Source organism: Nerophis ophidion, linkage group LG02, assembly GCF_033978795.1.
Source record: "Nerophis ophidion isolate RoL-2023_Sa linkage group LG02, RoL_Noph_v1.0, whole genome shotgun sequence".
In the NCBI taxonomy this organism is placed as follows: Eukaryota; Metazoa; Chordata; class Actinopteri; order Syngnathiformes; family Syngnathidae; genus Nerophis; species Nerophis ophidion.
Genome location: NC_084612.1, coordinates 44191219 through 44322932, shown reverse-complemented (window position 1 = coordinate 44322932; position 131714 = coordinate 44191219). Strand labels below are relative to the sequence as shown.

The window sequence follows — 131714 nt, the reverse complement described above, 5'->3', positions numbered from 1 at the left end:
TCTGTGTAGTGTTTTAATTCTTGTCTTGCGCTCCTATTTTGTTGTTGATTGTAATGTCATGTACGGATGTACTTTGTGGACGCCGTCTGCTGCTCCACACGCTGTAAGTCTTTGCTGTCGTCCAACATTCTGTTTTTGTTTACTCCGCAGCCAGTTCAGTTTTATTTTTGTTCTGCATAGCCATCCCTAAGCTTCAATGCCTTTTCTTAGGCTGCCTCTTGCTGTCGTCTACATGTTGTGATCACGAGAACAAAGCATGTTCCATTCATCCTGAAAGCAATTAGCTACTTGCTGCCACCTACTGATATGGAAGGGTATTATTGCATGGTTACTTTGCTACGCTCTAGACAGCACAGACACTCAACAATGGCACATTATTTGCGGATTATAATTACTGGTTTGCCAAAAATATTTTAACCCAATTCGGCGAAATTACATAATCTCCCACGGCACACCAGACTGTTTCTCACGGAGTGTGCCGTGGCACAGTGGTTGAAAAACACTGGTCTAATTCAGTGGTTCTCAAATGGGGGTATATGTACCCCTGGGGGTACTTGAAGGTATGCCAAGAGGTACTTAAGATTTTTTTTTAATATTCTAAAAATAGAAACAATTCAAAAATCCTTTATAAGTATATTTATTGAGTAATACTTCAACAAAATATGAATGTAAGTTCATAAACTGTGAAAAGAAATGCAACAATGCAATATTCAGTGTTGACAGCTAGAGTTTTTGTGGACATGTTCCTTAAATATTGATGTTAAAGATTTCTTTTTTAGTGAAGAAATGTTTCAGATGGATCTCTCTTACAATCCCCAAAGAGGGCACTTTAAGTTGATGATTACTTCTATGTGTATAAAAACTCTATCTATAATTGAATCACTTGTTTATTTTTCAACAAGTTTTTAGTTATTTGTGTATCTTTTTTTCCACATAGTTCAAGAAAAAACACTAAAAGAGAGCAATATTTTGCACTGTTATACAATTTAATAAATCAGAAACTGATGACATAGTGCTGTATTTTACTTCTTTATCTCTTTTTTTCAACCAAAAATTATTTGCTCTGATTAGGGGGTACTTGAATTAAAAAAAATGTTTAAAAGGGGTACATCACCGAAAAAAAGGTTGAGAACCACTGGTCTAATTCAGGCCTAGGCAATTATTTTACTCGGGGGGACAAATTTAGATTTTAAAAAAAGTGTGTCTGGGGGGCAGTATATCTGCTTTTAGGAACACTAATAGAAAACCTCACAATAATGATTGAAAGCTAAAAACGTTATGACAGACCGCCTTAAAAAACAAAATGGAATTTGAAATGTTTTTTTGCTGAATAAGACACCCAGAATGTACATGAAAATAAAGAATGTGGAATTTACAATATTAACTATGAATGATAAAACACTGAATATTGACAACATATTTTCAATCAACCGAAACGCAACCAAAATGCAACAAACATAGTGATAAAACCCCCACCTACAATTTGAGCTATCTGATAGTGACCCTAGTAAGTTATTAGATTACCATAGTAACTAATTAGATGACCATAGTAATTAAAAACCCCGTTTCCATATGAGTTGGGAAATTGTGTTAGATGTAAATATAAACGGAATACAATGATTTGCAAATCATTTTCAACCCATATTCAGTTAAATATGCTACAAAGACAACATATTTGATGTTCAAACTGATAAAAAAAAATTTTGCAAGTAATCATTAACTTTAGAATTTGATGCCAGCAACACGTGACAAAAAAGTTGGGAAAGGTGGCAATGAATACTGATAAAGTTGAGGAATGTTCATCAAACACTTATTTGAAACATCCCAAAGGTGTGCAAGCTAATTGGGAACAGGTGGGTGCCATGATTGGGTATAAAATTAGCTTCCCAAAAAATGCTCAGTCTTTCACAACAGAGGATGGGGCGAGATACACCCCTTTGTCCTCAACTGCGTGAGCGAATAGTCAAACAGTTTAAGAACAACGTTTCTCAAAGTGCAATTGCTAGAAATGTATGGATTTCAACATCTACGGTCCGTAATATCATCAAAGGGTTCAGAAAATCTGGAGAAATCACTCCATGTAAGCCGCATGGCCGGAAACCAACATTGAATGACCGTGACCTTCGATCCCTCAGACGGCACTTTATCAAAAACCGACATCAATCTCTAAAGGATATCACCACATGGACTCAGGAACACTTCAGAAAACCACTGTCACTAAATATAGTTTGTCGCTACATCTGTAAGTGCAAGTTAAAGCTCTACTATGCAAAGCGAAAGCCATTTATCAACAACATATAAGAAATGCCGCCGGCTTCTCTGGGCCCGAGATCATCTAAGATGGACTGATACAAAGTGGCAAAGTGTTCTGTGGTCTGACGAGACCACATTTCAAATTGTTTTTAGAAATATTCAACATGGTGTTATTCGGACCAAAGGGGAAGCGAACCATCCAGACTGTTATCGATGCAAAGTTCAAAAGCTAGCATCTGTGATGGTATGGGGGTGTATTAGTGCCCAAGGCATGGGTAACTTACACATCTGTGAAGGCACCATTAATGCTGAAAGGTACATACAGGTTTTGGAACAACATATGCTGCCATCTAAGTGCCATCTTTTTCATGGACGCCCCAGCTTATTTCAGCAAGACAATGCCTAGCCACATTCAGCACGTGTTACAACAGCATGGCTTTGTAAAAAACAGTGCGGGTACTTTCCTGGCCCGCCTGCAGTCCAGACCTATCGCCCATCGAAAATGTGTGGCGCTTTATGAAGCGTAAAATACGACAGCGGAGACCCCGGACTGTTGAATGACTAAAGCTCTACATAAAACAAGAATGGGAAATGATTCCACTTTCAAAGCTTCAACAATTAGTTTCCTCAGTTCCCAAACGTTTATTGAGTGTTGTTAAAAGAAAAGGTGATGTGACACAGTGTAGAACATGCCCTTTCCCAACTACTTTGGCAAGTGTTGCAGCCATGAAATTCTAAATTGATTATTATTTGCAAAAAAAAAATAAAGTTTATGAGATTGAACATCAAATATCTTGTCTTTGTAGTGCATTCAATTGAATATGGGTTGAAAAGGATTTGCACATCATTGTATTCAGTTTATATTTACATCTAACACAATTTCCCAACTCATATGAGTGATAGTTTGATAACTTATAAATGCATGATTACCTTAGCTAAAGCGAAATATTACTCAAATCTCTTCCACCTTAATAAAAACGATACTAAATTTTTGTTTAGTATGGTAGCATCGCTAACCCAACAAGGGACTCCTTCCAGTAGCTCCACTCACTCGGCAGATGACTGCAAGAAATTCTTTAATAAGAAAATTTAACTCATTAGAAAGGATATTAAAGACAATGCGTCCCAGCTACAACTGGGTTCTATTAACACAGATACAACCGTATATACGGCGGATGCTGCCCTCCATATAGTTTCTCTCGTTTTGATGAAATAACATTAGAAGAATTATTACATTGTGTAAATGGAATAAAACAAACAACATGTTTACTTGACCCACTTCCTGGGAAACTTATCAAAAAGCTCTTTGTATTATTAGGTCCATCAGTGCTGAATATTATAAACTTATCACTTTCCTCTGGCACTGTTCCCTTAGCATTCAAAAAAGAGGTTATTAATCCTCTCCTCAAAAAACCTAACCTCAATCCTGATCTCATGGGAAACTACCAACCGGTGTCTCACCTTCCCTTTATTTCAAAAATCCTCGAAAAAATTGTTGCAGAGCAGCTAAATGAACACTTAGCGTCCAACAATCTATGTGAAACCTTTCAATCCCGTTTCAGGGCAAATCACTCTACGGAGACAGCCCTCGCAAAAAAGGCTAATGATCTATTGCTAACGATGGATTTTGATGCATCATCTATGTTGCTGCTCCTCGATCTTAGCGCTGCTTTTGATACCCTCGATCATAATATTTCATTAGAGCGTATCAAAACACGAATTGGTATGTCAGACTTAGCCCTGTCTTGGTTTAACTCTTATCTTACTGACAGGATGCAGCGCATCTCCCATAACAATATGACCTCGGATTATGTTAAGGTAACGTGTGGAGTTCCCCAGGGTTCGGTCTTTGGCCCAGCACTCTTCAGCATTTACATGCTGCCGCTAGGTGACATCATACGCAAATACGGTATTAGCTTTCACTGTTATGCTGATGACACCCAACTCTACATGCCCCTAAAGCTTACCAACACGCCAGATTGTAGTCAGCTGGAGGCGACGTCTTAATGAAATCAAACAATGGATGTCCGCTGACTTTTTGCAACTAAATGCCAAAAAAACGGAAATGCTGATTATCGGTCCTGCTAGACAACGACCTTTATTTAATAATACAACTGTAACATTTGACAACCAAACAATTAAACAAGGCAACTCTGTAAATCTGGGTATTATCTTCGACCCAACTCTCTCCTTTGAGTCACACATTAGGAATGTTACTAAAACGGCCTTCTTTCATCTCCGTAATATCGCTAAAATTCGCTCCATTTTGTCCACTAAAGACACTGAGATCATTATCCATGTGTTTGTTACGTCTCGTCTCGATTACTGTAACGTATTATTTTCAGGTCTCCCATGTCTAGCATTGAAAGATTACAGTTGGTACAAAATGCGGCTGCTAGACTTTTGACAAGAACAAGAAAGTTTGATCATATTACGCCTATACTGGCTCACCTGCACTGGCTTCCTGTGCACTTAAGATGTGACTTTAAGGTTTTACTACTTACGTATAAAATACTACACGGTCTAGCTCCAGCCTATCTTGCCGATTGTATTGTACCATATGTCCCGGCAAGAAATCTGCGTTCAAAGAACTCCGAACTCCGATTCCCAGAGCCCAAAAAAGTCTGCGAGCTATAGAGCGTTTTCCGTTCGGGCCCCATTACTCTGGAATGCCCTCCTGGTAACAGTTCGAGATGCCACTTCAGTAGAAGCATTTACGTCTCACCTTAAAAGTCATTTGTATACTCTAGCCTTTAAATAGACCCCCTTTTTAGACCAGTTGATCTGCCGTTTCTTTTCTTTTTCTCCTCTGTCCTACTCTCCCTTGTGGAGGGGGTCCGGTCCGGTGGCCATGGATGAAGTACTGGCTGTCCAGAGTCGGGACCCAGGATGGACCGCCTGTGTATCGATTGGGGACATCGCTGCACTGCTGATCCGCCTCCGCTTGGGATGGTTTCCTGTTGGCTCCACTATGGATGGGACTCTCGCTACTGTGTTGGATCCACTTTGGACTGGACTCTCACAGGTGTGTTGGATCCACTATGGATTAAACTTTCACCGTATCATGTTAGACCCGCTCGACATCCATTGCTTTCGGTCCCCTAGGGGAGTGGGGGGGGGGGTCCACATATGCGGTCCTCTCCAAGGTTTTTCATAGTCATCATTGTCACTGTCACCGATGTCCCACTGGGGTGAGTTTTCCTTGCCCTTATGTGGGCTTTACCGAGGATGTCGTTGTGGTTTGTGTTGTGGTTTGTGCAGCCCTTTGAGACACTAGTGATTTAGGGCTATATAAATAAATATTGATTGATTGATGGATTGAGTATATGATGCATATTCCAAGCATCAAAAGACTTTGTATAGTTAAAGACTTCCGGTCATTAGAAAACATCACTGTACATCATAATCGCAGCTATACTTTCCATCTTAAACAACTATTTGGGAATGTCTGGCAGGCCACATTGAAAATCTCAACAGGCCGCATGGAACCCCCGGGCCTTAATTTGCCCAGGTCTGGTCTAATTCAAGAACTGTATGAAATGCCATCCACCCATTTTCTACTGCTTGATTGTAATATAATAGTGTATCATTAACACACTCAACGTGTATATCAAACACCTGAATCATGTTGATGCTACCTAAAAAGCTGTCTGTTTTTTCTGAGCAAACATTAATCAACAATATCTTTTTAAGTGTTTTATGTTTTTCCTGCAGAGTCAAAGTCCACCACACTACTTGTGTAAACTTTACATTTATACACTCGCCAGACGAATACAACTGGTATTAACATTATAAATGTAAAGTAACACTATGTGTAAAAACTGTACATACATACTTTGTAAACTGCCCCAAATATCTTGCCAGACACTTATCAGGGAGTTTGATTTATTCTACGCTACTAATGAATCATTGCGTTAAAATTTTTGATTGTCTTAGTAATGCTAATGAATTAATCTGCTTAATTTCAACATACCTAAATATAATATAAAAAAAATAATAAATAAGTAAATAAATAAAAGGCTGAATATACATTTGAGTGTTCTGTTTTGATGTGGTTATTAAAATATTTGGGTAAGTCTGGGTTCGCTTGTAGCCGTGGTGTCCAAAGCCTAGGACACCACTTCGTACAGCCACCCTTGCCGTGGTCCACTCTGCCGCTGAGTACTGCACACCTGCTTGGTGTCGTAGTGCTCACACTCGTCTCATAGATAAGCCGAATAACAATGCTTTGCGTTTAGTGACTGGATGCCTGCTTCCCACACCAACGGACAATCTTTTAATCTTAGTAGGTATTCAACCCTCTGAGCTTTGTCGCAAGAGAGTCACATTGTCTCTAGCACGCCGAGCACTGGATCCTGGACACCTTCTTCATGACCGGCTTCCGTCTACTCCTCTTAGAGGACACCGGCAGGTTAAATTGAGACACCCATTTGTCCCTGCTGCATTGGAAGTCCTAAATGACTTAAACAAGTCAAACCGCAGTGCAGCAAAATGGGCGGACTACAGATGGAACATGGAATGGCGGGAAAAATCTTCCAGACTCCATGATTACATCCCTGAGGCCAGTACATCAACACCGGGATTATGGTTTCCCAAGCTTCCTTGGGTCAGGCTGAAAAAACTGTCCCTGTTTGGTTCTTGGGTCCCTTGAGGCCAATCAGTTGTCTTGAAATTCCTCACGAGTCCAGTGAGAGAAGTTGTATATGGTGGATGAGTGACAACCCCTGACAAGTACCCAGAGGACAGCACAACATAGGTTGCAATGGAGGGCGTGGCAGAATGCGAGGGAAGGTCCAGGCCATCAAACCAACCGACACAACAAGAAACGAAAACAGAGCCGCCAAGACCACCAGCCCCGACAACCACAACACATACACGCGCCACCACAAACCACAACAGCGGCCACACTCTCGCACCGGACCAAACAGCCACGCACGGGCGCTCGCCTCCTAGCCAGAGGGAAGCAAAAACAATGGCTGCAAAACCCCCAACGACCACCACAATCCGATCAAATCAAAATGACCGAAAAACCGCGACCGACAACCACACTCCGAGAAGACCATGTAGACCAGCCAGCGCCAGATCGCTCAAATGGCAACACGTAAACAGGAGACATTAACACCACCCCCCACTAAAAAACTCCACTCCCCAATCCTAACCTGCACAAACACACCATCACCCAAACAACCGAGACAAAGCACCCACAGCGCGAAGCCGGAACAGACGGACAAGGACCCTGTCCTACAAGCGAGGCCACATTACTCAGGAGCAAAACAACTGAACACGCAAACCTCATCCATAAAAAATAAAACTATAAAAAAAAGCCCCAAAACTAAATTGGACCTACTGTGTGAATGTGAGTGTAAATGTTGTCTGTCTGTCTGTGATGGGCCCTGCAATTGGTGACAATTTGTCCAGGGTGTAACTTGCCTTCCGTCTGAATGCAGCTGACATAGGCTCCAGCCCCCTGTGACCCTGAGAGGGACAAGGGGTATAAAGGCTGACTGGATGGATGGATTGAACACATACAAACAAACAAATAAAAAATCGTGGCCTCATTAAGCCAGAACAACACCCGATAACCCCTGAGCCAAGAGAGTCTACCAAGTGGCCACTCAACCCATCCATCCATCCATCCATCCATCCATCCATCCATCCATCCATTTCCTTTTTGGGGTCAGAGAGGGTGCTGGAGCCTATCCCAGCTGCACTCGTACAAAACAAAAACAAAACAAAAATCAATACAAAATAAATAAATAGAAAAAAATTAAATAAAATAAAATACAATCATTTAACAAAAAAAAAAAACAGACTTGCTTAAAGACCCCACCAACCTGTGTACAACCATCCCTAAATTGCACCAAACAAAACCACATCTACAATGGAAACAGCGGCCATCCTGGACACACGACTCCAGCCAGCCATTTCACTCATTGCCGGCTGCGTCTACATGAGGGTCCCCGGCAGTAGGGTGGCAACAGAACGCAAGACTCTATCTACTCAGTGGCCCAGTGGTTAGAGTGTCCGCCCTGAGATCGGTAGGATGGGAGTTCAAACCCCGGCCGAGTCATACCAAAGACTACAAAATGGGACCCATTACCTCCCTGCTTGGCACTCAGCATCAAGGGTTGGAATTGGGGGTTAAATCACCAAAAAATATTCCCGGTCGCGACACTGCTACTGCCCACTGCTTCCCTCACCTCCCAGGGGGTGAACAAGGGGATGGGTCAAATGCAGAGGACAAATTTCGCCACACCTAGTGTGTGTGTGACAATCATTGGTACTTTAACTTTAACTTTGTCTCTGCCCTCAGACAGAGCATGCATCAGCCTGACACCCTCAGGGAAGTCCCCGCACTACATTGGCAGGCCACGAGAACCGCAGTCCCCTGAGCATGTGCCAATCAAGCAGGCAATGAGGGGCCTGCCGCACCCCTGACACCATCCCACATGTACATGTGATGTGGGAGCGTATAAGGCCCCCAGAGTGTCTACTGTGTAGGTAAAATTAGGACTTCCAGTCCCTACTGACGTCTGTGCTCTAGCGTAAGGGAGATATGTATGCGGGTGGGGACTAATGATGCGATTTAAATTGGGTGACATCAGGGCCATGATGGGTCCCTACCATGCCGAGCCCCCCAAACCATAAGTGTCTATAACAGACCTGGGCAAATTAAGGCCCGGGGGCCACATGCGGCCCATTAAGCTTTTCAATCTGGCCCGCCGGACATTCCCAAACATTTTTTTAGATCCTTAAGATGAAAAGTGTAGCTGACATTATGATGTGCAGTGATGTTTTCGAATGACCATAAGTCTTCAACTATACATAGTATTTCAATGGTTGGAATCTGCGCTTTTTGCATGACACTTCAGTGACTAATGTTGTCCTGATACCAATATTATGTCAATACGTTTTGATACTTTTCTACTTAAAAGGGACCAGAAAAAATTGCATTATTGGCTTCATTTTAACAAAAAATATAAGGGTGTGGCGGACTGGTACTTTTCAGCGGCGGTATGGTACCGAATATGATTCAATAGTATTGCGGTACTATACTAATACCGTACAACCCTACTAGTTACTATGGTAATCTATGTCACAGCAGGTCAGACAAGGCACCAAGCAGTGTGGGTGGGGAGCGTTTCCACAGAGTGTTTCCAGAGCCTGAAATGCGGGTGTCAGAGACAGACGCGAAAGGAGATTTTTACAAGAAAGTTCTAAAGCTTAGTGATCAAATAAATATCAGATTGTAGATGTTTTTTGTTTTTACCCTTCACGTTCATATTTTGCTGTGTTTGTTGCATTTTTGTTGCATTTGGCTTGATTGTAAAATATGTCGATTGAGGGAAGGGGGGGGCATGGCGTATATATGTTCTCAATATTCAGGGTTTTATCGTTCATATGGGAAAAATAAAATTCCATTCCGTTTTTAAGGCGGTCTGTCATAATATTTTTAGCATTCAATCAGACTTTATTGTGAGGTTTTGTATCAGTTTTCCTAATTATAGATATACCTTCCCGCAGACACATTTGTTTCTCTAAATTTGGCCCCTGAGTCAAAATAAATGCCCCGGCCTGGTCTATAACATCCAGTTAAAATTGAGGGATGGATTGGAATATTTAGAATACTTTCAAGATAGATCGATAGATAGATAGTAATTTATTTATTCCTCCAGGAGAGTTCCTTCAGGAGAATTAACATTTTCAGCACAATCCCCTTCAAGATCAGACAAACATTACAGGGAGACAGAACAGGATCGCTGACAGGTCTGCCGACTTCCGGCGATCCTTACAAAAAATGTGAGATACAGGTAAACAAGGGGGGGGGGATGGGAGAAAAAAAAAGAATAAAATAAAACAAAAAAATCGGTCTAAGCCTGGGCCCCTGGAGAGGGGGTCTAGACTGAGGCCAAGGGGGAAAAAAACACTCATAGCCATAGTACACATCCCTCTCACATGAGTGTAAGAGGGAAACATCAAACATCAAAGAAAAAAAAGGACATGAAAGACATTAAATCAGCTAGGCTGACACAACCAGCCACTTCTACATACAGCTATGAATAAAAAGTAAAATAAACATATACACTGTGGTGGCCTCTGCAGTGTTCCACGCCACCGTCTGCTGGGGTGGAGGGAGCATGGCCAGAGACAGGAGCAGACCCAACAAAGCAACCAAGAGAGCCGACTCCTCTCGCGGCCGCCAACCACCTCTCGGCCAGTGTCCAGTCCGCATGGGTGAGCGAGGATATGTCCAAGAAGACTGAGGTGTCCGATACCTGTTCATTCAGCCAAGACACTGTGAAGCTTGTCCGTCACGGCGCTCAGTGCCAGCTTCACAGCCCTGTCTCCTCATCCACATCTCCTCCAGTCTCTCCAAACTGACTCTGGTGTAGCAGAGACCCAGCAGCTGGTCTCCAAGGTCAAAAGGCTCCTGGGAGGCAGATCCAGAAGTCCTCCAACATCACCGCAGAGGTCACAAAAGTGCCACCCCTTGTCACAAAGTCCCAAAGGGCAAAAAAATATATATGTATAATAACACATGAAAACAAAAGGGAAACACAAAAGGATGACACAAGAGCACAGAGCTCCTGACAACAGCAGCCACTAAAAAAAAATAAAAAATGATGGCGTCATGTGATGAAATTCATGAGGTGAACAAGTTTTTGGTTGGAAATTTTTTAAAGCGGTTGAAAAATGTAGGAATTGATGATTTTTGAAAGATCTCCCTTTCATTTCAATGGTAATGGTAACTGTGTTGGCTTGAGTAAGTGGAATGTTCTGATGGTGTAATGGTGGGGATTGATTGAAAAATGTGGTTGGCAAAACTGAAAGAGCAAATGGTGTAAATTGGGCTTTGGAAAACTGGGAATTCTGTGATTTTTTTTTTTTTAAATATGGAAAATTTGTTGATTGAATTTCTAAGATTGAGGAATGTGTTGAATGTAGATTGATTTTTTTTTTTTTTCCCAAGATGGCGCTGCTGTAGTGGCTGCTGTTGGCAGGAGCTCTGTGCTCTTGTGTCATCCTTTTGTGTTTCCCTTTTTTTTTTTTTTTTGCCTTTTGGTCCGGGACCCTTTGGGACTGTGTGACAAGGGGTGGCACTTTCGTGACCTCTGCGGTGCTTTTTGTGGACTTCTGGATCTGCTTCCCGGGAGCCTTTTGGCCGAGGAGACCAGCTACTGGGTCCCTGCTACACTGGAGTCGGTTTGGAGGGACTGGAGGAGATGCGAGACAGGGCTGTGGAGCTAGCACTGAGCGCCGTGACGGACAAGCTTCACAGTGTCTTGGCTGAATGAACAGGTATCGGACACCTCAGTCTTCTTGGACATATCCTCGCTCACCCATGCGGACTGGACACTGGCCGAGAGTTGGTTGGCGGCCGAGAGAGGAGTCGGCTCTCTTGGTTGCTTTGTTGGGTCTGCTCCTGTCTCTGGCCATGCTCCCTCCACCCCAGTGGATGATGGCATATAACACCGCAGAGGTCACCACAGTGTATATGTTTCTTTTACTTTTTATTCATAGCTGTATGGAGAAGTGTCTGGTTGTATCAGCTCCGCTGCTTTAATGTCTTTCATGTCCTTTGTCTTTAGAGGGATGTGTGCTATGGCTATCGAGTTGTTTTTTTCCCTTGGCCTCAGTCCGGAACCCCCTCTTCAGGGGCCCAGGCTTAGACCGATTTTTTTATTTTATTTTATTTTGATCTTCTATTTTTTTTCTCCCATTCCCCCCACTTGTTTATCTGTATCTCACCTTTGTGTAAGGGGCGCTGGAAGCTGGCAGACCCGTCAGCGATCCTGTTCTGTCTCCCTGTAATGTGTGTCTGATCTTGAATGGGATTGTGCTAAAAATTTTAATTTTCCTGAAGGAACTCTCCTGAAGGAATAAATAAAGTACTATCTATCTATCCATCTATCCATCTATCCATCTATCTATCTATCTATCTATCTATCTATCTATGTATCTATCTATCTATCTATCTATCTATCTATCTATCTATCTATCTATCCATCTATCAAACAATCAATCAATCAATCAATGTTTACTTATATAGCCCTAAATCACTAGTGTCTCAAAGGGCTGCACAAACCACCACGACATCCTCGGTAGGCCCACATAAGGGCAAGGAAAACTCACACCCAGTGGGACATCGGTGACAATAATGACCCAGTGGGACGTCGGTGACAATGATGACTATGAGAACCTTAGAGAGGAGGAAAGCAATGGATGTCGAGCGGGTCCAACATGATACTGTGAGAGTTCAATCCACAATGGATCCAACACAGTCGCGAGAGTCCAGTCCAAAGCGGATCCAACACAGCAGCGAGAGTCCTGTTCACAGCGGAGCCAGCAGGAAACCATCACAAGCGGAGGCGGATCAGCAGCGCAGAGATGTCCCCAGCCGATACACAGGCAAGCAGTACATGGCCACCGGATCGGACCGGACCCCCTCCACAAGGGAGAGTGGGACATAGAAGAAAAAGAAAAGAAACGGCAGATCAACTGGTCTAAAAAGGGAGTCTATTTAAAGGCTAGAGTATACAAATGAGTTTTAAGGTGAGACTTAAATGCTTCTACTGAGGTGGCATCTCGAACTGTTACCGGGAGGGCATTCCAGAGTACTGGAGCCCGAACGGAAAACGCTCTATAGCCCGCAGACTTTTTTTGGGCTTTGGGAATCACTAGTAAGCCGGAGTCCTTTGAACGCAGATTTCTTGCCGGGACATATGGTACAATACAATCGGCAAGAAAGGATGGAGCTAGACCGTGTAGTATTTTATACGTAAGTAGTAAAACCTTAAAGTCACATCTTAAGTGCACAGGAAGCCAGTGCAGGTGAGCCAGTACAGGCGTAATATGATCAAACTTTCTTGTTCTTGTCAAAAGTCTAGCAGCCGCATTTTGTACCAACTGTAATCTTTTAATGCTAGACATGGGGAGACCCGAAAATAATACGTTACAGTAGTCGAGGCGAGACGTAACAAACACATGGATAATGATCTCAGCGTCTTTAGTGGACAGAATGGAGCGAATTTTAGCGATATTACGGAGATGAAAGAAGGCCCTTTTAGTAACGCTTTTAATGTGTGCCTCAAAGGAGAGAGTTGGGTCTATCTATCTATCTATCTTAAACAATGTGAATATAGTGGAATATTGAAAAATGGCTTATTCATTTTTGATGGGAAACACCAAAACTAACAATTCTGGGAAATTTGGGAGTTTTTTAAGAATTGTTGATGGAGAGCACACCATTCCTGGATAGTTTGAACATTTTTTTTTGAAGTTGGAGCGGTGCAAATCAGATCAACAATGATGAAGTTATAAGCGGCAGATAACAATACATTGATGGAAAACGGTGTAGAATAGCATATGTGTGACTGGTTGGAGCATCACACAATTACGAGTACGTTCTTAAGCTCATCAACATTGCAGTTGTAACGTAACCGACCAGTGACTCCAGTGTGCGTGAGAATGTCCTGCTGCATTCATTGTCGATTCGAAAAGCTACCGGTAGTAAACAAGTCATTTAAAATGATTCCGTTTGTATGATATTAAAAGACAAATTAAACGTATTAGTAGTAATAGTGGCTAAATGTTTAAAGTAAAACGTATGAATATTTAGGTAACGTAGGGAAATACAAGAGACAGCCGCGGTAAATTTAGTTTCAGATTGTCATGAACGCAACACAACTTTTATCCAATGGGCATTGAAAACATGAAATGACGTCTCACGGCCGGAAGCACGGCATGAGTTGTTGGCTATTCACGTGAATTGTTTATGTTTGCATTTCTTTCAGCTCTTTCACTTCGTCAAACGTAGTTGTGTGATATGTGGCAGTTTGTTGTCGTGTGGAATTATTACAACAATTGTGTTTGATATCTCTTATGGCTCATAGTAGCTCTGCCACCCGACTAGCTAACTAGCAAGCTTGCAACGGGTTTGCATCACTTGTCGATGCTAACGGACTGTCAAAACCCCCCTGCGAGTTAAGTCTACTATGCTGCATGTTGTTTATTTGCCGTCACACTTAGCCGTTGTGTGAATTGTGCTAATCATGGGACATACCAGCCTGGATAAAATCACTTCACTGCAGAAAAATCCTGCGAACATAAGAAATATTTGCATCCTGGCACATGTTGACCACGGTGAGTTCTAACAAAACCTGTGTCTTAAATAAGTGTCTATATTCCTCCTACTATTACTTAATATTTTGTATACGTAGAAATGTGTTTATCCATCCATCCATCCATCCATTTTTTTTTTACCGTTTATCCCTTTTGGTGTCGCGGGGGGTGCTGGAGCCTATTTCAGCTGCATTCGGGTGGAAGGCGGTGTACACCCTGGACAAATCGCCAACTCATCGCATGCCCAACACAGATGGACAGAAACAATTTAACGTCAAAGGACGCTTCATGATTGTATAATTATTGTAGTTTTATATTTATAGTGTTTTCCTCCTTGTTGCAGTATCTACTTTCATATTAAAAAGTTCGATGTACCCGTAGGGAACCCCTGCGATGAGGTGGCGACTTGTCCAGGGTGTACCCCGCCTTCTGCCCGAATGCAGTTGAGATAGGCTCCAGCGACCCCAAAAAGGGACAAGCACTAGAAAATGAATGGATGGATGGAACTTTGATGTAGTGGCGCATGTGCTCAATGTAAGGCTCTTTCCATAGTCAGTAAAATGTTTAGAAAAAAGTCTGATTATTCTGTGTCGAAGACTGCCCACTGCTCGTCAAGAGAGGATGGGTTAAATGCGGTGACTCATTTTCGCTGTACCTAGTTGGACATGTGACAATGAAGTTTTGTCTTCTTATTATTTTTGTGTCTCCTCAGGCAAAACTACTCTGGCGGATTGCTTAGTGGCAAGTAATGGCATTATATCCAGTAGGCTCGCGGGGAAGGTATGTTTTTACAGTCCTTATATAAATCTACATTATAATACATTATTATATGTATATATTATACATAAATAATTATCTTTATCAATCACCAAAATGATTCCCGAGCGCGACCACCGCTGCTTCTCAGTGTTCCCCTCACTTCCCAGAGGGTGGAACAAGGGGATGGGTCAAATGCAGAGAGTAATTTCACCACATCTCGTGTGTGTGCGACTATCAGTGGTACTTTAACTTTTGTACTTTAAAGTCCTTGGTGATTTTGTGTATAAAAACCTACAACTTTAACACACCTAATTTAAGGGATTATCTATCAATACTTGTATTCGTCTTGGAAGTGTCAGGGTCGCTCCACTCTTCATTGTTAGCAAGTGTGCACTGTCTGAATAGTTGTATTGATAAGAAATGGTTGAAACATCATTTTGTAACATAACCTACATTCATTTGTCTGTGTGGCTATGATGTATTTTTATGTGGACCACGATGACATAGTTAATGTAAAAAGTCATATCCCAATGTAGTTTGTTTCATATTTGGATGTTGTAATCTCTCAGCTCAGGTATTTGGACAGCAGAGAGGATGAGCAGATCAGAGGAATTACCATGAAATCGAGTGCCATCTCTCTGCACTATAATGAAGGCAAGATCATTTAGCCATTATTTCTTTCTTTCTTTTTTTCTTTTGTATCTTGTGAGGTTTGCTGGAAAGATATTAAAAAATTAAAGAATATATTTTGAAAATATTATCATTGAAGCATGAAGACACAAACATGTTAAAATTGTGGGATTTGTAACACTAGCTTATAATGATATGGTTCGATATAATTTATATGTTTCAGACATGCCTAACAAGTTAAATCACGCAGATAACATTAGCACAATTCAATATATACAGAAAGGAGTTGGATTAGGCAAAATTTATATTTAATCCCACACCTGTTACTACTGATTTATTAACACCATTACTTTTTCATGTTTAAATTTAGTTCACTTCTTGGTGAAAGAAAGATATTAAAACATTTTTACATCTCAAGTTATTAAAAAAATATAATGATTGTACTAGTACATAGTTTGATACTTTGTACTTTGCTATGTTTTATAGAAATGCTTGTGCCAAATAGGAATGTACATAATTACAAATTGTGTAGTTTTCTGCATTATTGTTTAGATTCTTATCTGTAAATTTATTCAAAGAAAAAGCTGTCCTATTATTTGTTATTTAAATAGAATGCACTTTATTTTAATGACTAATTTGTTGACACAGTATGTTAAAAATATACATGGCAGTTTTTTTTTTTTTTTTTACTTGCCTTTGAGTATTTGTCTTATTTTGCGCAAACAGTCTTTATTTCCTAAATGTATCCTGTGATATCACAGTAAATGTGACCATTAATTTTACCACACATGTTACCTGACATCCAGGGTTTGGGTAAAAAAAAGTCAACATTGGACATCCCTAATTGTAAGTGACTATTTTTTTTGTTTTTATTTTGTCAATGAAACGTTTAGCACTTAGTAGCACTTGCTCTACATGATGCTTAGTGTTTCATTATAGCTAGATCTGTCGAGCACCCAGCTTATAAAATTTGTAGCACATCCTTCGTATATTCAGGCTTAAAAAGATTAGGTTATGGATCATCATTTGTCCTTAAGTAGATGTTGCTGGCGCTCACAAAGTTTGGACGTAGACAAATGTTATTGAACCTAATGGGAAATGCTTGCCCTGATTAGTGGTAGCAAACAAAACACGCTCTCTCTATATGCTCTTGTTTTTAAAAGTAGCATAACATTAGCGCCTTGAAATCAACGCTCCCAGAAAAAAATTGCAGTAATGCTTAAAATGAGTAAAATAGTCTTTGTATTACATGTTTTCAAGAACGTGTCCGGTTCCTCTAGGTTATAACATGTGTATAATGTTATTTTTAGAGGGCTTTATAGGTGGAATAAGTGAATCTACATTGTTAACCGCAGTTTGCTAGCAGTTTTTTACAATCTACAATGCACAGAAAAGGGAAAGACATTTGTCCTTGTTTCACATAGGGATTGTGAATGATGGGACAAATAAAAATAAAAAAATATTAAAGTTTTCCTTTAAATGCTAAATAAACAAACCAGGGCTTTAATGTGATTAATTAGAAATACACTTAATTTTGTTCAAAAAGTACATAAAAAGACAAATATGTAGCTTAATTCACCTTAAGGACAAACAGGAGGTTCACTGCTATTGTGATATGCTTTTTTTCCTCCCAGGTGATCAAGATTACTTGCTGAATTTGATTGACTCTCCTGGGCATGTGGACTTCTCTTCTGAGGTCTCCACTGCTGTCCGGCTTTGTGACGGTGCCATTGTTGTTCTTGATGCTGTTGAAGGAGTTTGTCCTCAGGTAACTTTGATACTGACTTACTGTCTCATACTAGACCTTGTTCTTATTGAAACCTTTGGAGTCTTGGGTAGTTTTTACATACTTTGTTGTTTTACTTTTATATCTCATTATTCATTTCTTTCAGTAAAACCTCACGGGTGTGACCGTACACAAATGTTTTCATTTTGACAAACAATGCATCTGGAAAGTATTCATAGCATTTAAGTTTTTCAAATTTTTTTAGGTTACACCCTTATACTAAAATGGAATATATTCCTTTTTGTCCTCAAAATTTTACAGATTACAACCCATTATGACAGTATAAAAAGTGTTTTTCTTTTTTAATTGCAAATGTATTTAAAAAAAAAAAAAAAGTACATGGACATAAGTATTGACAGCCTTTGCTCAACACTTTTGATGCACCTTATGGAGCCAATTACAGCCTGAAGTTTTTTTCAATACTATACCACAAATCTGTCACACCTATATTTGGGCAGTTTTGCCCATTACTGTCTGCCCTTTCCTTTTCAAAGCACCTTTAAAGCTTTGTCAGATTGGATGGAAAGTGTTGGTTTTCATCCAGAATGTCATTGTACATAGCTTCATATATCTTAGTTGAGTCAGGTACGTAATCATAAACCCGATGGTCAGTCTGTCAGAGCTACAGCATTTTTCTGTAGAGAGAGGAGAACCTGCCAAAAGGACAACCATCTATGCAGCAATCCTCCAATCAGGCCTGTATGGTAGAGTGGCCGGAAGATGCTAATTTCTTTGTGAAAAGTTTGCCAAAATGCACCTGAAAGACTCTCAGACCATGAGAAACACAATTCTCTGCTCTAATGAGACAAAGATTGAACTCATTGGCGTGAATGCCAGGTGTCATGATTGGAGGAAACCAGGCACCGCTCATATTGTCCCTACAGTGAAGCATGGTGGTGGCAGCATCATGCTGTGGGGATGTTTTTCAATAGCAGCAACTGTGAGACATTGGTGTAAATACATGTGGTTGTGGTTTGAGTTTATTTCTTACATGCATTCAATTTCAACATTGTACATAATTTTTCTTTTTCTTATTTTTAATACATCTGCAAATAACAAAAAAAAAAAAAAATTCTGTAGAATTTTGAGTACAAAAATGTATTTATTCCATTTTGGAATAAGGCTCTAACTTTACAAAATGTGGAAAAAATGAAACACTATGAATACTCCCCGGTGCACTAGTTCATTGGAACATCGGGCTGAAAACAACCAAAAAGCCTAACATCAAATTATGGAAATCATAGTTTTTTTGTTTGTGTAAAAACGCGTAGCTAACCGTTCTTATAACTTAGATTGCAAATATCAAATTTATTTAGGTGCCTGCATATTATGTGTCGGCTCGCTCCTCCCCTCAAAGGCTCTTGTTAGCTTGATGTTGACGTTGTTCTCACATTTCGTACGCAAATAAAAGTAATATAATTGAGTAGGATTAGTATTCAATTTAATGTCATTACACATGCAAAAATAGAGGGGAGCAAAAAGTGGTTTATACATATAATCTGAAAGTGCATTGTGTACAATGGATTTACTATTTATTTAATAACAAGCTGAACTGTTTTGTATGCAGATGTTCTGCCAGCACATGCACAGATGTCCCTTTGGTGCCCTGACAAACAATCTGAAGTCACAAAAATCCCTCACTTTAACAACCGTATTGCTACAATAATGATTTATAAAAGTGAAATTCACTTTTACCTTGTCGCACACAAAACCATATTTTATATAGTTTATAATGGAAAATAATTTGATAGACTGATTTGCATATTCATAGATAGATAGATAGATAATACTTTATTGATTCCTTCAGGAGAGTTCCTTCAGGAAAATTAAAGCTCGGTTGGTAGAGCGGCCGTGCCAGCAACTTGAGGGTTGCAGGTTCGATCCCCGCTTTTGTCATCCTAGTCACTGCCGTTGTGTCCTTGGGCAAGACACTTTACCCACCTGCTCCCAGTGTGCCACCCACACTGGTTTAAATGTAAAAATTATATATTGGGTTTTACTATGTAATGCGTTATGAGTCACTAGAGAAAAAGCGCTATATAAATATAATTAATTTCACTTCACTTCATCACACTTTGTATATCAGTGAGACTGTTAAGCTAAAATGCGTTTTATTACTGAGGCACATTTAAAAATAGCCTCAAAGAAACCCTTAAATAGAAACCCTTATGCTAGTAATTGAAAATATGAGTGTGATTGTTGTCTGTGTGTGTTGGCCCTGCAATGAGATGGCAATCTGTCCCGGGTGTACCCTGCCTTCCGCTCAAATGCAGCTGAGATAGGCTCCAGCACCCCGCCACCCCGAGAGGGACAAGTGGTAGAAAAGGGCTGTGTGGATGGGTTTTCATATGTTTTTGGTCTTGCTTAATTTTCAAATTCTAAAATGTGAAATGTAATTTTTGTTTGTCTTTGCGTTATGGAAAGACCCAAGCTGTTCTGCGTCAGGCGTGGTTGGAGAACATCAGGCCTGTTCTGGTCATTAATAAAATAGACCGACTCATCTTGGAGCTGAAGCTCACTTCTCAGGAAGCTTACTGCCACTTACAGAAGATCATGGAACAGGTGACATTCTTGCATTTCATTTGATACTCTCAGCGGCAGCTCTTCTTAATTACCGGTATTTCAAAATGTGTGAATTTGAATAAAAAAGATAAGAAGTCCCATGGAATCCTCAGGCAGCTGACCTTTGCGAACATATTTTTCCCCACAATACTTTGGTGTGTGTGTGTGTTGTAGGTGAATGCGGTGACAGGATCCCTCTTCACATCTAGAGTGATGGAGGAGCAAGCAGAGAAAATAAAAGAGGAGAAAGGGAGTGAGACACCGACTGAAGATCAAGTGTATGACTGGAGTGCAGGGCTAGAAGAAGCTGATGATTCTCATCTGTACTTCTCTCCTGACCAAGGAAATGTGGTCTTTGCAAGTGCTATCGATGGATGGGGCTTGAGGTAAGGCATAAGGCTAAATAATGTAACAAAATAAATGCTGTATTTTGTGTCTATGCTTTTACCCCTTTTCCATATTTATGCTGACAATGATGTGTTTAAGTACCTTTTTGTACCCTATAGTGAGTATTAAATCAGACTGACACATGGGAAACATTTGTACATTTATATGTTGATTGGGTACGTTTTTAGGAGCGTGTACTGTATTTAGCGCTTCATTAGGTACCGATCGAAATCATTCAGTGTTACCGGGTACAGATTCATGTAAAATCAACTGGTACCGTATTTCGATACCCTTGATGCATGTGATGTCACGTACGGATGCAGACTGCATCTGTTCAATCACTTGTAGTACAGTAGTGTATTCATAGCGGACTGCTTTTCGGTAATGTTTCAATTTACCAATAAAGCAAGCATGCCCAATAGAAAGCGTATAAGGCCCCAGTTGTCAAAATGCACTAGCTTAAGGTTAATTTACATTAGCTATGCTGTATACATGCTACTAATTAACATTAGCGATTGTACATTAATACAACAACTACACCTAAGATGCACGTTATAATCAAACAGCTGGTGTGTAATAAGTACAAAACTTACAGTATAAACACTTTTGTTGGTCTCAACAAAAGACCAGATTGGCACATTTAACTTAACAGGCAAGACTACTTCCTGAGTACAACAACACATCTTAGACAAACTTAATTGCATGCATACTTGCAAATTATGCCCTGCGATGAGGGGGCGACTTGTCCAGGATGTATCCAGCCTTCCACCCTATTGTAGCTGAGATAGGCACCAGCGACCCCAAAGGGAATAAGCGTAAGAAAATGGATGGATGGGATACTTGCAAATTATACTCAGAAGGGTAAGAAAACAGAATATAAAAAATGGGCAACACAGTTAGCAGATGTTTTATCATATATATCAGTGATTCTCAAACTGTGGACCGGAAGGCGGGCCCACATTACACCAGTTTTAAAACCACTGCATTGGCTCCCCATGTGTTCCAAATCGATTTTAAGATTATTTTACTGTTTTTTTATATGCCTCAATGGTCTTGGACTTTTTTTATCTTTCCGAGTTGCTTTTTATCATATGAGCCCTCGCAGTCCCCGAGATCTTCAGACTCCAGCCTCCTAATTATTCCAAGAGTCTGCACCGATACCCACGGGGAGGCGTCATTCCATAATTACACCCTTCATTTGTTTAACAGCCTGCTGGAAATTCTCAGGGCTTCAAACAATGTTACGATTTTTAAAAACAAGCTCATTATCCAACTTTTTAACTTAGCATTAAAATAATATAGTTATTTATTTTATGTATGTTATTATCTTTAACTCTGTCTTTATCTACTATATTTTAGCTTGTTTTTAACACATACCAATACAATTAATATTATTCTGTTTTAACTACATATTTATGTAATATTGATGTACATTACTATTCATATTGTATCATATTGCTGACATTCTAATACGCAATATCTTCCCGGAAGTGAAAACCAAGGGTGGTCGACCAAGTTCAGATTGCGGTTTTACATCAAGCAGCAAAAAAAAGGCTTTAGTCTTTTTACGTCGGCGCATTCCCAGACATATCGAACAATTGTGCTCCAGACACCATTCTACATGACAGAACAGATGGAAACTTGGAGAAGCATGGATGTCTACAACTTCTTTGTGTGTGACTGGGTCAAGGAAATTGGTATCAAGACTCTACCGGATAAATATGCATTGTTTTTGCTAGGGTTTGGTTGGATTTCATAATTTAACTTTGTCTATTGCCATGTTTGTTGCTGTTATGCGCGCCGTTTACGAGTAGCGCGTTTTCCCTGTCTTTATCAAAATATAACCATATGTCTATATTTTGTATGTGCTGAAAGGTTCATTTATGATTGTTGCCTTTGGTAAAAGCTTAACTCTTAGGTTTTACTCACATTTGCTTTCTTTTATTTAGACACGCCAAGTAAATGCTTTTTGAGATATGAGTAAAAACATGTGTTTAAGAAATACAAATAGTATAATAGTATGATAGGTTTAATAATACTTAAATGGGAAATAATAACCGTTAAAAGTATATGAAACAATCGTTTAAAAGTGATCACTGCAAACTCAGGCATTCTTCTACTCCGCTCACTTGGACTCGAGTGTGACCTGCTTTATTTTTTCACAATCATTTTGTAAAATCTTGCAGATTTCCACCCTTTCTGATAACTTCTCGAAAACTGAAGAAATGTTTGTCCCTTCCATGATTTGAACGGTCCATACAACCAAAAACAACACAAGCATAGGTCATGTTTTCTTCGAGAAAAGCTAAATGGTGCAGAGTACGCATTATTCTTTGGGCGGAGACGTTAGCCGGACCATACCATACCAGAAATTAGTATATTTTATTCATATATTTTATCTTTTTACTATATTTTAGTTGAATAGTTATATTTTAGTTGAACAGTTATTTTAAGCGTTTCCTTACCAGGAGCCCTTTCCACTGGGGGTCTGATGTGCTGCGGATTATGTGGCTCTGGCTCATGGCTTTCTCGGCGAGACGGCTCCCTGGTTGGTACCTCGCTGTGTGCACTGGGCTACAGTTGCTGCGGCCGCGGCCCTCCATTATGTAGCTTCTGGTGCATTTTGCTCCTTTAGATAGTGTTTTCTCACTTGGTTCTTCCGTGCCCAGCAACATGACTGTTATTGTGTAAATGTGTGTGGTAGAGGAAAAAGGAGGTTTAGGGATAAAGTGGAGGTAGCTGACTGTTTCAACCTGGGATTATGTAATGAGGGCAGGAGGCACTGGGTTTTAAATGTTTTTAGATGGAAAGCACTTCGTACTACTTTTTATATGAAAAGTGCTTTACAAATAGTTTAATTGATTGATTGACCACTCGATGCACACATGCTCCATCTAGTGGTACGCCAAATAATTACATAATTAAAGGGGCTTTTTGCAACATTTACACAGATGCCTAGAGGGTGCCAACTTCCTATGTATTGTACACAATAAATGCTACCCTCTTAGGGCTTCTAGTTAGTAATGACATAATTACGTACATACATTACACATGCATGCACGTTATTTTTGGGTGTTTTAGCTAATAATTGCAATTTGGATAGCAAACACAGTGTTACTGTTTCAACTGTGTATAATGTTACAGTGGCCAAAAATATTAAAGAACTTTATAAATAAAACCTCTGCCTTGTTTTGTGGAATACCTGGACCTACTACGCTATTGTAGTCTAATGTTGGTCATTATTTTGGTACTTGGAGAGCCAAGTTTTTTTTTTGAAGTTGTACTTGGAGAAAAAAGTTTGAGAACCATTGATCTATACTGTTGAAGGCTGTCACTCAATTAAAATATGTAGTTAACACACAATCTGATTAATCACCAGACTGCAATGTGGAGATATATGGGTTCGAATCTCAGTTTGGACATAACTGTGTGGAGTTTGCAGGTGTTTTTTGAAAAATTATTTTTCTATACATATTGCAATTGTAAGTGCGCATTCTGTATTAGATTATACATTTTTTCAGCTTTTCATCAAGTTTTACCTTTGGACTGCAACCACATAACTTACCCATTGTGTCATAAATAGAAGTCTATCCTATCCTATACCTATTGTTATCACCCCAATAGTTTTAGTAGTTATAATAGTTAATACAAATCTCTATTTCAGTTTCGTTTGCCCACCTGTAGAACTAGGTGGGCACTGGGGCAGGAATCAATTCTGCATTCAATTCTTACATATTTATCAATAAATCAATAGTACTCTGCTAACTAACGTCAAGCACACAGAAGAAACATTTTTCTTTTGTTACACTAAATTGACCCTAGTGTGTGTATGCAAGTGTGAATGGTTGTTTGTCTGTGTTGGCCCTGCAAGGAAGTGGCGACTTGTCCAGAGTGTACCCTCCCCCCCGCCTGATTGCAGCAACACCCCCCAACTCCTCCCCCTACCCCCTGATAACCCGAAAGGGAAAAGCGGTAGAAAATGGATGGATAGATAGAGATATGTATTCTCTTTTGGCTGTTTTACTCAGGATGGAAAGTTGTCTTAAGTACATGTATGTGTTTTGGCAGCATCCAGCACTTTGCACACATCTACAGCAAAAGGATGGGCATTAATGTGGAAGTCCTTCTCAAAACCCTGTGGGGAGACTTTTACCTCAATGCAAAAGCTAAGAAGATCATGAAGGGAGCTCAGGTAATGTCACCATGATACAAAATGCATTTCACTGAACCCTCCTGCTCTATTAATACTAATTACGGTAGGTAGTTACTGAAGTTGGGAAAGTATTCTTGAACCATTTGAACACATATGGTTCCAAGAATAGCAGTTCAAAAAATTGTACACCATGACATGTTATTTGTATCTTACAATTTTGCCAATATGTGGCAACCCTCAGATGAAAACAATTGTTTTAATTTGAAAGGATGTAGTAAGAATATCAATTAGGTGTGCAAGGGATGAAAACAAAAATAGCGGTTTTGAGTCACGGATCGCCTAATTGTTCGGATCGGCAAACTAGAATTAAAAGACGTGTCCATTTGTACATTAAATACTAACAATCTTTAACTGAAAAAGTCCAATAAGGTCATTTAAACTATATGAAAACAACTTAAAGTGCAATATAAGACAAACTATCCCTTTAAAAAAAACAAGAAAAACATGAACCATAAAACTTAAGTTATTTTTTTTATTAGTGGGTGTAGTTTGAAGCAGCATCCTTCACAGGTTACATGCACAACTTTTTTTCGTCAACAGTCCGCGGATATGGAAGTATAATTGTAGCAAAAATATTTGTAAACACGTATCTCAATACGTGTGTGTCCAATCCAATCACGTCTGTGTACTAGTGTGTGTGTGTCTGTATATCAATATGTGTGCGTGTGTGTTTTAAATTGTGCGTTTATATTATTTGTCTGTGTAAACAAATAATGTCTTTGTGTAAAAAATGTGTGTGTGTGTATTTAGATGTGTGTGAAGCAGGAACCCTCTCTTGGTGATTTGAACGTGGAAAAAGATACTGTATGTCTGTAACGTCCCCCTGCCTTTCTGTATGTTCATCTCTAGTCGGCGCCTTGCAGCCACTCCAAATCATGTTGATGCTAAGAACAATGGACTTTTTTTCTTTACTTGCTGTAGATAAAAGTAGATGTTTTAGGAGTAACTTAGTGGTCCGAAGTATTTTTGTCTTTAAATAAGTTATCAGTTACTAATTACACAGCGGCCTAAATGATCCCAGTTCTTCCTTTGGGGGCTGGACTCTGCCTTCACATTCACACTCACATTCACACACTAGGGCCAATTTAGTGTTGCCAATCAACCAGGTGCATGTCTTTGGAAGTGGGAGGAAGCCGGAGTACCTGGAGAGAACCCACGCAGTCACAGGGAGGACATGCAAACTCCACACAGAAAGATCCTGAGCCCAAGATCAAACCCAGGACCTTCTTATTGTGAGCCAGACGCACTAACCCCTCTACCACCATGCTGCCCTTTACACACAGACAAATCATAATACAGAGAGACAACTTAAAACACACGCATGGATCTGATTACACACACACAGATTGATATACCCATTTGCAAATAATTTTGCTTCAATAATACTGCTATGCGAACCACACACAAACCGAACTTTGGAAAAGCATCCGTATGGATCACTGATCAAGGATGGTCGTTACAACGATCCTCCAGTTACATGATAACGTTTTGCTACAAAAACAGTGTTTGTAAAAGCGAATGATTCAGGTTATCAGTTCAACAGGAATGACGCATCCCTTAAATATTTTATCTTTTGTTTTATCCTTATGAGAATATTTTTAATGTATTTGATTATCATAAGTTATAATAAACATTAAGTTTTTGATGAATAAATTGTCTTGGTTAAATGTGCATGTCCTCAGAGCTTCGGACAGTTTGTAAGCGGAAACAGAAACTACACTAAACCCTCAATTATCACTGTTAAATGCTCCCAGTTAAATTAATTTATGCAAAGTAGAAATTATAAAGGTAAATAGATAAATTATTAAAATGTTCTAAAAACAATATTTAATTTTATGAGAGCCGTCTAGACATGAAATGACAACCACATATTCACCTTTACACTCCTTTAACCCAGTAATGGTACTTGAGTTTCAGCCAATCAATGGCCACAAAAGTTAATAGTACTTTGGTCTTATCTATGGGCCAACACTAGAGTAGCATTGATATTTTAGTTAATTTTGCCATTTTTATGCTTAAAATATTTATTTGAGGCAAAAAATCTGTAAAATATGATTTAAACACAATCAGAAATAGACTGAAGCTGTAAACTTTGATGTCAGGTATTGTATGTGTTATTTATACCTGAATTTTTGTCAAGGACCTGTGCGGAAATGTCCTCTAATTAGTTTTGTTTTATTGGTGTATTAATTGATTGACTAATACACAAATTAGTTCCTAATAATTGGGGCGGTATAGCTCGGTTGGTAGAGTGGCCGTGCCAGCAACTTGAGGGTTGCAAGTTCGATTCCCGCTTCCACCATCCTAGCCACTGCCGTTGTGTCCTTGGGCAAGACACTTTACCCACCTGCTCCCCGTGCCACCCACTCTGGTTTAAATGTAACTTAGATATTGGGTTTCACTATGTAAAGCGCTTTGAGTCACTCGAGAAAAAAGCGCTTTATAAATATAATTCACTTCACTTCACTAATAATAATAATTTTCGTATCCCTAATAGGTTCATGATGGTCCTTGACGATAAGAAAGTATGCCATAATGGATATGTGCATTGAGATACATTGATATTCTCTGAAGTTTTTTACCACTCTCATACATCCTAATGTGTTTTCTTTGTCCCTGTTTTTCCAGGCCAAAGGCAAGAAGCCTCTCTTTGTGCAGCTTGTGTTGGATAATATTTGGAATTTATATGATGCAGTTGTTACCAGGAGGTGTGTTAAAAAACAAAAACAAATGTTTTACAGTCATACATGAAGTGCATTTTACTTAGTTCATCTTTTTGTACATAGAGATAAGGAGAAGATTGAGAAAGTGGTCGCATCACTTGGAGTTAAGGTGATGGCCAGAGATTTTCGTCACTCTGACCCCAAAGTCCTCCTGTCTGCAATATGCAGCCAGTGGTTACCCGTGTCTCAGGCTGTCCTTTGTAAGAATTTTCTGGTGGAATATTCTGCAGTGTCATGCTTGATTTTAATTAATATTTCATTCGATGCAGCAATGGTATGTAATAAGCTTCCGAGTCCATTGGAAATAACAGAAGAGAGGGTGGAGAAACTGATGAGTGTAGGAGTGCGACGATTTGATACCTTGCCAGAGAGGACGCAAGAACTGAAAAATGGTATGTGAAATTACAACTCTTTTTTTTGATAATGCTTTTTCCTGTTGTGATATGATACTGTACTAAAATGCAATCCAGTTATACTTTAAATTAGGGCAGCAGAATTCTGGGAAAAAAAACATCTAAAAAAAAATAAAAAAAATTGTGTGCTTAAAATTGAGAGGGCAGTTTTCTTTTCATCATTGCAGTGGTCCCCAGGTTTTTGTTAGTGCTCAAAAGTCCGAAATAAAGAAACACAAACACATACTGTATATAACAACTATAGTATTACTTGAAGAAATTGAGAAATGCTTATAAATGACAAATGACGTATATAAATGAACAATTAACGTCACTTTTACCTTTATTGAAGACTTTTTTTTTATTGTAAAGATGGCAACGAGGGGAGAGCCACGTGAAAACCACCTTTTATACTTTGAATGTTTTCCGGAATTAAATAGTGTTTGTCACCTTGTAGGGCAGGAGATAACCGAGACAATCTTTCAAATTGTGATACAAGCACTAAACTTGATACAAATACTCCTTAGACATTACTATTTTTAAAAAGTGCACAGGCCACTTGAAATTGAAGATGGTCTCTTTATGCAATACTAAAATATAGGGGTGTAACGGTACACACACATTTCGGTTTGGTACTACCTCGGTTTATAGGTCACGGTTCGGTTCATTTTCGGTACAGTAAGAAAACAACAAAATATACATTTTTTGGTTATTTATTTACAAAATTTGTAAACAATTGCTTTATCCTTTTAACATTGGGAACACTATAATAATTCTGCCCACGTTAATCAACATTAATCTGCCTCAACTTGTTGCTTACAGGTAGATTAAATAAAATGACAAAACTTTTCTTCTACATATAGAAAGTGCAACATTAAACAGTTTCAAGTCAACTCATGCTTAATTTATTACAGCATTTGGGAAGCCTGTAGTTGATTTTTATTACGTAAATGTTATATTTTATCAACTTGTGATAGCAGGGACCCTGCCATTCAAACTAGGATGCGACATTACTAATAATTATCGTAACTATAGCTGAAAAAATAGTACAACAGCAATAGGAGAGACTATTCATTCCTGAACACCATGGAGTTCATCCATCCATCCATTTCCTACCGCTTATTCCCTTGTGGGGCCGCGGGGGGCGCTGGCGCCTATCTCAGCTACAATCGGTCGGAAGGCGGGGTACACCCTGGACAAGTCGCCACCTCATCGCAGACCATGGAGTTCATGCAGGCTTAATGATGCAGTTACATTATTATATCACTAGCATGCACACACACACACACACACACACACACAAACACACACTGCACCGCATAATGAGCTAACGTTACGCTAAAAGTTAATTAGCCTTCACCTCAAGCCAGGACTGCGAGCGAGCTGAACTGCAATTTGTTTCTAGAACGTCATCTAGAACGTTGACTGGGTGGTGTTTATTATAATTTGAGGAGAGACCGCTGCTCACCTGCTAAACACCTATCTGCTCGACGCTGAAGCGCTGACTACATGCGCTCTGAATACGCACTGCTGATTGGTTGTTACCGATCTGAATACAGTACTCAGTGGCCTAGTGGTTAGAGTGTCCACCCTGAGATCGGTAGGTTGGGAGGTCAAACCCAGGCCGAGTCATACCAAAGACTATAAAAAAAATGGGACCCATTACCTGCCTGCTTGGCACTCAGCATCAAGGGTTGGAATTGGGGGTTAAATCACCATAAATGATTCCCGGGCGTGGCACCACTGCTCCCCTCACTTCCCAGGGCGTGATCAAGGGGATGGGTCAAATGCAGAGGACAAATTTCACCACACCTAGTGTGTGTGTGAGACGATCATTGGTACTTTAACTTTAACTTTAAGAGACTTGAGACTGTACAGAAAGTGACTGCCAGACTTATGACCAGTGCACCCAGAATATCCTACAAAACCCCCATTTTATCAAGTCTTCATTGGCTTCCAGTCAAATTTCCCATTGAGTTTAAGATTTTAGTCCTGACTTTACATGCATTGCATGGTAGAGCCCCTCAGTATATCACTGATATGTTGTGAGCTTACACTTCAGGGCGCAGCCTTATTTATTGAAGCCAAGGTCTCCTTAAAAAAAAAAAAAAAAACATTTTAAAACATGGTCAGACCTGGCATTCCAACCTGTAGCCCCCAGACTCTGGAATGACATGCACCAGTCCCTCTGTGAGCGTGACTTTGGTGACTCTTTTCAAAAACATTTGAGGACTTTGCTTTTCAGAAAAGCTTTATTTTAATGGACTTGTTAACTTTTTCTTTTTCTATTCTCTTTTGTTTTTATAGTTTTTATCCTTTTCATGATGTTCCCCCTGTTGTTTCAATGTAATTGTTGTTTTATTCCACATATGTTTTTTACTTTGGGATTTTTATCTGTGAAAAGCGCTTTATATATAAAATGTACTTACTACTTATACTTTATTAAAGTGGTCCTATAGTGGATTATTTTGCAGTCGTACTTAAGAAAAAAAGACCATCTTTGCGTGTTTGGACACTTAATTTTGCTGAATGATATGCTGGGAAACTTACTACAGTGGTACCTCAACTTAATCAACTAGACGCTAGCTAAAGAACACAGTGATACAGTAGTGCAGTGTACAGTGATACCTTAACTTACAAACTCATTTGGTTCCACGACTGACCTCGTAACTGCTAACACTTGTAGCACAAATCAGCCACACCCATTGAAATTATTTGAAATACATTGAATACGTGCTTGGTCTTGCCAAAGCACCACAATTTTAACATGTAACGTGCCTTTTAAAAAGAAGGAAAACATTTAGATAAGAAATATTGTGAACTGAACTAAAATATAAACGCGACACTTCTGTTTTTGTCTCCCATTTTTCATGAATTGGACTCAATGACCTAAAACTTTTTCTATATACACAAAATACCTATTCCTCTCAATTATTGTTCACAAATCTGTCTAAATCTGTGTTGTGAGCATTTCTTTTTTTGCCAAGATAATACATCCCACCTCAGGTGTGGCATGTCAAGATACTGATTAAACAGTATGATTATTGCGCAGGTCTACCTTAGGCTGCCCACTCTAAAATCCATCCATCTTCCTCCGCTTATCAGAGGTCGGGTCGCGGGGGCAGCAGCCTAAGCAGGGAAGCCCGGACTTCCCTCTCCCCAGCCATTTTTTCCAGCTTTTCCCAGGGGACCCCGAAGCGTTCCTAGGCAAGTCAGGAGAGATAGTATTCTTAACGTGTTCCGGGTCTTCCCCGTGGCCTCTTACAGGTCGGACGTGCCCGAAACACCTCCTAGGGAGGCGTTCGGGTGGCATCCTGACCAGATGTCAAACCACCTCATCTGGCTCCTCTCCATGTGGAGGAGCAGCGGCTTTACTTCTAGCTCCTCTCGGATGACAACGTTTCTCACCCTATCTCTAAGGGAGAGCCCCGCCACCCGGCAGATAACCCAAAGCTAATTTCCATAGGTGAGGATGGGAACGTAGATCGACTGGTAAATTGAGAGCTTTGCATTCCGCCTCAGCTCCTTCTTCACCACCACTCTAAAATGTGCAGTTTTATCACACAGTACAATGCCACAGATTTCGCAAGTTTTGATTTGGCATGGTGACTGCAGCAATGTCCACCAGAGCTGTTGCCCGTGAATTGAATGTTCATTTCTAGAGTTTAAGAGATTTTGGCAGTACATCCAACTGGCCTCACAACAGCCGACCACATGTAACCACACCAGTGTTGTGTGGGAGAGCAGTTTGCTGATGTCAACGTTGTGAACTGAGGGGCCCATGGTGTAGTGGGGTTTATGGTATGGACAGGCATATGTTATGGACAACGAACGTAAGTGCATTTTATTGATTGCATTTTGAATGCACAGGGATGTGATGAAATCCTGAGGCCCATTTTGGTGGCATTTACCCGAGACTATTACCTAATGTTGCAGCATGACAATGCACGGCCCCATGTTGCAAGGATCTGTACACAATTCCTGTAGGCTGAAAACACTCAGTTATTTCATGTCCAGCGTACTCACTGGTTATGTCACCCATTGAGCAAGTTTGAGATGCTGTGGATCGGTGTATACCAGTGTGTTCCAGTTCCTGTCGATATCCAGCAATTTCACACCGCCATTGAAAAGGCTTGGACCAACATTCCACAGGCCATAACCTGATCAACTGTATGCAAAGGAGATGTGTTGCACTGCATGAGCCAAATGGTGATCACAACATATACTGATTGCTTCTCTGACCCCCCAGACCCAAACTATAGCAAAACTGCACATTTCGGAGTAGCCTTGTATTGTGGGCAGCCTAAGGCACAAATAATCATGCTGTTTATCAGCATTTTGATATGTCATACCTGTCAGATGGGAAGGATTATCTTGTTAAAGAAGAAGTGATCACTAACACAGATTTAGACAGATTAGTGAACAATATTTGAGAGGAATAGGTATTTTGTGTATATAGTAAACATGTTGTGTATATAGTAAAAATGTCAGATATTTGAGGTCAGTTCATGAAAAATGGGAGCAAAAACAAAAATGTTGTGTTTATATTTTTGTTCAGTGAAGGATGCTATTGGCTGCTGAAGTTATTAAAAAGTGCTCATGTACAAACCCCGTTTCCATATGAGTTGGGAAATTGTGTTAGATTTAAATATAAACAGAATACCATCCATCCATCCATTTCCTACCGCTTATTGCCTTTCGGGGTCGCGGGGGGCGCTGGCGCCTATCTCAGCTACAATCGGGCGGAAGGCAGGGTACACCCTGGACAAGTCGCCACCTCATCGCAGGGCCAACGGGCCAACACAGAATACAATTATTTGCAAATTATTTTCAATCCATATTCAAATGAATGCACCACAAAGACAATATATTTGATGTTCAAACTCATAAACTTTATTTATTTTTTTTGCAAATGATAATTAACTCAGAATTTCATGGCTGCAACACGTGCCAAAGTAGTTGGGAAAGGGCATGTTCACCACTATGTTACATCACCTTTTCTTTTAGCAACACTCAATACATTTTTGGTAACTGAGGAAACTAATTGTCGAAGCTTTGAAAGTGGAATTCTTTCCCATTCTTGTTTTATGTAGAGCTTCAGTCGTTCAACAGTCCGGGGTCTCCGCTGTCGTATTTTACGCTTCATAATGCGCCACACATTTTCGATGGGAGACAGGTCTGGTCTGCAGGGGGGTCAGAAAAGTACCCGCACTCTTTTTTTACAAAGCCACGCTGTTGTAACACATACTGAATGTGGCTAGGCATTGTCTTGCTGAAATAAGCAGGGGTGTCCATGAAAAAGACGGTGCTTAGATGGCAGCATATGTTGTTCCAAAACCTGTATGTACCTTTCAGCATTAATAGTGCCTTCACAGATGTGTAAGTTACCCATGCCTTGGGCACTAATCCACCCCCATACCATCACAGATGATGGCTTTTGAACTTTGCATCGATAACAGTCTGGATGGTTCGCTTCCCCTTTGGTCCGGATGACACAATGTCAAATGTTTCCAAAAACAATTTGAAATGTGGACTTGTCCGACCACAGAACACTATTCCACTTTGCAACAGTCCATCTTAGATGATCTCGGGCCCAGAGGCAGCGTTTCTGGATGTTGTTGAAAAATGGTAATTTCGCTTTGCATAGTAGAGCTTTAACTTTCACTTACAGATGTAGCGACGAACTGTATTTAGTGACGGTAGTTTTCTGAAGTGTTGCTGAGCCCATGTGGTGATATCCTTTAGAGATTAATGTTGGTTTTTGATACAGGGCCGTCCGAGGGATCGAAGGTCACGGTCATTCAATGTTGGTTTCCAGCCATACCACTTACGTGGAGTGAATTCTCCAGATTCTCCGAACCTTTTGATGATGTTATGGACCGTAGATGTTGAAATCCCTAAATTTCTTGCAATTGCACTTTGAGAAACGTTGTTCTTAAACTGTTTGACAAGTTGCTCACGCAGTTGTGGACAAAGGGGTGTACCTCGCCCCATCCTTTCTTGTGAACGACTGAGCATTTTTTGGGAAGCTGTTTTTATACCCAATCATGGCACCCACCTGTTCCCAATTAGACTGCACAACTGTGGGATGTTCCAAATAAGTGTTTGATGAGAATTCCTCAATTTTATCAGTATTTATTGCCACCTTTCCCAACTTCTTTGTCACGTGTTGCTGGCATCAAATTCTAAAGATAATGATTATTTGCACAAAAAAAATAAAGTTAATGAGTTTGAACATCAAATATCTTATCTTAGTAGTGCATTCAACTGAATATGGGTGGAAAATGATTTGCAAATTATTGTATTCCATTTATATTTACATCTTAACACAATTTCCCAACTCATATGGAAACGGGGTTTGTATATATAAAATGTCACATTCCACCGGAGCCATTGCAAATCATGTCCTATATAAAGCCTACTCAGCAGCATGCGCTGTTAGCCTAAAATTTGACACCTAAAAGGCGGTCCCTCCAGGAATAAGTGTAGTCATAAATACAGCAATAACGCAAATTCAACCAATACCTGCAAATTACGGGCAGCCTCGCAACTTTGTTCAATCCTCACAAAATGTTTCTCTAAGCGATACTCAAATGTTACACTCCCCCCCCCCCCCCCCCCCCGGCTGACCTGTACCTCCCGCTGTCTCAGGAAAGCACAGAGCATCCTGAAAGACCCATTCCACCTGGAACTGCTACCCTCAGGCAGACGCTACAGGGTGCTAAAAGCGAGCACCAATAGACTAAAAAATAGCTTTTACCCAAGAGCCATAGTAGCACTAAACAGGCACTGAGTGAGCACAATATGTCCATCATGTCCTCATGTGTAATGTTTAAATGTTTTTCTATTTTTTCGGACTACAATGTGCAATAATGTTTTATGTATGTGTGTATATGTATTCATATGCATGCAGATATGCATTTGTGTGGATACATATACATATACATAGATACATCTGTCATCTCTATCTTTTTTTTTTTTTTTTTTTACTATTTATACTACCATATTGTATATGCACCTTAGGAGGAGCTGCTCCAATTTTGTTGTTCTTTGAACCTGTTCATTGCAATAATGACAATAAAACTCTATTCTATTCTATTCTACTCAAATGTGCATGAAAATTGTCATATGTGTAGATGAAGCAGGGACAGAAATGTGTAACAATATATATAAACTCTTTATTGCTCAAACAGCACATTTGTCGTCCTCCCATGCAGCTCAGAGCTACTTTCGGTCCCTCTCTACAGCACTAAGCTTTCTGGTTAATATAGTCTACAAACAGTTAGCAAGACACCGGTGTTCTCACATCCTAGTTTACATGTACAGTATTTATTTATTTATTTATTTGCTTAACCTTTATCCAGGTAAGGTAATTTAGAACACTGCTGTAGATAATTTTCAACAGTTAACAAATGAGGGTAAATGTGTTGCGACATAAATTAGTGTTTAGGATCTCCGAATAGGCCAATATGAGTGTTTACTAACACAGTGACCACATTGGTTTGTGGCTTTCAGTTTTTGTTTGACTGTGGGTGTTTTTTCACAGTGTTTCTCCAGTGCTCCAGCAACGAAAATGCTCCTGTCATAGTTTTTGTATCCAAGATGTTCGCAGTGGACCCAAAAGCCTTGCCTCAGAACAGACAGAGGTGAGTGTGAATCATTATATCTTCCTGAGATTCAGGAAGATGCATAACAGGGAATTTTGCGTTATTTATTTATTTTTTTTTTCAGTTCGTAACTGACAAAAGAACTAACCCAAAGACAAATGTTCACTGCAGAGGATGCTCGCTCTTTAAAAAAAGATATACTCAAATGGACCTCTTCACATCATCTCTCCATTCATATTTTACCGCTTGTCCTCTTGAAGTCACAGGGGGGCTGAAGCCTATCCCAGCTGCACTTAGGCGGAAGGCAGGGCACGCCCTGGATAAGTCACCCCCTCATAGCAGGCCCAACACAGATTGTCAGTCAGACAAAAATTCTCACTGACATAGTGTTTTTTTACTGACATACTTTTTTGGCAATCTGAAATTAAGGTTGGGCTTAACTACAAGAAAGTTTCACCTGAAGTCATGACCCCAGGTGAATAAAATATTGTGTCTCGGTTGTATTCCAGTCTGTTGTGTGTTGCTGATCTGAACCAAATAAAGGTGATAAGTTCAGTCATTGTTGTACATGGAAATAACGACACCATGTACTGATTTTAGTGCTATGCGATATTATGATACATATTACAGTGTGACATAAAAATGTCTATAACATAGTTATATTGTTTTTATTATTACCATTTGAGCTCCGGCTAATGTAACTAGAGATTTCCGATAATGGCTTTTTTGCCGATATCCGATATTGTCCAACTCTTAATTACCGATTCCGATATCAACCGATACCGATATATACAGTCATGGAATTAACACATTTTTATTCCTAATTTTGTTGTGATGCCCCACTGGATGCATTAAACAATGTAACAAGGTTTTCCAAAATAAATCAACTCAAATTATGGAAAAAAATGCCAACATGGCACTGCCATATTTATTATTGAAGTCACAAAGTGCATTATTTTTTTTAACATGCCTCAAAACAGCAGCTAGGAATTTGGGAAATGCTCTCCAAGAGAGAGCATGAGGAGGTTGTGGTGGGCGGGTTTGAGGTGGGGGGGTGTATATTGTAGCGTCCCAGAAGAGTTAGTGCTGCAAGGGTTTCTGGTTATTTGTTCTGTTGTATTTATGTTGTGTTACGGTGCGGATTTTCTCCCGAAACGTGTTTGTCATTCTTGTTTGGTGTGGGCTCACAGTGGGGCGCATACAGTGGGGCATAAAAGTATTTAGTCAGCCACCGATTGTGCAAGTTCTCCCACTTAAAATGATGACAGAGGCCTGTAATTTTCATCATAGGTACACTTCAACTGTGAGAGACAGAATGTGAAAAAAATTCCAGGGTTTCACATTGTTGGAATTATAAAGAATTGATTTGTAAAATATGGTGGAAAATAAGTATTTGGTCACTTCAAACAAGGAATATCTCTGGCCCTCACAGACCTGTGACTTCTTCTTTAAGAAGCTCTTCTGTCCTCCACACGTTACCTGTATTAATGGAACCTGTTTGAACTCGTTATCTGTATAAAAGACACCTGTCCGCAGCCTCAAACAGTCAGACTCCAAACTCCACTATGGCCAAGACCAAAGAGCTGTCGAAGGACACCAGGAAAATAAATGTACACCTGCACCAGACTGGGAAGAGTGAATCTACAATAGGCAAGCAGCTTGGTGTGAAAAAATAAACTGTGGGAGCAATTATCAGAAAATGGAAGACATACAAGACCACTGATAATCTCCCTTGATCTGGGGCTCCACGCAAGATCTCATCCCGTGGGGTCAGAATGATCATGAGAACGGTGAGCAAAAATCCCAGAACCACACGGGGGGACCTGGTGAATGACCTGCAGAGAGCTGGGACCAAAGTAACAAAGATTACCATCAGTAACACACTACGCCGACAGGGAATCAAATCCTGCAGTGCCAGACGTGTCCCCCTGCTTAAGCCAGTGCATGTCCAGGCCCGTCTGAAGTTTGCCAGAGAACACATGGATGATACAGCAGAGGATTGGGAGAATGTCATGTGGTCAGATGAAACCAAAATAGAACTTTTTGGTATGAACTCAACTCGTCGGGTTTGGAGGAAGAAGAATACTGAGTTGCATTCCATGAACACCATACCTACTGTGAAGCATTGGGGTGGAAACATCATGCTTTGGGGATGTTTTTTCTGCTAAGGGGACAGGATGACTGATCCGTGTTAAGGAAAGAATGAATGGGGCCATGCATCGTGAGATTTTGAGGCAAAACCTCCTTCCATCAGTGAGAGCTTTGAAGATGAAATGTGGCTGGGTCTTCCAGCATGCCAATGATCCCAAACACACTGCCCGGGCAACGAAGGAGTGGTTCTGTAAGAAGCATTTGAAAGTCCTGTAGTGGCCTAACCATTCTCCAGACCTCAACCCCATAGAAAATCTGTGGAGGGAGTTGAAAGTCCGTGTTGCTCGGCGACAGCCCCAAAACATCACTACTCTCGAGAAGATCTGCATAGAGGAATGGGCCAAAATACCAGCTACTGTGTGTGCAAACCTGATAAAGACCTACAGTAATCGTTTGACCTTTGTCATTGCCAACAAAGGTTATATTACAAAGTATTGAGTTGAATTTGTGTTATTGACCAAATACTTATTTTCCACCGTAATTTACAAATAAATTCTTTAAAATTCCTACAATGTGAATTCCTGGATTTTTTTTTCACGTTCTGTCTCTTGCACTTGAAGTGTACCTATGATGAAAATTACAGACCTCTGTCATCATTTTAAGTGGGAGAACTTGCACAATCGGTGGCTGACTAAATACTTTTTTGCCCCACTGTATTTGTGACAGTGTTAAAGTTGTTTATACGGCCACCCTCAGTGTGACCTGTATGGCTGTTGACCAAGTATGCCTTACATCCACTTGTGTGTGTGAAAAGCCGGAGATATAATGTGATTGGACCGGCACGCAAAGGCAGTACCTTTAAGATTTATTGGCACGCTTTACTTCTCCCTACGTCCTGTACCACTCCGTACAGCGGCGTTTTAAAAAGTCATACATTTTACTTTTTGAAACCGATACCGATAATTTCTGATATTACATTTTAAAGCATTTATCGGGCGATAATATTGGCAGTCGGTTATTATCGGACATTTCGAAATGTAACTTAAGCAACACTGTTGCTTTGCAGTCGCATTTTACGTCTCTTGAAATAACTTTATGCCCTGATAAGCCCTGATTTCTATGCATGTTCAGAAACTAAAAAAACTAAACTAACACCATATTATACACTAGCAACTCAAATTAGAATTGACAAGTATTTTAAATTAGGAGATGCCTCTCTGCTCTTTGGTATGCTTTAAGGTGCTAGTTAGGGTTTTTTCGACCCTGCCCTCCAAATTTTATGGAACGGAAAAAGCCAGCGCCAAATAGAGCGCCAAGAAGGGGAAGCGGGCAACAACCACCAAATCAGAGAAGCGATCCATTAAAATTTCCGACTGTGTAGTTGACTTAGCAAGGCAACATGGCCTTATATTTATATAGTGCTTTTCTCTTGTGACAAAGTGCTTTACATAGTGAAACCCATTATCCATACATTCTCTACCACTTGGCCCAATCGGAGTCACAGGAGTGGGTGGAACTTTGCCCCACTGTATTTGCGACAGTGGGAAACCCATTGCAGGAAACCCATTAACTACATCGTTAAGCTACATTTAAACTAGTGTTGGAGGCACTAGGAACAGGTTTTTAAACTGTCTTGCCCAAGGACACAACAGCGGTGACTTGGATGGCGGAAGTGGGAATCAAATCTGGAACCCTCAATTTGCTGGCACGGCCGCTCTTTCAACCGAGCCACGCCGCCCTACAATTCTTCTTTCCAAAGCAAAAGCTATAGAGTATTATTACATTATTTCATGAAACTACTGTAGTTTGTTTTCGTCCATTGTATTGTATTTTTTTTCCCAAATAATGTTTCTTATCTGATCCCCGGGAAGAGCTAGACGAAGTGGCTGGGGAGAGGGAAGTCTGGGCTTCCCTGCTTAGGCTGCTGCCCCCGCGACCCGACCTCGGATAAGCGGAAGAAGATGGATGGATGAATGGATCTAAAAGTTATTTTTAAAGTTAAATCACATGGTTAAATTGTGGTCTAATTGGGGGAAGCAAGCACAGATTAAATATATTTTAATTGATTTCAATGGTCCGTGCTGATTTACAAGATCTGTCGTGGAACCAATTGAGTTCATAAAATGAGGTATCACCGTAGATCTCTGCTTGCGATAGCCGAGGGTCAACAACTTAACAGAGACTGAAACTAAAACAAACCAACACCACCTAAAAATGAAATGGTGCCTAAAAGAAGAAAGAAGAACTTTCTTAGGCTTTAAAATTCAGAACCAAACCAAACAACATTAATCAAATGCTAAAGGGTACAGTATGCTTATTTCTGCAATACATGTGTTTTTTGGTACAACTTCAAAGTTATCTAAAAATCTAAACACTTAAGCATAAATTAGATGTCTGCTGATAATGTGCTCAGGGCCGATCATGGACAACCTGATAGACCCTTGTGATTGGCTAAGCAGCGATAGGGGGGGTTTTCCTCGTTTAGCGGGACAGGGAATTAAACCAGTGCCCTGCTTGAAAGAGCACTTGTGTGTTGCTGAATGTGTGCCTTGAACTGAACTGAATCTCTTCTGCCTTCATTTATCTGTTCAAAACATATTGTTGGATCAATGTTAATGAGCATTAAAATACATTACAATTTGTGGTAAAATTGCAAAGGGAATGTAAAACAAATATTAAAGAAAGTTTTTTCAACCAAAAATGTCACAATGTCCTTGCAGTACCTCCGGGGATTCACAAGGTATCCCAGCACTGTTGAAAACCACTAATATAGACTGAGACCATTATTTACCAATACCATGAATTGATTAACATGGACAAGTTTAAAAACTTATTTGGGTGTTACCATTCAGTGGTCAATTGTATCGAATAAGTACTGTACTGTGCAATCTATTAATAAAAGTCTCAATCATTTATTCAGCCCACAGTCAGACACTTGTGGTAGCCAGTTATATCTTATGTCTGTATCCACAGCTTTCCTGTGGTAGACTGGCAAAAACATGGCTAACAATGCACACCAACAGCTATTTTGACAGCTATTGTAACTTGATTGCAGACAATACAATAATAGGAACTCTAATAACTTCCTAAAAAAAAACTTTTTGGAGGGATTTCAACAGACGAGAACAGTGGATTTAAACACAGTTTTTATATTGCTTTCACTTGACTTTTTGTTGGGAATATGCTTGTTTGCCTACTGTGACAACAGCAAGCAACAAAATGTGGCATCACGTGCAACTCAGCAATTAAAAATTATGTCAAACCAATTAATTAGTTCCAGGAAGCCAAAACACATTTTATATAAAATTATAGTTTTCCATGGAGAAAACAGTATGAATGATAAATGACGTATGGGTTGTACTTGTATAGTGCTTTTCTACCCCTTTTTAAGGAGCCCAAAGCGCTTTGACAGTATTTCCACATTGCCCATTCACACACACATTCACACACTGAAGGCGGGAGCTGCCATGCAAGGCGCTCACCAGGACCCATCAGGAGCAAGGGTGAAGTGTCTTGCCCAAGGACACAACGGACGTGACTAGGATGGTAGACGGTGGGGATTGAACCAGTAACCCTCAGATTGCTGGCACTGCCACTCTACCAACTTCGCCACGCCATTCCCTATAAATTAACATTCATCATCACTTTTACATCTATTGAATACTCTTTTTGGTCCATATATTAAAGAGCAGAGAAGGAAAGAGCCATGCGCACACCCCAATTATACTTTTGCTACGAGTGCTTTGTTAAATTCAATAGTGTTTATCAAAATGTTCGACAAAAACCGAATCATACGAAAAATGTGGCATACAGCACCAAGGTACAGCAGCACTATATATACGTACATGAGAGTAGGATGCAGTACAGTTGTTCACCACCACAAATTATGTACTTTTTAATTAATGCCACTGTTGGTGAGTTACAATGTGGTCATCTGCAACCACGCATTCGTAATTATTATAGCGACACATTTTTCCTTGTCTTACAGAACTTTCTGACCGTGAGACTTGTTTTTGTGTAAATGTAGGCCTTTGACTCAGGAAGAGATTGCTCAGCGCAGAGATGTGGCAAGAAGAAGACATACTGAAAGGATGGCAGCTGAACAAACAACAGCAGCAGGACCACAAGACCGACAAGAAAAGTCCCTCAATGGTCAGCTTGAAGCACTCAGCAAAGGTGAGTTAGACTTGCAGGGGGGTGTTTGTACGTTCCATATCATAGCTATTCATTTGATATTCATAACATAGCTAGCTAGTAGCAGAGATTTGTACAGATGGATAACTACGGGTTCAATGATTAGTGGCTCCAGAACAAACAAGTTAATGAAGCAGGTGAATTCAAATGTACATGTAGCACACTGCACCTTCTGAAAGAAAGCTTTGTTTCTTGGAACACTGGGCCTGCAGCATGATGGCTTTGTTGGCAGGCGCAAGGCCCAGCTCATGAGAAAAGTCAAATGCTCTAAGGAGCAACCTGGAAAAATTTGTGAAGCTCAAAAACATTGTGGAGAAGAATGCAGTGAAATGTCAAAAGATTAACGGTCAGATTAACAGTAATTAAATAGTTGTTGCACACGCACACGCACGCACACACTCACACACACACACACACACACACACACACACACACACACATACACACACACACACACACACACACACACACACACACACACACACACTGTTCCAAACAAATATTAATTCACAACAGAGAGTCATCTGGTGGTGTTTTTGGTTAGCTTAAGTATTTCGTATCTCAATGTGAAAAAGTCATAAATAAATTATACTGTACTGTCTAGTTGTTATATTTTGATTTATTACACTTCTGAGTCTCATTTGCAAGCGTTATATACTAGTATTTGTATGCAGTTGCAATTCCAAGACGTTAGATGGCAGTATTGTATGGGCTACTGTGTTTTGCCATAGCCAAGAAGTAATCTTTGCCATTGAGCTAAATGTGGCAGTCTTGTCTTTTGTCGAGTTTTACATATTGCTTATTTGCTTATATTTTAAATATTGTACTTATTAGAGCTGCAAATCTTTGGGCACCACACGGTTTGATTCGATTCGATTCTTCGGTGTAACGATTACATTTAGAATAAATTCTCAATTCGAAACGATTCTCTATTCAAAATCTTTACTTATTTGATAACATTGGATGCCAGTTCTATGATTAAGTACATTCCTCCATAAAATAGATAAATAGCTCTTATCAATTTATATATTACTTAAAATAAAATTGGTTTTGTTTAATAAAATGCTACTGAAATACCGTATTTCCTTGAATTGCCGCAGGGCATATAGTATGCGCCTGCCTTGAATTACTGCAGGGTCAAACTCGCTTTGCAAAATAATTAGTGCATGCCTAGTATTACCGCCGGATCAAACTCGTGACGTCACGAGTGACACTTCCCCTGTCATCATTTTCAAAATGGAGGAGGCTGATTTCAATACCGGTAATTTGAAATCGCATAAAGGGACGAAGATTAAAAGCTATTCAGTAGGATTTAAGGTCCAAGTTATTGAATGTTATTAATTGTTATTAATGTTATTAATCCATCCATCCATCTCCATCCATCCCTCCATCTTCTTCCGCTTATCCGAGGTCGGGTCGCGGGGGCAACAGCCTAAGCAGGGAAACCCAGACTTCCCTCTCCCCAGCCACTTCGTCTAGCTCTTCCCGGGGGATCCAGAGGCGTTCCCAGGCCAGCCGGGAGACATAGTCTTCCCAACGTGTCCTGGGTCTTCCCCGTGGCCTCCTACCGGTTGGACGTGCCCTAAACACCTCCCTAGGGAGGCGTTCGGGTGGCATCCTGACCAGATGCCCGAACCACCTCATCTGGCTCCTCTCGATGTGGAGGAGCAGCGGCTTTACTTTGAGTTCCTCCCGGATGGCAGAGCTTCTCACCCTATCTCTAAGGGAGAGCCCCGCCACACGGCGGAGGAAACTCATTTTGGCCGCTTGTACCCGTGATCTTATCCTTTCGGTCATGACCCAAAGCTCATGACCATAGGTGAGGATGGGAACGTAGATCGACCAGTAAATTGAGAGCTTTGCCTTCCGGCTCAGCTCTTTCTTCACCACAACGGATCGGTACAACGTCCGCATTACTGAAGACGCCGCACCGATCCACCTGTTGATCTCACGATCCACTCTTCCCTCACTCGTGAACAAGACTCCTAGGTACTTGAACTCCTCCACTTGGGGCAGGGTCTCCTCCCCAATCCGGAGATGGCACTCCACCCTTTTCCGGGCGAGAACCATGGACTCGGACTTGGAGTTGCTGATTCTCATTCCGGTCGCTTCACACTCGGCTTCAAACCGATCCAGTGAGAGCTGAAGATCCCGGTCAGATGAAGCTATCAGGACCACATCATTTGCAAAAAGCAGAGACCTAATCCTGCGGTCACCAAACCGGAACGCCTTGACTGCGCCTAGAAATTCTGTCCATAAAAGTTATGAACAGAATCGGGGACAAAGGACAGCCTTGGCGGAGTCCAACCCTCACTGGAAATGTGTTCGACTTACTGCCAGCAATGCGGACCAAGCTCTGGCACTGATCGTACAGGGAGCGGACCGCCACAATAAGACAGTCCGATACCCCATACTCTCTGAGCACTCCCCACAGGACTTCCCGAGGGACACGGTCGAATGCCTTCTCCAAGTCCACAAAGCACATGTAGACTGGTTGGGCAAACTCCCATGCACCCTCGAGAACCCTGCCGAGAGTATAGAGCTGGTCCACAGTTCCACGACCAGGACGAAAACCACACTGTTCCTCCTGAATCCGAGGTTCGACTATCCGGCGTAGCCTCCTCTCCAGTACACCTGAATAAACCTTACCGGGAAGGCTGAGGAGTGTGATCCCACGATAGTTGGAACACACCCTCCGGTCCCCCTTCTTAAAGAGAGGAACCACCACCCCGGTCTGCCAATCCAGAGGTACCGCCCCTGAGGTCCACGCGATGCTGCAGAGTCTTGTCAACCAAGATAGCCCCACAGCATCCAGAGCCTTAAGGAACTCCGGGCTGATCTCGTCCACCCCCGGGGCCTTGCCACCGATGAGCTTTTTAACTACCTCAGCGACCTCAGCCCCAGAAATAGGAGAGTCCACCCCAGACTCCCCAGGCACTGCTTCCTCATAGGAAGACGTGTTGGTGGGATTGAGGAGGTCTTCGAAGTATTCCCTCCACCTATCCACAACATCCGCAGTTGAGGTCAGCAGAACACCATCTGCACCATACACGGTGTTGATAGTGCACTGCTTCCCCTTCCTGAGGCGGCGGATGGTGGTCCAGAATCGCTTCGAAGCCGTCCGGAAGTCGTTTTCCATGGCTTCCCCGAACTCCTCCCATGTCCGAGTTTTTGCCTCAGCGACCGCTGAAGCCGCACACCGCTTGGCCTGTCGGTACCTGTCCACTGCCTCCGGAGTCCTATGAGCCAAAAGGACCCGATAGGACTCCTTCTTCAGCTTGACGGCATCCCTCACCGCTGGTGTCCACCAAAGGGTTTTAGGATTGCCGCCCCGACAGGCACCAACTACCTTGCGGACACAGCTCCGATCAGCCGCCTCGACAATAGAGGTGCGGAACATGGTCCACTCGGACTCAATGTCTAGCACCTCCCTCGTGACATGTTCGAAGTTCTTCCGGAGGTGGGAATTGAAACTTTCTCTGACAGGAGACTCTGCCAGACGTTCCCAGCAGACCCTCACAATGCGTTTGGGCCTGCCAGGTTGGTCCGGCATCCTCCCCCACCATCGCAGCCAACTCACCACCAGGTGGTGATCGGTAGAAAGCTCCGCCCCTCTCTTCACCCGAGTGTCCAAAACATAAGGCCGCAAATCCGATGACACAACTACAAAGTCAATCATGGAACTGCGGCCTAGGGTGTCCTGGTGCCAAGTGCACATATGGACACCCTTATGTTTGAACATGGTGTTTGTAATGGACAAATTGTGACGAGCACAAAAGTCCAGTAACAAAACACCACTCGGGTTCAGATCCGGGCGGCCATTCTTCCCAATCACGCCTCTCCAGGTTATTAATATTAATTATATGCTAAAAAGAACAGTAAGCAGCTATGTTTTATTATATACCTGTGGAGCCGACGGTCCGACAGACAGGCAGGGCACGCTGGAGATGCCCAAGATGGCGGAAAGCGAGTGGAGAGGAAGAGCGGAAGAGCGACCTGGACTGAGGTTTTATTGAAAAATAAACAAAGTCAAATTTCTCAAGCCATGTCCTTCCTTGGTGGTCCTGGGGACCCGCAAGACGACTGCTTGAGACCGTCACAATACGTAGCTGCGTCTGTCAAATATGAGTCATTAAATGACTCCCGCCTCCTGGTGGTAGAGGGCGCTAGTGATCCTTCTTGCGACTATTCGGCTGCAGAAGAAGTGAAATGAGTGACGTAAATTGTGCTGGGACGGACGGATATGAGGAGGCGGGTGAACGACGGACCTATGCTGGCTATGTAAACAACCGGGCTGAAATAAAGCATGTTCCAGTCCTAAATACCCAGTATATTATTTATACAATAACACTTCATGTTGGCAGCGGTGGGATAAAGAGATCACCCACGGAGCAGAACGGGAGGAGGAGTTGTCCGAGGATAATTCTGTCGTCGCCCGCACCCGAGCTAACTGATAGCAGCGGTCTGATAGCAGTTTTCTAAACTGGACTTTCAATCGAAGCAGGAGGTAATAGGAAGATCTCCATCGAGACAGAGAGACTTTGAAAACTGAAGAAAGATAAGGAAGACTTCTATAAACAAGTTATCGATGCTTTGGATCCGAAGGAGCTGGCATGGATTTCATTTATAAGTAAAGGTAAGACCATTTTTTATTTAGCCTTTATTTAACCAGGTAAAATCCCATTGAGATCAAAGATCTCTTTTCCAAGGGAGACCTGGCCAAGAGGGCAGCAGCAAGGTTACATTAAAAACAGTAAACAACACATAAAACATCACATTTACAACATTAAAACTTGCTCCTATGACACATGTGCATACAGACAAGGTAGACTGCAATCCTTTCACAGAAGCTTTAAACTCATTTAATGTAACAAGGGTTTTAAGTTGAATATTCGTTTGTAGGTTATTCCAAGCCTTCGGTGCTGAAAATAATAACCATAATAACTTTTTTTTTTATTAAATTTGCTTTTCATGATGGTATCCTTACATCACACTCAAATTTTTACTGCATGCCTTTGGTAAGTGCCGGATTTAAAAGAGGTTTTAAAATAATTAGCGCATGCTTACTTTTACCGCATGCCTTTGCTAAGCGCAGGAGTGAGAAGAGGTTTTAAATTAATTAGCGTCCAGGCGGCAGTTCAAGGAAATATGGTATTTAATAAAGTCAAATACAAATAAGGCAACAAGTGAAGTATCCAAATTTTCTAAAGTATATCTGTACAGCAAATATGGGCATCTACATAAACAATATGATTTTCCTGGAGAAAAAAAATCGATTTTGGCTTTTTTTTAATCAATTAAGAACCGTTACAAATACGAATCACGATTAGTCTAAAGATCTCTTTTTTTTGACACCCTTAGTACTTATTATATACAAGCTGTTTAATTTGAAAATGCATCTTAGTTGTAGTTTTGATTACCAAATTAGGTGTTGAAATTGCCACTTAAAATCGTTAATGCTAATTAACAGAATGTTCTGTATATGGCATATCCAATTAAAAGTAGCACAGATCGAGCACATTTTGAAAAGTGAAGCCTTACTTTAGATTGCTTTCTGTCAGGCATGCTTGCTTTGTTGGCATGGAAAATTGCAACATTACCTAGAGACAGTCCATCTGGGTCCGCTTGTTTCCCAGCAAAGTGCCTGAGTCAGTGCCGAGTCTACGACCAGATGTGACGTCACGCACAACAGAAGTATCAAAATGCGGTACTGTTTGATTTTTCATGAATTAGTAATGACAAAAAATGGTCCCTTCCATCCATCCATTTTCTACCGCTTATTCCCTTTCGGGGTCGCGGGGGGCGCTGGCGCCTATCTCAGCTACAAAAAATGGTCGTTACCTACAAAAGTACAGAATTTTGTACAAAAAATGGTCGTTACCTACAAAAGTACAGAATTTCGTACCCACCCCTAGTAAGGAGGAACACTTTGAGTAAAAGTTATTCATTTCTGCCAGATGAGCCGGAAACTCGGGTGCTGAAAGAGTCCACGCCAGGAGAGGCAGAGGAGAAAAGTCAGACTTTCATCGCATTTGCCAGGGTGTACAGCGGAGTGGTGAAGAAAGGACAAAGAATATTCATACTTGGACCAAAATATGATCCTGCCCAGGGTCTGACCATGGTAAATGTGTTTTTCGAAAATTGCTATCATGACAATGCCCATAAAGGAATGTTTTATCTTTTATGTATTGCCTAAGTAAATGATGTAATAGTTTTGATTTATAGCAATTTAATTTTTTGATCAAGGTATCCCGGCATGGAGGCTACCATCTTGCTGGAACATATATATTTTTTCATGTGGCTTAGTTTGGTTTTTTCATCAATTACACTGAAAATACTAGAAAATGTCGCTTGGGAACACAAACGTTTTGTCTTCCGCCTCATATTTTCTTTGGTGTAAAGGTTCGGACACCAACTATGTAACCCCAGGATCTTTATTTTGCTCTTATTGAGGCAGTCCTTTTGTTACCTTAGTGATGTTTTGGGTTTTGGGCATGCTGGATATTCCCATCATCTTTCATGTTTAGGCTAGGGCCAAGACTTTCTCATCCGAGATTCTATGTTGCACGGCCCAATTTATCGGCCACAACGCAGTGAAGTCTGTCTGTACCTTAAATGCAGTCATGTAAATTTAAGGCCTTAAAATGTCTAAGATCCTCTAAAAATATCTGAAATTATCGTAATTATGATTTTGAAAGGTTTTTTTGCTGACTGTGCTCTTGTGACTTTGATTGTCAGCTTGTGTTTCCTACAGTGTGTAGGAAATAGATTACTGTACTCTGTACAGTAATCTATTTATTTATGTCTGCACCTTATTGCTCTTTTATCCTGCACTGCCATGAGCTAATGCAATGGAATTTCGTTGTTATCTGTACTGTAAAGTTCAAATTTGAATGACAATAAAAGGAAGTCTAAATTTAAATGTATTAATTATTGCAAAAATAGTGCTGGTCTTGTAGTCCAATCCAATCTTGTGCAGCTCTACAATCTTGTCCCTCAGGTTAGGTATTTAGTCTTGTCCATGGTGTTGTAGAGGTTTGAATGAAGAGTGTTTGTGTGACGGTTGTATTTTATACGCATAAAGGGTTTAGATTAGGAGTACTTTCTAAACATTTCCTAACTGTTTCCTAGGAAAAAAATACTATTTCCTATTTGGGTCAATAAAATGAATTAGTCGACACTTTTTTAGTCTTGCTATGAACATTTTTTTGGTCATTTACCTAGTAGGCCCTTTGACTTGTTACTGATGTTGTGCTTCACAGCTACCAGATGGATGTAGTGCTTCAGATTGTGTGCCTGAGGTGCCTCATCTGTCCTGTTGTTCTATTGAAAACATCTACCTGCTGATGGGCCGAGAACTGGAAGAGCAAGAGGAAATGCCGTCTGGCAATGTACTAGGTGCAGTACAACATTTCTTTCTTTAATTTGTGTCAAATAGTTCATTGACAAAAGGTTATGTCAACAAAGAAGAGAATGCGACATGCTAATAGCTAAGTGTTACTGATAGAAACTGTCAGGTCAATTTAATACCAGAACTTTGCACTTCTAATTGTGGTCAGTAATGCTACACACCCGTATGTGTGAGCATGTTTGCATTGGTCTTTGTCAGCACAATCCCTACACAATTACACTAATGCTGTTCACTTTTGGGCTATGTAGCCGGGTACATGTCAATGTACACGATGTATAGTTACAGGTTCACCTTTTAGCATTCAAATGAATGAGTTTTTCTAGTATTTTCTGCTCATATGTGGATAATGCAGATGTCCAGACCGCTTGAAGCCTATAAGACTGCTATCAGCTCTGGTGCTTATACTGCTACTTGTAGTTTAATCCAAATGTTGTTGGAATGTTCAGTTGTGAGTGATTATGCTGAACCATTTTTCTTTCTTTGTACCTTTTTTTTTTTTTACTTCTTTCTTTCTTCCTTTCCTTCTTTTTTCTTTCTTTTTTTGTGTCCATTCCAAATGAATATCATATGTTTGGCCAGGCTCTTTTGCAGTGGACAGCCTTGTCGTTTGCAGCCGATATTTCATGATATGACCCTTGAATGCGCTTTTATTCTGCTCAACAGGAATGCATGCTGTTGTATTTCGCAAGTTTCAGTTTTGAGTTCAGTTTTTTAAACTCTGATTATGTTCCGGTGTCTACACACCACTGTAATGCACTGGTGGAGGTGCAACAAGCAAAAGGCTGAGTAGTAAATACCCTCTTTGACTTGTACACTTAGTAATTAGATAATTTCGTTTACGTAATTAGGCGCCAGCCTTACACTTCTTTTTAAAAAGTTTATTCCAGCCTGAACACATCAACTGTAGGGCGTAATTCCATCATGTATATCCACAGCTCACACATACGTCTCTCTGTCCTCTCCACACTTAACACGTCTTTCTTTTCCAACACTCATGCAAGCTCATTCACAAGCATATAATCACCACAGCCATGCGGCCCTGGATGCAGGCCATGTTCACATGAATAATAATAAACGCATACTAATCTTTGCGTTTAGGCCTCTTTTCCACATGCAAACGCATACTTATGTTCTTAAAAATGCAAACTATTGCAAACGCTGAGCAAAGTGTAGAGTTCCAAAACTCTCCGCTCAGGGTATGTGTGTACATGGCACAAACGGAGATGAGTACTTTTATGACGACGTCACGGGTGTGCGCTGTCATTTCCAAAGCTCAACAGCACTGCTTTGGAGGCTTTAAACACACTATAACAGGACTTACAGTATGTGTAAATGTAAAAATGCTGCTATTTTCAATCTGCATCAATAAAACAGACACATCAAAAAGGGCTTTGTGACATGTCCGTCAGCGCTAACGACAATCAGCTGTTTTGGATACGAATGCTGTCAAATACCAGCTGATGCAACAACTTTGAGAAGCAAAACTTTTTGCTTTGTGTCATAAGAAAGATGCAATAATCCCTAGTTTTTAATCCTTTTTTAACGACAGATCATGAAATTAATTTAAGTGTGTTTTTTTTTTGTGTGTAGATAGAGGCAGCGCACACGTAAAAAACGGCCAAGCGACTTAAAAAAACATGACGGAGCATTATTCTTGTTAGTGTGTATTGATGTTAAAGACAATATACACTTCGTTACACATTTAGTATAACACTGTATCGATGATTAAATGCTTAATAATTCCATGAGTGTTTTGCAGCGGCACTTGAAGGTCCGCGCGCTTTAGGCACTTAAACATTCAAGAGGCTTCTGGCTTGTTAGTAAGTGCCGATTTTTGGAAATAATGTACACTTCACCGCACATGTAATATATCACAATGTTGCTAATTAAACATGTTATAATTCCACGAGTGTTTTTGGGTTTCATCAGCACAGGAGTACATGCGCGTTTTAAACACAAAAAAATACATTTATGATGTTCCCAGGGCTCTGTGTAAGTGCAGGCTGGTTTTAAAGGTGATGCAGATGTTGAGTATATCAATAAAAACATAACAGAGGTGTAATGCCACCAAGTCAGCTGTTGTTGCTTTTTCCAGGGTTCTGATTGGACAAAATGTGCATGACAGCAGGTGTATGTGTTTGTGTGTAGTCATAGGCAGCTTTGAAACTAAACTAGTGTGGATGGAGATCGTTTTAAACCTGGATACTCTGTGTTTTTGTTTGGACATGGCCAAAGCCACATGGCCCTTCATCTCCTATCATAACCTGTAGACTTAAGCAAAATACTGAAGTGTCTATTTTTTATATTTTTTTAAAGCATCGAATTGAAATACAGTACTTTAAAGCCCCACTTAAAGTACCAGAAGAGTGGGGAAAAACAAGTTGACTTTTTATGCCTGATTGTGTTTTATTGTATCATTAAACCATATCCACATGGATTTATAATTCGCAAAGTATGTGAAAATACTCTCAAAACATCACAAAATGCCACAAATTCAGTCAGCTATTTTGAATATAAAGCTACGAATAACTTCGGCAATTTTTGTTAAAATTTGTCATTTTTGGCTCCCATAAAGCCAGCATGATTTTTATTGTTGGTAGGAAAGGAATCTGTGGTTCCTATCTCTACTTCACGCGATGACGTGAAAGGCTGGCTCATTATCTCTCAAAATGGCTTGGAAATCTCTGTGAAATTAATACTATTTTGGTTGTATCTATTTACTTATTTAGTGTTATACATCAGATATACTGCATATGATAATAGCTTCAATATAGAAGCAACTTGTTTTTTCACTCCACTGGTACTTCAGGAACTTTCTGTTTCGGTTGATTTTGGCAGCACCAGTGGACCAAAGCGGTAGTATTTTGTCAGAAGAAGACCACATTTCCCATGATGACTAGTGCATATAACGTCACTCTGACATGATGTTCCCTGTAATATTCACACAAATATTACATCTCTAATGGCTATACTAATGTTAAATAGCAGACATAATCAAGAAATTATCTTGACGCTACTAATAAGAATGTATCGGGGCAGATGCAGGTCTGAAGCAGAGAAAGACCGGCGAGAGATTTTTTCCAAAGGAAGTAATCAAGAAATGATCTTGACGGTACTAACAATGTATCGGGGCGGATGCAGGTCCGAAGCAAAGAAAGTTTTTTTCCGAAGGAAGTAGTGGTAAAACTATCAAACTGGTGGCTATTTATTGCTACCACGCAAATTTCCGATAGCTAACATTAGCATCAGCATCATCATTTTGATTTGAGCATCGAAAGTCACTAACTAGTCCAACAGGAACATGGCCAAGGCAGCATCAGTCTGAAATTCCTCATCTCTGAGCTCACACCAGCGAGTAAAAGCCGGGGTAATGTTTATCCTGACTGTCCTTTTTATCTGGTTGGGCTCAGTTTTTGTTTTTGTTTCCTTAGACAAAACTTTTTGTTTCTTTGGTTGTTTGGAGCTTTGGCCATGATAGCAGAAATTGCAAATAGGCGTTCTTCTTATTCTTTTTGTTTTCTGGCGGAATGTGGGCGTTCACATTGAGTTCCGTCTTTTTGACAAATGGGGAACGGGGTAGTGACGTATGCCGTAAAGCAAGTCAGCACATTTGTATTTTTTTTTTGTGGCAGGGTTCCTCCTGCCTTTCTCAATGTCGCTAAGTGCCAGTAAAAGCGATATTGACCTCCTCCATGATTGAGGTGTCATTTAACTAGTTATAAGTCAACGTATCATCCCAAAAGTTATGACAATATTTTATGAAGGTTGAAAGCTTTAAATCCATACATCTTTCTGGGTAATACTATCCATTCATACAAAAGACTTGTGGTTCTTTTATTGACATGTTCTGCTATTTTTTTATTTGTGTTTGCTCACTACCCTATAATTTTTTTAGGCATTAAAGGCTTGGAGGATTTTGTTTTGAAGTCAGCAACCCTTTCTACCTCTCCTGCCTGTCCACCCTTCACTCCACTCCACTTTGAAGCTTCACCCATTGTACGAGTAGCCATAGAACCAAAACACCCAAGTAAGTATTTGAATTAACACACTCATTTCTGTTTCAAGCTTTTTTCCCATTTTAATTTGTACAAGATGTCCCCAAAGTCTAGACATGTAGGCAAAAATGTATCTATAACACCAGTGTTTCTAAATAGTGGGTCCTGGTGAGTTGACAGGGGGGTCGCTAGCAACGGGAAATTTTCATTATTTGTATCTACACTAGTAATTCTGTAGGCATGAATATACAATTCCCAAGTCTGCAACTAGGTGGAAGCAGTGCTCAATCAAAATCTGTCAAAGTTATTAACACGATAAAAAAAAGTTAAGCATAATATACTTTAAAGTCTCAAATTTTTTTGACACATGATTAACCTGCACGCGTCCTGTTTGACCCTAGGTCCATCCCGTAGGTTAGGAAAATGTAGCTGTTTTCAGTTACTGTTGAGACACAAGCGGGAAATAAACATTATGAAATGCCCAGGGCTAAAGCCATGGCAAGTCGTTCTGCGGACAAGACAAGACAACGATTGGCGAGAGCCGTCATCCCTGGACCAAATGCCTGCTGAAGCGTTAGCATTCAGAGAGGTGAAGCTTCACATCTGTGTTAACATTACAGTTTAGTGCACTGATAACATAAAATGTAGATTATTGCTGTAACTGGTTTAGTAAGATTGGATACAAGCTCAGCAGAAAGGAAAGACAGTAGGAAGGAAATTGAGAGGCACTCTTTTTTTTATTTTATTTTTTTTATTGCCAACTATCAGGTCTATTGTTCAAAACATATCAAAACACTTCTTCTCTAACCAATCAAACGCTCCCAGCTTCAAAACAATAGCAATATGTGTTACATCCTGTCAATATTTATTCCACTTTGTCAGATGTTAATCGCTTGAATCACTCACCAATCCTAAAATCAATTTAGGATGATCTGGCACGTTGGAAGACACTGCCAATCTCACTTATAGGAAGAGTTTCTACCGTGAAAATGATGGGTCTTGCCGATGGTTAATCAACTCTTTTCAATGATTCCCACCAAACTTTCTCAAATTTAGTTGAAATCACTCGACTCACCCATCAATCAGTTTCTTTGGAAAAGTAAACCAGCACGAATCAGCCTTAAAACATTACAAAAACCCAAGGAGTATGGGGGTCTAGAACTCCCACATTTTTTCCATTACTTTCTTACAAATAAACTACAATACATATTAAAATGGATCAATCCCAACTTATTAAGTCATTTTTGGCTAGATATTGAACAATCACTCAGCCAGGAGATCCCAATTTCTAACTTGCCCTTTATTAGCCAAATCCTTCGAAAGTACAACTGCTTTAAAAGTATTAATATACGCACTACCTAGACAGTTTGGTGGGAATTTTTGAAAATAACTGTGTCCCTGCTCACTCCATGCCAAGTTACACCTATTTGTAATAATCCTGATTTTCTACTTAACAAGAAACCATTGACCTTTCCAACATGGTATGATAAGGGAGTCAGACACCTTGGATATATCATCAATGAAAACAGTTGTATCTCTTTTAAAGGTTTAATAACACAGTATGCAATAAATCCTAACAAATTCCTAAAATATATACAAATTGAATATGTAATCAGCGCAAGATTCAACAATACATGGGAAAGTAATCCCACTACCGTTAAATTCTTCAAAATATCTGCCTCCAAAGCATATGCCTTATAATCAAAAATAGATAACGCAATAGGTATCCCAACTTCCAATAGGTACTCAGATGTATCCACAAGTTGTGACCCAAAACTCAGGAAATAAATATGCTGTTTGGCCACAATACCCAGCAATATGTTTGGAGGAGAAAAGTTGAGGCCTTTATTCCCAGGAACACCTTCCCTACCGTCAAGCATGGTGGTGATAGTATTATGCTCTGGGCCTGTTTTGCTGCCAATGGAACTGGTGCTTTAAGTGGGACAATGAAAAAGGAGGATTACCGCCAAATTATTTTAGTACAACCTAAAACTATCAGCCCGGAGGTTGGGTTTTGGGCGCAGTTGGGTTTTTCAACAGGACAATGACCCCAAACACACGTCAAAAGTGGTCAAAGAATGCCTAAATCAGGCTACAATTAAGGTTATAGAATGGCCTTCCCAAAGTCCTGACCTAAACGTGTGGACAATGCTGAAAGTCCTGACCTAAACGTGTGGACAATGCTGAAGAAACAAGTCAATGTCAGAAAACCAACACATTTAGCTGAACTGCACCAATTTTGTCAAAAAGAGTGCTCAAAAATTCAACCAGAAGCTTGTGGATAGCTACCAAAAGCGCCCTATTGCAGTGACACTTGCCAAGGGACATGTAACCAAATATTAATATTGCTGTATGGATACTACAGCAGATTTGGTCACATTTTCAGGAGACCCATAATAAATTCATAAAAGAACCAAACTTCATGAATGTGTTTTGTGACCAACAAGTATGTGCTCCAATCACTCTATCACAAAAAATAAGAGTTGTAGAAATTATTGGAAACTCAAGACAGCCATGACATTATGTTCTTTACAAGTGTATGTAAACTTTTGATCGTGACTGTATATATATATATATATATATATACAAACATAGATATATTCATTCATTAATACATACATACTCACATACTTACGCTCCCACATACATACACAAATGCAGTACACACATAAACACTATTTTTATTTTTCCACTCGTAGTGCATTGTCATTTCTATGTTATGAATATTTACTTCATTAACTGCTTCTCTGCTATCACCTTTACTATCATATTTGTACATATCATATTTGCTGATGCTGTTCTGTTGTTATTGTGGTTGATATTGTTATTGTTGTTTCTCTGTCTTATCCCCTTTTTGTCCCAGCAATTCCCCCCTCTGTTCTCCTTTTTTTCTCTTTCTAACCCCTCTTGCTCTGGTCTGGCTGCACCAAACATTAATATATATCCATTTAATTAAGTCAAATAAAAAAAAGGCAACAAGAGAAGTATCCCACCCTTGTCTTTTGTAATGTAAATCTGTACAGCATATATGGGCATCTACATCAACAATATGATTTGCCTGAATAGCTGGACAAGACAAAAAAAAAAATATATTTTTTTTTTCGCCCACATCTTTCTGAACACCAATTACATATAGTATCGATGAATACTGGTATTGATAAGGAATATTGATATTGATATCGGTATGGATATAATCCTGACAATCCAAATCTTTAGTCAGTGCTCAAGTCTGAGTTTTCTCTCTCACTTTTGCATTGTTGTATGTAGGGGTGTAACGGTACGTGTATATGTATTGAACCGTTTCGGTTTGGGGATTTCGGTTCGGTTCGGAGGTGTACCGAACGACACGGACATATTAAGTAGCGCACCGCACGTTGTGTAAACAATGCACACCGAGGCACCATGAATTGATTTACGTGGACCCCAACTTAAACAAGTTGAAAAACTTATTGGGGTGTTACCATTTAGTATTCAATTGTACGGAATATGTACTGTACTGTGCAATCTACTAATGAAAGTTTCAATCAATCAAAAAATCAGCAACACGGCATGCGAGCAACGACTGGTAGATAGACTGACCATACGTCCTCTTTTCACGGGATATGTCCTCTTTGCGGAGCTGTCCAGGTGGCGTTTCTTAAATGCCTCGAATGTCCGGCATTTTAAGTTAGGGTTGCGTGTGTTTTCAGTGTACATTCAGGGTTAAGAAGGGGTTAAAAACAAAAACAAAAGTGGTGCGCGCAGCAGCATTCGTGAGGGAAGGGTGGAGACAGAGAGAGCGAAAGAGTTATGATAAACGCGCATGCGTCGCCAGGCTCTGCTTTTTACCCATAGATTTATCAGATTTAATTTTTTATTATCTATAGCAGTGGTGTCAAAAGTGTGCCCTGGAGGCCATTTGCGGCCCACAGCTAAAGTTTTAAAGGCCCACGGCACATTCTAAAAATACTATTAAAATAAACAAAAACATGAAAGTGAAATAAAAAAGCTTAAAGGCTAAATGTAATTTAGAAAAAGTTGCAACGTTGACTAATAAAACAAAGCTGTTTTTTTTTTCTTTCAAACTGTCATTGCTCAAAACATAATATGGAATCAAAATCAATGTTATTATGGATTATTGACCTATCCAAGTTTCCGATTACCTCACATCAAATATTCCACGAAGAAAAATATTTTTGGGTGGAATATTTAGCAAATTTGTTAAATAAATAATCAAAAAATTTATATTTTGTTGTTTTCTTACTGTACTGAAAATGAACCGAACCGTGACCTCTGAACCGAGGTACGTACCGAACCGAAATTTTTGTGTACCGTTACACCCCAAGTCGTATGTATTGACCTGATCAATGACCGTATAACAACCCACACCTTTCAGGTAACCATCCGCATTTAACGTAAAGTAGAATATGTGCTCACTTAAATTGTGTTACTAATTTTCATTTATACATGATTAATCTATATTATTTCACTGTATTACATCGCATGCGTTAACAAGTGACAGCCCTTTTACAGATATAGTTCTATTGTTTAGTTTATTTAATTTTTTGTAATTACTGAATTATTTTGTTTATTTTTTCCAATTACTTATAAACTAAATGTAATTAATATTATCAATCCATCCATTATCTACCGCTTATTACCTTCGGGGTCGCGGGGGGTGCTGGAGCCTATCTCACCTACAATCAGGGAGAAGGCGGACCCTGGACAAGTCGCCACCTCATCACAATATTAATAAACTAATTAATATTAGTTTATTATTAAAATGTACTTATGTCCAGACTTGAAGGACAACCTGTCAATGTCAACATATTTAAATGTTTTCTGTATGCATCAGGTGAGATGCCAAAGCTGGTGCGTGGGATGCGACTGTTGAACCAGGCAGACCCCTGTGCTGAAGTGCTTATACAGGAGACTGGTGAACATGTTTTGGTCACTGCAGGAGAGGTTCATCTCCAGCGCTGCCTTGACGACCTTAAAGACCGGTCAGTGTTATTCTGTCTTAGAACATGTATTTTTCATCAGAATGTCCTGTACACTTGTGACTTGTTTTAATATTTTCATAAATCAGCAATACCAAAAAAAGGAATGGAAAATGCCATTAATATTTTTGAACTGCAACAGTTTATGTAAAGAGGAGTTGTACAACATTAATTCTGATTGTTGCACGTCCAGATCTGAGACTGTAGAAAACATTTAGTTGAGGTTATTGTTACCAAAGGAGGTCAAGCAGTTCTTCAATCCAAACATTTACTTCCTTTTTCTTCCCTGTCCTTTGAATGTTTACAGAAAACTTGTAAAATTCAGATTAGTTCCACATTAACACCCTCCTTTTCTCTTGAAATAAATTGTTTGCTTGTGACAAAGGAAGCATTGTATAAGGTGTGTCAAAAGGGGCGGCGTGGTGCAGATTGTACAGCGGCCGTGTCAGCTTCCCCCATCCCCCATCCTAGTCACGACCGTTGTGTCCTTTGGCAAGACACTTCACCCTTGATCTTAATAGGTTGTGCTTAGCGTCTTGCATGGCAGCTTCCGCCATCTTTGTGTGATATGGGTGTAAAGGTAAACAAAATTTCGGTTCGGTACGTACCTCGGTTTGGAGGTCACGGTTCGGTTCATTTTCTGTACAGTAAGAAAACAACAAAATATACATTTTTTGGTTATTTATTTACCAAATTTGTAAACAATGGCTTTATCCTTTTAACATTGGAACACTATAATAATTCTGCCCACGTTAATCCACATTAAACTGCCTCAAGTGGTTGCTTTGATTAAATCAAATGAAAAAACCTTTCTTCTACATATAAAAAGTGCAACATTTTAAACAGTTTCAATTGAAACTGTTTAATGTTAACTTATCGTGCTTAATTTATTACAGCATTTGGGAAGCCTGTAGTTGACTTTCATAATGTAAATGTTGTATTATTATCAACATGTGATAGCAGGGACCCTGCTATTCAAAACTAGGCTGCTACAAGAAAAATAGTACAATTGCTTCTCACCCTATCTCTAAGGGAGAGCCCCGCCACCCGGCCGAGGAAACTAATTTCTGCGGCTTGTACCCATGATCTTGTCCTTTCGGTTATGACCCAAAGCTCATGACCATAGGGGAGGATGGGAAGGTAGATCAACCGGTAAATTAAGAGCTTTGCCTTCCGGATCAGCTCCTTCTTCACCACAACGGATCGATACAACGTCCACATTACTGATGACGCCGCACCGATCCGCCTGTCGATCTCACAATCCATTCTTCCCTCACTTGTGAACAAGACTCCGAGGTAATTAAACTCCTCCACTGGGGGCAGGGTCTCCTCCTGAACCCAGAGATGGCACTCCACCCTTTTCCGGGCGAGAACCATGGACTCGGACTTGGAGGTGCTGATTTCTCATTCCGGTCGCTTCACACTCGGCTGCGAACCGATCCAGTGAGAGCAGGGCTGAATATCCTGGCCAGATGAAGCCATCAGGACCACATCATCTGCAAAAAGCAGAGACCTAATCCCGCGGCCACCAAACCGGAACCCCTCAACGCCTTGACTGCGCCTAGAAATTCTGTCCATAAAAGTTATGAACAAAATTGGTGACAGAGGGCAGGATTGGCGGAGTCCAACCCTCACTGGAAACGTGTCCGACTTAATGCCAGCAATGCGGACCAGGCTCCGACACTGATCGTACAGGGAGCGAACCGCCACAATCAGACAGTCCGTTACCCCATACTCTCTGAGCACTCCCCACAGGACTTCCCGAGGGACACGGTCGAATGCCTTCTCCATGTCCACAAAGCACATGTAGACTGGTTGGGCAAACTCCCATGCACCCTCGAGGACCCTGCCGAAAGTATAGAGCTGTTCCACGACCAGGACGAAAACCACACTGTTCCTCCTGAATCCGAGGTTCGACTATCCGGCGTAGCCTCCCCTCTGGTACACCCGAATAGACCTTACCGGGAAGGCTGAGGAGTGTAAACCCACGATAGTTGGAACACACCCTCCGGTCCCCCTTCTTAAATAGAGGGACCACCACCCCGGTCTGCCAATCCAGAGGTACCGCCCCCGATGTCCACGCGATGCTGCAGAGTCTTGTCAACCAAGACAGCCCCACAGCATCCAGAGCCTTAAAGATCTCATCCACCCCCGTGCCTTGCCACCGAGGAGCTTTTTAACTACCTCAGCAACCTCAGCCCCAGAAAGAGGAGAGCCCACCAAAGATTCCACAGGCACTTCTTCCTCATAGGAAGGAAGACGTGTTGGTGGGATTGAGGAGCTCTTCGAAGTATTCCTTCCACCGATCCACAACATCCGCAGTTGAGGTCAGCAGAACACCATCTGCACCATACACGGTGTTGACAGTGCACTGCTTCCCCATCCTGAGGCAGCGGACGGTGGTCCAGAATCGCTGCTAGCGGGGTGTATATAATAGTCAGGGTTGTCATGGATGCAAAGGATTCAGGGTATCTGTTGTGTTGCGTTTATGTTGTGTTACTGTGAGGATGTTCTCCCGAACTGTGTTTGTCATTCTTGTTTGGTGTGGCTTCACAGCGTGGCGCATATTACTAAGAGTGTTAAAATTGTTTATATCACAACCATTAGTGTACTCTGTGTCACCCAGTATGCCTTGCAGTCGTGTGCGTGTGTCTGACGGACAACATGTTTCCTGGACTGACAAGCAGATCGTACCTGCTGTAGAAGGCGACAAAACCAATGGCTTCATAGCATGCCCTAATACTTATCAACTGGGTGACTGCCGGCAGTCGTTATAGAGAATGTTTACGTCTCCTATTGTCTTCTTCGCTTTGTGACACAGGTCCCAAATGGCTCTTTGAATGGTGAAGGATACCGATCCCTGAACCATGTATAACAAATATTTCCGAATGGTTCAACCGCCACCCGCCCGAATCTAATTAAGATTAATTTTTTCGTCATGTCACCCGCCCGACCCGCGGTTTATCTGCGGACTCTGCGGATGAGACCGCAGACCGCGCATCTCTAGTACCTGTCCACTGCCTCCGGAGTCCTATGAGCCAAAAGAACCCAATAGGACTCCTTCTTCAGCTTGACCGCCGGTGTCCACCATCGGGTTCGAGGATTACCGCCACGACAGACACCAACTACCTTGCGGCCACAGCTCCAATCAACCGCCTCGACAATAGAGGTGCGGAACATGGTCCACTTGGACTCAATGTCCAGCACCTCCCTCGTGACATGTTCAAAGTTTTTCCGGAGGTGGGAATTGAAACTCTCTCTGACAGGGGACTCTGCCAGATGTTCCCAGCAAACCCTCACAATGCGTTTGGGCTTGCCAGATCTGTCCGGCAGCCAACTCACCACCAGGTAGTGATCGGTTGAAAGCTCCGCCCCTCTCTTCACCCGAGTGTCCAAAACATGAGGCCGCAAATCCGATGACACAACTACAAAGTTGATCATGGAACTGCGGCCTAGGGGGTCCTGGTGCCAAGTGCACATTTGGACACCCATATGTTTGAACATGTTGTTGGTTATGGACAGTCTGTGACGAGCACCAAAGTCCAATAACAAAACACCACTCGGATTCAGATCCGGGTGGCCATTCTTCCCAATCACGCCTCTCCAGGTTTCACTGTCGTTGCCAACATGAGCGTTGAAGACCCCCAGTAGGACAAGGGAATCACCTGGGGGGAACTTTCCAGTACTCCCTCGAGTGTATCCAAAAAGAGTGGGTACTCTTAACCAAACAACAGTCAATACCCGTCCCCCACCCGAAGGCGGTGGGAGGCTACCCTCTTGTCCACTGGGTTGAACTCCAACGTACAGGCTTTGAGCCTGGAGGCAACAGGAATTGCTACCCCAGCTCATTTCCTCTCAATGCGTGCAACGCCAAAGTGGAAGAGAGTCCAGTCCCTCTCAAGAGAACTGGTTCCAGAGCCCTTGCTGTGCGTCAAGGTGAGTCTGACTATATCCAGCCGGAACTTCTCAACCTCGCGCACTAGCTCAGACTCCTTCCCCGCAGTGAGGTTACGTTGCCCGTCCCAAGAGCTAGCTTATGTAGCTGAGGATCGGACCGCCAAGTGCCCTGCCTTTGGCTGCCGCCCAGCTCACACTGCACCCGACCTCTATGGCCCCTGCTATGGGTGGTGAGCCCATTGGAGGGGGGACCCGTGTTGCCTCTTCAAGCTGAGTCCGGCCGGGTTCCATGGGCGCCTGGGCCGGCCCCCAGGCGCTCGCCATCGTGCCCCACCTCCGGGCCTGGCTCCAGAGGGGGGCCCCGGTGACCTGCGTCCGGGCGAGGGAAATGGGAGTACTTTTCTTGTGTTATTCATAGAGGTCTTCGAGCTGCTCTTTGTCTGATACCTCACCTAGGACCAGTTTGCCTTGGGAGACCCTACCAGGGGGCATGGAGGCCCCTGGACAACATAGCCCCTAGGATCATTGGGACACACAAACTCCTCTACCACGTTAAGGTGGCAGCTCAGTGAGGAGATGCTCAAAGTCAACATTTTCAAAACAAAAATTAATTAAAGATCACCACCGTCAATCTTATGTTACAATTTGTAGTTTAACAGAACATACTGTATATATTTTTAAAGTGTCCAGATCTTATTACAATTACTAATCATATAGAATAAAAATGTATTGGTCAAAGGATTGTCGAGCAGTCAAGCCTTTTCACTCATTGCTGTCTCGTCCACAAGTCCACATAGAGAGTGTGTGCACATTCACAAAATTAAACCAAGAGATTCAACTAACAATTTGCAGTGTTGTTGTTAAAATAGAATATACATTCAATGATTGCTAACGTTTGTAGCCAAACTTTGCAAAATTGCTATCCTTATCCGTGTTGGCCCTGCGATGAGGTGCGACTTGTCTACCGCCTTCTGCCCGACTGTAGCTGGGATCAGCTCCAGCACCCCCACAAACTCGAGAGGGACAAGCGGTACAAAATGGATGGGTGGGTGCATAGCTGTCCGCACAAAAAGCTAATGCTTTTGCATGTGTGTTTTGTACGGGCGTGGTTACAACATTACCTGTTAAAAGCCGAAAGAGGCCTCAATATAATGCTTACAACACTCTGAAATGTTAGCGCCCCCTTGGTTTCCACATAAAGGCTCCAAACAACCCCTTTAAGAGGCAGCATTACAATGAAATTTACTGTACGTAATCAAAACGACAGGCTACACAGGCAGTGCCTTTATAACGAGCGCCCACATTTTTCTGTAGTGGCCCAGATATAGACGTGGCAGGCCACCACATCTAAATGAATATATGTGAAACACTGGATTAGGGCTGGGTGATGTGGACCAAAACTCATATCTTGATATATTTTGGCTGTATATTAATATACAATATATATTGCAATATTTTTTCTGGAAAGTGAATTTAGACCAAGTCAAAGATGAGTGTCAAGTTGTATGTTATATTTTCTTTATTTTGGTAATTTTATGCATTACCGGAACTTTTCTTCTCAACGCATTTATTTTCCTTTTCCATAGCTACGCATTTCGCAAAAAACGTAAACAAACGGGTGTACTAATCACGGCGGACTTGGTAACAGATAACGAAGACTACAGTATTTCTAAACAAATGAGGATTCACAACTGTATCTTTTTTAACCTGAATGTACAAAGGATCAACTACTGGTTATAGAAGTGAGCACAAAGAAAGGGTGAAACGAGGGATCAGACGAAAGCCGAGAGATTGCGATCAGCGTGACTTGACAGTGTAAATTTAGAACTTGGCGCCAAGCTACATTAGTAGTGTGCTTACCCAAAATCAACTTCAAAAACTTCCCCCGCCAGCTGAACCAGACAGACAACTGTCCATCAAGTGAGTCACTATAATATTGATTATGATACATGCAGCACATCATGCCTGTTAGTAAAACTACATACACTTGTCTAGCTGTTGACAAACAAAACATGAAGTGTGGGCTAAAACTATACTTTACAGATACTGTTGTTACTCCCTCCGAGGTCTTAATCAAGGCTCAAGTTCGTTTTTCTTAAACAGACATTTATTTCAGCCACGCCTTCTTCTCCTCCAAAATAATGCCAAAAAAATGCCGTCATGCAGAACTAATGAATAAGAAAAAACTGAACTTACAATTAGTCTGACATCAAATAAAAGAAAACACCTTGATTTCACATGCATTATCACAAAGAATCATACCTCATTGGCCTCACAAACTCCGAGGGAATAACGTTTCTTTCCAAGCCGAGACTCCATTAACCTCTTCCATCAAATGTTTGCAGTCTCATGCTGCTTACCTTATTCCGTCACATACTAATTGTCCCCCCAACAATGTGACAAAACCGGAAACAAAAATATGTTCCTCTCCAATTTACATGGGTTTTGTAACAAAAAAAATGTTAACATATACTTGCATGAAATTACCAAATAAAATAAATTTTTAATCACATTATATGTCGTTATGAACTGAATATTTATACATTGTATTTATTTATTATAACCAACTATGAAATTATATAACATTTATACAATGTGCTTCTGTCAGCAGCTACACTCCCACCAAATCTAATGTGTTTTCTTTTTTCAGATTAGTGTGGATCTATTCTGCTTCTAACAGTGTAACTGTCTTGTGGATAGATCTGTCCAAGTGTGTCTGCTTGTTGAGTCGTGTACCATGGATGTCTAATGCAGAGTCACTGATTAGAAGCTGCACTTTGCGTACACATCCATCTTCACTTGGATACACTGCAGTGACCTTAGCGAGTTTCCAATCGTTTCTGGGTGCTGTGTCATCTTGTATGAGCACTTTATCATTGACTTTGGCATTCCTTTTTGTCTTCTGCCATTTCTGTCTTTGCTGTAGGTTCAACAAGTATTCTTTTCTCCATCTGCGCCAGAACTTATTGGCGAGATTTTGCACTCTATGCCATCATTGCTTAGGTATAGGTCTTCTTCACAAATCTGGTGAGCCTTGCAATAGCTTTGACTAATCTCGACCAACATAAGAACTTCTCAAAAGATTCTTCCCGAGAAACTACCTTGAGTGTGCACTATACGACAGCCTTGCGTACTTCTGAGTCACCTTGCACTCTCCACGGAGTAGCTCTTCTTGCCATAGAATATTTGGCCCACTGAACCGGTTTGAGGCGACGAGATATTTGGCCTTGAGTCCATGCGACGCACGGTCTGCAGAATTGTCCTTTGATGCAACATAATTTCCACTGTGTGGGGATGGTACTCTCTCTGATATGTTGGATGCGGTTTGCTACAAACACATTAAAGTGTCTTGCTTCATTGTTGACATATCCCAAGACAATTTGTGAATCTGTCCAGCTGTATTCTTCGACATTCAGCTCCAACTCTGCATTGAGCATGCCACTTGTACGCACTGCACCCACTGCTGCAGACAACTCCAACCTTGGTACTGTAGTGACTTTGGTAGGTGCTACTCTGGAGTTCGAGAATACAATAGAGCAATGGATTGCTCCTGGGCCTTTCCGAAAGTTGCACAAGACTCCCACCAGCGTGTTGGTCAATTCTGGTTCGGTCAAAAGGTAATCATTCAACAAGATTCCTTCATACTTCGCCAAACAATCGAAGACCACTCTTATTTTCACAGGCTTTTGGGGGTTGTACACCCTATGATGTGGAATGTACCAGGCAAGACCCTTGTCTAGTTCTTCAGGAGGCATCTTTTCTGCAGCTCCGCACTCTGTTTCATTCATGAACTTTGTGTAGTCTTTGTGATTCGGTTTGTCTCTTTTAAATCTTTTCTTCAAACACTTGAGTCGATGTTCTGCACATTTCTTGTTGTTCTGTAAGTTTGGTCTGTCTTGTTTGAACGGAAAAGGTAGTTCACAATGACCATCTTCTTGCATTTTCACTCCCCTTTCCATTATTGAAATGAACCGCAAGTCTTCTTGGGAGAAATGAGTCTTCCACTTTCCTTTCGTTGAAATCAGACTCAAGCACTTTAATCACATCCAAAGGTGTAATTATTTCTTTGACTTAGGTGCAAAAAATGTAGTGCACTTCCTTCAACAACTGATCAGATGGTGAATTGGGTGTCACTTCTTTGACAACAATCCTGTGGCTGCATCCAATTACATCTCCATAGTCAACACATGGATCAAGTCCTCCAACTATGGTCCAGCCAAGATCTGTTTTTTGAACAAAGGGCTCATTGTCTCTTCCTGACACAACTTCTTTGGGTACCGGAGCTTGTGAACATTTTTTACCTATTAGCAGACCAACATCGCATTCAATTAGAGGGGCGATCTCATCAGCGAGGTGCTTTAAGTGAGGCCATGCTCTTGCTGCGTTCGGAGTGGGAATGTGACTTCAATTGGCAGGGATAAACTCTCTTGTATATGTCCTGGGAAGAGGGATTCTCTTTGACGAGAAGAAGCCTCTCTGACTTGTAGACCTGTCAGCTTTTGACTAGGAATGACTTTGTCTTTGGATGACAGTGTGGAGAGCTTTAACTGCACATTTTTCTTGTCTGTGTCCAGAACATCTGCCTTTTCTTGCAGAACAAACGTTGTGTCACTCTGACTTTCTAAAAGAGCATAAACCAGTTTTTTTTTTTCTGGATTACTTGTTGTGGACAACCACACTGGAACAATTCTGGATGTGAGGTCAGTATTGTCACTTTGGGTAACACGGTTTGAGATAGCCTCATTTGGTGATTCTTGACTTGGTTCCTTAGGTTGTTTGGTTTCCTTAGACTCACTTGTCCCTTTTGTTTCCCTTTGGATGTCCTTATTCTTTCTTGACTCCTTGTCTCGTTATCCATGTAATCATGTTGGGTGTTACCTCTTGCATGTGTTGCAGATACTTCTCTTTTCACGTTTCTTGGAGATGTGTCCAAAGTTAAGACAACCGAAACACAATCCCTTGTCTTTTACAAATTGCACTTTTGCAGCGTTCTCCTTCTCCGTGAACTTTCGACATGTCAGAATGTTGGGATTTGACCTTTCACAAAATTCACACTTTAGTGCAGGGGTCTCAAACATGCGGCCCGTGAGACGTTATTATGTTGCCCGCGCTTTGATATGACAATTTAATGTTGGTGCGGCCCGCGAGTTTAATATGAACGGCGCTTGACAGCGTCATGCTTGCCAACGTCCCCAATTTTCCCGGGAGACCCCTGAATTTCAGGGCACCAATTCTCTCGAAGCCCCTGTCAATTTTTACCAGATCAACAATATTCAGGAAGTGCCATAATGGCACTGCCTTTGGCGCCCCCCACATCCTGAACTGACAGCGTGCAAGCCCATTTGTATGTTGCATCTGGCCATGTGAGACGCACGTGTGTTGTTGCAAGATATATTTGATTAACAGCTACACACGTCACACTAAGGGTGGCCGTAAAAAAACTTTTAAAACTGTTACAAATATGTGCCAGACTGTGAACCCACACCATACAAGAATGACAAACACATTTCGGGAGAACATCCGCCTCGTAACACAACATAAACACACCAGAACAATTACCCAGAATCCCATGCAGACCTAACTCTTCCGGGCTACAATATACACTCCCCTGCTACCACCAACCCCCCACACCCCCACCCTCCCTACTTGCGCCGGTTGAGGTGTTGTATATTGTAGCCCTGCAAAGTGTTCTGGGTATTTGTTCTCTTGTGTTTAAGTTGTGTTAGGGTGCGGATATTCTCCCACAAAGGGTTGTGTCATTCTTGTTTGGTGTGGGTTCACAGTATGGCGCATATTTGTAACAGTGTTAAAGTTGTTTATATGGCCACCCTCAGTGTGACCTGTATGGCTGTTGAACAAGTACGTCTTGCAGCCACTGACGTTGTTCTGCACAAGTCCTACACAACATGATACAGAGCCGGCACATTGGTTGTGTGATATAAAATCCTGCGCGGGGACATGTAGTGGAGCAGTAGTCTTCTTTAAGGGGGTGCGCGGACCCCTGGAGGTACTTGAAGGTATGCCAAGGGACAAGTGAGATTTATTATAAACATTCTAAAAAAACAGCAGCAATTAATAAATCCTTTATAAATATGTTTATTGACTGATACTTCAATGAAGTATGAATGGCAAGTCCATTAACTGTAAAAAAATAATACAACAATCCAACATTCAGTGTTGACAGCTAGACTTTTTGTGGACATGTTCCATAAATATTAATGTTAAAGATTTCTTTTTTGGTGAAGAAATATTTAGAATTAAGTTCATGAATCAAGATGGATCTCTATTACAATCCCCAAAGAGGACAGTTTAAGTTGATGATTAATTCTATGTGTAGAAATCTTTAGTTATAAATGAACCACTTGTTTATTTTTCAACAAGTTTTTTTTAGTTATTTTTATATCTTTTTTTCCAAATAGTTCAAGAAAGACCACTACAAATGAGCAATATTTTGCACTGTTATACAATTTAATAAATCAGAAACTGATGGCATTGTGCTGTATTTTACTTCTTTATCTATTTTTTCCAACCAAAAATGCTTTGCTCTGATTAGGGGGTACTTGAATTAAAAAAATGTTCAAAGGGGGTACATCACTGAAAAAAGGTTGAGAACCACTGTTGTAGAGGATGTTAAAGGCAGTGTAGCCACGGCAGCCCTTAATAATGTCGGCCGGGTGAAAATTGGGAAAAATTCGGGAGAATGGTTGCACCGGTAGATTGTCGGGAGGTGCACTGAAATTCAGGAGTCTCCCGGTAAAATCGTGAGGATTGGCAAGTATGTTGCTATGGCGGGAAAGCCATTCATAGAAGGTGAATTCATTAAAAAGTGCATGTTACATTTTTTAAGAAATCTATTCTTGCGGCCCAGCCTCACCCAGTTTCTGCATCCAGTGGCCCCCAGGTAAATTGAGTTTGAGTCCCCTGCTTTAGTGTATCGGTTTTCCCTTCCGGACTGCTTGTCAATGTCCTTGCTCCAACATTCCGAGTTTTTGGAGTTTTCGCCTTCTCTTTCTCTGAGTCATTTGCCTTGAGAGCACTTAAAGATGTCACTGGGTTGCACGCGATCCTGGCTTCCTTTTTTACAAAGTTGACAAAATGGCTGAATGTAGGAGATTAACCACACTGATCTTCAATCTTAAGTACTTTACGATTCCATCTTTCCGTAAGCCAATCATGAAGCTTGCTGAGCATTCTTTGGTTCTCATAGCAGTCATTTAGAATTTGAAGACTCTTTATCTGTAGGATTGCCACTACGCAACCTTTGAGAAAGCCTGAGAACTCTCTTATTTCCACATTATCCTTAATTCCAATTCTTGGCCAGGCTGAGAGCTTATCTCTGAAAGCTTTGGCGATTACAAATGGACTACCATATCTTTCTTCCAGAGTGTTCCAAGCTGTACTGTATGCCATTTCTGTTCCAAGCAGAAAGTAGCTTTCAACCGCCTTTCTCGCAGGACCGCCAACATACTTTCGAAGGTAGTAGGTCTTTTCACCCACTGGGATGTTCTTTCTTTCAATCAGTAATTGAAAGTACATTTTCCAGTCCTTGTACTTAATGGGATCTCCATTGAAAACTGCAGGCTCTGGAACCGGTAAACGGCTAATGTTGATGGACTCTACCAAGGCTCTAGCCAGTGCTGTTATGCCATCTTCTGGTGTTTCATTGCTAGTAGGTTGCCCTCTTGTGTTGTCTTTTGTCTTTTGTGCATATGGATTGAAACCTGAGGATTCAATTTTCACTTCAGACTGTCTTACTGGCTTGGATGGTAGCTTTCTTGGTGTGCTCCTTCCATGCAGAAGATCTGACAATTTCTCATCTGAGTTACCTTTTTGTTCATACACTTCCAGTCGCGCCTTCGCAGCATTCATTTGCTTTACCGTTTCCAAGCGTTCAAGGTCCCTTTTTCTTTCGTTCCATTTCTTTCTCAAGCATTTCGAGTTCACTTTTGCCACGTTCCATTTCTTGTAAGACAAACAGAGTGGCTTCAGCTGCAGCTACTTCTGCTGCTGTGTGTTGCATTTTTGCAGACAGCTGACTATAACGTAGACTACTTGAGTTTTTGGATTTTTGCGAGGATGCTAAAATAAACGCTGAGCGAGTTTCACCCCAGTGAAATGACCTCTTGTCTTGATCTCACTCATCTTCTTCTGCTGCAAGATTATCTTGTGCTTGTTGGAAAACCTTCTGAGAAACTGCATCACATGTGTCAACTCTTCGGCAAGTGTTTCCATAAGGAGTTTCGTGACTACGTAGTTCTTCATATGCTTGAAGAGCAAAGAGACCGTGTAAGCTTGCTATATCAGATGCATCAATTGCTCTTTTTGCTTGTTTGGCAGTAGATTTCCATTTTTCATAACCGCCGTTGAATCGAGCTTGAAGCTTGCTCACCATTTCCTCATGAAACACTTGGCCTTTCTGAGTGAGTTTTCTGGATCTTGTACCTTTCCTTAAGTTCTCTTCTTTCACTACTTGACTTGTGCTCGGCTCATTGGGATTTGGGGTCGCAACTTCTTCAGGATCTTTTTGCAGCAACACAACAACGTGTCTAGTGTCAGTGTGTTCTTGGTCAGACATGTTGCTAGCCTATTAATTTTGTGTTTTAGCTCAATTTGGTTTGAATATTAGCCAACTTAAAATTTTGGATTAAAATGTATTAACTGTAGGTGAATACAAATTTAAAACTTAGAACTGTTTTGTTTTCTTTCAAAAATAAAGTTTGTGTATTATGACACTATTTTTAGTTAAAGTTTATCTTCTTCCACTTGTTATAAAACACATAAATTCTAATGTCAAAATTTATTATAAATTTGCCTTTTAAAATACCTTAATGTGCTATTTTAAATTGTCAAAACAAAACAAGCAATTCACTTAAGATAAGCTTTGCAATGATAATCACCTTTTAAGATAAGCTTTGCAATGATAATCACCTTGTATCATACAATTACTTTCTTAACTTAAATAATTACTTCACACCACAGCAGGATATCCCCTTTTAGCATTTAGAAAGTCCTTTTCAAGTTAGCAGGTTAAACCAACATTCACATTTAACTTGTTTTAATTGGTGTTGAGTTAACCAAGCTCGACTGTTGGACCTGATTGCTTCTGTAATGTCCGTGCATGCAGCTTCTTTCCTTTGAAGATTGAGAGCGATGTCACTCATCAAAGAGCTGCTCGTTAACGGCTCCGCTGCTGCAACAGGCTCCTCTCCTTCCCTCTCTCTTCAGCGAGATGTAGGCTGAGTTCTGACTGTTACTCCCTCCGAGGTCTTAATCAAGGCTCAAGTTGTTCGTTTTTCTTAAACAGACATTTATTTCAGCCACGCCTTCTTCTCCTCCAAAATAATGCCAAAAAATGCTGTCAGATCTAATGAATAAGAAAAAACTGAACTTACAATTAGTCTGACATCAAATAAAAGAAAACACATTGATTTCACATGCATTATCACAAAGAATCATACCTCATTGGGCTCACAAACTCCGAGGGAATAACGTTTATTTCCAAGCCGAGACTCCATTAACCTCTTCCATCAAATGTTTGCTGTCTCATGCTGCTTACCTTATTCCGTCACATTCTAATTGTCCCCCCCAACAATGTGACCAAACCGGAAACAAAAATATGTTTCTCTCTAATTTACATGGGTTTTGTAACAAAAATAAATTTAACATATACCTGCATGAAATTATCAAATAAAATACATTTTTAATCACATTATATGTAAATATGAACTGAATATTTATACATCGTATTTATTTATTATAACCAACTATGAAATTATATAACATTTATACAATGTGCTTCTGTCAGCAGCTACACTGTAATATGACTTTTCATGTTTTTCAGTCAGTACAGATGTGCATTACAAACTCAAAAGACATTTAACAGCTGACGCTAAATCTAGCTTACCTCTTGACATAGTTAGCTTACGGCTAATGCCGTAGGATGCCGTCACAACACAATGTGTTTCTATGCTAGATAAACATTTCCTCAGTGTGTGCTCTTACAAAAACAAAGTTGCTACAGTTTTGTTATTATACAGGTTACAGAATATAAATAAAGTATTGTTGGCGTTTTTTTGGATGCATTATTTAAGTAATTTAGAGGCATACTTGCCAACCCTCCCGATTTTTTCCGGGAGACTCCCGAATTTCAGTGCTCCTCGTGAAAATCTCCCGGGTCAACCATTCTCTCAAATTTCTCCCGATTTCCACCCGGACAACAATACTGGGAGCGTGCCTTAAAAGCACTGCCTTTAGCGTCCTCTACAACCTGTCGTCACGTCCGCTTTTCCTCCGAACAAACAGCGTGTCGGCTCAATCACATGATTTATGCGGCTTTTTACACTCATGAGCGAATGCAATGCATACTTACTTGATCAACAGCCATACAGGTCACGCTGAGGGTGGCCATATGAACAACTTTAACACTGTTACAAATATGCGCCACACTGTGAAGCCACACCAAACAAGAATGACAAACACATTTCGGAAGAACATCCGCACCGTAACACAACAGAACACATACCCCCTCTCTCCCCGGCCCCCAATCTCCTGAATTCGGAGGTCTCAAGGTTGGCAAGTACAAACCCGGTTTCCATATGAGTTGGGAAATTGTGTTAGATGTAAAAATAAATTTGCAAAAAAAAACGTTTATCAATTTGAATATCAAATATGTTGTCTTTGTAGCATATTCAACAGAATATGAGTTGAAACTGATTTGCAAAAAATTGTATTCCGTTTATATTTATCTAACACAATTTTCCAACTCATATGGAATTGGGGTTTGTAGATTTATGGAAAGGGCAGCCATATCCTGGGAATTAATTTATTAATTTTCAACGAGCATGTGTTAATTTCAATTTATGTGTTTAATCTCTGTCTGCACCTCAGAGAATTTAAGTCCGTACCTTCTGTCAAAAATGATTGATGGGGGTCAAAGGTCAATGATTTATGAGGGGTCAAGGTCAAAGGTCAATGATTTATGAGGGGTCAAGGTCAATGATTTATGAGGGGTCAAAGGTCAAGTTCAAAGGTCAGGGTCAAATGTCAAGGTCAAGTGGGTGTGGCTTACCCCGGAAGAGGGTGGAGTTAAGACCTGCGGTGGGAGTGGTTAAACCAGGAAGAGGGCTGAGTTTTAACCAGAAAGAGGGCAGAGTTAAGACCTGAGGTGGGAGTGGTTAAACCAGGAAGAGGGTGGAGTTTTAACCAGAAAGAGGGCAGAGTTAAGACCTGAGGTGGGAGTGGTTGAACCAGGAAGAGGGTGGAGTTAAGACCTGAAGTGGGAGGGGTTAAACCAGGAAGAGCCAGGAAGAGGGTGGAGTTAAGACCTGAAGTGGGAGGGGTTAAACCAGGAAGAGCCAGGAAGAGGGTGGAGTTAAGACCTGAAGAGGGAACAAAGGAGGGTTCAGTTTTTTAAGGAAGCTTGAGAATGTCATCTGAGCAGCATGTGACCAGCCATTTGACAGTTTAAAACGATTGGGAGGAACTAATTAGGTTAAGGTTAACCATATGTTTGACCCTGCTTCGATGTATTGATGGCTGGGAATGTTACGTGGGGAGATGTGGACACGCACACACACGCACACACACGCACACACACACACGCACACACACACCCCATTACCTCTGCTATACCATGTTATTAGACAATGGTTTAACTCCATTTAAGCATTTAAACGTTAAAAGCATTGCACGTGTACGACGTTGTAATACTTTTTTTTTTTTACCAGCCGATGACGACGAAGTGAAAGACGATGAACTTTGCTTAAACGATCTTACAAAGTTGGAAGATGATTATCGAGGTGTGTTTAAACCTTCGAATTATTTAATATTATGTGTATTCATTATTTTGTTTCATAGAGGAATCGCCGTAAGATCCTAACGCGATCGTTTTAACCCAATCGCAGTCTGGTGAGTCAAATGATTCTCATTTTACAAGAAAAAAACATGCGGTATACAATACATATATACATATATTTACTTACAGATTTTCCGTTTACATCTCCGGCTCGCTGGTCTCCCTTAACGCTGGCGGGTCCGTCAACGGCCATTCCAGGCAGAGGAGAAGGCTTGATTGCGCCAAAGACTCCAGACATCGAATCCTTGCTCCGAGGGGAAATCATCGAAAACGACGGTGAATGTCCGACAGGCACCCGCTGTAAGTTTTTCTCGTTTTCTGTAAGCTTTTTAAGATTCTCAGGAGCTTTAAAGAGCTCCTCTCATTCCAATGTCTTTCGCTCAAATGAATTTCGCGCCTAAGGGGAATGGGCGGGGACTGATTCCGGAGGTGGGCGGTTGTTTCCGGCAAGCAACCTTCTGGTGTGCATTAGCGTCACTTACTGAAATGGAGTGTGGACCAAGATGGATCCCTACTCTATATTCTTTTATTTAACCCAATGTTTTTTAAATACGTGTATAATGCTTTATATCCTATGTGTTGTGAATTCCATCCTACAATATCTTCCAAGGAACCCAAAGAAATGTTACCACACCTCCCGCTTTATTTATTCTATAGATTGCCTGAACTATTTCATAAACTAAATCTTGTCTTGTTTCTGATGCTATGTTTTTTTATGCTCATCAATGCACTGTTGGAGTCCGAGCACACAACTACTTTCCCTGCATTGTTTTCCTCTATCCAGTTAACTGCCATATAAATTGCTACCAATTCCCCCGTAAAAAACAGATAGTTTATCACTGATTATTTTATTTAATACTATGTTTCCTTGTGGGATAACTGCTACAGCTCTTACCTTTATTTATTTTTTTTTATAGTTTTTGATGCATCCGTATATATCATATCTCAATCCATTTTTCTATCTGGTAACTATTTAAATTTCTATTCTTTAGTAATTGCATGTTTTCTTTTGGGTTATCAAACATCCACGGTGGTATTGCAGGCATTGGTACTGTAGGACTAACTTTAATATTGTCAATTTTAACTTTATTACATAGTATGTCTCCTATAATCCACCCAAAACTATTCTTTTTTGTTTTCTCTTTTTCTTGGCAGTTTGGTAGCACTGGACAAGTCGGATATCCTTGCTTGGATCCTTTTAAAGTTGCCCGATAAACTGCTGAGAGTTGATCTCTCCTCTTGTCCAAAGGTTTTTCATTCATTTTTACTTGTAATACTGCCACTAGGGTTGATGTAGTTGCTCCACAACATAACCTTAAAGCCTGTGACAAGTCATGTGTTTGAAGCAGATTGGTAAATAATGCATCCGTAATCAATAACAGATGGAATTAAAGTTATATTGTTTTCAACGTCAACATATCAGCCCCCCAATCATTACCCCTCAAAGCCCTCATTATATTTAACACCTTTTTACTTTTTCCCCTATTTTTTTTATTTTCCGGAAGGAACACTCCTGAAGGAATAAATAAAGTACTATCTAATCTAATCTAATCAAATCTATTTTGCTGATGTGGGTTGACTAGTTCATATTTTTATCAAACCATATTCCTAAATATTTAAATACTTGTACCTCTTCTATATTTTCACCTTAGAGTTTTTATTTGGAGCTTGTTTTGTACTTTTGTCTTTGTAAAATGTATGACTTTTGTCTTTCCAACAGAGAATCTTAAACCTCAAGCCGTTCCCCAGTCTTGAACATTATTTACCACTTTGTTAGTTTTTTGATTATTTCTTTTGACTCTAAATAATATACTAGTCTTTCATTAATCATTTTTTCCATTACTTTCCCCAAATTTGAGGTCAATGCTATCGGCCTATAATTTCCTGCCTCTTCCGGGTCTTACCCTGACTTGGATATTGGAATTGTTACCGCTAATTTTCCCCTCTGCCGGTCATTCTCCTTCTTCATATATCCTGTCATATCATTTCAAGACCACTTCTTTGACGATGCTACCTAAGTTTTTGATCATTTGATAACTCACCAGGTGTTTCCCCAGTGACGTATTTTTAACCTTTTTCAAAATTCGAACCATTTCATCCAAAGAAAATGTCATATCCATAGTGTTGGTAAAGCCATTATCGTTGTCTTCCATCATTTCCCCAATATTTAAACTCATCGTTTCTTCTCTCTTTTGTTTTTTCTACATTTCTCAAATTATCATTACTGTGCACTTTAAAACATTTTTTTTTTTGCTAAACGTTCTGCTGTTTCTTTACCCGTGACTACATCTTCTTTAATAAATGTGGCACATCATCCTCTTTACCCTTCATTCCTATCTTTACGAATCGTTATATATCCTTTTATTATAAAGTTTAATTTTGGCTTCAGCCCTGTTTCTTGAATACAAATTATATGTGGTTTACTTTTTATATTTTTAATATATCCCTTTAATTCATGTTCGGTTGCTATCAAACTTCTGGCATTCCACCGAACAATTAACAGGGTGTTGGAATGTGGTAACATGACTCCGTCACGTCTACTCTCTGTAGTACAGCTTGCACCAGGTCCCAAGATAGTTCTTTCAACAACTTTGCTGCTGCTTTGACAATTATTTTGATCTTCTCAGTCTTATTTCTAGCCTGTTCTGTACAGTTTATTACGTGAGCCAGGAATACAACTAGTTTGTCCGTGGAAATTCCTGTATTTGTTGCCTCTTGTTTTTTTTTATTTCTTGAACTATTCACACTTCTGTTCTTTTCTACACTTTCTTGATTTCTCACTTTAAATGCCTCTGCGTATGTAATATTTCTTTCAACTTTGATTTGTTGTACTTCTGTTGCCTGTTTCATGATGTATGGCTTTTGATTATTTCTTTTTTCAATCTACAATTCCAATAAATAACACGTATTTCAAGATTACTGATAACTTTTTCAAAATAAAATGTAATTCCTGAATAAGATAATTGTATCGAATCCAATGGATTGTCTGGTCCTAAAACCTCTTTGTAATGTTTGTTTGATTCCCCCAAAATACGACACAGTCTAATTTGAAAAACATATGTGCCTCGTCGGCTGTAGTAAAAAAAAAAAAAAAGCAAACCCATGCCTCCTCGGTCTAACCTCTCACAGCTCCTTTTCTGCCGTGTCAAAGATGGATCAGAGACCACTTTGGCCCCTAACCCCCACTTCTTCTCCACTACCAAGAGAACAGTAATTAATCCGAGCTGAGGTTTTTAAAAATATTCCAACATGACTTTTTACTTTCATTTTGTATCAAAGCTGAGTTGTGCTCTCTGGTTTATTTTGCAAATGAACCGACAGAACATGATCATGTACAAGACTCGCCTACCCACAATGCACTGCAGCCCAACGCTCCTCGTCGGATGTTTGTATCGGGGTTCATGGAGAGATGCGGTAAAGAGTGGTAGCCAAGACACACGGTCACACACGGTCACACTCGGCAATTATTTTGACCTGGGGAGCAGATTTAGAGGAAAAAATGTGTCTGGGGGGCCGGATATCTGATTTTCAGGTACAAAAACTTCACAATGACACAAAATAAACACAACAGTTAAACCTCACACTAAAAACAAGACATTGACTTGTACGTTCAAAAGACAGAATAGAACAAGACAAGACATGCAATGCCATCTACAAAATGTTATGTAAATGTTAGTCATTACACACGCGGCTATGGTTTTGATGTATTTCAGCATTTCTCAAAGTGTGGGGAATAGAGACATGACAGGTGGGGCGCGAGGAAAGGGAGGAAATTTCACTTTAATTTTTTATTTTTTTTACTATGCTTTCATTTTCTATACACACTGTAAATCACTTTGCGATTCTGTCTGTGAAATCCGCCGTATAAATAAATGTAAATTACTTATTTTTCCTGTAGGCTTTAAATTTCTCGGCAGGAGCGAAGTTTGACAGACATAGCAACAGTAACTTTTGCAGGCGGGGCTAAGAGGAACAAACTTTCGCGCGGATGGGTAGCAGGCTAATGTGCGGACCACAATTACACAAAATGGATACATTTGCAACTCGCACCTCAAAGGTCTGCGGAGAAACAAAAATATGACGGGTCTAATCAACCAAAAAGTCAACCTAAAAGAAAATATGGCGAAGGGTATCTTGCTCTTGGATTCACGGCAGCGGGGGTGGGGGCAGAGGAGAGACCCCTGTGTGTTCTGTGTCTAAAACGGCTATCAGCAGACAGCATGAGACCCAACAAATTAAAGAGACAACTCGAGACCTCACATGATGTCCAATAAATTGTTTTGTTGGGGCGATGGGGGTAGGTGGGCCTTGAAAACTAACCCCTTAGTCTAAAGTGGGGATGACAGAAAAAAAAAAAGTTTGAGAAGCCCTGACCTAATTGTACGGATCTCACTTTAAATGGCAAACCGATCATTTAAATGTTTTCACTTTGAATATGAAACGAGGAGTAAAATGTACAATGTACAATATTATCAATTATTTCACAATGACATGTTTTAAGGATATTGTACAGTATAATTAAATCTAAAATGAATGTGATCACTTTCAGGATCATTTTATTTTTAGCCAGTAAACAACTGTTATGTACTTTTGAATCGGGTTTTCCCCTTTAAATAACAAAAATTATAGAATTTTACAATATTCATTATTATTAAATATTAAATGTGCCAACTAGTTTTACGGCATACACCCCCCCCCCCCCCCCCCCCCTTTACCCATTTGTTAAAAGACGAAAGTTGATGCGAAAGCCTACGTGCTGTCAGAAAACTAAAAGAAGAAGAATGCCTTTGAGCAATTACTGCTATCCTGGCACAAGTTATAAACAAACAAAGTTACCACATTTTTTCTGAGGAGACAAAAAAAAAAAAGAAAAAGGGAGGGACAATCAAGGATCAACAATGGCACGACTTTCACTAGCTTGCGTGAGGTCAAAAGACGAGAGATTTAGACCAATGCTGCTTTGGATCTGTTCCTGCTAAACTAGTAAGTGACTTTCAATGCTCAAATCAGAATAATAATGCTAATTTTAGCTACTGGAAATTTGTGTGGTAGCAATAAATACCCACCAGCGCGATACTTCGCAGTTCCACACTGACCAACCACGCAACAAACTCAAAAGAACTGTACAAGGAAAAAACAATGCAGTGACTTCAAACTGCAAATATAAGGTTTGAGTAAAATATGTAGGTTGGTGTGAATGTTGTCCGTCTATCTATGTTGACCCTGCAATGAGGGGGCGACTTGTCCAGGGTGTACACCTCCTTCCACCCGATTGTAGCTGAGATAGGCGCCAGCGACCCCCACGTCCCCAAAAGGGAATAAGTGGTAGAAAACGGATGTAGGTTCCTACTGTGGAAAGTTCAGTAATACAGAATCATTGTGGCATTATCGTGTCAGTTTGACGCTATATGCGCTAGTCCTCATGGTAAATGTGGTTTTCCTTTTGGGAAAACGCCATCGTTTTGGTTCACTTGGTGTGGCCAATATAAACCAAAACTGAAAGTTCTTAAGTGGGGCTTTAAGTAGAGTTTATAAATCTTGTATCTGTGCCACATATAGCCTTATTTCAGTGTCAACAGTCTCCAACTTACTTGCTACACATGTTTTGGCTCTGCCCATCCCTGTGCAGTAATTGGACCGACATTTTTAATACTTTGTCTGTTGTTGTAATTACCTACTAGGCCTTCTTTGCCTTTATTTGTTGTTGTATCTTTATGTTAGCAATTGGGACTTTTTGAATGAAATTGTCTGTGGCTCCATGTTAACGAAGTTGCCTGTACTATTTGACTGATGCATTTTATTGATTGATTTATTATTTTTCTTTCTTTTTCGTTTTGTCTCCTCAGAAAAAAATGTGGTAACTTTGTTTGTTTTATAACTTGTGCCAGGATAGCAGTAATTGCTCAAAGGCATTCTTCTTCTTTTAGTTTTCTGACAGCACGTAGGCTTTCGCATCAACTTTCGTCTTTTTAACAAATGGGTAAAGGGGGGGGGGGTGATGTATGCCGTAAAACTAGTTGGCACATTTAATATTTAATAATATTGAATATTGTAAAATTCTATAATTTTTGTTATTTAAAGGGGAAAACCCGATTCAAAAGTACATAACAGTTGTTTACTGGCTAAAAATAAAATGATCCTGAAAGTGATCACATTCATTTTAGATTTAATTATACTGTACAATATCCTTAAAACATGTCATTGTGAAATAATTGATAATATTGTACATTGTACATTTTACTCCTCGTTTCATATTCAAAGTGAAAACATTTAAATGATCGGTTTGCCATTTAAAGTGAGATCCGTACAATTAGGTCAGGGCTTCTCAAACTTTTTTTTTTTTTGTCATCCCCACTTTAGACTAAGGGGTTAGTTTTCAAGGCCCACCTACCCCCATCGCCCCAACAAAACAATTTATTGGACATCATGTGAGGTCTCGAGTTGTCTCTTTAATTTGTTGGGTCTCATGCTGTCTGCTGATAGCCGTTTTAGACACAGAACACACAGGGGTCTCTCCTCTGCCCCCACCCCCGCTGCCGTGAATCCAAGAGCAAGATACCCTTCGCCATATTTTCTTTTAGGTTGACTTTTTGGTTGATTAGACCCGTCATATTTTTGTTTCTCCGCAGACCTTTGAGGTGCGAGTTGCAAATGTATCCATTTTGTGTAATTGTGGTCCGCACATTAGCCTGCTACCCATCCGCGCGAAAGTTTGTTCCTCTTAGCCCCGCCTGCAAAAGTTACTGTTGCTATGTCTGTCAAACTTTCGCTCCTGCCGAGAAATTTAAAGCCTACAGGAAAAATAAGTAATTTACATTTATTTATACGGCGGATTTCACAGACAGAATCGCAAAGTGATTTACAGTGTGTATAGAAAATGAAAGCATAGTAAAAAAAAATAAAAAATTAAAGTGAAATTTCCTCCCTTTCCTCGCGCCCCACCTGTCATGTCTCTATTCCCCACACTTTGAGAAATGCTGAAATACATCAAAACCATAGCCGCGTGTGTAATGACTAACATTTACATAACATTTTGTAGATGGCATTGCATGTCTTGTCTTGTTCTATTCTGTCTTTTGAACGTACAAGTCAATGTCTTGTTTTTAGTGTGAGGTTTAACTGTTGTGTTTATTTTGTGTCATTGTGAAGTTTTTTGTACCTGAAAATCAGATATCCCGGCCCCCCAGACACATTTTTTCCTCTAAATCTGCTCCCCAGGTCAAAATAATTGCCGAGTGTGACCGTGTGTGACCGAGTGTGACCGTGTGTGACCGTGTGTGACCGTGTGTCTTGGCTACCACTCTTTACCGCATCTCTCCATGAACCCCGATACAAACATCCGACCAGGAGCGTTGGGCTGCAGTGCATTGTGGGTAGGCGAGTCTTGTACATGATCATGTTCTGTCGGTTCATTTGCAAAATAAACCAGAGAGCACAACTCAGCTTTGATACAAAATGAAAGTAAAAAGTCATGTTGGAATATTTTTAAAAACTCAGCTCGGATTAATTACTGTTCTCTTGGTAGTGGAGAAGAAGTGGGGGTTAGGGGCCAAAGTGGTCTCTGATCCATCTTTGACACGGCAGAAAAGGAGCTGTGAGAGGTTAGACCGAGGAGGCATGGGTTTGCTTTTTTTTTTTTTTACTACAGCCGACGAGGCACATATGTTTTTCAAATTAGACTGTGTCGTATTTTGGGGGAATCAAACAAACATTACAAAGAGGTTTTAGGACCAGACAATCCATTGGATTCGATACAATTATCTTATTCAGGAATTACATTTTATTTTGAAAAAGTTATCAGTAATCTTGAAATACGTGTTATTTATTGGAATTGTAGATTGAAAAAAGAAATAATCAAAAGCCATACATCATGAAACAGGCAACAGAAGTACAACAAATCAAAGTTGAAAGAAATATTACATACGCAGAGGCATTTAAAGTGAGAAATCAAGAAAGTGTAGAAAAGAACAGAAGTGTGAATAGTTCAAGAAATAAAAAAAAACAAGAGGCAACAAATACAGGAATTTCCACGGACAAACTAGTTGTATTCCTGGCTCACGTAATAAACTGTACAGAACAGGCTAGAAATAAGACTGAGAAGATCAAAATAATTGTCAAAGCAGCAGCAAAGTTGTTGAAAGAACTATCTTGGGACCTGGTGCAAGCTGTACTACAGAGAGTAGACGTGACGGAGTCATGTTACCACATTCCAACACCCTGTTAATTGTTCGGTGGAATGCCAGAAGTTTGATAGCAACCGAACATGAATTAAAGGGATATATTAAAAATATAAAAAGTAAACCACATATAATTTGTATTCAAGAAACAGGGCTGAAGCCAAAATTAAACTTTATAATAAAAGGATATATAACGATTCGTAAAGATAGGAATGAAGGGTAAAGAGGATGATGTGCCACATTTATTAAAGAAGATGTAGTCACGGGTAAAGAAACAGCAGAACGTTTAGCAAAAAAAAAAATGTTTTAAAGTGCACAGTAATGATAATTTGAGAAATGTAGAAAAAACAAAAGAGAGAAGAAACGATGAGTTTAAATATTGGGGAAATGATGGAAGACAACGATAATGGCTTTACCAACACTATGGATATGACATTTTCTTTGGATGAAATGGTTCGAATTTTGAAAAAGGTTAAAAATACGTCACCGAGGAAACACCTGGTGAGTTATCAAATGATCAAAAACTTAGGTAGCATCGTCAAAGAAGTGGTCTTGAAATGATATGACAGGATATATGAAGAAGGAGAATGACCGGCAGAGGGGAAAATTAGCGGTAACAATTCCAATATCCAAGTCAGGGTAAGACCCGGAAGAGGCAGGAAATTATAGGCCGATAGCATTGACCTCAAATTTGGGGAAAGTAATGGAAAAAATGATTAATGAACGACTAGTATATTATTTAGAGTCAAAAGAAATAATCAAAAAACTAACAAAGTGGTAAATAATGTTCAAGACTGGGGAACGGCTTGAGGTTTAAGATTCTCTGTTGGAAAGACAAAAGTCATACATTTTACAAAGACAAAAGTACAAAACAAGCTCCAAATAAAAACTCTAAGGTGAAAATATAGAAGAGGTACAAGTATTTAAATATTTAGGAATATGGTTTGATAAAAATATGAACTAGTCAACCCACATCAGCAAAATAGATTTGATTAGATTAGATTAGATAGTACTTTATTTATTCCTTCAGGAGTGTTCCTTCCGGAAAATAAAAAAAATAGGGGAAAAAGTAAAAAGGTGTTAAATATAATGAGGGCTTTGAGGGGTAATGATTGGGGGGCTGATAGGTTGACGTTGAAAACAATATAACTTTAATTCCATCTGTTATTGATTATGGATGCATTATTTACCAATCTGCTTCAAACACATGACTTGGGAAAATAGACTGGATCCAGTCACAGGCTTTAAGGTTATGTTGTGGAGCAACTACATCAACCCTAGTGGCAGTATTACAAGTAAAAATGAATGAAAAACCTTTGGACAAGAGGAGAGATCAACTCTCAGCAGTTTATCGGGCAACTTTAAAAGGATCCAAGCAAGGATATCCGACTTGTCCAGTGCTACCAAACTGCCAAGAAAAAGAGAAAACAAAAAAGAATAGTTTTGGGTGGATTATAGGAGACATATGTAATAAAGTTAAAATTGACAATATTAAAGTTAGTCCTACAGTACCGATGCCTGCAATACCACCGTGGATGTTTGATAACCCAAAAGAAAACATGCAATTACTAAAGAATAGAAATTTAAATAGTTACCAGATAGAAAAATGGATTGAGATATGATATATACGGATGCATCAAAAACTATAAAAAAAAAAAAATAAAGGTAAGAGCTGTAGCAGTTATCCCACAAGGAAACATAGTATTAAATAAAATAATCAGTGATAAACTATCTGTTTTTTACGGGGGAATTGGTAGCAATTTATATGGCAGTTAACTGGATAGAGCAAAACAAAGCAGGGAAAGTAGTTGTGTGCTCGGACTCCAACAGTGCATTGATGAGCATAAAAAAACATAGCATCAGAAACAAGACAAGATTTAGTTTATGAAATAGTTCAGGCAATCTATAGAATAAATAAAGCGGGAGGTGTGGTAACATTTCTTTGGGTTCCTTGGAAGATATTGTAGGATGGAATTCACAACACATAGGATATAAAGCATTATACACGTATTTAAAAAACATTGGGTTAAATAAAAGAATATAGAGTAGGGATCCATCTTGGTCCACACTCCATTTCAGTAAGTGACGCTAATGCACACCACAAGGTTGCTTGCCGGAAACAACCGCCCACCTCCGGAATCAGTCCCCGCCCATTCCCCTTAGGCGCGAAATTCATTTGAGCGAAAGACATTGGAATGAGAGGAGCTCTTTAAAGCTCCTGAGAATCTTAAAAAGCTTACAGAAAACGAGAAAAACTTACAGCGGGTGCCTGTCGGACATTCACCGTCGTTTTCGATGATTTCCCCTCGGAGCAAGGATTCGATGTCTGGAGTCTTTGGCGCAATCAAGCCTTCTCCTCTGCCTGGAATGGCCGTTGACGGACCCGCCAGCGTTAAGGGAGACCAGCGAGCCGGAGATGTAAACGGAAAATCTGTAAGTAAATATATGTATATATGTATTGTATACCGCATGTTTTTTTCTTGTAAAATGAGAATCATTTGACTCACCAGACTGCGATTGGGTTAAAACGATCGCGTTAGGATCTTACGGCGATTCCTCTATGAAACTAAATAATGAATACACATAATATTAAATAATTCGAAGGTTTAAACACACCTCGATAATCATCTTCCAACTTTGTAAGATCGTTTAAGCAAAGTTCATCGTCTTTCACTTCGTCGTCATCGGCTGGTAAAAAAAAAAAGTATTACAACGTCGTACACGTGCAATGCTTTTAACGTTTAAATGCTTAAATGGAGTTAAACCATTGTCTAATAACATGGTATAGCAGAGGTAATGGGGTGTGTGTGTGTGTGTGCGTGTGTGTGTGTGTGTGTGTGTGTGTGTGTGTGTGTGTGTGTGTGTGTGTGTGTGTGTGCGTGTGTGTGTGTGTGTGTGTGTGTGTGTGTGTGTGTGTGTGTGTGTGCGTGTGTGCGTGTGTGTGCGTGTGTGCGTGTGTGCGTGTCCACATCTCCCCACGTAACATTCCCAGCCATCAATACATCGAAGCAGGGTCAAACATAGTATGGTTAACCTTAACCTAATTAGTTCCTCCCAATCGTTTTAAACTGTCAAATGGCTGGTCACATGCTGCTCAGATGACATTCTCAAGCTTCCTTAAAAAACTGAACCCTCCTTTGTTCCCTCTTCAGGTCTTAACTCCACCCTCTTCCTGGCTCTTCCTGGTTTAACCCCTCCCACTTCAGGTCTTAACTCCACCCTCTTCCTGGCTCTTCCTGGTTTAACCCCTCCCACTTCAGGTGTTAACTCCACCCTCTTCCTGGTTCAACCACTCCCACCTCAGGTCTTAACTCTGCCCTCTTTCTGGTTAAAACTCCACCCTCTTCCTGGTTTAACCACTCCCACCTCAGGTCTTAACTCTGCCCTCTTTCTGGTTAAAACTCAGCCCTCTTCCTTGTTTAACCACTCCCACCGCAGGTCTTAACTCCACCCTCTTCCGGGGTAAGCCACACCCACTTGACCTTGACATTTGACCCTGACCTTTGAACTTGACCTTTGACCTTGACCCCTCATAAATCATTGACCTTGACCCCTCATAAATCATTGACCTTTGACCTTGACCACTCATAAATCGTTGACCTTTGACCCCCATCAATCATTTTTGACAGAAGGTACGGACTTAAATTCTCTCACCTCCTCCAAGCAGACAACCTAATCTTTCTACAAATGACCTAGCGGTCAGCAATAAACAAAAGTGATAATATAACCTATAAGCTTGCCAGAAAGGAAGCTTAATTAGTTGTCTAAGTCATAACTACAACTAAATAGGGCTGAGTATTGGCAAGGATTACATTGTAGGATACAAAACGTACCACAATACTTGAGTCACAATACAGTACAATATTGTCATATTCATATACACTATTGTGATGAATTTTAATATACTAAGAATTTAAGTGGTGAATTTATAATGTAGCTTTGTATACACTGCATGTTCTTCCAAAATGGAATTAATTCATTTTTGTCCTCAAAATTCTGCAGGCAATACGCCATAATAACAATGTGAAAAGGTTTTATTTGTTTTGATTTTTGCAAATGTATTGAAAATTACATAAACGAGAAATCACATGTACATAAGTATTCCCAGCCTTAACCATGAAGCTCAAAAGTGAGCTCAAAGCCCTGTTCATCTGATCATCCTTGAGAAGTTCCTACAGCTTAATTGCAGGCCATCTGTGTTAAATTCAGTTGATTGGACATGATTTGGAAAGGCAAACACCTGTCTATAAGGTCTGAAGGATTTGAATACTTTTAATGCTAACTACACATATTACTACCATACACATACACCGAATAAAATAAGTATATGCTTGACGGTAAACTACATTATTATTAGGTGTTACTGTAAAAGGTTAGTTTTAAAGTAACACACATACAGGGACATGCAGTAGAGCCCTGACATGAGGGTGTAAGGTATTTGCGAGCGGCAATAATCATTAAGATAAAGGAGTGGAGAAGCAGTTACCATGGAAACCGGACTAAGATGGGACAAAGACAACCCAAACCCTCGTTGGAAAAGAATATCATAGGTCCTTGGGAAAAACGATGTCTCATATGATAGACATTTTGCCGGGAGCCAAAGGAAGCATGATGTCTCCCTTTCCCTACTTGTGGCCATGAGGGAATTGCATTTCTTTCCTTCAATCACACTGTAAAACAAATTCAAGATGGCGAATTTGAAAATTGACAACGATTTGGTAAGATTTTTTTAGAGAATAAATTAACACGTGTAGGAGAAAAAACTCACCTCCTTTCAGGTCCCACACTTGACAGTGCATGGCAGAGCACAAACCAAGAATAAAGTCGAAGGAATTGTCTGTGGACCTTTTGAAACAGCATTTTATCGAAGCTCATATTTGGGGAAGGGTACGGAAACAATACTGCTGCCTCGAAGGTCCCAATGAGCACAGTGGCCTCAATTGTCCGGAAATGGAAGAAGTTTCGAACCACCAGAACTCTTTCGAGAACTGGTCAGCCGTCTACACTGAGTCAATGGGGGAGAAGGGCACTAGTAAAGGAGGTGACCAAGAACCCGATGGTCTCTGTCAGAGCTACAACATTCTTTTGTGGAGAAAGAAAAACCTTTTAGAAAAATAACCATCTTTGCAGCAATCCACCAATCTGGCCTGTATGGTAGAGTGGCCGGATGGAAGCAATGCCTTTGTTAACATTTCCTAATATGCACCCTGAAAAGCTTTCAAATCATGATCTGATGAGGCAAAGGTTGAACTCCTTGGTGTGAATGCCAGGTGTCATGTTTGGAGGAATCCAGGCACCGCTAACCACCAGACCAATACCATCCCTACAGAAAAGCGTGGTGGTGGCAGCATCATGCTGTGTATATGTTTTTCCAGCTGCAGCAAATGGGAGACTAGTCAGGATAGAGGGAAAGATGAATGCAGCAATGTACAGACACATATCGGATGAAAACCTGCTCCAAAGCACTTTTAACTCACACTAGGGTGACAAATTATCTTTCAGTAAGACAACAACACTAAGCACACAGCCAAGATATTAGAGCACACAGCCAAGATATTTAAGGAATAACTGCAGCTTGGTGGAACGGGAGTTAATGCATGTGCTTCACAATAAAAAGGTCCTGAGCAGTCCTGGGTTCAATCCCGGTTTTAGGATCTTTATGTGTGGAGTTTGCATGTTCTCCCCGTGACTGCGTGGGTTCCCTCCGGGTACTCCGGCTTCCTCCCACCTCCAAAAACATGCACCTGGGGATAGGTTGATTGGCAACACTAAATTGGCCCTAGTGTGTGAATGTTGTCTGTCTGTGTTGGCCCTGTGATGAAGTGGCGACTTGTCCAGGGTGTACTCCGCCTACTGCCCGAATGCTGCTGATATAGGCTCCGGCACCCCCTGCGACCCCAAAAAGGGACAAACGGTAGAAAATGGATGGATGGATGGATGGATGGAACTTCAGGACAACTTTGTAAATGTCCTCGAGTGGCCCAGCCAGAACCCAGACTTTAATCGAATTGAACATCTCTGGAGAAATCTGAAAATGGCTGTGCACCGATGCTTCCCGTCCAACCTTATGGAACTTGAGAGGTGCTGCAAAGAGGAATGGGCGAAACTGCCCAAAGATTGGTGTGCCAAGCTTGTGGCATCGTATTCAAAAAGACTTGAGGCTGTAATTACTGCCAAAGGTGCATCAACAATGTACTGAGCAAAGGCTGTGATTACATATGTACATATGATTTCTTAATTTCTTATTTCTAATAAATTTGCAAAAAATATCTAAAAATAAAATCAAAACGTTTTTCACATTGTCATTATAAAATAATAGGTGGTGCGTATTAAAACCGAAGTACCACCGTAGAGGTATCAATTGGTATAGAGTATTACTATTTATTTTATTTTTTTTACAGGTTTGCTAAAATAGAGATCAGCGCATCGAAGCCAATTATTCCATTCAGGGAAACAGTGGTGCGTCCTCCCAAAGTGGACATGGTGAATGAAGATTTTGGCAAACAGCAAAAAGTTGCCATCATACACCAGGTCAGTAAACCTTTTTGTCATTATAGTGCACACCAAGAGTTCTTTGGTGTATACACAGCTGGCCTAAAGAATGTAGCCAGCTGTGACAGCCGGTTAGGTTTTTGAACTACAGTTCAGACTGAAGAGCCAGTACAAAAACAGTTTATTGTTGTGAAGCAAAAAATGTATTTGTTAAAGGGTCTAACAATTTGTTTTACATTAATTTGATTTGATTTTATAATCGTGATTAGAAATACTATTCCCCCCCCAAATTTTTTTTTTTTAAACGAAGAATCGATCCAAAACAATTCAGTGAATTGAAATCGAGTCAGTAAATTTTAAGTAACGAGGGCAAAACGTTAGAAAATGGATGGATGTATTTTCAGACGGAGTATAATGGAAACACAATTTTTCGAATGTCTCCTAGTTCATTCATAAGGCTCCGTTAATTGATGGCAGGAGTTTTAAATCAGATGGGAGAAGACTGTTAGTGCCGCAGTCAATACTTTTCCAGATGAGGGTTGCTATTGTTCTGAACTATCGAGCCAATTGTTTGGAATACAGAGTTATTGCTAATCAGTTTGGAGTGCACAAATGCAGCGTGAAGAAGTTTGTGTATGCTTTATTATTTGCCTTGTGATATACTTAATGCTTTATTCTCTTTCATCTCCAAATTAAGCTTGCATTGTCAATTTCCTTTGCTACCTTCTTAAATAAAGTATCCTCTTAAAGGCCTACTGAAATGGGATTTTCTTATTTAAACGGGAATAGCAGGTCCATTCTATGTGTCATACTTGATCATTTCGCGATATTGCCATATTTTTGCTGAAAGGATTTAGTAGAGAAAATTGACGATAAAGTTTGCCCATTTTGGTACTTCCTGAAAAAGCCTCGCCTTTACCGGAAGTCGCAGACGATAACGTCACATGTTGATGGCTCCTCATATATTCACATTGATTTTAATGGGAGTCTCCAACAAAAACAGTTATTCGGACCGAGAAAACGACAATTTCCCCATTGTCGTTGATGAAAGATTCGTGTTTGAGGATATTGATAGCGACGGACTAGAAAAAAAAAAAAAAAACGAGTTAAAAAAGAAAAAACGCGATAGCATTGGGACGTATTCCGATGTTTTTAAAGACATTTACTAGGATAATTCTGGGAAATCCTTTATCTTTCTATTGTGTTGCTAGTGTTTTAGTGAGTTAAATAGTACCTGATAGTCGAAAGGGTGTGTCCACGGCCGGGTGTTGACGCGCAGTGCCTCAGGCGAGTCAATGGCAGCTATGGACGGCACAAGCTCAGCTTTTATCCGGTAAGAACTGACTTTTTAACCACAATTTTCTCACCGAAACCTGCTGGTTGACATTTGGTCTGGATCGATGTATGTTTGACATCATGTTTCCTCTGGCTCCTGGCAAAATGTCCATAGTAAATTTTCACCTCCGGGAATTTTAAACAAGGAAACCCGTGTGTTTGTGTGGCTAAAGGCTAAAGTTTCCCAACTCCATCTTTCTACTATGACTTCTCCAATATTAATTGAACAAATTGCAAAAGATTTATATGGAAACCCCGTTTTCATATGAGTTGGAAAATTGTGTTAGATGTAAATATAAACGGAATACAATGATTTGCAAATTTTTTTCAACCTATATTCAAATGAATGCACTACAAAGACAAAATATTTGATGTTCAAACTTTTTTTTTTTTTTTGCAAATAATAATTAACTTGGAATTTCCTGGCTGCAACACATGCCAAAGTAGTTGGGAAAGGGCATGTTCACAACTGTTACATCACCTTTTCTTTTAACAACACTCAATAAAAGTTTGGAAACTAATTGTTGAAGCTTTGAAAGTGGATTCTCTCCCATTCTTGTTTTATGTAGAGCTTTAGTCATTCAACAGTCCGGGTTCTCCGCTATCGTATTTTACGCTTCATAATGCGGCACACATTTTCGATGGGAAACAGGTCTGGACTGCAGGCGGGCCAGGAAAGTACCCACACTCTTTTACTACGAAACCACGCTGTTGTAACACAAGGCTTGGCATTGTCTTGCTAAAATAAGCAGGGGCATCCATGATAACGTTGCTTGGATGACAACATATGTTGCTCCAAAACCTGTATGGACCATTCAGCATTATTGGTGCCTTCACAGTTGTGTAAGTTACCCATGCCTTGGGCACTAATACACCCCCATACCATCACAGATGCTGGCTTTTGAACTTTGCGCCTACAACAATCCGGATGGTTATTTTCCTCTTAGTTCCGGAGGACACCACGTCCACAGTTTCCAAATATAATTTGAAATGTGGACTCGTCAGACCACAGAACACTTTTCCACTTTGCATCAGTCAATCTTAGATGAGCTCGGGCCCAGCGAAGCCAGCGGCGTTCCTTGGTGTTGTTGATAAATGGGTTTTGCTTTGCATACATACTTACTTAGTTCCCCCCCGTTCCTGTTGGAACATTGGGCGACGAGTCCCCTCCATTTGTTCCGGTCACTGGCGACCCTTCTTGCTCCATGCCAGCTGACTCCCATCCCTCTCAGGTCTTCCTTGGCTGTTTGTTTCTCCCTCTTTCCCCTTTCTGGCACCCAGTCCATTGCCACACATGCCGCTCTCAACCTTGGCTGTCGGAGTACGTGTCCAGCCATTCTCCTTCTCCTGTCAGAGACTATGTCGGACAATGGTGCTACTCCTGCCCTCTCATCACCTCTTCATTGGTGATGTGGTCTCTCCATGAGATCCTCAAGATGTATCTGAGGCACCGTCGGTGGAAGACATCCAGCTTTTTCGTAATGCTTGATATCTTCATCCACGTCTAACAGGCATAGGTCACTGTGGGGATGACCACTGACATAGAGGCGCAGCTTTGTGGACGTACTGATAGATTTTGATGACCAGATGTTCCGGAGGCATTGGAAGACTCCTGCAGCTTTTCCGATTCTGGTCTGTACATCCGTTTTCTGCGTCTCCAGTGTTTGAGATGTTGCTTCCCAGATACGTTAAGTTCTTAACGTACTCTATGCCTTGTTCGCCTACGGTGAGCAGTGGAACATTTTGGTTTTGTGCGATGGTCATGGCCTTGGTCTTCTCTTGGCTTATACGTAGGCAGACTTTTCCCCTTGCTCATGCAGATTGTTGGAGCGCAGCGTAGAAATGGCTAAGCAGAGCCAAGTTGACGCAAAGTCTAGATCTGCAGGTCTACCCCCTCCCCACTTAATGCCGAGGTTTGCTCCGACGACAGACTTCCTCATGACAAAGTCTATGACAATTATGAACAGTAAGGTGGACAAGATGCAACCCTGTCTTACCCCGTTCACAATGTCAAAGTCGACGGTTGTGCTGTTGGTGGTTTTCACTCGACAGGTGGAGTTGTGGTACAGGGCTCTGAAGATGTTGACGTACTTTGATGGTATACCGTATAACTGGAGGATCTGCCACAGTGATTTCCGGGGGATGCTGTCGAAGGCTTCCTTGAAATCGATGTAATTGATGATGAGGGGGTGTCTGGAGTTCTTGGCACTGTTCTATGATGTTGCGAAGAGTAAAGATCTGTTCTGTGCAGGACCTTCCCTTTCGAAAGACGGCTTGCTCTTCCCTTAAGATGTTATCTACCTCTTCTTTTAGGCGTTGGAGCATCACACCACAGAAAACTTTGCCTCGGATCGACAGTAGTGTGATGCCCCGCCAATTGTTGCAGTCTGCGAGGTTTCCCTTCTTTGGCAGCGTCACTATAACCCCTCTTCTCCAGTTGGCAGGGACCTCTTTGTGCCAGATCAGGTTGAACAAGTGCGTGAGGCTCTCCACGACCACCTCTTGACCGTGCTTCTGCAACTCAGCAGATACCTCGTCGAGTCCTGGTTATCTCTTCTGAGTTGGTGTTTCCCGATCAAAAAGAAAGAGAGTGGGAAGTGTTGGCTGGTTGAGAACCTCTTTGAAGTGCTCCACCCACCTTGCTTTGCATAGCAGAGTTTTAACTTGCATTTACAGATGTAGCAACCAACTATAGTTACTGACAGTGGTTTTATGAAGTGTTCCTGAGCCCATATGGTGATATCCTTTACACACTGATGTCTGTTTTTGGTGCAGTACCGCCTGAGGGATCAACGGTCCATAATATTATCGCTTACATGCAGTGATTTCTCTGAAACTTTTGATGATTTTACGGACCGTAGATGGTAAAATCCCTAAATTCCTTGCAATAGCTCTTTGAGAAATGTTGTTCTAAAACTGTTCGACAATTTGCTTACAAATTGGTGACCCTCGCCCCATCCTTGATTGTGAATTACTTAACATTTCATGGAAGCTGCTTTTATTCCCAATCATTGCACCCACTTGTTCCCAATTAGCCTGCTCACCTGTGGGATGTTCCACATAAGTGTTTGATGAGAATTTCTCAACTTCATCAGTATTTATTGCCACCTTTCCCAACTTCTTTGTTAAGTGTTGCTGGCATCAAATTCTAAAGTTAATGATTATTTGCTAAAAAAAAATGTTTATCAGTTTGAACATCAAATAGGTTGTCTTTGTAGCATACTCAACTGAATATGGATTGAAAATGATTTGCAAATCATTGTATTCCGTTTATATTTACATCTAACACAATTTCCCAACTCATATGGAAACGGGGTTTGTACATTATAGACTTGCAATTTGTATATAAAACGTTGATGAAGGGTTTTGAAGTTGTTTTAATGGGCTTTGAAGGCTACAACGGTGACACCCATCATCTGCATCTTTCAAGCGTTAACTTAAATATTGTAAAAAAAGAAAATGTGTGTTCTTGTCTTTAACAATGATTGTGAACAGTAGGCAAAATTCCTATTAAAAAACAAGTGCAGTTCCCCTTTAATAATTTTGATTGAAGGTACAGTGTAATGATGATTAACAGGCAGAACCTTTTAATTGGCAGTTGTCAACGGGCGCTGCACAAAGTCAGAACGCCAGATGCTAGCAATACTATATCCTGTGGACGTGCTCATGCTGTGGCGATGAATACATATGAAACTGATTTCAGCAAAAGTGGCTGGCAGGATAACTTTTCAAAACTTGGATAAAGCCCGTCGATTTTGAACCCAGACAGGCATTCATGTGCAAAACGACTACAACATTTGCACACTGGGCATTAATAGGTTGAAATGACACATGCTATATTGGCTAATTACAAGTCTGCAATTATAGTTCAGCGGATAAGCTCTCAAATTCTAACACATTGTGCACTTTTTGATATAAGCATGAAACTTCTAGCATGGTTAGTGGGGGTGTAGGAAAAAATCGATTCGAATACGAATCGCGATTCTCACTTTGTGCGATTCAGAATCGATTCTCATTTTTTGAAAAATCGATTTAAAAAAAGAAATATATATATATTTATTTGATTTTATTTTTTTTTTATCAATCCAACAAACCAATACACAGCAATACCATAACAATGCAATCCTATTCCAAAACCAAACCTGATCCAGCAACACTCAGAACTGAATAAACAGAGGAATTTAGGAGACACAAACACGACACAGAACAAACCAAAAGTAGTGAAACAAAAATGAATATTATCAACAACAGTATCAATATTAGTTATATTTTCAGCATAGCAGTGATTAAAAATCCCTCATTGACATTATCATTAGACATTTATATTAAAAAAAAAAAAAAAAAGGGCTTTCTTACAGCAACCATGTCAGAGCGTCACATCCTAGTAGACCCTACCCAGCTTTCTGCATCCAACCCACCCCTTACCACTAACTGGGACATGTGTGTCCTCTGCCAAGAAGTAACTGATGAATCATTACAGTGTCCACTCAGATCAACAAAACAACCTGTTGGTAGTTGTTATGTATCTCTGGCAGAAGACCTCCTCTAGTTCAACCCCCCTTCAGCACATGCCAATGAAAACATAATCAAAAAAAATAAAAACAAAACAAATAATAATAAAAAACTCTTCCTTGAGCTACCACCTTATTGTGGTGGAGGAGTTTGTGTGTCTCAATTATCCTTGGAGCTATGTTGTCTGGGGCTTTATGCTCTAGGGTATCCAAAGGCAAACAGGGCCTAGGTGAGAGTCCAGATAAAGAGTGGCTCAAGAAGACACTTATGATGAATACAACCATTGTTTGCTGTATTGCTGTATAATCGAGAGTTCTGGCAATAAAATATACCAAAACTATCACCAAATTAATGGGCATCTGCTAACTAATTGGAAATAACACCGTTTACAATGTTTCTACACTGTTTGGATCCCAAAATGTACATGTTTTAAAATTAGACCAAATGGGCTGGCAGCCATCTTGAATTTGACCTCTCTTGGTCATCAGAGGTCAGATTTGACTTCCCTCCACATCTGAAACTAAACATTAAGTTATATACTAGCTATGCTAGAAATGTCATGCTTTTATCAAAAGGTGCACTTTACGTTTGGTTATCCGCTGTACTACTAAAGGCAGGCAGCAGTTACGGTGCCAAATTTCTTCAGCCTGACCAACAAAGCTGCTGCATCCATTACAGAAAAAGAATAAATAAATCAAAATAAATTCTCAGATGAACAGTCTTGCGAGCCAACTTTAATTCAAGATTGTCATTGTCAAAAGCTTACAATTGTCTGTGTGTAGACACAATTGTAAGCTTTTGACTATATTTAATATGCGGTAGGACATGGGCAGCTAATTTTTTTAAGTGGGATTATAAATTGTATTAAAAACCATTACATTAGATTTGTTCATACCTGTAGAAACCTTGATAAAGTTCCACAACCTGGCCATAGTATATGCCAATGAAGGACAGAGTCCCAGGTCTGCCGAAGCATGTATGCCTTTTCATCAATGTTAATGGTGTTGGCCCCTCGCTTCCTAATTTCCATAGCCTCCTTGATCCATCTCTTTTGTTAATTTGTTCCTGATGAAATGACTTAGCCTTGGGTGCCAGTTGTGTCTTGTGCGTCACACTTTGCTTTGTGATTTGTTGTCATTAACGACATTGTCTTGTGGTGTGTGTGTTTGTTGTGATCTTTTTCAGCCACCGCAGGTGGTCGCCATTTTTGTTTTGTGCAAAATGTTCAACGTCTTTATTTTTAAATGATGTCCAGAAATGTAGAAGCAACGTCAACAAGAAAAATATTAATAACGCACTTTGCTATAATGGATTGACATCCTGCAGTGCTCATGAAAACAAATGTACAGTCTAAAGTTTGATAATCAACACCTGAATGGGTCACACAAGACCACAAGGATACATTTTTGTAGTCACCAGACTGGAAAATAGAGGTGTTTTTCATTATTTGGACTGAACGTATGTGTTTACATATATGTGATGTAAATATACTGTAAATCCAACAACAACACTGCTTTCATACATGGAGCTGCAAACATTCTACTTTGTAATGTTTCTTTCACCAAAATGCCTCCTGACAACCCTTCTGACCAATTTTTAAAAAACTACATGTACTGCAACTACAATAATCTGCAAGTACACTACTACAACTATTACATCTACACAAATTTACAAGCACAGTACTCCAACTAAAAGAAACTTCAAATGCACTACTATACTTTCAAATACTACAACTATGATAAAACTACAATTTAAGTGATACAGTTACAAGAAACTACAGAACTATAACTACAAGAAACCTGTGATTTCGGTTTTGATATCAATACTTTCTACATCAAGTACTAAATCACCTTTTGTATGGAAATTAAATAATTATTACACTCAATCTAACATTAACCCTATATACATTCATAAAATGTACTTACTGTAATGTGTTTTAATTTTTTGTAAATGTTGCCTCTTTGTTAAAATAAACCTACTATACAAATGATAGACTGTTTATAACACTTTAAGGGGGATTCCCTACTGTATAAATATTTTTGGGTGCACGCCGTGTTCAGCTCTAATCTTATGGAGCCAGAACGCTGCCAGTAATATTTGGCATCGGAAAAAAAATTGACATTGTAGAAAAACATTGCATTGACACCAAAACAAGGTTTGGCAACGAATAAATACAAAGATAGAAAAAAATACAATATTTTGGTGAATGTTTTCGATGCCAATATTTATATTTTTGTGCACTTTTATTGTTTTTGTGTTTCAAAGGTTTTTATGATCGCTTCGCTTTTTTTTAGGATGTTTTTTTCTTTTCAGTTTCGCTTTTTTTTGACGGTATGAAAATAATGGCAGTGTTTTAAGGCAAGGGGCGGGGGCCTATGGGTGGGGCTTATAACAAGTTTACACATAAGCAGTTTTACTGACCCTGGGCATGCAAGTAAAACACTATCAAAGAAAAAAGGAGGACCGTAAGTGTTTGAATAAAGTTTAAAAAAGCTTTAAAATATGAAATTATAGCATAGGATAGGTCTTTATTGTCATTGCACAAGTACAACAAAACTTTATCACCACAAACCCATTCAAGATTAGACAAACAAACAGTTTACTGTACAGGGTTACAGAACAGGAACGCTGATGGGTCGCCACAAGGCGCCCTGTAAAAGATGGGAAAAAGGTAAACGCTGGGAAAGGATGAGTAAAAAAATACAATCTAGACTGGGCTCCTAAAGGGGCCCAGTCTGGAGTGGGAAAAAAAACTCCATAGCAAAGCACATATACATATCACAACATACATCTTGATATATCTAGCAACAGAGGGGAGGGAGTCTGGGGTCGTGGTGGCAGGCTGCAGCTCTCAGGCACTGCCCATCATTTCATTACCCCTATGGGATTTGCGTCAAGGGCGTTGGTTTTGGGGTTAGGGTCTGTGTGTGTGGCTTATGTTTTTGTGGATGCATGTGTGTGTGTGAGCTGTGCTGCGTGTCTCTGTTCCGCGGCGTTGATGTTGTGCAGCCGATAAGTCCAAAGTCAACATCAGTTGTGTGTCCATGAGAGACAAGAAAGGCCTTTGTTTTGTCTTCGCCGCTCTGTCCTTCGGGAGAGTCTCGAAGCAAGGGAAACAATCCAAGTTAGAATGTTTTGTATACGAGTGAAAATAAAATGTGATTTTCACTCTAAATTGTCTATGACTGGTCCTTAAAAACCTGCAGGGCAGACAGTCCGATGTGATCCAAAATCACAAGTGTCCACAGTTCTTCCCGCATCCTCCAATCATTTGTGGCAGCTTTGTGGTACTTTGAAAACTGCCAGGAACTACCAATTTGTCGACAAACCAGAGCAACGCTTACTCCAATCAGCAGATGTCCTGTTGTCATATTTCCGAATAGGTAGATATCTTCACGTCCTTGACTGAAAATGGTAGCCAGGCACGCGGCACTCTTTCTCCCAAGAGTCTGTCGCGTGTCCAGCAATAACCGCTCTGTCACAACAAGCAGGTTCCCCCAAACCCAAGATCTTGTCAACTTTGTTCAGGCCAGTTAAATAGTTCCAATGTTTAGATTTGGAGAACAGTGCAAAAAGAGGCAACAAAAAAGTTAAGACAAGACAAAGAAGCAAGCAGGAGAGATAAGGGAGAGGTAAAGGGAGTGTCTGCCCTCGATGAGTGCCAGTGAAAAAACATGTTAAGAAAAAATCATAAGAAATTATGAAGCAAAAGTAGTTTTTTACGTTTTCCTTGAGTAGTCCCGTATGTGTTGCTGTCAGCAGATTCATCTCCTGCTCAGAGAGAAATATTGTATTTGTACACATGATACAGTAACCTACTTTATTATTATTTTACTACTTTGTAAAGCACTTTGTTACTTTCACAAATGGTTTTACATATGCAGTTTATTTCAGCAATAAAAGGATATATTTCTGTTATTTAGTAAATGTTTAATTTATTACTATGTTTACTATGTCTCTTTACTAAGCAAATACAATGACTTTAAAGCAATTATTCATATTTATTAGTTATGATACAGTTCAAAGATAATTTATTATATGATCGTTTAATTTTTAAAATAAAATCTAACCTGGCAGTCAATCATCAGCTTCGCTCACTTCATGATGATGTTCTGTAGTTGAATGTCAACTCAGAAACAAGCCTGTGAAGGAAGTCCAGATGTCACACAAATGCGGAGATCTTATTTATCTTTCTTGTTGAATTATATATAGCAACATTACAAAGTAATACTCAGATATTATTTTTAAAGATGTTTTAATGTACAGACCCCGTTTCCATATGAGTTGGGAAATTGTGTTAGATGTAAATATAAACGGAATATAATGATTTGCAAATCATTTTCAACCCATATTCAATTGAATGAACTACAAAGACAAGATATTTGATGTTCAAACTCATAAACTTTATTTTTTTTTTGCAAATAATAATTAACTTGGAATTTCATGGCTGCAACACGTGCCAAAGTAGTTGGGAAAGGGCATGTTCACCACTGTGTTACATCACCTTTTCTTTTAACAACACTCAATAAACGTTTGAGAATTGAGGAAACTAATTGTTGAAGCTTTGAAAGTGGAATTATTTCTCTTTCTTGTTTTATGTAGAGCTTCAGTCGTTCAACAGTCCAGGGTCTTCGCTGTCGTATTTTACGCTTCATTATGCGCCACACATTTTTGATGGGAGACAGGTCTGGGCTGTAGGCGGGCCAGGAAAGTACCTGGACTCTTTTACTATGAAGCAACGCTGTTGTAACACGTGGCTTGGCATTGTCTTCCTGGAATAAGCAGGGACATTGCTTGGATGACAACATAGGTATATTAAAGGCGAATAATAAAGCATGCACAAACATCTTCACGCTGTATTTGTGCAAGGCAATGGAATTCCTTTCCACATGACTGGCAAGGTAGTCGAAAATAGCAACCTACCTCTGGATATCTGGCAGGGCATTAACGGTCTTTTCATTCGGATTTAAAACTCCGTCCATCCTTTTGGATGAACTTTAAGACATTCAAAAGGTATGTTTCCATGATTTTCATCCAAAAAATGTTTCGAAAAAACTCTACCGCCGGTTTTTTTTTGCTTCCGACCTGCATTCGCACAGATACATCCTTGGTTGTAGCGTTATGTTCGTAGCGCACTCCCAAGATGATTTCTTGATGCTGTCTGCTATTTAACTTCAGCATAGCTATAAGAGATGTGATATTTGTAATATTTGCCAATATTCCAGCAAACATCGTTAAAACAATTTGTAAGGATCCTCAAATGGCTAGGGTGATATCTTAGGTCAAGCGGAAAAGGAATTAATTTAACCGCGCTAAAAGGAAATATCGCCCACCCAGTGTAGTGCATGGAAATGTTGTGATTGACACACTTGAGTCACACTTCTTGAGTTCACGTTGTGGTGTTTGTATTATTCCTGTCCTGAATGCGGACTCGCCGGCACTCACATGTCTTTATGACTCTATTGGTCCCGACCAGGAGAGTAAACACATTTACTTACTTAATCATAATAAGGCACTTTAATTAAGTATTTTTAGTCAGACTTTTTGTTTATGTGTTTGCAAAGATTCAACTCCTCTGATATAATATGTACTAAAACGTCTGCAGACACTTTTTGTTCAAATAATTTTTGAGTTTGTGAATATGAAACATTTTGTTTGTAAAATAATAATTCAACTTGTTTTATGTGTTGGTACACATTATTTTTACAGTACCATCCATCATCCATCCATCATCTTCCGCTTATCCGAGGTCGGGTCGCGGGGGCAACAGCCTAAGCAGGGAAACCCAGACTTCCCTCTCCCCAGCCACTTCGTCTAGCTCTTCCCGGGGGATCCCGAGGCGTTCCCAGGCCAGCCGGGAGACATAGTCTTCCCAACGTGTCCTGGGTCTTCCCCGTGGCCTCCTACCAGTTGGACGTGCCCTAAACACCTCCCTAGGGAGGCGTTCGGGTGGCATCCTGACCAGATGCCCGAACCACCTCATCTGGCTCCTCTCGATGTGGAGGAGCAGCGGCTTTACTTTTGAGTTCCTCCCGGATGGCAGAGCTTCTCACCCTATCTCTAAGGGAGAGCCCCGCCACACGGCGGAGGAAACTCATTTCGGCCGCTTGTACCCGTGATCTTATCCTTTCGGTCATGACCCAAAGCTCATGACCATAGGTGAGGATGGGAACGTAGATCGACCGGTAAATTGAGAGCTTTGCCCTCCGGCTCAGCTCCTTCTTCACCACAACGGATCGGTACAACGTCCGCATTACTGAAGACGCCGCACCGATCCGCCTGTCGATCTCACGATCCACTCTTCCCTCACTCGTGAACAAGACTCCTAGGTACTTGAACTCCTCCACTTGGGGCAGGGTCTCCTCCCCAACCCGGAGATGGCACTCCACCCTTTTCCGGGCGAGAACCATGGACTCGGACTTGGAGGTGCTGATTCTCATTCCGGTCGCTTCACACTCGGCTGCGAACCGATCCAGCGAGAGCTGAAGATCCCGGTCAGATGAAGCCATCAGGACCACATCATCTGCAAAAAGCAGAGACCTAATCCTGCGGTTACCAAACCGGAACCCCTCAACGCCTTGACTGCGCCTAGAAATTCTGTCCATAAAAGTTATGAACAGAATCGGTGACAAAGGACAGCCTTGGCGGAGTCCAACCCTCACTGGAAATGTGTTCGACTTACTGCCGGCAATGCGAACCAAGCTCTGGCACTGATCGTACAGGGAACGGACCGCCACAATAAGACAGTCCGATACCCCATACTCTCTGAGCACTCCCCACAGGAGTTCCCGAGGGACACGGTCGAATGCCTTCTCCAAGTCCACAAAGCACATATAGACTGGTTGGGCAAACTCCCATGCACCCTCAAGAACCCTGCCGAGAGTATAGAGCTGGTCCACAGTTCCGCGACCAGGACGAAAACCACACTGTTCCTCCTGAATCCGAGGTTCGACTATCCGACGTAGCCTCCTCTCCAGTACACCTGAATAAACCTTACCGGGAAGGCTGAGGAGTGTGATCCCACGATAGTTGGAACACACCCTCCGGTCCCCCTTCTTAAAGAGAGGAACCACCACCCCGGTCTGCCAATCCAGAGGTACCGCCCCAGATGTCCACGCGATGCTGCAAAGTCTTGTCAACCAAGACAGCCCCACAGCATCCAGAGCCTTAAGGAACTCCGGGCGGGTCTCATCCACCCCTGGGGCCTTGCCACCGAGGATCTTTTTAACTACCTCAGCGACCTCAGCCCCAGAAATAGGAGAGTCCACCACAGATTCCCCAGGCACTGCTTCCTCATAGGAAGACGTGTTGGTGGGATTGAGGAGGTCTTCGAAGTATTCCTTCCACCTATCCACAACATCCGCAGTCGAGGTCAGCAGAACACCATCCGCACCATACACGGTGTTGATAGTGCACTGCTTCCCCTTCCTGAGGCGGCGGACGGTGGTCCAGAATCGCTTCGAAGCCGTCCGGAAGTCGTTTTCCAGGGCTTCCCCGAACTCTTCCCATGTCCGAGTTTTTGCCTCCGCGACCGCTGAAGCTGCACACCGCTTGGCCTGTCGGTACCTGTCCACTGCCTCCGGAGTCCTATGAGCCAAAAGGACCCGATAGGACTCCTTCTTCAGCTTGACGGCATCCCTCACCGCTGGTGTCCACCAAGGGGTTTTAGGATTGCCGCCCCGACAGGCACCAACTACCTTGCGGCCACAGCTCCGATCTGCCGCCTCGACAATAGAGGTGCGGAACATGGTCCACTCGGACTCAATGTCCAGCACCTCCCTCGTGACATGTTCAAAGTTCTTCCGGAGGTGGGAATTGAAACTTTGTCTGACAGGAGACTCTGCCAGACGTTCCCAGCAGACCCTCACAATGCGTTTGGGCCTCCCAGGTCTGTCCGGCATCCTCCCCCACCATCGCAGCCAACTCACCACCAGGTGGTGATCGGTAGAAAGCTCCGCCCCTCTCTTCACCCGAGTGTCCAAAACATGAGGCCGCAAATCCGATGACACAACTACAAAGTCGATCATGGAACTGCGGCCTAGGGTGTCCTGGTGCCAAGTGCACATATGGACACCCTTATGTTTGAACATGGTGTTTGTTATCGACAAACTGTGACGAGCACAAAAGTCCAATAACAAAACACCACTCGGGTTCAGATCCGGGCGGCCATTCTTCCCAATCACGCCTCTCCAGGTTTCACTGTCGTTGCCAACGTGAGCGTTGAAGTCTCCCAGTAGGACAAGGGAATCACCCGGGGGAGCACTTTCCAGTACTCCCTCGAGTGTTCCCAAAAAGGGTGGGTACTCTGAACTGCTGTTTGGTGCATAAGCACAAACAACAGTCAGGACCCGTCCCCCCACCCGAAGGCGGAGGGAGGCTACCCTTTCGTCCACCGGGTTGAAATCCAACGTACAGGCTTTGAGCCGGGGGGAAACAAGAATTGCCACCCCAGCCCGTCGCCTCTCACTGCCGGCAACGCCAGAGTGGAAGAGAGTCCAATCCCTCTCGAGAGAAGTGGTTCCAGAGCCCTTGCTGTGCGTCGAAGTGAGTCCGACTATATCCAGCCGGAATTTCTCGACTTCGCGCACTAGCTCAGGCTCTTTCCCCCCCAGTGACGTGACGTTCCACGTCCCAAGAGCTAGCTTCTGTAGCCGAGGATCGGACCGCCAAGTGCCCTGCCTTCGGCTGTCGCCCAGCTCACAATGCACCCGACCTTTATGGCCCCTGCTATGGGTGGTGAGCCCATTGGAGGGGTGACCCACGTTGCCTCTTCGGGCTGTGCCCGGCCGGGCCCCATGGGTACAGGCCCGGCCACCATGCGCTCGCCATCGTGCCCCACCTCCGGGCCTGGCTCCAGAGGGGGGCCCCGGTGACCCGCGTCCGGGCGAGGGAAATCTGGGTCCATCGTTTATCATCTTCATAAAGGTCTTCGAGCTGCTCTTTGTCTGATCCCTCACCTAGAACCTGTTTGCCTTGGGAGACCCTACCAGGGGGCTTTATGCCCCCGGACAACATAGCTCCTAGGATCATTGGGACACGCAAACTCCTCTACCACGATAAGGTTGCAGCTCAGAGAGGAGTTTATTTTTACAGTACCTCAAATTCAAACTAAACTTTATTGTAATTTTATTAAATATGAGGTACAGAATTTGAGTTTTGGAAAACATTTTCTATCGCTTGTCTTGTGGGGGTCGCAGGGGGTGCTGGAGCATATCCCAGCTGCACATGGGCGGAAGGACAAGTTGCTACCTCCTCGCAGGGCCAACACAGATAGACAGACAACATTCACACTACCATTCATTCACTAGGGCCAATTTAGTGTTGCCAATCAGCCTATCCCCAGGTGCATGTCTTAAAGAATATAAATAATAATTTGTCATTTGAAAGTATTGTTAAGTAAATGTAATATAAGTCTGGCTTTAATTAGAAAAAATAAAAATAATTTGATATTAATCGAGATCGAATGATTTGAAAAAAATAATTGTGATAATCTTTCTTTTGCCATATCGCCCAGCCCATTTCACTGCACACTTTTGTGAATAATACACTGGTTTAATCAATCAGTCATAATTAATTTGTATAGCTCTTAACCACAAGTGCCTCAAAGGGCTTCACAAACCACAACATCCCCTGGATCTGAACCTACATCTGTTTGATTATATCATTAATATTTAAATTTCAATCAGAATTTACCATCGTAGCACTATGGTGAAAATCTCATGCGTGTACATTTACTGTACATATGTTAGGTAAAAGAGGAAGGTTCTCATGGCTGTTCTTCAGAGACACTACATGTTGATGCCAGTGGTTTGGTCACACTCACCACTCCCAACAAATTGGCCACTGTCAGCGTCCGGGCAATCCCCTTGCCAAAGGGTAAGACATATTTTTATGATTACACCTAACTCTTGAAAAACATCCGGAATGATTGAAAGTGCATTGAGGACTTGAGCAAAGGTTCTGTCTGTGTGTGCACAATGCTGCGTTATCATTGTTACTTTGTGGGTCTTTTATTTCCTTTCAGAGGTGACTTGTCTTTTGGAGGATAGCTCAGAGCTGATTCGCTCTTTGGAGCAAATCAATATGTCCTTGAAGGAGGGGAGGAATCTTGACATCAGTGTTAGGACCTTGGAAGCCATCACTGACCTCAAGGCCCAATTGGAGAACATGCTGCAGGGGTGGAAGTGGAGGAATGCTGTGGACAGTATCTGGGCCTTTGGACCTCGCAGGTTTGGCACTGATATCTTTTAATTATTGGAATGAGTCTAGTCTTTATGTACAGTAGCAACAGAAGTACAATGGTACCTTGGTATTGTCAGTAATCTGTATCAAAAAAGGGAACGAGAAATAATGTAAAACAAATTACTTAAGTGCAGACACCCCAAAATATGAACAACGAGAGATAATACCGAATAATTTTTGTTTTACATGCAGAAAAAACTAGGAAAAGAATGTGAAATGCATAAACAATATGAATGAAATGGTTAAATAAACATTGAATGTGTTTACCTTATTGAAGAATCCTGTTGGAGAGAGACAGAGAGAGGATGGGAGGGTAAAAAACATGGACACCTTTGCACTTTGCTAGGAGTTCTTTTATGTATTCAATAGCACAAAACCCAAACCCAGTGATGTTGGCACGTTGTGTAATTTGTAAATAAAAACAGAATACAATGATTTGATCACAGATGCTGGCTTTTGAACTTTGTGCCTAGTATCAATCAATCAATCAATGTTTATATAGCCCTAAATCACAAGTGTCTCAAAGGGCTGTACAAACCACAACGACATGCTCGGTACTAGCTGGATGGTTATTTTCCTCTTTGTTACGGAGGACCCGACGTCCACAGTTTCCAAAAATAATTTGAAATGTGGACTCCTCGGACCACAGAACACTTTTCCACTTTGCATCAGTCCATCTTAGATGAGCTCGGGCCTAGCGAAGCCGGCTGCGTTTTTGGTTTTTGTTGATAAATGGCTTTCTCTTTGCATAGCAGAGTTTTAACTTGCACTTACAGATGTAGCGACAAACTGTAGTTACTGACAGTGATTTTCTGAAGTGTTTCTTAGCCCAGTGGTTCTCAAATGGGGGTAAACGTACCCCTGGGGGTACTTAAAGGTATGCCAGTGGGTATGTGAGGTTTTAGAAAAAATAGTCTAAAAATAGCAACAATTCAAAAATCCTTTATGAGTATATTAATTGAATAATACTTCAACAAAATATGAATGTAATTTCATAAACGGTGAAAAGAAATGCAACAATGCAATATTCAGTGTTGACTGCTGGATTTTTTGTGGACATGTTCCATCACAGTGGTTCTCAACCTTTTTTCAGTGATGTACCACCTGTGAACATTTTTTTAATTCAAGTACCCCCTAATCAGAGCAAAGCATTTTTGGTTGGAAAAAAAGAGATAAAGAAGTAAAATACACCACTTTGTCATCAGTTTCTCATTCATTAAATTGTAAAATAGTGCAAAATATTGCTCATTTGTAGTGGTCTTTCTTGAACTATTTGGAAAAAAAGATATAAAAATAACTAAAAAAGTTGTTGGAAAAAAAACAAGTGATTCAATTATAAATAAAGATTTCTACACATAAAAGTAATCAACTTAAAGTGCCCTCTTTGGGGATTGTAATAGAGATCCATGTGGATTCATTAACTTAATTCTAAAAATGTCTTCACAAAAAAATTTATATTTTCATGGAAGCTGCTTTTATACCCAATCATGACACCCACATGTTCCCAATTAGCCTGTTCACCTTTTACCAAATAAGTGTTTAATGAGCATTCCTCAACTTTCTTAGTCTCTTTTGCCACTTGTGCCAGCTTTTTTGAATATCAAATTCCATAGGAGCTAATATTTGCAAAAAATAACAAAGTTTACCTGTTCGAACTTTAGGTATATTGTCTTTGCAGTGTATTCGATTGAATATTTATTGAAAAGGATTCGCAAATCGGGCTTCACGGTGGAAGAGGGTTTAGTGCGTCTGCCTCACAATACGAAGGTCCTGCAGTCCTGGGTTCAATTCCAGGCTGAGGATCTTTCTGTGTGGAGTTTGCATGTTCTCCCCGTGAATGCGTGGGTTCCCTCCGGGTACTCGGGCTTCCTCCCACTTCCAAAGACATGCACCTGGGGATAGGTTGATTGGCAACACTAAATTGGCCCTAGTGTGTGAGTGTGAATGTTGTCTGTCTATCTGTGTTGGCCCTGCGATGAGGTGGCGACTTGTCCAGGGTGTACCCCGCCTTCTGCCCGATTGTAGCTGAGATAGGCGCCAGCGCCCCCCGCGACCCCGAAAGGGAATAAGCGGTAGAAATGGATGGATGGATGGATGGATTCGCAAATCATTATATTCTGTTTTTATTTACGATTTAGACAACGTACCAACTTCACTGGTTTTGGGTTTTTGTAGATTAGTGAACTATATTTGAGAGGAATAGGGCTTCTGTGTGTATAGTGAAAATTTCAGATCTTTGAGTTCAACTAATGAAAAATGGGAGCAAATGCGTTGCGTTTATATTTTTGTTCATTATATGTAGTTAGTAATTTTATGTTCCATATGTCAATGTCAATAAATATGTTTCAGGATTTTTTTATAGTGTCAAAAGTAAAATGTGTTTTATTCTCTTTCTCCAGAGTGTACACATTATGATGTGAAACAAAGCATACAGTATTGTTTTGGTGGTGAAAATTCCAACTTGGCTTCGATTGAATACTGTATAACACACGCCCGTCTCACCTTCCAGTCACTGCTGAAAAGCTGTGATTTAATATTCAGAACTTGTCACACCTATGTACAGGATGAACCTAAAAACTATTAGATTTTGTTTCTGTTCACATTTTAGTCTTGTTTTTATTTGTTGACTTAATTGTCAGTTTAATCAATCAATCAGTCAATCTATCAAAGTTACTTATATAGCCCTTAGTAATGTGAGCATCCAGTCCATAGTGGGGCCATAGCTGATTTATTTTAATCAACATGTGCTTGTTTTGAATAGGCATTGTCTTATATTAGTTAGTGGAAAATAGAAAATTATTTGTCAACAAAATTAAAGTCATAGAGACTAAGTCACCAACTTGAGGGACTTTTTGTCTTGACACTCCATTCCACGAAATGATACACAGTCAACGGACTAGTTTGGTACACACAAGGTTTGCCCGTATGATAATAGAGAGGGTATACGAAAACATTTCCCTAATAATTTGTAAAAAATGTTGTCAAAAGGCAAACCCTACAAAAAATTGGCTATGCAAAAATCAAGATACCCTGAATTCAAAACATATATTGAGTAGTTTTGTTGATTGTGACTTTTTAAAATGTAATTCTCTTGTCACTTCAAGGTGTGGCCCAAACATTCTGCTGAATAATGTGGAAGGCTATCAAAGGCCATCTCTGTGGCAGTGTTTGTGCAGGGAAGAGAAATCTGGCGAAGCTGAAGCACGGCTTCCACGAGATTTGGATAACAGTATTGTAAGTGGCTTTCAGCTCGCAACTCTGTCAGGGCCGATGTGCGAAGAACCCTTGATGGGTGTGTGTTTCTCCATTGAGAGATGGGATATCCAGTCTTCAAACTTGCCACATCAGCAAAACTCCTCAGAAGAAAATGCCACATCCTTAAAGCCTTTGGAGGCTAGCGCAGCACCAGAAAATACTAATGCATCTGCGCCGAGTCAAGACAAGCACCGTCAAGAGGCAATTTCCGCAGACTGCTATGGGCCTGTGTCAGGCCAGCTGATAGCTGCCATGAAGGAGGCGTGCCGCCAAGCTTTCCAGGCTCAACCCCAGCGTCTTATGGCTGCTACGTATACTTGTGAAATAATGGCCACTGCTGATGTTCTGGGTAAGTTGTTGTTGTTAATCAAGACTCATGCCATGCCAATATTGCTAAGAATTAGTTTCAACTCGATAAATACACGAGTAGCTTAAATCTTAGCTACCAAGATGCGCATAGCGCGTATTCACTAATTGTAGACAGATGCATTCATCTTACAGGCCGAGTTTATGGTGTTCTCGGAAAACGTGAGGGACGCGTCCTCCACGAAGAAATGAAGGAAGGGACGGACATGTTCATCATCAAGGCTGTGCTTCCTGTCGCAGAGAGTTTTGGTTTTGCAGACGAAATTCGCAAGAGGACCAGTGGACTAGCCAGTCCACAGCTGGTCTTCAGTCACTGGGAGGTAATTAACCTGCTAGGCTATATTTCCTATACTGTTTTTGTTTGCAGTGAGTGATATGTGACTTATTGTATCCGAACTAAGCTGTGATTTATTGTATTTATTTGAAAGGCCACTCAACAGAGCACAACAGGAACAAAATTTAAAAAACACCACATTGGCTGACGCAGGGGTAGATGCATCAGCGTTAACTTAAACACCAGTTTGAAACTGGTTGTTGAACCTGTATATTGACAGGCAAAGAAGACCAGCAGCAACATTAACGGCTGGTGCTTGGTCTGGTTTCATTTAAAAAGAATTGATATCCAAATCTGAAATCATGTTTCCCGGTTGCACCATTCAGGTTGCGAATGAGGTCTTGCCCCAGATGAAGTATCTTGGACATTTGTTAACGAGTGATTCTCAAATCCTTTTCAACCCATATTCAATAGAATGCACTACAAAGACAAGATATATGATGTTCAAACTCATAAATTTTATTTTTTTTTGCAAATAATAATTAACTTAGAAGTTCATGGCTACAACATGTGCCAAAGTAGTTGGGAAAGGACATGTTCACCACTGTGTTACATCACCTTTTCTTTTAACAACACTCAAAAAACGTTTGGGAACTGAGGAAACTGATTGTTGAAGCTTTGAAAGTGGAATTCTTTCCCATTTTTGTTTTATATAGAGCTTCAGTCCTTCAACAGTCTGCTGTTGTATTTTACGCTTCATATTGCGCCACACATTTTCTATGGGAGACAGGTCTGGACTGCAGGCGGGCCAGGAAAGTACTCGCACTCTTTTTTTACGAAGCCACGCTGTTGTAACACGTGCTGAATGTGGCTTGGCATTGTCTTGCTGAAATAAGCAGGGGCATCCATGAAAAAGACGGCGCTTAGATGGCAGCATATGTTGTTCCAAAACTTGTATGTACCTTTCAGCATTAATAGTGCCTTCACAGATGTATAAGTTACCCATGCCTTGGGCATTAATGCACCCCCATACCGTCACAGATGCTGGCTTTCGAACTTTGCGTCGATAACAGTCTGGATGGTTTGCTTCCCCTTTAGTCCAGATGACACAATGTCGAATATTTCCAAAAACAATTTGAAATGTAGACCCGTCAGACCACAGAACACTTTTCCACTTTGCATCAGTTCATCTTAGATGATCTAAGGCCCAGAGAAGCCGGCGGCGTTTCTGGATGTTGTTGATAAATGGCTTTCGCTTTGCATAGTAGAGCTTTAACTTGCACTTACAGATGTAGCGACAAACTGTATTTAGTGACAGTGGTTTTCTGAAGTGTTTCTGTGCCCATGTGGTGATATCCTTTAGAGATTGATGTCGGTTTTTGATACAGTGCCATCTGAGGGATCGAAGGTCACGGTCATTCAATGTTGGTTTCTGGCTGTGCCACTTACGTGGAGTGATTTCTCCAGATTATTTTGATGATATTATGGACCGTATATTTTGAAATCCCTAAATTTCTTGCAATTGTACTTTGAGAAACGTTGTCCTTAAACTGTTTGACTATTTGCTCAAGGAGTTGTGGACAAAGGGGTGTACCTCGCCCTATCCTTTCTTGTGAAAGACTGAGCATTTTTTGAGAAGTTGTTTTTATACCCAATCATGGCACCCACCTGTTCCCAATCAGTCTGCACTCCTATGGGATGTTCCAAATAAGTGTTTGATGAGCATTCCTCAACTTAATCAGTATTTATTTCCACCTTTCCCAACTTCTTGTCACGTGTTGCTGGCATCAAATTCTAATGTTCATGAATTTTTGCAAAAAAAAAAAGTTAATTAGTTTGAACATCAAAATATGTTGCCTTTGTAGCATATACATCTGAAAATGGGTTGAAAAGGATTTGCAAATCATTGTATTTCATTTATATTTACATCTAACACAATTTCCCGACTCATATATAAACGGGGTTTGTAATATGGTCACTATACTGGATAGTCATGGTGAAGAAAAAGCTGATTACCATTTACAGGTCAATCTACATACAGCTCACTATGGATGGATTGAAGATTAGATAGAGATAGAAAAGACAAAGCAATAACAGAATTCAGGAACAACATTGTCAGTCAATTAATCAATCAAATATTTATGGCTGCACATTCTTTGGATCTGATCCTACATCAGGGCAAGAACTCACCCCAATGGGAACAATGGGAAACCTTGGAAGGGACCGCAGATTTGGGCGTTCCCGACCCCCAATGTGATGCAGAGTAGATATGGTTAATAATGTGAGAGTCCAGATCACTGTGAGGTCAGCAGGGGATCCTTTTGCATGTAGACAAGTCAGCAGCATAGAGACGTCACCAACTGATGCAAAGAGGACTGGTCCACTCTATGAGCAAATGTAACTTTTCTACAAAAGGAACAGAATTGAGCCAAGTGACTGAACCTGGGTTGTCCCAATACCAATATTTTGGTACCTATTTCGATACTTATCAATACTTTTTAAAATAGAGGGGACCACAAAAAAATCATTATTGGCTTTATTTAAAACCAAAAATCTTTTGATTCATCAACATATGTCTTTCATTGCAATCAAAGAAGAATTAGAAAATGAACATTTTAGACAACTCCCCCCTTAGTAGTAAGTAAGCAAACAAAGGCTCCTAGTATAGCTCCTGATATATGCAGCAACATATATCAATCAATCAATCAATGTTTACTTATATAGCCCTATATCACTAGTGTCTCAAAGGGCTGCACAAACCACCTCGACATCCTCGGTAGGCCCACATAAGGGCAAGGAAAACTCACACCCGGTGGGACATCGGTGACAATAATGACCCAGTGGGACGTTGGTGACAATGATGACTATGAGAACCTTGGAGAGGAGGAAAGCAATGGATGTCGAGCGGGTCTAACATGATACTGTGAAAGTTCAATCCATAATGGATCCAACACAGTCGCGAGAGTCCAGTCCAAAGCGGATCCAACACAGCAGCGAGAGTCCCGTTCACAGCGGAGCCAGCAGGAAACCATCCCAAGCGGAGGCGGATCAGCAGCGCAGAGATGTCCCAGCCGATACACAGGCAAGCAGTACATGGCCACCGGATCGGACCGCACCCCCTCCACAAGGGAGAGTGGGACATAGAAGGAAAAGAAAAGAAACGGCAGATCAACTGGTCTAAAAAGGTAGTCTATTTAAAGGCTAGAGTATACAAATGAGTTTTAAGGGACGGCGTGGCGCAGTGGGAGAGTGGCCGTGCGCAACCCGAGGGTCACTGGTTCAAATCCCACCTAGTACCAACCTCGTCATGTCCGTTGTGTCCTGAGCAAGACACTTCACCCTTGCTCCTGATGGGTGCTGGTTGGCGCCTTGCATGGCAGCTCCCTCCATCAGTGTGTGAATGTGTGTGTGAATGGGTAAATGTGGAAGTAGTGTCAAAGCGCTTTGAGTACCTTGAAGGTAGAAAAGCGCTATAAAAGTACAACCCATTTAAGGTGAGACTTAAATGCTTCTACTGAGGTGGCATCTCGAACTGTTACCGGGAGGGCATTCCAGAGTACTGGAGCCCGAAATGAAAAAGCTCTACAGCCCGCAGACTTTTTTTGGGCTTTGGGAATCACTAATAAGCCGGAGTCCTTTGAACGCAGATTTCTTGCCGGGACATATGGTACAATACAATCGGCAAGATAGGATGGAGCTAGACCGTGTAGTATTTTATACGTAAGTAGTAAAACCTTAAAGTCACATCTTAAGTGCACAGAAAGCCAGTGCAGGTGAGCCAGTACAGGCGTAATGTGATCAAACTTTCTTGTTCTTGTCAAAAGTCTAGCAGCCGCATTTTGTACCAACTGTAATCTTTTAATGCTAGACATGGGGAGACCCGAAAATAATACGTTACAGTAATCGAGACGAGACGTAACAAACGCATGGATAATGATCTCAGCATCTTTAGTGGACAGAATGGAGCGAATTTTAGCGATATTGCGGAGATGAAAGAAGGCCGTTTTAGTAACGCTTTTAATGTGTGCCTCAAAGGAGAGAGTTGGGTCGAAGATAATACCCAGATTCTTTACCGTGTCGCCTTGTTTAATTGTTTGGTTGTCAAATGTTAGAGTTGTATTATTAAATAGAGTTCGGTGTCTAGCAGGACCAATAATCAGCATTTCCGTTTTTTTGGCGTTGAGTTGCAAAAAGTTAGCGGACATCCATTGTTTAATTTCATTAAGACACGCCTACAGCTGACTACAATCCGGCATGTTGGTCAGCTTTAGGGGCATGTAGAGTTGGGTGTCATCAGCATAACAGTGAAAGCTAACACCGTATTTGCGTATGATGTCACCTAGCGGCAGCATGTAGATGCTGAAGAGTGCAGGGCCAAGGACCGAACCCTGGGGAACGCCACACGTTACCTTAACGTAGTCCGAGGTCACATTGTTATGGGAGACACACTGCATCCTATCAGTAAGATAAGAGTTAAACCAAGACAGGGCTAAGTCTGACATACCAATTCGTGTTTTGATACGTTCTAATAAAATATTATGATCGACAGTATCGAAAGCAGCGCTAAGATCGAGGAGCAGCAACATAGATGACGCATCAGAATCCATCGTTAGCAATAGATCATTAGTCATTTTTGCGAGGGCTGTCTCCGTGGAGTGATTTGCCCTGAAACCGGATTGAAAGGTTTCACATAGATTGTTAGATGCTAAGTGTTCATTTAACTGCTCCGCAACAATTTTTTCGAGGATTTTTGAAATAAAGGGAAGGTGAGACACCGGTCGGTAGTTTACCATGAGGTCAGGATCGAGGTTAGGTCTTTTAAGAAGAGGATGAATAACCGCTTTTTTGAATGCTAGGGGAACAGTGCCCGAGGAAAGTGATAAGTTTATAATATTTAGCACTGATGGACCTAATAATACAAAGAGCTCCTTGATCAGTTTCCCAGGAAGAGGGTCAAGTAAACATGTTGTTTGTTTTATTCCATTTACACGCTGTAACAATTCCTCTAATGTTATTTCCTCAAAACGAGAGAAACTATTTTGGAGGGCAGTACCCGCCGTATATACCATCGTATCAGTGTTAATAGAACCCCGTTGTAGCTGGGACGCATTGTCTTTAATCTCCTTTCTAATGACTTCAATTTTCTTACTAAAGAATTGCATAAAGTCATCAGCTGAGTGGGTGGAGCTACTGGAAGGGGTCCCTTGTTGGGTTAGCGATGCTACCGTACTAAACAAAAATTTAGGATCATTTTTATTACGGTGGATGAGATTTGAGTAATATTTAGCTTTAGCTAAGGTAAGCATGCGTTTATAAGTTATTAAACCATCACTCCATGCTTGATGGTGCACCTCAAGTTTAGTCATGCGCCATTTGCGTTCCAGCTTTCTACATAATAATTTCTGAGCTCTCGTTTCTTCTGTAAACCACGGGGTGCGCTTTTTTGGAGCCTTTTTTAACTTTAGCGGTGCTATGTTATCAATGGTTTCGCGCAGGGCGTCGTTAAAGTTGTTAGTGAGGTTATCAATAGAGCCCACATATTTTGGGAATGGTGCCATTACCGAGGGCAGTAGGTCAGCAAGAGTTGTCGTTGTGGCCGTATTAATGTTGCGGCTGCTATAGCAGTTATTATTATTATTAGTTTGACGAACATGCGTCTGAACCTCGAATTTTATAAGGTAATGATCGGACAATACTTTAGTATACGGTAGTATCGTAACTTTGGAAATGGTGATACCCCTGACAAGCACTAGGTCTATCGTATTACCGTTGCGATGCGTGGGTTCATTTATTATTTGTGTGAGACCACAGCTATCAATTATAGTCTGGAGCGCCACGCACGGTGGGTCCGATGGGGTATTCATATGGATATTAAAGTCCCCCATTATGATTATATTATCGGCGTGTGTCACTAGATCAGCAACGAACTCTGAGAATTCACTGATAAAGTCCGAATAGGGCCCTGGGGGGCGGTAGATAACAGCCAGGTGTAGAGGCAGCGGTGTGACAGACCTCATAGTAAGCACCTCAAACGATTTATATTTATTATTTATGTTAGGACTAAGGTTAAAGTTTTAGTTGTATATTAGTGCGACCCCCCCACCCCTTTTAAGCGGACGGGCAATATGCGCATGTGTAAAGTTAGGAGGACATGCCTCATTGAGCGCAAACAAGTCGTTTGGTTTAAGCCAGGTTTCGCTGAGACCGATGACGTTAAGATTGTTGTCTCTGATAATATCATTAACTAAATATATTATATATATCAGGAACAACAACATACATTTGTCATTTCCTATTGTTTTTCAGAATACAAATTAGATTTATTGGCTTTATTTGTTAAAGGAGAAATAATTTCAGAGTCTAGAGTCATCTCAGAAGGCTGTATTAATGTGAACGCTATCATGCGCACGCACTCACGCAGGAAGTGAGTGGCGTGTCCAGACTTATTTTTCAGGGGTGGCACCTAGTTCTGCAGGAGTGACACCCAAAAAACAGTCAGTCTACCCCAGGAGCAGCTACTGCTACCATATTAGTTTAGCATAGTTACCACCACCAATTATGGAGTGGATCTTTTTGTAAGATAATTGCTGACAAATAATATTGTAAAGCATTGAGTTATTACATTACGTCGGACAACTTGCAACAGTTGGTGTAAATTACAAATACAGTTTACTACAATGTGCTGTAAAGTGAATTGGACTGTGTATCCAGTTTTGTTGACAGTAATAGCCATGTTCTATCCATCCATCCATCCATTTACTACCGCATATTCCCTTTGAGGTCGCGGGGGGCGCTGGTGCCTATCTCAGGTACACCTTGGACCAGTTGCCACCTCATCGCAGAGCCAACACAGATAGACAGACAACATTCACACTCACATTCACACACTAGGGCCAATTTAGTGTTGCCAATCAACCTATCCCCAGGTGCAAGTCTTTGGAAGTGGGAGGAAGCCGGAGTACCCGGAGGGAACCCAAGCATTCACGGGGAGGACATGCAAACACCACACAACAGTAAAACAAAATACATCATTCTGGGCCTTAAACATGCATTTAAAAAATGTACAGCCTCCGTCACTTACTTTAAAAGGTATTTCTTTGGAGCAAGTGCATGAAACTGAGCTGATAGGGTTAACCATAAATTATCAATTGAATTGGTGTTGATATATTAACAACATTGTGTCTATAATTGGCATGACTGTTTCTGTTATTAGAAAATGTGCCTATTTTACAACTGATTTTTCAATCAAACAACTTTTACGGTCATTGTGTCTCATCTTGATTATTGCTCTGATGTGATTTGGTCATGCGCTCCAAAGATATTCAAAAGCTCCAACTTATGCAAAATAGGGCCGCACGATTGGCATTGAAGTACGACTTTGAATTAGTATTGATAGTATGCACCACAATCGATCCTGATTATATGTTGATAAGAGCTTACTAGGGGTTCACGGTGGCAGAGGGGTTAGTGCGTCTGCCTCACAATACGAAGGTCCTGCAGTCCTGGGTTCAAATCCAGGCTCGGGATCTTTCTGTGTGGAGTTTGCATGTTCTCCCCGTGAATGCGTGGGTTCCCTCCGGGTACTCCGGCTTCCTCCCACTTCCAAAGACATGCACCTGGGGATAGTTTGATTGGCAACACTAAATTGGCTCTAGTGTGTGAATGTGAGTGTGGATGTTGTCTGTCTATCTGTGTTGGCCCTGCGATGAGGTGGCGACTTGTCCAGGGTGTACCCCGCCTTCCGCCCGATTGTAGCTGAGATAGGCGCCAGCGCCCCCCGCGACCCCGGAAGGGAATAAGCGGTAGAAAATGGATGGAAGAGCTGGTATTTTTTATTACTCATATTACAAGGCCAAAAATCTTACACTCTAAAACAGGGGTCACCAACCTTTTTGAATCCAAGATCTACTTCTTGGGTACTGATTAATGCAAAGGGCTACCAGTTTGATACACACTTAAATAAACTGCCAGAAATAGCCAATTTGCTCAATTTAGTTTTAATAAATAAATCTACATATATATATTAAAAAAATGGTTATTTCTGTCTGTCATTCCGTTGTACATTTTTTTTCCTTTTACGGAAGGTTTTTTGTAGAGAATAAATGATGTAAAAAACACTTAATTGAACGGTTTAAAAGAGGAGAAAACCCGAAAAAAATTACAATTAACAGTTTATCTTCAATTTCGACTCTTTAAAATTCAAAATTCAACCGAAAAAAATGAAGAGAAAAACTAACTCATTCGAATCTTTTTGAAAAAATAAAAAAATAATAATTTATTGAACATCATTAGTAATTTTTTCTGATTAAGATTCATTTTAGAATTTTGATGACATGTTTTAAATAGGTTAAAATCTAATCTGCACTTTGTTAGAATATATAACAAATTGGACCAAGCTATATTTTTAACAAAGACAAATCATTATGTCTTCTAGATTTTCCAGAACAAAAATTTTAAAAGAAATTCAAAAGACTTTGAAATAAGATTTAAATTTGATTCTACAGATTTTCTAGATTTGCCAGAATATTTTTGGGGAATTTTAATCATAAGTTTGAAGAAATATTTCACAAATACTCTTTGTCAAAAAAACAGAAGCTAAAATAAAGAATTAAATTAAAATGTATTTATTATTCTTAACAATAAAAAAAAAAAATACTTGAACATTGATTTAAATATTCAGGAAAGAAGAGGAATGAATTTAAAAGGTAAAAAAGGTATATGTGTTTAAAAATCCTAAAATCATTTTTAAGGTTGTATTTTTTCTCTAAAATTGTCTTTCTGAAAGTTACAAGAAGCAAAGTAAAAAAAAAAAATAATTTATTTAAACAAGTGAAGGCCAAGTCTTTAAAATATTTTCTTGGATTTTCAAATTCTGTTTGAGTTTTGTCTCTCCTAGAATTAAAAATGTCATGCAAAGCGAGACCAGCTTGCTAGAAAATAAATAAAATGTTAAAAATAGAGGCAGCTCACTGGTAAGTGCTGCTATTTGAGCTCTAAAATATCATATATTGGTAACAGACACAGACACTCCACTAAACAACAGACTACTGAAAACATAGTAGTACCAGAAACAAGAACATGTGCTATGCTTCCCAGTGGAATAGGATGCCTCTTGTATTAAAGGGAAACTGCACTTTTTGTTGGAAATTTGTCTGTTGTTCACAATCAATATGAAAGACATGACGATGGATGGCAATTAATGTATTTTAAATAAACCTAAATAAAAGCCAATGGGAGGTCCTCTATTTTCCCCATAAAATCCAATAGATAACAATTTAGAAACCACCATCAATCCTTCATTTACATTTCTTGACTTAAATGTTAATCAAGTATTAGTGTTATAGTAATTATAAGCGCTAACGCAGACAAACTGTTTATTGTGGGCAGTGTGCTCACTATCGTGTGTCCCATGTTTTACATCATCGAGTGGTCTGCTGCTTACTGGCCTCCTTTCTCCCTGGAAGTTTATTGTAGATTGTAGATCAGAAATCATGCATCTCAGCTGGACAGAAGTCTGAGGAGGCATTCCGACAACTTGGTACAGTTTGACAGCCATTTAGGGCCTGGAAATGGTGAGAACGACACAAAAAGATGCTTCTTTTTATTTGGATTTTACCAAATATGGTTGTCATTCAAATCTGCTCTTTACTTTGCTGGCAAAAGAATCACAATGGAACAACTAAAGATGGTGGGACTGACATAATGTTCAAAACAGCTGGGCGATATGGCCTTTTATTAATATATCGATATTTTTAGGCCATGTCATGATACACGATATATATTGATATTTTGCCTTAGCCTTGAACACTTGATACATATAATCACAGCAGTATGATGATTTTATGTGTCTACATTAAAACATTATTGTTCATACGGCATTAATACATGCTAATTTAATTTTTTCATGAAAGAGGGAAATCACAATTAAGTCAATTTACTAAAACTACTTATCAAACAGTTATGAAGCAGTGGCACAAACATTCATGTAATTTCCAAAACAGAAAGTGCAAGATTGTCAGAGACATTTTAAAACAAGCTATGAGTGCACTTTTGTGCATGATGTCACTAAGATGACGTATCAAAACACACTCCATCAAAGTGCATTTTTTGTTAAAAACGCCGCTACAGTAGTTTAAAACAAATAATGTGCACTTTTGTGTATGATGTCACACAAAATATTTTGATAAGTGTCAAATAAAAATGAGCTGCATAATTGGAAATCAAATAGTATATGTGGAAGGGTACTGCGGACGTTATCTCCTTCTGTTGTTGACTTTTTCATACAGTGTTGATGTGGAAATGGTTACTTCGGCATTTTGTTGGTGTGACACCAAACGGTGATGTTGACATGCAGAGTTTCAAACACTCCTTATTCTCTAGCAGGTGACTTTTCAAATGATGCTACATTAGCAGTGGTGCTACTTTTTGTAGCAACGCTTTTTCCGCATAATTGTTCAACATATTCCCGCTTGAAGCCAAACCACCACCAGACGATGGACCCTGTGCTGTTTTTCTTGGGAATTAATTCTTCCTTCATTTGTTACCAAATTCGCACCTTCTCTCTCTCGTATTACCACTTGCACCGCTCCGTTAGCACCACAGCTAACGTTACCATGTCGCTACCTCTCTGCTCCGCGGGAGCCTGGGATGTTGCACAAGTGACATATGTAAGAAAGTGCGCTTGTTTTAAGTCGCTGTGAGAAGGAGAGACAAGAGAGTGGGAAACGCATGCAGTGTAATGCCCGCAGCTAAATGCAACTGCGTGAGAACGTTTACTCGAATATCATGATATAGTCATTTTCTATATCGCACAGAGACAAACCCGCGATATATCGAATATATCGATATATTACCCAGCCCTAGTTGGCAGGCAAAAAATGTAAACAAGCTTTTGTAAAAAAAATATATAACTAAAATGACTTAAGTTTAGTGAAGGACCACAGACGTCTGGAACCTGGCTGCTCAGAAAAGAATGCCCGCCAATGTATATGTGTACCGCACGCCGGAACAGACTGCCCGCCACCTCAGTATGTGCACGCCGATTAAGATTGCCTGGCAATATCTGCGTGCCGCACGGAAAGGGGGAAGACGGCATTGCCTGCGCAAATAATTAGAGGCGAATCTATTCACCAGGCTTTAGATTGCCCGCCACTAAAAAATAAATTATAATCAATAAAAAATTGACTGTGAGAGTATGTGAACCAATTCTACCTTTTTTACTTCCCTGGCCTCCAAAAAGGTTTTGTAATCATCTGAAATATCTAGCCATCCATCCATTTTATACTGATGTCCCACTAGCAAAAATGCATCAGACATGTTCAAGTGTGGATTGTTTTTTATATCAGGTTCATTAAATGGGTGTATTTTTTTATTTTGTTGTACTATGAGATATTTTTTACAATGTCCACATAGTTCGGTAGGCAAATTGTGTTTCTTTTTATCATATATTTTAATGTTGTGTTGGTTTATGAATAACTGGACCATGAATTTGTATTGGTTATCCAGTTAGTACCTATATATTGAGTCTGTGCAACATTTCTTTGTGAGAAGCATGTGGTCATTACTAATTGTTGCCTTGACTAGCATTCAAACATCACTGAATTTGGGGTTGTGGGGGTGGCACGTCCAGACAGGCCACTGCAGGCAGTTAACCTTGCGCAAGAGTTTAATAGGCACCCGAACGTACTCCCTTTTAGCTGCTATATTTGAAATTAGCAACTAGAAAAGAAAACAAAATGAACAAAAGTCATAGGACACGTAACATTTGGATGCACTTTCACGTAATCCGTTGGGTGATGACATGCAAGCTATAGCTTGGATCAGGGGTTCTCAAACGGGGGTACACCTACCCATGGGGGTACTTGAAGGTATGCAATGGGGTACGTGAGATTTTTTTAAAATATTCTAAAAATAGCAACAATTCAAAAATCTTTTATAAATATATTTATTGAAAAATGCTTCAACAAAATATGAATGTAAGTTCATGAACTGTGAAAAGAAATGCAACAATGCAATATTCAGTGTTGACAGCTAGATTTTTTGGGACATGTTCCATAAATATTGATGTTAATGATTTATTTTTTTGTGAAGAAATTGTTATAATTAAGTTCATGAATCCAGATGGATCTCTATTACAATCCCCAAAGAGGGCACTTTAAGTTGATGATTACTTCTATGTGTAGAAATCAGTATTTATAATCGAATCACTTGTTTATTTTTCAACAAGTTATTAATTATTTGTATATTCTTTTTTCCAAATAGTTCAAGAAAGACCACTACAAATGAGCAATAGTTTGCACTGTTATACAATTTAATAAATCAGAAACTGATGACATAGTGCTGTATTTTACTTCTTTATCTTTTTTTCAACCAAAAATGTTTTACTCTGATTAGGGGGTACTTCACTGAAAAAAGGTTGAGAACCACTGGCTTAGATAGTGACGTCACTGTTAAAGAATGGCAAAATGACTCCATCTTGTGGAATGTTAACAATAAAAACAAAAGCCAAATCAGATCATCAATATTTGTTCAAAATACTTCTCATAGTGTTTTTATTGGTGTAATTTATACATTTTGATTTATTGACCAGACATTTATCTTATTACTGCCATGACATGTTTTCTAGATGAAAACAAGTTAGTCTTTTTAACAGCTCTTTTAAAGGAACGGCTCGTCAAGATCCGGCTCCCTTCATAGAGCCCATCCATCCATTTATTTTCTACCGCTTGTCCCTTTCAGGGTCACGGGTGACGCTGGAGCCTATCTCAGTTGCATTTGGGCGGAAGGTGGTGTACACCCTGGACAAGTCGCAATAAATTCCATTTCTAGTAATGGGTCGTACCTTTTTGCAACTTTGAGCGATGGCAAGGGTTGGGGCGACCCTTAACTCCTGACCAGTAGCAACAAATTGGGTGTGGTTGGGGTTACGGTCTGCTGAATCTGAAGATTTCAGCCAAAAGGAGAAGCTGTTAGACTAACCCTCTACATAACTTTGAGATTAATGGATGTAGGGATCTTAAACAAATATAATTTGGAATAGCAGAAGTAGCTCAGCGTGAGCCGTTGAAATACACAGGATAAAAAGATCTGTCATTCTGCCTAATTTTTCCCAAACACAAAACCACCAGGCATTGAACAAAGAGTGTTCGAACTGGACTGACTTAACTGGTTAACTGGACATCAATGTCCTAAAAATAAGGTTTGTTTAAATGTTTTTTTCTAAAGTTGTGGGGTTTTTTTTTCATATCAAGATTATTTGCTCAACTAGTGTTGTGATAAGGGATGGGTACCTTTCACATTTCAACTGATTCCCAGTACTTTTATGCGGGTTCATTTATTAATAAATGCTAATTATTTAATTTTAAAATCTACTGTTTTAAAATGTTCCCATTAAAGGCTTACTGAAACCCACTACTACCCACCACGCACGCAGTCTGATAGTTTATATATCAATGATGAAATATTAACATTGCATCACATTTGTTTATTAAATTGCAATTTTAAATTTCATGGGAGTTTCGTCTTGAAAGCGTCGTGTAATGATGACGTTTACTCAAGACGTCACAGGTTTTTAGAAAGTATGTGCGCTACGCACACACAGCTAAAAGTCGTCTGCTTTAACGGCATAATTATACAGTATTTTTGAGAACTGTGTTGCTGAATCTTTTGCAATTTGTTCAATTAATATTGGAGAAGTCACAGTAGAAAGATGGAGTTGGGGAGCTTTAGCCACACAAACACACGGTGATTCCTTGTTTAAAATTCACAGAGTTGAAACTTTACTATGAATCACAGCGGACATGGATCCCGACCACTTGTCAACCAGCAGGTTTCGGTGAGAAAATTGTGGTTAAAATGTCGCCATATCAGCTGAGCTTGCGCCTCCCGTACAGCTGCCGTCGACTTCCCCGAGACACTGCGCGTCAACACACCCGTGGACGTACACTTCTGACTATCAGGTACTGTTAAACTCACTAAAACACTAGCTACACAATAGAAAGATAAGGGATTTCCCAGAATTATCCTAGTAAATGTCTCTAAAAACATATGAATCCGTCTCAATGCAACACGATTGCAATGGCTTTTTTTTTTTCTAGTCCGTCGCTATCAATATCCTCAAACACAAATCTTTCATCCTCACTCAAATTAATGGGGAAATTGTCGTTTTCTCGGTCCGAATAGCACTTTTTGTTGGAGGCTCTCATTAAAAACAATGTGAATATGTGAGGAGCCCCCACACGTGTGACATCATTGTCTGCAACTTCCGGTAGAGGCAGGGCTTTTCTCCAGTTGCGAACTTTATCGTGGATGTTCTCTACTAAATCCTTTCAGCAAAAATATGGCAATATCGCGAAATGATCAAGTATGACACATAGAATGGACCTGCTATCCCCGTTTAAATAAGAAAATCTCATTTCAGTAGGCCTTTAACAGTGAGCTGATATAATAATTGTGCTGTCCAGTTGTTTTATCTTGTTTTCTTACACTTCTAAGTCTCATTTGCAACTCTTTGCATGCAGTTGTAATTCCAAGAAATGATTTGACAGTAGTGTGTATAAGCTGGTGTGTTGCTGTATCCAGGATGTAAACTTTGCCATTAGGTTGAATGTGCCAGTTGTCTGTTGTTGAGTCCTACTAAGTGCTTATACTGCTCATATTGTGCTTATTACACACCAGGTGTTTCAATTGTAATATGCATCTTAATTTGGAGGTGCATTTACATGCCATTGCCAATTTAAATTAGCATTGAGCTGGCCAGCGTATTTGGAAAGCACAGCGTTTCTGTACTTTTGAGCAATTTTTATCAGGCATGCTTTATTTTTCAGCATGGAACATTTTCAACATGTCCTGTAGTCCACTCTAAATGCTGAGTGCTTGTTACCCTGCAAAGTCCTCGAGCCAAAATATAATCATATATTTTGATATCCTTATTGACTTTATGTGCAAAAAAGATATCAAAGTAGGGTACGGTTCTGTTTTATGTGAATCCGTACAAAGTAGTACCTATGTAATTTGATCGGTACCTATAAAAGTACGAAATTTGGTACCCATTCCTAATTGACATTAACTAAATTTACAGTTAACGTCCACTTTTGTCTTCATAACATCACACACCTTCATATTTCTTTCTTTCAGGTGATCAGCAGTGATCCTTACTGGGTTCCAACCACTGAGGAGGAATACTTGCACTTTGGAGAGAAAGCTGACTCTTCTAACCAGGCGCTGAAATACATGAATGCTGTCCGCCGCCGAAAGGGCCTCTTTGTTGAGGAAAAGATAGTTGAACATGCAGAAAAACAAAGAACTCTGAGCAAGAACAAATAAACACAGTATATGATGTTTCTGTTCCAGCATGAGATGGCCAAGATGATTGTTTGCAAGACCCAAATTAGCAATTATGTCCGGAGCTGTGTTTGCAACTGTCACTCTCACTCTCTATTCTTCAGTCAAGAACTCAACTCAAATGCTACAAAACACCTGATTAAAACAAGCATTCATGTTTAATGATCACATAATATGTTTAAAAGCATGTGTTTAATACAAAACAATAAATTAACAGTGGGTGGAATTTTAAAATGGATGTCATTTGTTTTTTTACACCAATAGAACAAAGTACAGATCGTTCACTGACTAACTAGGAAAGCACTCAGAGAGCGCAGACCTCTGCCATGAGGACCCATATCCCAGTAGTAAAGATTTATTTAAATGCTGTCCGCCCAACTTTTCCAAATATTTTTATTAAAACTTTTAAAGAGCAAAGATGTCCCTGCCAACAGGATTCCCAATCCTATTTTTAAATTACCCTTACTCTTGAAGGCATTGAAATACTTACATTTGTAAACTAGAGACTGCACTTTCCAGTGATATAAAAAAACAGGGAAGTTGGCACATTTTGTAAATCATAAATAAAAAAAGAATACAATGATTTGCATATCCTTTTCAACCTATATTCAATTGAATTGACTGCAAAGACAAGATTTTTAACATTGGAACTGGTAAGCTTTATTATTTTTTGCAAATAATAGCTCATTTGGAATTTGATGCCTACAGCATGTTTCAATAAAGCTGGCACAAGTGGCTTAAGAGACTGTGAGGAATGCTCATCAAACACTTATTTTGAATATCCCACAGGTGAACAGGCTAATTGGGAACAGATGGGTACCATGATTGGGTATAAAAGCAGCTTCCATTAAATGCTCAATCATTCACAAACAAGGATGGGACGAGGGTCACCACTTTGTGAACAAATGCGTGAACAAATTGTCAAACAGTTTAAGAAAAACATCTCTCAACAAGCTATTGTAAGTAATTTAGGGATTTCACCATCTACGGTCCATAATATCAGCATACTGTTCAAAGAATCTGGAGAAATCACTGCACGTAAGCGGCAAGGCCAAAAACCAACATTGAATGCCCATGACCTTTGATCCCTTAGGTGGTACTGCATAAAAAAACGACATCAGTGTGTAAAATATATCACCACATGGGCTCAGGAACACTTCAGAAAACCACTGTCAGTAACTACAGTTGGTGGCTACATCTGTAAATGCAAGTTAAAACTGTACAATGCAAAGCGAAAGTAATGTGGTCTGACGAGTCCACATTACAAACAGTTTTTTAGAAACTGTGGACGTTGTGTTTTCCGTACTAAAGAGGAAAAGAATGATTTAGGCTGTTAAAGGCACAATGTTCAAAAGCCAGCTTCTGTGATGGTACGGGGGTGCATTATTGCCCAAGGCATGGGTAACTTACACATCTGTGAAGGCATCATTAATGCTGAAAGGTACATACAGGTTTTGGAGCAACATACATTGCCATCCAAGCAACGTCCGTTTCATGGACGCCCCTGCTTATTTCAGCAAGACAATGCCAAGCCACATTCTGCATGTGATACAACAGCGTGGCTTTGTAGTAAAAGAGTGCAGGTACTAGACTGGCCTGCCTGTAGTCCAGACCTGTCTCCTATTGAAAATGTGTGGCGCATTATGAAGCGTAAAATACCACAACGGAGACCCCGACTGTTGAACAACTTAAGTTGTAAAACCACGCAAGAATGGGAAATAATTCCACCTGAAAAGCTTCGGAAATTGGTCTCCTCAGTTTCCAAACATTTACTGAGTGTTGTTTGAAGAAAAGGCCATGTAACACAGTGGTAAAAATGCCTCTGTGCCAACTTTTGTGCAATGTGTTGCTGCCATTAAATTATGATTTAATGATTTGCAAAAAAAAAAAATGTCTGAACAATAAGTATCTTTTCTTTGCAGTTTATTCAATTGAATATAAGTTGAAAAGGATCACTGCAGCAAATGCCTGCTGCTCGAATCGTTCTGAGGTGGGTGCATTTCACTTCCATGTTTAGATTACAGTTAAAGGGGAACTGCACTTTTTTTTGGCATTTTGCTTATAATTTACAATCATCACGAGAGATAGATGTTTTTTTAATGCATTCTAAATATTAAATAAATGTGAATAAATGTCAGCTTACAGCGGAGCCAATTGGAAACTCCACTATTTCGCCCATCCAAGCATTAGTGATAGTTATTGTTAGCGGCGTCGGGATCACTTCTGTGTGTGCCTATGTTTACATCATCGTGTGGTCTGCTGCTTCCTCGCTTCCTTGCTTCCTATAAGTTTATTCTAGATCATAAATCATTTATCGCACCTAGACAGAAGAAGTCTGGTGAGAAAACCCAACAAGTTAATGCACTTTGACAGCCATTTAGGACCCGAAAAAGCATTTGTTCTGACCTCATTCCGTTTCTTTGCCAGGATTTTAAGACATTTTTCTTCTAATTCGGAATATATGAACATCCCAGCAGTTGGCATTCTAATGACCTTGCACAGTAAGTGATGTTTTATTAGGTTTGTTGGCTCTCAAAGTCTGCAGTGAGTAATAATCTGTGATAAAGAGAAAAAAGAGAGCAAACATTATGATGCGTCATGTATGCTTTAAATGATCAAAATACTTAAATATAATAAGTGTGCCCGTTTTTATATATATATATATATATATATATATATATATATATATATATATATATATACTTATATCATGTATACATAACCCTAATGGAGGTGTGTGGATGTTTTTTTAGGGGCTCAAACGACTCCAATAAGCTCCATTGTAATCAGACTTGATTGAATTTAATTAATAGTTAGAACGCAAAAATATATCTAACATCTATCGTCATGTCTCTCAAGCTGCATTGATTACATAAAATGTTACTGAGGCTTATTTAGAAAGATGGCATACAAGCTCAACAGAAATGAAAGACAGTATGCAGGAAGTCGAAAGTGGACTTTTTTTTATTGCAATCTGGTTTGACATAAACATGTCAAGACACCTTCTCAAACAGATCACTTTTCCGGCTTTAAAATAAAAGCTCAACGCTATACATCCAGTTTGAATAAAGACGTCTTACTTCACGATCAGGCTTTGTCAAATATGTTTGTGTGTGATATTTTCACCAAAAAAAAATGCTAGTATATCAGTTGAATAAAGTGTATGGGCTGGCTGAAATATTGTTTACATTTATTTTATAATACATTCTGGTTGAGTCCTCAATTTCAGAATGTTTAGCAGGCTGAATATCTCATTTTGTTCACAAATAAAGAAGGTTAAGAGATTTTCATGCAAAGAAATGAATACTTGTACAACATCTAATGTACATAATATTAGAATCATGTATTCAAGTAGAAATAAATAAATAAATGATAAATGGGTTGTACTTGTATAGCGCTTTTCTACCTTCAAGGTACTCAAAGTGCTTTGACACTACTTCCACATTTACCCATTCACACACACATTCACACACTGATGGAGGGAGCCGCCATGCAAGGCGCCAACTAGCACCCATCAGGAGCAAGGGTGAAGTGTCTTGCTCAGGACACAACGGACGTGACGAGGTTGGTTCTAGGTGGGATTTGAACCAGTGACCCTCGGGTTGCGCACGGCCACTCTTCCACTGCGCCACGCCGTCCCTATATCACAGTTTACATTATCAAAGATCTTTGATATTTAAAGCATGATTGTAACAATCCTCATGTTGTGAAATAATATGTTAAACTGATATCTAAACATGATGTAGCTCCTCTGAATGTAATACAAATGATGTATTTCTACAAAATACAAAATCTGGCAAGACACTAATGCACTGCAGGAATTTTTTTATTTATTAATACTATAAGAGTGTTTGTTCTTTTTTCATTGATCTTTTTAAAAAAGCATAATGGTTGCAATACATTTCGTTAAAGTATATTAGTTGTCCACTCAAAACAAAACTTGCAAATAAGCTCTCTAGGGTACACTTGTTAATGATGAAAAATAATGTCTTTCTGTGATTAATCACGATTAACTGTGAACAAAATGCGCGATTCAATGTTTTAATAGGTTGACATGCACACGCACACACATGACACACACACACAAACACACACACTCCAGGAACTCTCCTGAAGGAATCAATAAAGTACTATCCATCTACATACATATATATACAAACCTTGTTTCCATATGAGTTGGGAAATTGTGTTAGATGTAAATATAAACAGAATACAACGATTTGCTAATCATTTTCAACCCATATTCAGTTGAATATGCTACAAAGACAACATATTTGATGTTCAAACTGATAAACATTATTTGCAAATGATTATTAACTTTAAAATTTGATGCCAGCAACACGTGACAAAGAAGTTGGAAAAGGTGGCAATAAGTACTGATAAAGTTGAGGAATGCTCATCAAACACTTATTTGGAACATCCCACAGGTGTGCAGGCTAATTGGGAACAGGTGGGTGCCATGATTGGGTATAAAAACAGCTTCCCAAAAAATGCTCAGTCGTTCACAAGAAAGGATGGGGCGAGGTACACCCCTTTGTCCACAACTGCGTGAGCAACTTGTCAAACAGTTTAAGAACGTTTCTCAAAGTGCAATTGTAAGAAATTTAGGGATTTCAACATCTACGGTCCATAATATCATCAAAAGGTTCAGAGAATCTGGAGAAATCACTCCACGTAAGCAGCATGGCCGGAAACCAACATTGAATGACCGTGACCTTCGATCCCTCAGACGGCACTGTATCAAAACCGACATCAATCTCTAAAGGATATCACCACATGGGCTCAGGAACACCTCAGAAAACCACTGTCACTAAATACAGTTTGTCGCTACATCTGTAAGTGCAAGTTAAAGCTCTACTATGCAAAACGAAAGCCATTTATCAACAACATCCAGAAACGCTGCCAGTTTCTCTGGGCCCGAGATCATCTAAGATGGACTGATACAAAGTGGAATAGTGTTCTGTTGTCTGACGAGTCCACATTTCAAATTGTTTTTGGAAATATTCGACATGTCATCCGGACAAAAGGGGAAGCGAACCATCCAGACTGTTATCGACGCAAAGTTCAAAAGCCAGCATCTGTGATGGTATGGGGGTGTATAAGGCATGGGTAACTTACACATCTGTGAAGGCACCATTAATACTGAAAGGTACATACAGGTTTTGGAACATGTGTTGCCATCTTTGCTTATTTCAGCAAAACAATGCGAAGCCACATTCAGCACGTGTTACAACAGCATGTCTTTGGAAAAAAAAGAATGCGGGTACTTTCCAGGCCCGCCTGCAGTCCAGACCTGTCTCCCATGGAAAATGTGTGGCGCATTATGAAGCGTAAAATACGACAGCGGAGACCCCGGACTGTTGAACGACTAAAGCTCTACATAAAACAAGTATCGGAAAGAATTCCACTTTCAAAGCTTCAACAATTAGTTTCCTCAGTTCCCAAACGTTTATTGAGTGTTGTTAAAAGAAGAGGTGATGTAACACAGTGGTGAACATGCCCTTTCCCAACTATTTTGGCACGTGTTGCAGCCATGAAATTCTAAGTTAATTATTATTTGCAAAAAAAAAAATAAAGTTTATGAGTTTGAACCTCAAATATCTTTTATTTGTAGTGCAGTCAATTGAATATGGGTTGAAAAGGATTTGCAAATCCTTGTATTCCGTTTATATTTACATCTAACACAATTTCCCAACTCATATGGAAGAGGGGTTTATATATATATATATATATATATATATATATATATATATATAGATATATATATATCAGCTTTTAAAATACAAAATCTGATCGATCTATTCCCTTTTCAAACGGTTTTGGATCGATACCTATCTTTTGGAAGGCAACCTTGCTGAGATCAGATCGATATACCTGAACTTTACGAATATACATCGATCTAACAATAAACCATGGAATTTTTAAACCCCTACCATTTATGTATTCCACCGTGAAGGCCAAGTATTCCCGAAGACGAGAGGAGAGGGTTCTCAAGCTCGGTAGTCTGTGTGGCTCAAAGACTGGACTACACTCTACTAGACCCAATAGTCACTGCATGCCCAGTGTCCCTGACTTAAAGTGCTGATGGTGCCACATTGAAATGCCTCTGTATAATGAAACATGTACAATTACACCTGTTAAGCGCTTTTCTACCTTCAGGGTAACTACGGCCCTTTGACGATGTCACCTCATCATACAGCATCAGGGAAACTACGATGCAAAAATCCTTTATGAATTTTTTTATTGAATAATACTTCAACAAAATATGAATTTAAGTTCATAAACTGTGGAAAGAAATGCAACAATGCAATATTCATTGTTGACAGCTAGATTTTTTCATAAATATTGATGTTAAAGATTTCTTTTTTTTGAAGAAAAAAGAGTTTGTATTATTCTGCAAAAAGTCATTTTATTTGGAGTCTCATACTCGAAAGCGTGTATTGACGCTTCGAGACGGATTGGTGGCTGTCATCGGTTGGACTAGTTGTTTTGACACCAACTTGTGTATACTATCTAAAAAAAACACCAAACTATTTACGAGTGTGTGTTTGTAAGGAGAGTACCGTATTTTTTGGACTATAAGTCGCAGTTTTTTTCAGTTTGGCCGGTGGAGCGACTTATGTGTGAAATTATTAACATATTACCGTAAAATATCAAATAATATTATTTATCTCATTCGCGGAAGAGATGAAGAAAATGTCAGCAATCGTCACACACACGTCAACCAATAAGAGGGGAGGTTACGTAGTGAAATATGTAGCAGAAAACGACTAGAGGAAGCGGCGCATACCTTTGGAGTTGGCAGAGTTGTTTAGAAGCAACATCGAGGAAGAAGATTTCATCGGATTTATCGATTAGGAATGACATTGTTTGGTAAACGTATAGCATGTTCTATATGTTATAGTTATTTGAATGACTCTTACCATAATATGTTACGTTTACATACCAGGCACCTTCTCAGTTGGTTATTTATGCCTCATATAACATACACTTATTCAGCCTGTTGTTCACTATTCGTTATTTATTTTAAATTGCCTTTCAAATGTCTATTCTTGGTGTTGGATTTTATCAAATAAATTTCCCCCAAAAATGTGACTTATACTCCAGTGCGACATATATATATATATTTTTTTCCTTCTTTATTATGCATTTTTGGCCGGTGCGACGTATGCTCCGGAGCCTCTTATAATCCGAAAAATAGGGTAATTAGCCCACTGTTATAAAATATATCTATGCCAGGTTTGCATTTTATCCTCAAATGTGTCTTTACTTTTATTGCTGAACTATAACGATAGTGTTGCCGCTTGTTTTTCAGTTTTTTGGGGTTTTTAAAATTTTTTTATGGTTTGCTTTTAATTACCTCTCCTACCAGCTGCCTAATGCTGCTCCCGCTGGTGCACCCAAGCTCCAAATCTGTCCCAGCACATTTTGAGGGAAAGTGTCATGAGGCTTCATCCACCCATTACAATAAACAACTCAAAGCTTCATACGACATTTGCTTTTAGCCCTCACCCTATTGCTAAGCAATTCATAACAAAGACATGACAAAACGATGACATCGTAACAACTACGAAAAACCAAAGAACACACTTCTGAAAATACATTCAAGTGACATCAGCAAAGAACGAAGCGTAACGACATCATAACCAAGGAGATCATCATCTCAGGGAAAACTTATGTATTTTAGCGTCCATACTGCAGTATTTGCAACATGTAAGGAATATACATGAAGTTATTTCTGCTTTTGCAAACAAACAAGCACTCCACAGTTTCACAGATCGATTTCTCTGAAGTCTCTCTGGAAGCCGGTTGGCTTGTTGGTTAATTTTATTATGATACCATGTAGCGTTACGAAGCAGCGTT

The 131714-nt window shown here is 40.4% G+C and overlaps 1 protein-coding gene across 1 annotated transcript; it reads left to right on the top strand.

Annotated features, from left to right (window-relative positions):
• Positions 1–13955: 13955 nt before the first annotated feature.
• efl1 (elongation factor like GTPase 1) lies at positions 13956–124085 on the top strand. Its single transcript, XM_061884334.1, has 22 exons — positions 13956–14397; positions 15089–15156; positions 15705–15789; positions 17400–17533; positions 19976–20113; positions 20288–20499; positions 24569–24692; positions 27342–27421; positions 27500–27636; positions 27706–27828; positions 35375–35474; positions 41554–41702; positions 47678–47841; positions 48983–49118; positions 53027–53158; positions 57961–58108; positions 88435–88564; positions 104122–104248; positions 104397–104601; positions 107719–108218; positions 108371–108555; positions 123645–124085. Exons 1-22 carry the CDS (start codon positions 14307–14309, stop codon positions 123831–123833), a joined length of 3357 nt encoding a protein of 1118 aa, XP_061740318.1. The 5' UTR covers positions 13956–14306; the 3' UTR covers positions 123834–124085.
• Positions 124086–131714: the final 7629 nt, after the last annotated feature.

What these genes read in the sequence shown, in the direction of transcription:
- efl1 (XM_061884334.1), top strand. Translation starts at nt 14,307, where the DNA reads ATGGGACATACCAGCCTGGATAAAATCACTTCACTGCAGAAAAATCCT. An exon ending in CTGCCCAGGGTCTGACCATG is followed by an intron (nt 47,842 to 48,982) that starts GTAAATGTGTTT and finishes TGTGCTTCACAG; the next exon opens with CTACCAGATGGATGTAGTGC. An exon ending in CATAGAACCAAAACACCCAA is followed by an intron (nt 53,159 to 57,960) that starts GTAAGTATTTGA and finishes TGTATGCATCAG; the next exon opens with GTGAGATGCCAAAGCTGGTG.